A 122,963-nucleotide genomic window follows, 5' to 3' on the forward strand; every position below is an offset into this window, starting at 1 on the left:
AGTTGTATTATTTGCTTATGGCATTAGTTTGGAGCTTTAGGCAAATTGGGACAGTAACCTACCACATGAACACTTACTTATGAAGTACTTTGCTATTATTGCTTGAAAAAGACTTGTGATGAGCGGTTCTAACCTTGAACATAGTCTATTTCATTCGGTAATATAATTTTTAAAGATGGATTGCCAAACGTGGAGGAAATCATATGTACACTTTTTGTTTGTAGCCTTTAGGCTACACTGCAAAACAAATTATTGACTGTCAGTGTTTACATTGTTTATATATAGGCTATAAGAAAAACATTTGTTTTCACCTAATTTCCTTTTTGTTGTCAGGTGGCCGGAAGACGCTGAGGTAGGAGAATTGTGTTCATTGCAGATTCTTCTCTGCATTTCAATTGGCTTCTCAGAAAGGCAGGGTAGCCTCAGCAACGTGCACAGTCAGGGTCTCCGGCGCTCTACGAATCATTATATACGCCCAGCACTGCGATGATGTTACCTGGTAAAGGGCGGAAAAAATCTACAAGCTCCACATGACAGTATTTCGGCAGAATGGTCAAGAAATCCGGCAACGGCGGTGTTTACCCGGGTCCAGCTGCGGAGAAAAAACTCAAAGTAGGCTTTGTCGGGATAGAACCTGGGGCTACGGACTCAAACAAAGATGCGGCGCTGCTCATAGCAGGTGCGGACGCCAAGGCAACAACACGGGGCAGCATCCTTAGCAAACCGAGATCCAGCCTCTCCGGCAAACCCAAGCCTCCAAAGAGAACTGTATTCTACAGAAGACTGCAGAATTTTCTTTACAATGTTTTGGAGAGACCAAGAGGATGGGCATTCATTTACCACGCATACGTGTAAGTATTTGTTTAAATGGGTTAAAAGCAAGACCAGGGTGATTTTAAAAAAAATGCCTCCAGCCACCAACACGGTCTCGGGAGGCGTCTGAAACATTGTTCATTATTCTCTTCTTTATATAGGCGGTGAAGACATTCAAACGACGGACTCACCGGGAAGTGTAGCGTGAGGGTTGTTGGGCGTGCAGTCATTCATGTATAGTTTCCCAACTGGGCATACCACGGTCATTTCAACGTGTATATTGGGTAATATCTGGTTAAGACATTGAGCAATGAGATTACAATTTACAGGTAACTGCCAAAATAAAGGAAACATTCCAGTTAATGAGGGATACAAAGTATTTTGAAAGCAGGTGCTTCCTGAGTTAATTAAGCGAGATTACCTTCATGAATAGGGTCGTGTATAAAAATGTCCAGTTGCCCATTAATTTTGTTACCATGGCTAGAAGAAGAGATCTCAGTGACATTGAAAGGGGGGTCTCAAGGAAATTTAGGGGGTTTTAAAGTGTGTGTGTGTGTGCCACCAGATCTCAACCCAACTGAACACTTATGGGAGATTTCTGGAGTAGCAACTGAGATGGTGTTTTCCACCACCATAAACAAAACACCAAATGATATAATTTATTACGGAAGAATGGTGTCGCATCCCCCCAGTAGAGTTCCAGACACTTGTAGAATCTATGCCAAGGAGCATTGAAGCTGTTCTGGTAGCTCGTAGTGGCCAAATGTCCTATTAAGACACTTTGTTTGTGTTTCCTTTATTTTAGCAGTTATCTGTATATTCACCCAATCAAAAAGACAGCTAAAAGTTAGTTGAATTGCCAATGAGTTATCACTATGCTTTCAGCCATCTAAAAGCTCAACCAAATTCCAATGGAAAAACAATGTCTGATTTTAGGTTTAGTCTCACTGCACTTTCAACCATTTAAAAGCACAGCAAAGTTTAAATGGGAATACAAAGTGAGATATTTTGTTTATTTATACAACAGATGTTATAGCAGTGCTGCATCTAATAGCAGAACCAATTACCTGGATTGTAGTTGAGGTTCCCTGGGTGCAAGGGATCAATGCCGTTTAAGATTCTGCACATTATTATTGCAGCAATTTTGAAGGTCCCCACAGACCTGCGATGACCTATGCATGCGATCTTGAACTTATCTTGAATATGATTACAGAAGAAATGTGTAGTTACAGTAACCTAAATGTGGCCATGAATGTGTTACTCATTTTAAGGTTGAATGTTACATTAGTTTGTAAGACTAATACACAGTATTACAAAAGTAATATTGAAATTGTGTTTGGTTGACAAGGCAACCAAATATCAACATTTTAAAGGAGAAGCAGTAGATTCAGTGCATTCGGAAAGTATTCAGACCCCTTGACTTTTTCCACATTTTTTTATGTTACAGCCTTATTCTAAAATTGATTCAATAATCACACCACCTCCACCATGCTTCACGGTGGGAACCACATATGCAGAGACAGATTTCCACCGGTCTAATGTCCATTACTCGTGTTTCTTGGCCCAAGCAAGTCTCTTCTTATTATTGGTGTACTTCAGTCATGTGTTTTTTTTTTGCAGCAATTCGACCATGGAGGCCTGATTCACGCAGTCTCCTCTGAACAGTTGATGTTGAGACGTGTCTGTTACTTGAACTCTTTGAAGCATTTCTTTTGGTTCCAATTTCTGGGGCTGGTAACTCTAATGAACTTATCCTCTGCAATCCTCTGTGGCGTTCCTCATGAGAGCCAGTTTCATCATAGCGTTTGATGGTTTTTGCGACTGCACTTGAAGAAATATTCAAAGTTCTAGAAATTTACTTGATTGACTGACCTTCGTGTCTTCAAGTAATGATGAACTGTATCTCTTTGCTTATTTGAGCTGTTCTTGCCATAATATGTACTTAGCCCTATTTGGTAAAATACCATCTTCTTCTGTATAACACCCCTACATTGTCATAACACAATTGATTGGCTCAAGGAAAGAAAGAAATTCCACAAATTAACTTTTAACAAAGCACACCTGTTGATTGAAATCATGAAGCTGATTGAAAGAATGCCAAGAGTGTGCAAAACTGTCATCAAGGCAAAGGGTGGCTACTTTGAAGAATCTTAAATAGAAAATATAGGTTGATTTGTTTAACACTTTCTTGGATACTACATGATTCCAAATGTGTTATTTCACAGTTTTAATGTCTTCAATATTATTCTACAGTCTAGATAATATTTTTTTACATAAAAAACAACCTTGAATGAGTAGGTGTGTCCAAACTTTTGACTGGTACTGTGCATTACATACATACATACATACATACATACATACATACATACATACATACATACATACATACATACATACATACATACATACATACATACATACATACATACATACATACATACATACATACATACATACATACATACATACACTGTATGCTACAGTTGAAACGAAAACACGATATACAGAAAATAAGGCACTTAATTTGATAGCAACGCACAGATGTCCAAAGTTATTATTTGTAAGGAAAACTTCAATGGAACAATGTGAGCGCCAGCCAGAAAATGTGCCAGTTCATGAAAGACTGTGCAAATGTCTGCATACTTGATGTGCGGAAGAAATGGGGAAGAGCCCTCCTCAAAAAGGGAAGTTTGTCCGGCTCAGTAAAGCCTCAAACATAAATTGTCCGTGAACACTGAAATTGGCTACTTCTATGTGAATTAATGAGGAGGCGGAACACACCTCAATTAAAACTGTTGTTAGAAAATACAACTTGTATAGAAAATAATTAGAAATGAACAAGTTGAAACATAGCCTATAGATAATGAGCATGCAGCGCTTGTTTACTAACATGTTGCGTAACAATCACGTTTTGGAATAGTGAGTGCGTTCTCACATCACGTGCTTAAAACAACTCATGCTGGGGAAACCGTTAGAAATATTTGGAACTCACCTATGAAAAGGTTAAATGAAAGACGTTTGGAACCACCAAGACTCTTCCTAGAGCTGGCTGCCGATTGGAACTGAGCAATCAGGGGAGAAGGGCCTTGGTCAGGGTCGGGACCAAGAACCCGATGGTCACTCTGACAGAGCTCCAGAGTTCCTCTGTGGAGATGGGAGAACCTTCCAGAAGGACAACTATCTCTGTAGCACTCCGCCAATCAGGCCTTTATGGTAGTGGCCAGACGGAAGCCACTCCTCAGTAAAAGGCACATGAAATCCTGCTTGGAGGCACCTAAAGGACTCTCAGACCATGAGAAACAAGATTCTCTGGTCTGATGAAACCAAAAACTCTTTGGCCTGGCATCATCCCTACGATGAAGCATGGTGGTGGCAGCATCATGCGGTGGAGATGTTTTTCAGCGGCAGGGACTGTGAGACTAGTCAGGATCCAGGGAAATATGAACGGAGAAAAGTACAGAGAGATCCTTGATGAAAATCTGCTGCAGAGCACTCAGGACCTCAGGTCTGGGTGAAAAAGTTCACCTTCCAACAGGACAACGACCCTAAGCACACAGCCAATACAATGCACGAGTGGCTTTAGGACAAGTCTCTTAATGTCCTTGAGTGACCCAGCCAGAGTCCGGACTTGAGCCTGATCGAACATCTTTGGAGAGACCTAAAACTAGCTTTGCAGCACCGCTCCCCATCAAACCTGACAGAGCTTGAGAAGAGTTGCAGAGAAGAATGGGAGAAACTCCCCAAATACAGGTGTGCCAAGCATGTAGAGTCATATCCAAGAAGACTGCCAAAGGTGCTTCAACAAAGTACTGAGTAAAGGGTCTGAATACTTATGTAAATGTCTTCGTTCATTTTTTTAAATATTTTTTTTATACATTTGCAAACATTTCTAAAATACATTTTATACATTTTTTTTATATACATTTGCAAACATTTCTAAAATGCTTTGTCATTATGAGGTATTGTGTGTAGATTGAGGGAGGAAAAAACTATTTCATCCATTTTAAAATAAAGCTGTAAAGTAACAAAATGTGGAAAAAGTCAAGGGGTCTGAATACTTTCCCGAATGCACTGAATCTACTGCTTGGATAGTTCCATCTGAGCCACCGGCTTAATATTAATTGTATTTTTGGTTGAGTTGGAGACGTGAATCCAACATATAATTTGCTAACTTGTCAACAAGTTAATAGGCTACTCATTTTATTTGAAATGTGACATTAAATTCTGTTTGGTTGTCAATGCAACCAAATATCAACATTTTAAAGGCGATTCATTTCCTGCTTGGATATTTCCATCTGTGGAACTTGGTCTGGCTTTATTTCCACTTTATCTACAAATTAATCATTGATATGTTGGATTCACGCCTTCATCTCAACCAAAAATCTAAGCTGAAGAGTAGGACCAAATCAAACATTTACAATTTAAATAAAGTTAGATTTGATTTCGTCCTGTTCTTTATGACTTCGATTTTTGGTTGAGATGGAAACGTGAATTCAACATGTCAAGTATTAATGTGTAACCCATCCCCCCAAAAAATCTAGATTTAGCTCAGCCTAACACTAGTTCCTTATTCTGAAAATCACTCCGCTCTCTATAGTTATGCCACACTGGCTAATGGCTACATTGGCAAATCATGCTCGATCACCTGAGCAAACTTTCACCATCAAGCAGCCTAGTTTGAGCTTGTTTTAATATCCTTTACGGTAGTTAATTTGTCTGCTTGCTGATGAAGTTTGTATGGTACCCAAGTTATGGGAATGTTCTCAAAAATCAGCATGTATCTGACTCTGACAGCTGGCACTGTGCCTCACTTCTTTATAACATTTGGCCAACGCGATAACGTCACAGCCAGTGCGCGTACAGTCAGTGCAGATGGCCATGAGACAATGACCCTGGATGGGAGACCAAAGGGTAGCTTTAGATCCAGTAGGAGGTACTGCCCAAGTTATAGTTTAAAAATATATATATACTGGATATAACGTTGAAGATCTTACGTTGCTTCAAAGGTACAAATTCAGCTTATTTTATACAAGGATTGTCTCTGTTGAAATTTTGTTACAATAATGACATAATCCTGTGGTTAAAATGTCACACTCAAAACAACGGTTTTGATTTTAGATTACTTTTTTTCAAATCAAATGTATTTTCCACTTAGATTCCACGTCACAATACATTGACAAATGACATTGAAACAACATTGATCCAACCAGTTTGTGCCCAGTGGGTTGGCACGAGCAGAAATAATTTCAATATCATCATACTTTAATTAGACATGTATGTAGCCTATTCCATACATATCCTTTATACGGGTGTGAATGGTGGTATGGGCTACATTGTTATTAGTTTGTGATAACAATCTAATCTGGGCTACTTGGCATCACTTTGAAATCTGTCATTCCTTTACATTTTTGTTAATGTTGTTGACATAACCTTTTGATAATACTTTATCCATTTAAATGGCAACCTAGGCGATCCATGCGATTATGCTTTTAGGAACGTGGATTATGCATTTTTACATCAGATCATAGGCTACTGCTGTGTCAGTGTGAATTCCTTAAATTACACAGATGTTGAATTGTTGAATTGAATGTTGAATGTTGAATTGTCAACGCTTTACCAGTGGCAGTCACACCAGAATTTCCCCTCTAACTATAGTTAATAGTCTGTTGATTTAATGTGATTCTAACTGAGCTTAATTTAGTGTACTGCTGTAACCCTTCCTGGGCTTTTCCTAATTCAGCACCAAAAGCAACTGGACAGCTCCACTAGCTCCTACTTTGTGTTCCTGTAAAGCAAAGCACATGGCCCGAACACTATTGCATTTGCGCCTAGAGGCAAATGTTTCCTATGTTAGGAACCAAATTATTGAATCATGATATGAGGCTTTTTTGTGAAAGACTAAAGTTACATACATGAGATGCTTTAGTGAATTTCAGAATGTCTGGAATAGAAAAGGCAGAAATAAAACAATTCAATAAACATTCGCAGCCAGTCATCCAAAACATAGCCCTATGCAGTCGTTAAATTCCTATGCAGTATGGATATTTTTTTGTAACAGAGTAGAGCTTCTGATCAATGAGCATTTATACACTTTGTCTCTCTGTCTTGCCATTGCTCACATCCTATTTCCTCTTTAAATACTGTTGTCAGAAACATGAGATTCACATCCTTAGGCAGTTTTTCTCTTTCTCTTTACCAATGAATAACAGTAGGCTTTTGTCCCTCCTTCCTATAGATTGAACATAGTATACTTTTATCAAGTCATATGCAGTTAGTCTCTCTCTTCCTCCTTCCCATAGACAATCACAGTAATAGGCTTTTATCAACATTATTTCCTGCAAAAGCACTACGTCTACTCATTTGGAATCTTGGTCCTAGCAAATGGAGTGTACAGCCAATGCATTAGAGTCAGTCTTGGGATGGATAAAACATTGATTAGAGACTAATTAAAAGTCTTGCAAATGATATGGGCGTTTTCACACTGGCACAGAGTTCACCCTGTGGTGAACAGGCTAGTAGGTTCAGACCAATGATTTATATATACACTAGATCTGTGGTTCTAGTGTAGCCCTGAACTAGCACACCTGATTCACTAATCAAGGGCTTATAATGATTTGTAGACACGTTGAATCAGGTGTGCTACCTCTGGAATAGTTCAAAGACATGGAATGGCTGGGGGTCCCCGAGGAGAGGTTTGAGAACCACTGCACTAGACTGACGCTGTGTTAAAGCCACCGTGCCTCCATCTTGGCACTCGCCCACCATTGTAAAAAAATATTTTGGAAGCTCTAGAAATGCATTTATTAATGTCTACATTTGTTTTTGCCACATGTATTATATTGCAGACAGCATAATTCATACTTTTAAATTATATTATGTCGGCTAAACATAGATAAAAAATATATACATAACATTTTCCTTAAAGTATACTTTTCAGAGATTGCTAATGTTATCGTCCCCACTACAACAGGAAAATGCTTAAAAACATGTAATATTGTCATTGAAGAATTTAATTGAAATACTATAAAATTCACTGGAGGTTGGTGGCACCTTAATTGGGGAAGACAGGCATGTGGTAATGGCTAGAGTGGAATAAGTGGAAAGGTATCAACAACCTCACACACATGGATTTCATGTGTTTTGATGCCATTCCATTCGCTCCTTTCCAGCCATTATTAAGAGCTGTCCTCCCCTTTAGCAGCCTCAACTGGTAGAATTCCATTCAATCCTATGCAGGACTGCTTCTACTTGGGAGTGCCAATGTGGCCTCTCAATGTCCAATACATGGCATCAGCAATCCATGGTTTATATATGTCATTGGTTCAGACTCCTTGGCATTTTCGCTTTGAACCCAGGTTAACCTGCCCAGGGGTGAAATGGTCCATGCGGAAATGCTTATCAAACAGAAAATCTAATGACAAGAATACAGGCTGTATCACAACCGCCCGCGTTTGGGAGTCCCATAGGGCGGTACTCAATTGGCCTAGCGCCGTCTGGGTTTGGTCGGTGTAGGCCGTCATTGTAAATAAGAATTTGTTCTTAACTGACTTGTCTAGTTAAATAAATAAAAAACATACAACATGCCTTTATCTAGCATAAAATTGCTATCGATTCCAAGCTGACAATAACATAACTGTGAATGTTGTTTTGCGGCAACATGGACCCTTTGCATTGACCAAACAAACACCTATGTATAGCTAGGCGTGTGCGCATACTGTACATGCATGAATTTGTATTGGGTGCTTGCTGTGACCAACCCAATGTCGCGGCATGGTTTATTTTACAGTGCTGGCGCAGTTATGGTCCCAGGGGGCCTTGAGGTCTATCCTGGGCTGTGCTGGGTCTGAGCTAGTGGCGCCTCAGCACTCTACTGATTAATGAGTCATTCGGGAGATAGATAGTGAGCTCACCTGAGTAGAACTGATAAGACCAAGGCACTGCCTGCCAGCCTGACTATTACATCTGGCTGCCTAGAACACTAACACACCGCCTCGGAGATAACGACGGGACACATTGATTCCCCCTTCAACATGAGAACCGTGCCTGAAAGCCTGATTGGCGTTTGCAGTGATAAAGCAAGAGGAGAAAGAGAGAGATAAGGAATTGTCTGACAAGATTGTTGAGGTTTGAGAGGAGAGTTTCACAGCAGTCTCGATACAGGAGACTATTGCCAGCATGCGACCGATTGTATCTAGAGGGGGACTGCATCCACAATTAAAGCTTTGAGTGATATAAATCTCTGTGTCCAGGTACTCCTGTCAAATTAGTCCAGGCACTTGATCAGATTAGATGTATTTCTGTTTTTGTTTCCTAATCACCCAATACTGATAAGTATTTTAAAACTTTTTAATGCACACTCACTCATCCCCAAATAAAAATTTTGCCCCATTCTGCCTTAAGCTAAAACAAAAAAAAAGGAGCTCAAAAGAACATTCAATGAACCCGACTTAGGTTTCATGTCCTTTTTCCACCTTTGGGATTTACATCGGTGCTTGGCCTAAAGATTCAGCCTTTTGTGTTTCTATGACTGAGGCTGGGGCCAAAGAAAAGTATTGGACGGGCCCACATTGGTCCTACTTTGATTTAGTGCCATTGGGAAGTCTCATTATAATGTAGCCGAAGTGTGATTCATTTCAACTAAATTACCAAAATGTACAACAAAAATCTTCATGGGAATCAAGAGGTAGCATTGAGAAGGCGTAATAGCAGCTGTAGAGGCAACATCTGTCTGGCAAAAGGCTGTGGGCCAAGTGCCTAATGAGGCTGAAAACAGTGACTGCCATTGGGTAAGGGTGCTACCAGCTCCAGTCTCCCAGTTGGACTGGTGTGCTTGCCGAGCCCAGACTCCAGGCACTCTCACTGCTAACAAGGAAGATGTGTGCAGTATGTTGCAGGTGGTAGTGTGGCAATCCCGTTCCCAGACACTTCTGCCAAATGCTTTGCCCAATAGCCTGGGGACAAGGTTTTGTAGTGTGACAACACTTTACTTAAAGCCAACAGGTAGGTTATAATGCATTATGATGTGGTTATGTGTTGTAAGACTTGTCCTTAGCATATATGACCCTTTTATAATGACTTAGTATCTTTTCATAATGACTAAATGCCGGTCATTTTGAATAATTTAGCAGACGATTTTATCCAAAGTGATTTACAGTCATACATTTTACAAATGGGTTGTCCCGGGAATCAAATCCACTACCCTGGCGTTACAAGCACCATGCTCTACCAACTGAGCTACAAAGGTCCACTTTCATTGGTGGACTTGTTGTTAACATGCATGACCGTTTTATAATGACTTAGTGTCTTCTCATAATAACTAAATGGCGGCCATTTTGAATCAGTTGAAATGCTGATACATACAGACCAAACCACACAGTATAAGCTTTATTATAACAAGTTCTAAACTATGATAGCTGAAGGATTTAAGTAAGTGTTAGTGGTAGTTTTACTATACGTAGTTGTGTGTTTGTGCGTATGTTTGAGAGCATGTACAGTCTATGTGTGAGGCTATACCTCTGAGTGTGTAACCATACTGACATGCGTGTGTTAATGTGTGCGTTCATGTGTGTGATGGCCACAATTTGGACCGCGTGGTAAAACCCAGGCCATTTTAATTTCATGCACGTTAACACTCACTTTGCACTATACACATGGCGATACACATAACATATAAAACACATATATGAATGCATACAATTATCTGTATGGTCCCGTTTTTGTTTCTTATAACGCTTTCCCCATACATAACTTTATTGCAGAATGACAAGTCACATGACATTTGTTATCATTGTTTCTCTGTTGAGTGTACGCTTCATAGTTTCCATGGTAACAGTCACTGGTGTAATTTAACGCGTCTAACTTTATAATTGAACCATTATTATTCTCAAACAAACAGTCAGAGTTCTATGTGATGCCTTGTTTACCTCTGTGTTTCAGCAGAGTTACCGGCACCATGCCTGCAGCATGTATACCGCTGTGTTCTGTCTAGTAAAGAAGGTCAGACCGGAATCCCATTGCCTCTGTTCACCGCAGGGGAATGTGGATAATGAAGATAGAATATATATATATATAGTGAAATGGTATGAGAGGAGTATTTAATCAGAATAGGAGTAGCAACTACATTCTGCCTTAAATGTTTTGCTAAAGGCTCTAGCGACAAAATGAATAACGTTGGGAATAGGCCATCTCCTTGTCTACATCCCCGAAAAATAGGGGATGAACTTGAGTGTATGCCATTAGTAGAAACCATAGCAACAGGGTTAGCATATAGCACACGAACCATATCGCTAAAATTATTTCCCAACCCAAATTTTTCCAAAACAGCCCACAAGTACTGCCATTCAAGCCTGTCAAAAGCCTTCTCAGCATCTAGAGACAGCACAGCACACGGTGTCCAGCTGTTGTGGTTCATGTATTACATGCATTAATCGTGCATTAATTGTCAGCTGCAAGGCGACCTTTCATAAAACCTGATTGGTCCATGTGAATCGACTTTGATCCAAATACTTTTCCATCCGTAACTCCAATACTTTTAAACAACATTTCTGGTCCGAACGGACAATAATTTGCACAGTCTGTGTTATCTTTCCCTTTCTTTGGCAGTAGAGAGGTTTATTTATATATATATATATATATATATTTTATTATTTTTTTTTTTACCCTTTTCGATGGCCGAATGAATTGACTCCAAAAATACTGGTCCTAAAATGTCCCAAAAATGTTGTAACAGCTCAAGTGGAATGCCATCCGGACCAGGTGATCTACCCTTTTAGCACCTTTTCAGTGCTGACTCCAGTTCCTCTAATGTGATGGGTCGACCCCGATCCGCAGATTGCATCTCCTCCAATACGGGCAAATCAAGATTATCCAAAAACTGCTTGCATTTGTCTTGTTCAAACTGGATAGAAGGTTTATATAACTCCGGTAAAAAGACTGAAATGTTGCATTCATTTCCTGTGTATTCTGCCCTTGAGTTGCGTTCCCGTGCAAAACTAGACAGATAGCTAACAACTAAGTCTTCAATAAAACTCCCAAGGCGTGACTTTTCTTGAATGAATATATTGAAAACGTTTATGTTGTGAAACTGCAAAATACAGAAAATAATATACTTTAGTGTTCAATTCACACCGACATACTGTAGCTGTACATTAAACTTTTGAAATTGCATAAATACAAAGCACGCGCTAAGGTACCATGCATCTGGCATGATGCCAAACCATATAGCTAATTGTTAACCATATGGTAATTGGCTCCTTTCATTACTCTAATAATGTATAACCATCTATGTAGAATAACAAAGCATATTACACTAGAAACAGTAACAAAACTACAGTATTGTATATTTTACAATTCGTTTGCATGACGCATGAGCAAAGTAATACAGCTAACGACATACATTAAAGGCATTGCAATTTGTGAGTAAATGCAACCAACATTGATATTTAAGCAACTATCAATAACAAGATTATCATCATTAGCTAAATGCTTGAATCGAACTTACAAACAAATATTTTTCCAAGGCTGAAGCGTGACAAGAAATAACTACATTGAAAGACCTGCACCGTAGCGTTGTTTGTAGCTGCTTCTATGCGTGCAAAACAAATTCTGAATTTCCCGTTTGCGTTGTCTTTCTAAGTACCAGAAAGCGCCACTAGGGGGCAAATAACACCATTGAACACAATGAAAATCCAATTTAACCATTGTAATAAAATAATATGTTACCTTCTAACAGGATGGCAGCACACTGTGGATGAGAAAGTAAACCTTTAACTGGTGGTTGAATAGATTTTCTAGAAGTACAAGATTCACTTTGTTTCAATTTTAAGGCTAGAAGCCTGCTTGGTTTTCTCCCATTAAAATAATAGTTCTGCCTCACTCTATGCATGATGAACTCAGTCGTATGTTTTATTTACCTTAAAGCTCACATCCACTTGAGTAACCTTGGGATTATGTTCTGAAAGCGTCACAGGCACTATTTGTATTGGCGCAACGCACATACTTAGAGTACGTGTGAATAGAAAACAATCAATTCTAGAGTATGATTTGTGATATGCAGAAAAGAAGGTATAATCTTTGATGCCCGGATTCTGAACTCGCCACACATCAGAGATTATTGAGATGTTCCGTCATTGCATTCAACGCTAATGATGCTGATTGTTGTGAAAACGTTTGCGTGGATCAATCAAGCTTGAGATTGAAAACGGCATTCATATCTGCCCCTATGACCAATTCGTACTCTGAAAGTGATAACAATTCTCATGTAAGCCCAGGGAAAATGCTGTCCTCAAAAACAACGGGTGTATAGATAGACACAAATGCTACTTTCTTGCCATATATAGACTTGTAAATGTAAGCTAAGCGGCCTGAAGTATCTTTGCTAGTCTTTTCGATAACTATAGTTTATATTCATTTTTATCAAAATAACCACGCCTTTAGACTTAGAGGCTCCACTAGTCGAAGCAGCAACTTTATACACCTTATCCTGTAAGCAAATGAGATTCCTGGATGAATGCAATATCAATATATTTGGTCTAAACATTTGAGTTCTCTTAATTTTTGCATTCAACCCACTGACATTCAGGCATAAAAGAGACATTTTAACCATTGTCAAAAACAATCCTGGTAATTACGAGTTGAACTGAAAGTGGTTTAGATTTACCTTCGATAAGTAGTGACATGTAACCGAGATTAAGTACCCTCCCCCCACTTGCCGCCAGAACCCCTGTCCTGTTTCTGAGAAGTGTGACATCCACACAACACAGCTCTGTAGTTCTCTAGAACTGTTCTGTTCTATGGCCTATTCCTCCTAAATAAAATATATTCCAATCAGTTTATCCAAAATATCAAATAAATATTTCAGGGTGATATAACCAAGCGAAATGACACTTGTGAAGCTGTGTAGCCAAACATGAAAACAAAACCTGGCTACAATGGTTTAGGAAAATAGGGACACAATGAAGTGATAAATGTTAATCACCTCCAAAGCTATCAACCCCTACTAATTATGTTCCAACTTCAACATTCCTCTATTTAAATGTTGTTGAAACGTTAGGTAGTCTGACGATTGCTGTAAATCCAAGAGTTCAAACAGTGAAACTATAACCATATTTTCTGTAATCCGGTACTAAATAATATTAATAATGAAGAAATCATATAAAGCGTCCCAAATAAAGTCAACAGGTTGAACCAACCTCCAGCTCCACTTGCCAGCTAATGTTAATCCTCAGCTCCAACAGTGAAGGAAAGCGTCCTCCGTTTTCGGTCCCGGCACGAGGTGAAGTTCCTGTCCAAAATAAAGTTACAGCGGGGAGAACAAGTATTTGATACACTGCCGATTTTGCAGGTTTTCCTACTTACAAAGCATGTAGAGGTCTGTAATTTTTTTTATCATAGGTACACTTCAACTGTGAAAGACGGAATCTAAAAAGAAAATCCAGAAAATCACATTGTATGATTTCTAAGTAATTAATTTGCATTTTATTGCATGACTTAAGTATTTGATCACCTACCAACCTGTAAGAATTCCGGCTCTCACAGACCTGTTAGTTTTTCTTTAAGAAGTATTAACTGCACCTGTTTGAACTCGTTACCTGTATAAAAGACACCTGTCCACACACTCAAACAGACTCCAACCTCTCCACAATGGCCAAGACCAGACAGCTGTGTAAGGACATCAGGGATACAATTGTAGACCTGCACAAGGCTGGGATGTGCTACAGGACAATAGGCAAGCAGCTTGTTGAGAAGGCAACACATTTTGGCGCAATTATTAGAAAATGGAAGAGGTTCAAGATGACGGTCAATCACCCTCGGTCTGGGGCTCCATGCAAGATCTCACCTCGTGGGGCATCACTGATCATGAGGAAGGTGAGGGATCAGCCCACAACTACACGGCAGGACCTGGTCAATGACCTGAAGATGGGCTGGGACCACAGTCTCAAAGAAAACCATTAGTAAAACACTACGCCGTCATGGATTAAAAATCGTGCAGCGCACGCAAGGTTCCCCCGCTCAAGCCAGCGCATGTCCAGGCCCGTCTGAAGTTTACCAATAACCATCTGGATGATCCAGAGGAGGAATGGGAGAAGGTCATGTGGTCTGATGAGACAAAAATAGAGCTTTTTGTTCTAAACTCCACTTGCCGTGTTTGGAGGAAGAAGAAGGATGAGTACAACCTCAAGAACACCACCCCAACTGTGAAGCATGGAGGTGGAAACATCATTCTTTAGGGATGCTTTTCTGCAAAGGGGACAGGATGACTGCACCGTATTGAGGGGAGGATAGATGGGGCCATGTATCACGAGATCTCTTCCTTCAGTAAGAGCATTGAAGATGGGTCGTGAATGGGTCTTCCAGCATGACAACGACCCGAAACACACAGCCAGGGCAACTTGGAATGGCCTAGCCAGTCTCCAGACCTGAACCCAATAGAAAATCTTTGGAGGGAGCTGAAAGTCTATTATTATATTGCCCAGCGACAGCCCCGAAACCTGAAGGATCTGGAGAAGGTCTGTATGGAGGAGTGGGCCAAAATCCATGCTGCAGCGTGTGCATGTTATGCACTTGAGTGAGGACCCAAAAGCGGTTTAACAAAAACAGAGTCCTTTAATGTAAAAACACAGGGAAGACATAGATCCTCTTCAGATGTATATAATGGCAAAATAGACAACCCGCAGAGAGGGCGACAAATGAAACAAAAAGTCCTTCTGATATTTACAGAAGAGTCCCCCTTCTTAGCAGCAGAGGAGAATAGCTGGGTTAGAGTCCCCTTCTTACCAGCAGAGGAGAATAGCTGGGTTAGCGGCGACAGACTGCTGGTCTCTCTGGGTAGGCGCGGGTCGTAGAGGACAGAGGTACCTGATCACACGTAGCATCAGATGAACAGGCAGATTCCGACAGGACGGGACAAGGGTGAAGCCAATGAGACGATAGTTTGGTTCTGGCATGAGAAACTCAAACGAGAATCTGACAAAGAAAGAAGCAGGAACAGAGAGAGAAATAGAGACCTAATCAGAGGGAAAAAGGGAACAGGTGGGAAAAGGGTGAACGAGGTAGTTAGAGAAGATGAGGAACAGCTGGGGGGAGGAGAGAAAGAGAAGGTAACCTAATACGACCAGCAGAGGGAGACGGAGTGAAGAGAAAGAACAGGAACAAGACATAATATGACAATACATGACAGTGCAAACCTGGTCAAGAACTACAGGAAATGTATGATCTCTGTAATTGCAAACACAGTTTTCTGTACCAAATATTAAGTTCTGCTTTTCTGATGTATCAAATACTTATGTCATGCAATAAAATGCAAATTAATTACTTAAAAATCATACAATGTGATTTTCTGGATTTTAGATTCCGTCTCTCACAGATGAAGTGTACCTATGATAAAAATTACAGACCTCTACATGCTTTGTAAGTAGGAAAACCTGCAAAATCGGCAGTGTATCAAATACTTGTTCTCCCCGCTGTATATAAGAGTTGAGTAGTCAACTAAACGTTAGCTACCCGGTTAACTGCGTCTTTAGCGCCCAGTTGCTCCCGTTTCATTATCCGCCTCCTTATCAACCTGCTGTCCGTTGAAAGTAAGTCGCAGGGTAACGGGATAGATCAGAAAAGAGGGTATGCCCTGCATGTACAACACCCTCTGGACATCTTCAAATGCTTTCCTTCACTCATTTGTGAAGGCACTGTAGTCTGCACAAAACGTATGGTTCTCCTGGCATCTTGGATGGGCACATTCTTTCTTGCTTCCCGCACTCCTTGTAGAATAGCATTGCGGTCTTGGTATCTGAAAACCTTGAAGACGATGGTCTTGGCGTTGTCCTTCTTTGCATTTTGGTTGTAGATCCTGTGGGACCTTTCCATTTGAATCGGAGTAGTACCACGTGACGCAATCCATTTCTTGCAGGAAAGCAATTGCATCACCTCCCTTTGTAGTAAGCCCCGTGACCCTTGTGTTATTGCGTCTGTTTTGAACCTCAAGCGACGCCATTTTGAAACGCATCTTCTCAAGTTCAGAAATGCAGATGTTCACCTCCTTTTTAGGCCCTTTGGCTCAGTTTGAATGTGATCCACTTTTTCTATTAGTGCTCGAACTGATCACACGTGGGTGTCCAGTTTATCTTGCAAGGTAGCAACTTGTTCCTTCACTCCTTGAATTGCTGCACCAACAGCACGTGTAACCACCACCTCATCCTCTCTTGTTGTTCAGCTAAAGCTAATGCGATGGCATTGCTAAAGCTAGGATCATTAGTAACCTCAGTTTTCTGGCGTTTATTTGCCATTTTGGTGGGTGAACCCGTATGTTTCTTGGCCCCAGACATTTCCACCAACATTTACACTAGAAAGTATAAAACCTTGAAGTAGATAACCTCAACAAAATATAGAATGAGGAATTATCGGCAGGAGCTTCAGAGTCTTCTGACCATTGCGTTTGTAGGTCACATGACCCTCCAGACATTCTTACTAATTTGTAAATAAGTTTATTTAGAATTATTTATTTCTGTTTTTAGAGGGAGAGAAACCAAAAGCCTACGTCAGCGACCTCATAAAAGCTTTTTTTGTAAGAACATAGTATATGGGATTCATTTTAAGATATCTAGCTTTATTAGTGTGATTAATATTATGGTGTTTCTATAAAAAAAACGAAAACCCTCAGGGTTAGGAAAATATGGTGCTGTACAACATTACCTTTTATTTAACTAGGCAAATCAGTTAAGAACAAATGATTATTTACAATGACTGCCTACACTGGCCAAATCTGGATGACACTGGGCCAATTGTGTGCCGCCCTAATGGACTCCCAATCACGCCCGGTTGTGATACAGCCAACCTAACTAAGAAATACATTTGACGATACAATTCTCCCCCTATCCTCCTTCTTGGCAAGAGTCTATTGTCCTGCTAATAGCCAATAATGGCGCTGAACAACGTGTCTGGTCGGGAGTAGGCTACAGTACTATAGTAAGAGCAAAATAGTCCTAACATTTCCACACCTTAATTGTAGTCTAACCAAGATTCAGGGAAAATACAAATCTTGATTTATCAAGACCAGTCCCCATGCTTGTCTGAGAGCAGCACTGTCTTGACCTCTGAATGCTGTCTCTTTCATTAATTTAGATCGAGTATTTTCCAGTAAGCAACTATTTGTTTACCTTCATTAGCCTACTTTGTTCAAATAGTTCTGTCATTCAGTGATATTTATTCCCATAGGAATTCGTTATGGATCCATAACGATATAAACATCTGCATTTTGAAAGAGTATTTTTATAATTATTATAGAATACAGATGCTGATGAAGAGATACAGTACTGTACAGTATATGCTTTATCCAACATTTTGCGGTTGCATGAGGTCACACACACACTTTAAACATTTGGATAATAAAACATTTAAGGCATATTGAAGATAGTTTTTGCATTTGTTTATTAGGCTACTGTGCAGTCTGACAAGTAAACAGCCTACAGTACATACTGTAGTAAACATGGTAAAGTGCCTAATTTCTTACATAAGGGAGAGCAGGCCATGTCCAGACTTTCTCGGTGACCTCAAGTCCTCATTAACTCACATTTAACTCATCTTTAAAGCATCTTTAATGCTTTTCCGGGTAGCACAAGTCTTGGGCAGAAACTTCTGAGACACAGTATTAATGATGAACACCTGGAAATTCACTGGTAAGCCACATTTGCCTCGGGATCCATCCCAGTTGGTATTCTGTGTCCACTCGTGGTATCTCGCTTCGGTTACACATCCTTGGAATAGCAGAACAGCATAACGGTACAGACAGACCTTGCTGTGCCTGGTGAGCAGTTTGTCAAGTTATTTTGTCAGAAGAGGAATGGAAATGTCAGTGTGAACCGACGACCTGACGAACCCGCCAGGTATGTTGACTCTGCCTGTTGGAGGTGGAGTTCCAGAGCTCACAGGTGTGCCCGGCATGGATTGTGACTCCATCTCGTTTCTCGCCCTCTTCAAAACATTATTCTCCGCCTGACTCTCCGCCAATGCCGCCTGATTCTCTGCCAATGACGAGTGACTCTCTGCCAATACCGCCTGGCTCTGGACCAATGCGTCAGCTGCCGCCCGTATCTCTACCCTCAGATAATGTTTCTCTTTCTGCTGGTCTGCCTTCAATGACTCGATTCAGTCTCGACTCAGTCTTCAAAGTTTGAATCTGATCCATGTGCACCTTCATCAGATGAGCAGAATGTTACAGCCCTGAGCCCCCATCGATTACAGTGGCCTATGATAGAAACGGTAGATCAATTAAGAATTAACTCTAACACACACATGCTGTGTACACATTTTAAGAATCTAGCAAAACGAACCGCTTTCTTGGCAACCATGCTTTTTTTTGTGTGGCCCGCTGTCCAGCTCTTTGTCCACTGATCTCCACGCATGGTTGTCGGCATGGTTGTACTCTCTGCAAAAACACATTCCCGTTTTTCGTACACAATTATTTCGAAATGTACATTTTTTTTAAACCTTTATTTAATTATTAATTTTATTACACAGTATGACTACACATTGATAGGGTATTTACATATTTGTTTAAGAAAATGCACTGAAACCAAAATACCTCTAGTTTTGGTGATCCTCTCAGCTCCGGCTCAAGTCCTCTGGTGGTTACTGTCCTAACCCTGGAATGGGTGGCAGCATAGAAAGAAGCTGGTTGATGAAAACAATGTCCATTTTGTCTGTTCTCTTTGGTCACAATGTCATTTTTATTTGGATAAACAGCTCTTTTTTGAATGGTAACTGTGGTAAGGGTGGAGTTAGGGGCAGGGTGAGGAGTACTGGAAAGGTGTGACTTTCAGCTAACTATAGGCCATAAGTATACAGAAGATCACCTATTGTCCTCACTTTGATTATGCTGTAACAACACCATTGCACCATGGCCAGGATCTCAATTTAAGTGAGTAGACTAGGGCTTTCAGGAGGAACGGAAAATCTAGTACAGCCAATAAAGTTTTTAAAAAATCAATTCGTATATTTGAGTTTAAGGATTAAACTGAAATTGCAACCAACTTTCTATGGCTTGTTTTAAAAATAATTATAATTTGGAGATTATTTTGTTTACCAATGACCTAAAGTGAGCGAAAGTGTCTTGGACCACTGCACCACTCAGGAGGCCCCATGCATTGTCAGTTAAATACACATTAGCGCCTTGGGACCCGAAAGTATAAGCTGTGCTCTAACTCCCCCTTGCGCTGGTCTGGAGCAATGAAGCAGTGACGCAGGGTGCCATACTAAACCACAAATGACCTCTAAATCCCCCAGCGTAATCTCAAAACTTGTAGTTGAGCAACCACTGTACAATCAACGGCCAGGTCATCCATATGTCATCTTCAACCGAGGAGTCAAGTTTGATCTTTCTCTCTCCTTCGATGCCCACATAAAACAAATATAAAAATAAAAAAATCTATCTAAAAGATATACCATCACTCTTTTCCAACAAGATGCAGAGAAACTCCTCCACGCCTTCATTGGCTCTCTGATTGACAATGTGCTGTTTTGGGGCCTCCCTGCCAAATCACCACAGAGGCTCCAAATAATCCAGAACAGTGCTGCTAGGGTCTTGACCAGGACCAAAAAGTCAGTCCACATCACACCGATCCTGGGCCAACTCCACTGGCTACCGGTCAACTACAGGATCGACTACAAAATTCTCATGCTTGTATTTAATGCCTTGAATGGATCGAGTTTCACCTACGTCAGCGACCTCAACTCAATCAGCGAGCCACAGTGCACTCTCCGCTCTAGCCACACCCTACTGATTCAAGTCCCCAAGACACATCTCTGAGCTATGGGGGACCGAGCCTTCTGCTTCCTTGCCCCTCACCCATGGAATGCTCTCCCTGACCATCCCGGAGCCTCTCCATCGATCGGAAATTTTAAAACAGGCCTTAAAATCCACCTCTACAGTCTTCTTCATAGTCCTGATCCCAATCTAAAATGTATTGTGCACCTACCTTACTATTGCTATTTTACCTGCCTTAATTCTACATGTACGACATTTTTATTGTAATTTGTATTTATTTTTCCTCTGTAATGAAAGCGCTGTACAAATGACATGTCTTGTTAAATACAGCAGCCAAAAGAACTCGCTGTTTGAAAGAAGAGAAAACGCACAATAGTGATAGGCTATAGAATAGAAGTGATTTATTTTGACCCGTCACTCTTTTTGAAGAGAAACCCGTCTGCATCTTTTTTATAGACCTATAGTATTCAAGCATGTCATTACAGTGATGATGATAAGAATAACTGTTGAGAGCGAGGAAGGAAAGAAGCAAAGACAGAGAGAAAGAGGTAATACCCACGTCGCACAACATCAGGCAAAATATTATGAAAGTTAAGATAGTGCATAAGCCTATTTTTTTTATAGACCATATTATATTTCAAAATTAAACTCTAAATTGCAAGCCTAGAATTGTAACTTTGAAGGCCTGCACCAGCATCGCGTGCATCGCGTGTTTAATTCCAGTCTATATAAAATAATACAAATAATACAATACAGTAATACTGTCCACGGGGCGGCAGGGTAGCCTAGTGGTTAGAGTGTTGGACTAGTAACCAAAAGGTTGCAAGTTTGAATCCCTGAGCTGACAAGGTCATTCTGTCATTCTGCCCCTGAACAGGCAGTTAACCCACTGTCCCTAGGCTGTCATTGAAAACAATAATTTTTTCTTAACTGACTTGCCTAGTAATATAAAATAAAAATAAATAAAACACTCCAACATATTACTTTAGCTTGTTTAATGTACTTACCAAGAGAGCATAGCCACATCTATGGGCTTTTATGTTTTCTGTTGTCTGTAATGAGCCTATAACCTATGTATTGGATACAGTATCAGTGAAATGATTTGGGCTTTGCCTCATAAAATGTCTTTAATGTAGGGCTCAGGTTGCATCAGGCTTGAATTTTCATGTTTATAAAAGCTCTAAACATATCCAGACATATGTGTATGCTTTAGAGTGACATTTCCAGGTTTGTCAGGAAATAGCGGGTTACCCGGTTTGACGACAACTCAGAGACCACTCTGATTACACAAAAATGCATTTGATGGATCCGTTTTGTCTTCTTGTAATGCCTTTTAAGAGTAATGCAAAATTAACTGAAAGTAATCAGATTACGTGATGGAGTTTGGAGATATAACATTTTTGGACAGGTAACTAGTAACATATTTACATTTAGAAAGTAACTTACCCTGCACCCATACAAACACCTCAATGTTGACCCCACAGCTGATTGTCTATTCAAACACAGAGTGCACTCCATGGCCAGCCACATCTGAGGTGTTTTGTAGATTCACGAGCCCGAAAGTACTTCAGCATGCTCGGGAATATAAAACGGTCTGCTTCCCTTTAGAAGAAGCCATATCTTTAAGCCATCCCTCAATCTCCGACCAGCTGCTTACAGATGAAGGGGGTGTGAATGCTCGAGGACTGTTGATTAATGAGTTTTGAATATGAATATGTTTATCACAGAGTAGAATTACTAAAGTAGTTGGATGGATGGTATTATTTATTTACATGGTGTTTTTCCCATTGGAATAAATGATATCACAGTTATAGATGGCTGTATGCTCAGGAAGTGAGTAGAAGGCAATATCCTCAGTAAATGAAAGAGTTCTGAAATGGAGTGTCATGACTCGGTGGGATTACACCAGTAATTTGAGATATCACTAAAAGTTAAATTTTTTATATATATATATAATTTTGATGAACAAAATTATTAATTTCTCTACAATGTTCTTGGCCATTTGGTTTTCCTAAGGCTGTTATTTGTAACAGCAGAATTCAATTTTCATGGAGGAATTTTCAGAACCTGTTTTGGTTTTAACCTCCATTGTCTTAGTCATACTTTACATCCCAAATGACACCCTATTACCTACAAAGTGCCCTTCTTTTGACCCAAGCCCCATTGGCCTTAGTCATAAGTAGTACACTATGTAGGAAATAGGGTGTGGTTTGGGACAAAGGCATACTGTTTTCCCTTAAAGGAAAACTCCAAAATCTTTTGGTATTTATTCCATTTAAGTCAATTTTTCATATCATCCCCTAAAATATGCTCAACATTTTTGGACTAGTGACTAGTGAAACAAATACCACTGGGGGTGGCAGGGTAGCCTAGTGGTTAGAGTGTTGGACTAGGAACCTGAAGGTTGCGAGTTCAAACCCCCGAGCTGACAAAGTACAAATCTGTCGTCCTGCCCCTGAACAGGCAGTTAACACACTGTTCCTAGGCTGTCATTGAAAGTAAGAATTTGTTCTTAACTGACTTGCCTGGTTAAATAAAGGTAAAATAAAAAAAAATACAAACAAATTTTCCTTTAAGTGTAGTCAGAAGCCTCAATCTATATTTATTGTTGTTGATATTAACATCATATGGTCAGAGAGGTCAAGACGAGCCTGAATATTGATGACAGCCTTGTCATGGGATGTAATAATGCCTCTCTGTCCTCAGAGGTGGCCGTGTCAAGGAGAGGGCACACACACACCTCAAATGCACATCACCTCAAGGTTTTTGCTCTTATAGCTTAGGGAATGCCAGACAACATTGATCCATGTCACAACATATATTGAAAAATATATATAAACGCAACAATTTCAACAATTTTACAGAGTTACAGTTCATAGAAGGAAATCAGTCAATTGAAATAAATGCATTAAGCCCTAATCTATGGATTTCAAATGACTGGGCAGAAGCCCACCCACTTAGGAGCCAGGTCCAACCAATCAGAATTATTTTTTCCCCACAAAAGGGCTTTATTACAGGGGAAAAAAACTCCTCAGCACCCCATCTCCTCCTTCCCAGTTGATCCCGCAGGTGAAGAAGCCAGATGTGAAGGTCCAGGGCTGGTGTGATTACACGTGGTCTGCAGTTGTGAGGCCGGTTGGATGTACTGGCAAATTCTCTAAAACGACGTTGGAGGCAGCTTATGGTAGAGAAATTAACATTCAATTCTCGGGCAACAGCTCTGGTGGATATTCCTGCAGTCAGCATGCCAATTGCACACTCCCTCAAAACTTGAGACCTCTGTGGCATTGTGTTGTGTAACAAAACGGCACATTTTATTGATAGAGAGGTTCCCTTTTATTGTCCCCATTACAAGGTGCACCTATGAAATTATCACGCTGTTTAATCAGATTCTTTATATGCCACACCTGCCAGGTGGATGGATTATCTTGGCAAAGGATAAATGCTCACTAGCAGGGATGTAAACAATTTTGTGCACATGGAGCATTTCTGGGAACTTTTATTTCAGCTCATGAAAAATGGGACCAACGCTTTACATGTTGTGTTTATATTTTTGTTCAGGATACATGAGAGATCATCAACTAGATTCAACCGCGGGACGATTTCTTTCTTGAGTGCATGGTTGGGGGGGCCGGAACATAATGACAAATAATTTGTAAACTGCAAATTGACCGCACGAAGCCCAAACAGATATAATATTTGATTAAAACGTAATAATTTCGAACCTTGCACACATTTACATATCATCATGTGTCTCTCTCTTATGGGTGGAAATACAGTTCTTGGGAACAGATTTCCCAAATCCCTTGGAGCTGATTTCCTGGTGTTTTATGTCCAACAATGAAAATTCAAGAAAAAAATCATATTTTTTGGTGCTCAGAAAACATGGGCCAAATAAAACCACCTTGGCCCGCATGGCGCCAGTTGGGGAATCCTGGTACAGTGGGGCAAAAAAGTATTTAGTCAGCGACCAATTGTGCAAGTTCTCCCACTTAAAAAGATGAGAGAGGCCTGTAATTTTCATCATAGGTACACTTCAACTATGACAGACAAAATGAGAAAAAAAAATCCAGAAAATGACATTGTAATTCATTTGCAAAATATGGTGGAAAATAAGTATTTGGTCACCTACAAACAAGCAAGATTTCTGGCAGCTTGGTTTGAAGAAATCAACTGTGGGAGCAATTATTAGGAAATGGAAGACATACAAGACCACTGATAATCTCCCTCGATCTGGGGCTCCATGCAAGATCTCACCCCGTGGGGTCAAAATGATCACAAGAACAGTGAGCAAAAATCCCAGAACCACACAGGGGGACCTAGTGAATGACCTGCAGAGAGCTGGGAACAAAGTAACAAGTCTACAAGTCTACCATCAGTAACACACTACGCCACCAGGGACTCAAATCCTGCAGTGCCAGACGTGTCCCCCTGCTTAAGCCAGTACATGTCCAGGCCCGTCTGAAGTTTGCTAGAGAGCATTTGGATGATCCAAAAGAAGATTGGGAGAATGTCATATGGTCAGATGAACCCAAAATATAACTTTTTGGTAAAAACTCAACTCGTCGTGTTTGGAGGACAAAGAATGCTGAGTTGCATCCAAAGAACACCATACCTACTGTGAAGCATGGGGGTGGAAACATCATGCTTTGGGGCTGTTTTTCTGCAAAGGGACCAGGACGACTGATCCGTGTAAAGGAAAGAATGAATGGGGCCATGTATCGTGAGATTTTGAGTGAAAACCTCCTTCCATCAGTAAGGGCATTGAAGATGAAACGTGGCTGGGTCTTTCAGCATTTTTTTCTAATTTTGTCATAGTTGAAGTGTACCTATGATGAAAATTACAGGCCTCTCTCGTCTTTTTAAGTGGGAGAACTTGCACAATTGGTGGCTGACTACATACTTTTTTGCCCCACTGTATATATATATATACACTGTACACCTAATGCATCTTGATACTACAACACTTTCCAAAACAAACCTATCGTACAACGAGCCTTTCGATTCAATGTACAGAGTGCTTTGTTTTTCATGAATCCCCCCCATGTTAGTCTTTGACCATCAGATTACACAGTTCACTACCATGTTCTCCATTTCCACCTTCCGGCTTATGCTACAACAACCTCACAGCACCAAACCTAGCCGATCGATCGCTCCAGCGAGCAACACTCCCTCGGAGTTTAAAGCGGGCCTCCATTTTAAACCGGGCTGTGCTCGACATGTACAAATATACTTCTGACAGAAACGTTGGCGGTGGCACCAATTAGCTCAGTGTCCTCAAATCCAATCCAAGACTTCGCCAGAGTCGCTGTGCTAAGATGGGAGCGCAAACCTTTAACCTGACACGACGCTCGTATTCCCTGATGGAGAGAGCTTTTCTATGAACTCATTTGCATGGCACATTGCGGCGGAGAAGTGCTCGGCTTACTGAGGGGACTCAGCCAGGAGCTTGTGGCTGTAGCTGCAGTAATTGATTGCGGCTTCACCAGTCACCTGCTTAACCACAGACAGTGTCACAGGGCGAAATTGATGTCTGGGATGACTAAAAACAAACACACCTATGCTCGATCAATTATTTGTATATTTCTTTATTCCATCATTTGACTATTAGATTTGTGTGATTTCTTAGATATTACTGCACTGTTGGAAATAGGAACACAAGCATTTCACTATACCCTTATTAACATCTGCTAAATAAGTGTATGTGACCAATCCAATTTAATTTGATACACGAACACATGCGAATACACACGTATTTGTGCTGACATATTTGTGCACAGACACACACACACATACACACACACACACACACACACACACACACACACACACACACACACACACACACACACACACACACACACACACACACACACACACACACGCACACACACACACACACACACACACACACACACACACATACACACATACACACATACACACATACACACATACGAACACACACACACACAAACCAAAGTGAGACAACACTGCAGGGCTACCTTGCTGAGGTGGTGATGGATTTTCAGCTATCTGTTATTTTTTTGGTGCGTTGAGTTGAAATATTGTTTTTGGTCCCCCGAGGTCCTAGCTGGAGGACTGGAACTGGAGCACTGTGGGGGCTTGTGTGGAGTGCACTCACTCTCTTTTTTTCTCTCTCTTTCTCCCCTTGCCCCCCTCCCCTCGGGGCTGGCAGGGATGGAGTGGAGCAGGTCTGAAACAGGCCAGGCTTTTCCTCTGGCTCCTGATCCTTGTACTCCCTGTGCTACTGCTGTTGCTGCCACGGTACTGATTCTGTTGCTGCTGCTGAGTGGGCTGTATTTCTTCCAGCCTGTCTGGCAGAATCTGTCTGAGCCCGAGGCGAGAGGGCGCGACTGCTTACTTTAGCTCACCCCACCGGCACTGTGAGAGAGAAAGAACCGCCTTCTACTACTTCAGAAACAGCCAGAGGAAGTGGTTTATCAATGACTAGAGCCTGATGAAAGATAACAGAGAGGGGAGATAGAGAGGGAGAGAAAACAAGACCGAAAGAGGGAGAGAAAAAAAAAAGACAAAATAAAAGGAGTGAGGGAGAGAGAGAGAGAAAGAGAGACCATTCTCTAGGACCCTGACTAATACGCTAAGGCAGAGATAAGCGATACAAAAGGAAAGGCCCCATCCGTTAAAACCATGTTAGTCATCCTTTACAGAGGAGCAGGCCCAGACATGAAACAGAGCATGGCCTATAGAGCTTTAGGCTATATTCCTATTATCTCCCTCCAGCTAAACCTGCAACAAGCTAAGGCTTTTAAATGCTTGAAGGGGAGTGAAGGAGTGTGCACTTCTGGAGAATGGTAAAGCCACAGTATCACTTTTTCGGGGGAGACATGAATTGGTCTGGCTGGTCATGAAAAAGATTGAAAAAGGATCTGTTTATCAATGATGGCAGTGCACCGATCCATTATCTTTAGATTTTATTTGTGTAATTGCACTTAGCATCCAGCATCTGTGCCAAGTTATTTGATGTTTCACATCCAAGCCTCTATCTTCTTGGTTGTGGTCCATACAGTAGACAGTGTTTTCAAAGACAAATGTAAGATTCTTAATAGGCACCAAACGGAAGCAAACAGACTGAAACATGGAATCAAAACTACCTGAACTTGCCCAATAAGACGCTTGTTTCCGTTTTACCGTGCAAAACAGTTTGTTACGGTGTGCCCTGATGAATACGACCAGGAGAAGGTGACCACGTTGGTGTACTCAGTGCACTCCAATCAAAACCGGGTCAAGGACATCCGATCTGCTGTTTCCTGTGTCCAGTGCCCTCAGGTCAACCAATGTCATCTGTTCAGAATCAATGGGCTAAAATTAGAGGAGATATCTCTTCTTATCTGGAGTCATTTAATACAGTGTTCACTATGTCTGTATTCAGTTGCACTTCTATCTGAATTGACCCACACCAAAAAGCTCACTGTAAACTGATCCACTGTATGGTTCAAATATGGAAATCCCAAAACAAGTGTTTCTAAAGCTCAAGTAATTACGATCTTCGGTTTTTAAATGTTTTGTAGTGTTGATGAATCGATACAGGAGACAAGTTGAAACACTGGACAAGACGTAGAATGTATGCACACATGACTGTAAGTCGCTTTGGATAAAAGCGTCTGCTAAATGGCATATATTATTATTATTATTATTATGGATCAGATATAGTAAAGACAGTTTATTTTATAGTGTAGAGATATCTGGCATAGCGTGCACGCACTCTCGTTCGTCCAGTCCTTAGGGAACCTTCAGACAAGAGCCCCGAATACATTGTGTACAGTCATTTTATTCATGGGTATGACGTAGGTAGATCCTGGTAGATCTGGCCTCTGGTAGGTTGCTGGTAGTTGATTGGCAGTTCCCTCCTGCCTGGTGTCGACGTCCCATTGGCAGTTTGGAAGAGTTCTTTGTCTTTGGAGTCCATCCCCAGGAGAGGGAATGCGTGTATGTATGTGTGTGCGTTCTTGTCTCGGCAAGTCAAGGCTGTGTGTCCTCCTCGCAATGTGTGGGTGTATGTCTTATCTGTGTGTCCTCGGCAGTTAGTGTGTGTATGTGTGTGTGCTCTGTGTGTGGGTGTGAGAGCTATCCTGTATGGGACCTAACATGTTTTACTGTGAAAATACGTTGACTCAGTTATAGCAATGTAATAGCAGTAAGCTGGTCATTTTGCATAGGAAATAGCACTTCCTTACAGTAGCAAACAGTTACATTGCACCACCCTTTGTGGGTCTTGAACCCAGGTCTCCTAGCCTGCAGGCATTTTTGATTCAGTTGAAATGTTGCTACATATAAACATAACACATAATAGTTATTACAAGCCATTGTAAATGTTCATACAGTCTTATAAAAAGTTGATTATATGTACAGGTTTTAACTAGTGTTCTAACTTTTTTTTTTCTCTAGTCGTCCTTGACATAGCACTGCTCATCCAATGATTCATCAGTTTATTTTTCAAATGGTGACACTGTAAACACACTGACGTGGGATTTTTTTAACGACATACCCGACAACTGTTTCCGAGTAGTCGAGTGACCTATCGGGAGGCCTGAGGAATCATCTTGCAGCGACAATGTGCTTGCTAGAGCACTTGCGGTACTATATGGTTACATCCCAATTTGCACGCTATTCCCTATATAGTTCACTATAAATCTGGGAATAGGATGCCTGTTGGGACTCTGCCTCTGTCATGGTGACGAGCAAGTATCCATTTACCCTGGTTTGTAATGTTTTGCGTCACACGTCGATGTGCCAAGGCAAGCATTGTCAGTCATAATAGATACTTCCTAGCAGATGTCTCGCTCAATGTCCTTGAAGGATATGACATTTTGCAATGAAGTCATTTGACATTTTACAATGAAGTCATTTGACATTTTACAATGAAGTCATTTGACATTTTACAATGAAGTCACGCACTTAGAAATTCTTCAGAGCAACTTACAATAAGTGTATTGGTACTGGCCAGAAGATTCTATCACTGCAAGGAAAACCGTCAAAGTAGCAGCTACAGTGCCTTGCCTTTGTTGCAATACAACCTGTCATTTTTATTTTAATTTCATATAATGGACATAGTCCAAATTGACGAAGTTAAATTTAAAAAATGACTTTTTTCCAAAACTATTTAAAAAATGGACAACGGAAAAATGGTGCGTGCATATGTATTCCCGCCCTTTGCTATGAAGCCCCTAAATAAGATCTGCTGCAACCAATTACCTTCAGAAGCCACATAATTAGTTAGATTGCACACAGACGGACTTTATTTAAGTGTCACATGATCTCAGTATATATGCACCTGTTCTGAAAGGCCCCAAGAGTCTGCAACACCACTAAGCAAGGGGCACCACCAAGCAAGTGGCACCATGATGACCAAGGAGCTCTCCAAACAGGTCGTGGACAAAGTTGTGGAGAAGTCAGATCAGGGTTGGGTTATAAATAAAATATCCAAATCTTTAAACATCTCACGGAGCACCATTAAATTCATTATTAAAAAATTGAAAGAATATGGCACCATTACAAACCTGCCAAGAGAGGACTTGAAGGAGCTGCAAAGCTCAACAGTGGAGATTGGAGTATCTGTTCATACGACCACTTTAAGCCGTTCACTCCACAGAGCTGGGCTTTACAGAAGTGTCCAGACAAAAATAAGCAAACATGTTTGGTGTTCGCCAAAAGGCATGTGGGAGACTCCCCAAACATATGAAAGAAGGTACTCTGGTCAGATGAGACTAAAATTGAGCTTTTTGGCCATCAAGGAAAACGCTATGTCTGGTGCAAACCCAACACCTCTCATCACCCCGACAACCCCATCCATGTGGTGGTAGCGTCATGCTGTGGGGATGTTTTTCATCTGCCTGGGACTGGGAAACTAGTCAGAATTGAAGGAATGATGGATGGCGCTAAATACAGGGACATTTTTGAGGGAAACCTGTTTCATTCTTCCAGAGATTTGAGACTGGGACAGAGGTTCACCTTCCAGCAGGACAATGACCCTAAGCATACTGCGAAGCAACACTTGAGTGGTTTAATGGGAACATTTAAATGTCTTGGAATGTCCTAGTCAAAGCCCAGACCTCAATCCAACTGAGAATCTGTGGTATGAATTAAAGATTGCTGTACATCAGCAGAACCCATCCAACTTGAAGGAGCTGGAGCAGTTTTGCCTTGAAGAATGGGCAAAATTCCCAGTGGCGGTGGTAGAAAATCGGATCAAATACAACGCATACCAGAACTTTGTGAAATCTATCAGGCTTTAATACAAAAGTATAGCAAGCCGGAGTGCCCCGCGGAACACACACCTTTTCCAGAGCCCTGGCTCCAGTATTTATCTACATATTACATATGAGCCCATCCTACATGCAAATAAAGTTACATTCCAATCCGTGCATCCTGCTTGTTCAGCTCAATAACGCCCATACCTGCTTTCCGTCAGATTATAATGATGACAAGACCCTTGCTTTGTTCCTGCACTTAGCTAAATGCATTCTTTTGTTTGTGTATTATCTAGGATCAGCAGACTGTGTCTCCTCAGTTTCTAGCATGTCCAGCTATACTTTAAATACTATACATTCCTCTATTTTACAGCCCTATGCTTTGGCTCTGCACTTAGCTCAATATGTTACTATGTATGTGTGTCTTTATCTCAGAGCAACAGACTATGTGTCTTCTCTGTCATTCATTCTGCATCTCTACGTCCTAAAAATATGCGAACTATGTCTATTGGTCATCAGTTAGTCATTTGACTGACCCCTTCCTTTGTATATCCCTCTGGCTTTGGTATGTCCAGCTATCCTAGCACCTGTGTCACCTTCCCTTCATGTAGTCTGTTTTTAGTGTTCAGCTATTCTATACATCTTATTCATTTGTCTATGTGTTATATTTGCTCCCACATGGCTAGATGTGCCAAGCTTATAGAGTCATACCACAAGAGACTTGCAGCTGTAATTGCTGCTAAAGGTGGCTGTACAAAGTATTGACTTAAGTGTTATGTTTTTTTAGTCTCCTTGTTTGTTTCACAAGAGAAAATATATTGCAACTTCAAAGTGGAAGGCATGTTGTGTAAGTCAAATGATACTAATCCCCCAAAAGTCCATTTTAATTCCAGGTTGTAAGGCAACAAATTAGGAAAAATGCCAAGAGGGGTGAATACTTTCGCAAGCCACTGTATCTGCCAAAGCAGTGTCAACGAGTAATTTATTTGACCTTTATTTAACTAGGCAAGTCAGTTAAGAACAAATTCTTATTTTCAATGACGGCCTAGGAACAGTCTGCCTGTTCAGGGGCAGAACGACAGATTTGTACCTTGTCAGCTCGGGGGTTTGAACTTGCAACCTTCCGGTTACTAGTCCAACGCTCTAACGCCGCCCCAATGGGAAAGTTAATTGCAATTGTTATGGGGTGGGGGGGGGCTTCTATTTTGGATCCATTTTGGTTTAATATGTGTTTATGTAAAGCTTAGATCTGCATAAGGTGAAAGCACCACTGGTCGCTCTAGGCACATTTATTTATTTTTGTTGTTGTTGACTAAACGGAGCTGAGGAGCGCAGCGTGGTAAAAAAAATGTGCAGTACATATTCTGCTGTACTATCGCGAGTGTAATGACAACTGGGGGGAAAGAAAACAATGTTCGGTGTTTGTCATAACTTTTTGTTGTAATATCCCAAAACAGATGTGGACGTTTCACAATTTATTTATTTTACCAGAAAGTTCTACACCTGTGGTCTAGTACTCTGGAAATACCAATACTGTCTTCAATATTTTTCTTATTTTATTTCCTTTGCCTTTTTCAGTTTAGCTTCTTCTCCTCAAATGTCCTTGTCTCCCCCTTGCCCCAACCTCAACCCCGACCTTCACATCACTGTCTACTGTAACACCCACTACTCACCATTTAAATCTATTTCACCAAAGAGTGAAAAATGACATATTGACTTTTTCCCTCCTGCCCAGCTCTGATCTATAGGACTCAAACCCTCTTGGGTTCCTAACCGTCTACTGTCATACTAATCTCTTGTATCTCCTACAATAGCTCATATGTCTCTTCATGACTTGGGAGAGGGATACAGTGAAGCTCAGCAATTCCATATTAATCAATTGAATTTGTTAAGCCTCTGAAACCCCATCAGACCTCTCAGTGTGTGAAATTGGTATTACTTGCAGGTTTATTGACTTGCCTGTGGTATATAGGGGTACTTATAGTTGTTATCGGTGGAGACAGAAGACTATTTGTAATTGAAGTGTATTTTGATTGGATTGGACATGGTACAGATTGACCTTAATATGTTTTCTCTTATCTTGTTATCCACAGTTTTCTGCTGGTCTTCTCCTGTCTGGTCCTATCTGTGTTTTCCACCATTAAGGAGTATGAGAAGAGCTCTGAAGATGCCTTGTACATACTGGTAGGCACTTTGTCTCCCACTTACTGTATAGTTCATGAAATGTATAAGTAGCACTGATGTATAGGGTGCATACAACCATCTCAGCTCTGCAGATTTTGCTGTAAAGAGACGGAATCATTAGATCACTGATTCTGGTATTGCCAGTACGTGGCTCGTTTCTGGTCACAGGTTCTTGAATGGCTGAAAAATCACATTTACCTAAAATGAACCCTACAAATAGCACCGTTGGGAGATTTGGAAAGACATAGTCAAATCAATCAACAATGTAAAAATAGGAATCTTTAACTTTAAAAGCTGTGGATACTATGTGATTAGAAAGGTTGAGAATTTATGTCAAACAGCAAAGTTGAAAAATATATGACACATGGAAATCAAAAGAAGGCGGTTTATGGAGATGGGTGGGATGGACTGAGAGTAGCTGAGGGGTGGGGTTTAAAAGCTCATATTGTATAATAGTAATGAAAAAAAAAAACATGATAGATCATTTATACTGTACAGCCCTCAAACTCAACTCTGGACCTTGATGCCAGTTCCACTGCATTTTTTTCATTGTTACCATGTAATCAGGGACTGATTTAGACCTGGGACACCAGGTGGGTGCAATTAATTATCATCTAGAACAGAAAACTGCCAGGCTCCGGCCCTCATAGGGTAAGAGTTGAGTACCCCTGCTATACCAGTATGTGTTTGGGTACTGTCTATCCAAATGTGATGCATGTCAAGTAACTATATTCTTGCCAGGTAACTACTGCGAAGAAAAGAAAGAAGTGATATGTAAACTGTAGAATGCACACGTAACAACAACAAAAAACACACCAGCAACACAGACACATGGGGCGAATGGCATGTATTCCCTGTCCATTAGATCACCTATTCATACCGTGTTGCTTATTGTTTACCTCAGTTGGCTAGATACGCACATGTAATATACAGTATCATATGAATCCACTTACAAAATAACGTTGACAACCTTCAAAATGAAAGCATATATCAAAGCACTATCAAAATATGTCATATGCATGGGCACCTCTGTGATAACAGGAAGCCTTTGTCTTTAGGAAATAGTCACCATCGTAGTGTTTGGCGTGGAGTACATCGTGAGGATATGGGCCGCCGGATGCTGCTGCAGATACAGAGGATGGAGTGGCCGCCTGAAATTTTCCCGCAAGCCCTTCTGTGTGATCGGTGAGTTTGAATGCAACCACCTCTGTGGTCTTCTGTGTCACCCCTGTGGTCTTCTGTGTCACCCCTGTGGTCTTCTGTGTCACCCCCTTGCCTGTTCTGAGTCGTCAGTGAGATAAAACTGTCTACTAGTGGTCACCTAACCCGTCACACTCGTGGGAATTGATCTATATGGTTAGGGCTAAATGTAAAATGTTTCTTACAGAGAAATGCATATGCATTAGCATGGTAGCAATTAAAAAGGGAACAGTTTGGAGAATATGGGGAAATGATTAGATCAATGTTGAGGAGACAGCAGTACACCTGACACAAGACTGAATCCAAACATTACACTGTTGACTTTGATATGCATCTTACGTTTACTGTACTTTTAGCTGCATTTGTTGATAAAGAAATCTGAAAATACTCTAGATGCATTCAGTAACATAAGAATATTCCTGGAAAATGTGGGGTAGGTGCAAAACAAGACAACAAAAATGACAAGAGTTTGAGTGAGAGGACTAAAGAGTGTCTACAAGTGTGCACAGTTCCTAAGTCATTTCAAATCACTTTTATGGCCATCACCTCATGATAATGAGGTCACAAGGATCTGTACACAATTCCAGGAAGTTAAAATTGTCCCAGTTTTTCCATGACACTGCATACTCACCGGACATGTCACCAATTGAGCATGTTTGGAATGCTCTGGATCGACCTGTACGACAGCCTGTTCCAGTTCCCGGCAATATCCAGCAACTTCGCACAGCCATTGAAGAGGAGTGGGACAAAATTCCACAGGCCACAATCAACAGCCTGATCAACTCTATGCGAAGGAGATGTATCTCGCTGCATGAGGCAAATGGTGGTAACACCAGATACTGACTGGTTTTCTGATCCACGGCCCTACCTTTTTAGTTACATTGAAGTCGGAAGTTTACATACATTTAGATTGGAGTCATTAAAACTTGTTTTTCAACCACTCCACAAATGTTTTGTTAACAAACGATAGTTTTGCTAAGCCGGTTAGGACATCTACTTTGTGCATGACACAAGTAATTTTTCCAACAATTGTTTACAGACAGATTATTTTACTTATAATTCACTGTATCACAATTCCAGTGGGTCAGAAGTTTACATACACCTGACTCTTCCTTTAAACAGCTTGGAAAATTCCAGAAGATGATGTCATGGCATTCGAAGCTTCTGATAGGCTAATTGACATCATTTGAGTCAATTGACATAATTTGAGTCAATTGGAGGTGTGTCTGTGGATGTATTTCAAGTCCTACCTTCAAACTCAGTGCCTCTTTGCTTGACATCATGGGAAAATCAAAAGAAATCAGCCAAGACCTCAGGAAAAAGTTGAACACCTCCACAAGTCTGGTTCATCCTTGGGAGCAATTTCCAAACGCCCGGGGGGTGTGTTTGGGATCATTGTCATGCTGAAAGACCCAGCCACGTTTCATCTTCAATGCCCTTGCTGATGGAAGAAGGTTTTCACTCAAAACCTCACGATACATGGCCCCATTCATGTATTTGTCCTCTTGCTCAGTTGTGCACCGGGGCCTCCCACTCATCCCACTCCAGTTTGTGCTGTTCTGTGAAGGGAGTAGTACACAGTGTTGTACGAGATCTTCAGTTTCTTGGCAATTTCTCACATGGAATAGCCATCATTTCTCAGAACAAGAATATACTGATGAGTTTCAGAAGAAATGGCTTTGTTTCTGGCCATTATGAGCCTGTAATCGAACCCATAAATGCTGATACTCAACTAGTCTAAAGAAGGCCAGTTGTATTGCTTCTTTAATCAGAACAACAGTTTTCAGCTGTGCTAACATAATTGCAAAAAGGTTTTCTAATGATCAATTAGCCTTTTAAAAATGATGGACTTGGATTAGCTAACACAAAGTGCCATTGGAACACAGGAGTGAACGTTGCTGAAAATGTAGATATTCCATAAATAATCTGCCGTTTCCAGCTACAATAGTCATTTATAACATGAACAACGTCTACATTGTATTTCTAATCAATTTGATGTTATTTTAATGGACTAAAAATTTGCTTTTCTTTAGAAAACAAGGACATTTCTAAGTGACCCCAAATTTTTTGAAGGGGGGTGTGTCTGTATATGTGTGTGTGTGTGTGTGTGTGTGTGTGTGTGTGTGTGTGTGTGTGTGTGTGTGTGTGTGTGTGTGTGTGTGTGTGTGTGTGTGTGTGTGTGTGTGTGTGTGTGTGTGTGTGTGTGTGTGTGTGTATATATATATATGTATGTATGCACACAAATAAAAGTAAAACATTTCTTTCCCAGACGTCATGGTTCTGATTGCGTCCATCTCTGTGCTGGCGGCTGGAACCCAGGGGAATGTCTTTGCTACTTCTGCTATCAGGAGTTTGAGGTTCCTGCAGATCTTGCGCATGATCCGGATGGACCGCCGTGGAGGCACCTGGAAACTCCTGGGATCTGTTGTTTACGCTCATAGCAAGGTAATAAATGACTGGGTGGGTGCTCGCGTGTGTGCGTACACGTGTATCTATGTGGGCACGTGTGTGAGATTTGATTCATTGAACTGATGCGTGTACCTCGCCACTCCAATCTTGCTCTTTGCCCACATTGCAGCATGTGTCTATAAATCCAGTATCTGGACTTGTGCTTCCACAGACAAGTCAAGTCAACTGATACCACATGTCAAGTGTATTTATCCAAGTTCATTGATCAAACTGCCATATGACTGTCCCCTCCCCCTAACCAGATTGATTGACAGGCTGCTCAAACAAATAATAACTTCTAGAAACATTACGGCCCTCAGATTGTTCTACTACATCCGTAGCACAGAAAACAACACACTCATCATCGCGCTCTCCACAAGACATGCTGTGACCAATCCCATACCCACTATGACTAAATGTACCCTCCAATTTGTCAAAAGCTCATGAAGTTTAGGTTTGTATTCCAAATTTCATCTTATTCCATATGTAGTGCACTATTTTTGACCAGGACCTATATGGCTTTGGTAAAAAGTAGTACCCCATATAGAGAATAGGGTGCCATTCAGGACACACACTTGGTCTGATAAATGGAGCACTCTCAATTGGGAATTAAGAGTGTCTCCCTCTCCCAGTCCCAGAGATGCATAGCAGCAGAATCCCCATAGAGAGCCAGAGAGAAACAGCAGAGGGCGGTGATGTGCAGTGAACCTAAAGGGATCTTCTGTTAGAGGAGTGTCAGGGCTAAATGGATCAGGTCCGGAGTCTGATACAGACAGAAGCCGAAGCGGCCATGGACTTCCTCTTATTGAATTTGGCTCGTCACACCGTGTCTTTCTTCTGTCTGTCTGTGAGATCGAACAGCTAGATTGCTGTGCAGCCTTGTCGTGATCTAATATATTAACAATGATGAAGGCAGTGTGTTTTTACTGTAAGTTGATCTTTAACAGAGCCTTGGGAGTATGAGCAGAATGCACCAAGGCAGGTGGTTGGGAGTGTTCTTACTGGTGTTCTGTCTAAGCTTAATGCATATTGTTGCTAATTGATTACCTCATAATATGCAGTGCATTTGGAAAGTATTCAGACCCCTTTTTCCATATTTTGTTACAATACTTCCTTATTCTAAAATGAATGAATTAAATAAAGTTGTCAATCTACTCACAATACCCTATAATGACAAAGCAAAAACATTTTTTTTAGACATTTTTGCAAATGTATTAAAAATAAAAAACAGAAATACCTTTGCTATGAGACTCGAAATTGAGCTCAGCTGCATCCTGTTTCTATTGATCATCCTTCAGATGTTTCTACAACTTGATTGGAGTCCACCTGTGGTAAATTCAATTGATTGGACATGTTTTGGAAAGGCACACACCTGTCTATATAAGGTCCCACAGTTGACAGTGCATGTCAGAGCAAAAACCAAGCCATGAGGTCAAAGACATTGACCATATAACCTTGAGACAGGATTGTGTAGAGGCACAGATCTGGGGAAGGGTGCCAAAACATTTCTACAGCATTGAAGGTCCCCAAGAACACAGTGGTCTCCATCATTCTTAAATGGAAGAAGTTTGTAACCACCAAGACCTTTCCTAGAGCTGGCCGCCCCCGGCCAAACTGAACAATCGGGGGAGAAGGACCTTGGTCAGGGAGGTGGCCAAGAACCCGATGGTCACTCTGACAGAGCTCCAGAGTTCCTCTGTGGAGACGGGAGAACCTTCCATGTTGCTGTGTGCATAATAGCAAAGTTCACCAGCATATTGGTGTTGAGAATAATGATGTGGTGGCAGCAGCGGAGTTAGGAGACGAGAAAACATCCCTTGCCTTAATCGTCTAAGAAAAGTGAGAAGAGAAGAAACCCAAACTGAATTAAGTCTATAATCAATAGCCTAACTGTTAAATGAGCCTGGCTTTATAAATCATCCATATATATCTATATAGTGACAGATCCTGCTCATGTTGCCTGTTTGAGTGTTTGTTTAATAGCCTACTGATATCTTTAGTATTATTTATCATTTATTTAGTGTTTAAAAAAATATTAATAATAAATCCTATTTTTTTATTGATCTACTTATTGCTATTATTGTTATGATGATTATAATAATAATAAGTAATGTCATTGTCATTAGTAGGCTTAAAATAGCAGCCTTGTATAACCACCATCGAGCTGTAGGCCTAAGAGCGCATTCTGTTTAGTCTTAAAACAAAGTGCATTCGGAAAGTATTCAGCCCCCTTGACTTTTTCCACATTTTGTTATGTTGCAGCCTTATCCTAAAATGGATTAACTTGTTTTTTTTCCCTCATCAATATACACACAATACCCCATAACAGTATTCATTCATCTGTTTAGCAAATGTATAAAATATTAAAAACTTAAATAATATTTACATAAGTATTCAGACCCTTTACTCAGTACTTTGTTGAAGCACCTTTGGCAGCAATTACAGCCTTGAGTATTCCCGGGTATGATGCTACAAGCTTGGCGAACCTGTATTTGTGCAGTTTCTCCCATTCTTCTCTGCAGATCCTCTCAAGCTCTGTCAGGTTGGATGGGGAGCGTTGCTGCACAGATATTCTCTGGTCTCTCCAGAGATGTTCGATCGGGTTCAAGTCCAGGCTCAAGCTGGGCCACTCAAGGACATTCAGAGACTTGTCCCGAAGCCACTCCTGCGTTGTCTTGGCTGTGTGCTTAGGGTCGTTGTCCTGTTGGACGGGGAACCTTCTCCCCAGTCTGAGGTCCTGAGCGCTCTAGAGCAGGTTTTCATTAAGGAACTCTCTCTACTTTGCTCCGTTCATCTTTGCCTCGATCCTGACAATTCTCCCAGTGCCTGCCACTGAAACACATCCCCACAGCATGATGCTGCCACCACCATGCTTCACCGTAAGGATGGTGCCAGATTTTCTCCAGGCGTGATAATTGGCATAAAGGCCAAAGAGTTCAATCTTGGTTTCATCAGACCCGAGAATCTTGTCAGACACTGTCCTGTCTCGGGGCTCTGCAGACAATTCCTTCGACCTCATGGCTTGGGTTTTGCTCTGACATCCACTGTCAACTGTGGGACCTTATATAGACAGGTGTATGCCTTTCCAAAACATGTCCAGTCAATTACATTTACCACAGGTGGACTCAATCAAGTTGTAAAAACATCTCAAGTACAATCAATGGAAACAGGATGCACCTGAGTTCAATTTCGAGTCTCATTGCAAAGGACTTGAAATGCTTATGTAAATAAGGTATTTCTGTTTTATATTCTTTATAAATTTTCAAGCAATTAAAAAAACTGTTTTCACTTTGTCATTATGGGGTATTGTATGTAGATTGATGAGGATTTATTTTATTTAATCAATTTTAGAATAAGGCTGTAGCTTAACGAAATGTGGAAAAAGTCATGGGGTTTGAATACTTTCCGAATGCACTGTATTTTTCAATACTTATTATATAGGCTACAGTACTGTATCAATCAATCATTCATTCGTTCATGTCATCATACAGGATATGAGTCATTCATGATTTGAAATACAATCAAGGGACCCTTGAATAATTTGTGTAAACAATAAATAAACAGATCTATTTCGGAAATTACATTCACGAATGAATGCAACTACTTTTAGTCTGCTTACAACAGACTCACTGGTACACTTATGATTTATTTAGTGTTGTTTACATTGTTCCAAACGGTCCGAAAAATTATATTGTAATCTAACAGCACCTGTTTGACACACAACGTTTGCTCCTTACCTTCTTTTTCTTGATCTCCAGTATCTTTCCGCAACTATTCAAATGTATTACACACATCTGACTTCCCCCTTGCCTCCTGAGCAACCAGTAAACATTCCCCTGTTTCGAGTTTATTTGTCACATCTGTATCCATTTTGCTGTCACGTGTGTTCGGAGTTTGTTATAACCAATTTATTGATGTGATTATGATCTGCTATAACGGTCAGGTTCTATTTCTCACGTGCATGTGATTGATGCATGTTTCACGTAAATAGAGCAAGGGTTGAGGGATTAGGGAATGTTAAAGAAATGAGGGATTTCGGTATCAGAACTTTTCATTCAGAATTGGCTGTCATTTTGTTGCGTCTTAAGCAACAGACAATAAACACTGTTGATGTTGAATTTGTCTCCCAGTGTCTGTTGAAAAGCAGACTGAACCAGGTTTTCCTCTCGTATTTCGCCTGTGCTTAGCTTTATTCCGTTTAGTTTTATCCTAAAAAGTGCCTTGTTGCAGACAGAATTCCTGTTTTGGAATATAATTATTCTATACAGACTTCCTTTTTATCATTCTGTCATTTAGATTAATATTGTGGATTAACTACAATGTTGTTGATCCATCCTCAGTTTTCTCATATCACAACCATTAAACTCTGTAACTGTTTTAAAATCACCATTGACCTCATGGTGAAATCCCTAAGTCGTTTCTTTCCTACACAGCAACTGAGTTAGGAAGGACACCAGTATCTTTATAATGATTTGGTATATTGATTGAAAGGGAAAGGGATGTTCATTGTCTGCTTTTTTTGTTTGTTTTACCCATTTACCAATCGGTGCCTTTCTTTGTGAGGTATTGAACAACTTCACTGGTTGAATCTGTGCTTAAAATTCTCTACTCAATTGAGGGACCTTACAATAATATGTATGTGTGGGGTACAGAGAGAGGGTAGTGATTCAAAAATAATGTTAACCACTATTATTGAACATGGACTGAGTCCATGCAACTTATTATGTGATTTGTTAAGCACATTTTTTTTGTTCCTGAACTTATTCAGGCTTGCCATGACAAAGCGGTTGAATACTTATTGACTCAATCATTTCACCGTTACATTTGTTATTAATTCCTAACATTTTCTACAAACAAAATTCCACTGACATTAATTATAGGGTATCGTGTGTAGATCAGTGACACATTCAATCTCAATTGAATCCTTTTAAAATTCAGGTTGTAACGTAACAAAATGTGGAAAAACAAAAGAGGTTTCAATACTTTCTGAACGCACTGTAGACTATGATCTATCAATGACTGATGCAGGCCCTCTTACACGTTGTGTCCTCACAAACCTGGTACAGAAATCCACGTGAACCAGCCCAGAAAGTGGAGGCTATTTTTAGACCAACTAATTCTGTTTGCTAGTTCGTTTTTGTCGTCTCAGCAGTTTCCCGTCTTTTCTAAACCAGTGCTTGCCACATGGGGAATAGGGAAGCTGTTGTGTCAGTGAGAAAAACCCAGTACATTTCTACGTGTCCTTTTTAGGTGTAAAAAAAATCCCAACACTGAAGGGATAAGCCAGGGAATCAGGGATAATTAACCACCATGTCTGTCTCTGTGATATTGAGCTGTGCCTATTTCCACACAGCCATCTGTCAGGGTCATGACTATTTTGACACATTGATGTTTCACATCCAGGATGCCCCCTCAATCACTCGTTCTTTCCTCTCTCTCTCACTCTCACTCTCACTCTCTCTCTCTCTGTTTCTCTCTCTCTTTCTCCATCTCACTTATTCTGCCTCTGTCTCTCTCCCTTTCGCTTACCTCCTCCCTCTCTCTCATCTCATCCCCAATTCTGTCTCTCTCTCCATCTCATCCCCAATTCTGTCTCTCTCTCCATCTCATCCCCAATTCTGTCTCTCTCTCTATCTCCTCCCCATGGTTGAATATGGTTAAATATGGATAACAGTGGGAGCTGCCTCAGCAGCCGGAATGATAGGTAATGCCAGGGAATGCCATTCTCTTTAAAGAGGGGCAAAGTGCCCATTTCTCAGAGTAGCCAACCACAGTATTTCCTTGTGTTGAATTCAGCACCAGTCAGTCCTTCAAACAAAGTGGACCTGATACTCTATCCAGCACTGGATCTTTTATTACCAAATTATAACCTGACATATTTCTAGGTTACAACATTTGCTGGATTGAAAAACACATTTGGTTTCAGAGAATTTCCTGTGGTACAAAATCGGACTTTTAGTTTATGCATTTTGGGTTTACGGACAGGTTTTTATCATGTTAGTCGCTGCTCAGTGATGCCCAATAAAAGGGTTGTTTCTCATCAATAGTAAAGCGTTGAGTTTTACAGCACTTTGACAATTGATATTGACCTTTGTTTACCTCATGTAGGGACTTCACTAACGGAGGTATTTACTCCTAAACCTCATTCTTTGGGTTGACCGTTTTATTGAAGGACGTGGTCCCTCTGTGTATGTGAGTTGTAGATCAAACCTATTACATCAGGTTCTTCTTATATTGATTAATCAATGGACTAATAGTGTTTACTATACCGTGTACACTGAGTGCACAAAACATTAGGAACACCTTCCTAATATTGAGTTGCATCCCCTTTTGACCTCAGAAAAGACTCAATTTGTCGGGGCATGGACTACGAGGTGTAGAAAGCATTCCACATGGATGCTGGCCCATGTTGACTCCAATGCTTCCCATACATGTGTCTAGTTGGCTGGATGTCCTTTGGGTGGTTGACCATTCTTGACACACACGGGAAACTGTTGAGTGTGGAAAAACCCAGCAGTGTTGCAGTTCTTGAGACTCAAACCGGTGTTCCTGGCACCTACTACCATACCCACGTTCAAAGGCACTTCAAAATGTTGTCCTCTGAATGGCACACATACACAATCCATGTCTCAATTGTCTTGAGGATTAAAAATCCTTATTTTAACCTGTCTCCTGCCCTTCACCTACACTGATTGTAGTGGATTTAACAGGTGACACCAAAAAAGGGACCATAGCTTTCACCTGGTCAGTCTATGTCATGGAAAGAGCAGGTGTTCCTAATGTTTTGTGCACTCAGTGTATAACCTCATGTAGCTGTGGCATTCTGTTCTCTCAATATTTGATCACGTAGGTGAATATAACAGTGATAACATGTCTTAGTTACATTAATTGTAACTAATTGTAACTAATTGTTTTGGGACATGATACGGTGTGCTATAAATACTTTCATACACATTTGGGACTGGTGTTGGGAACACTTGGAGATGTTGAACTGTCCATTTAGACTATAGGAACTCAATTCTTAGTGTATGACTCCTCTGGCAATTTCATTCAATTATAAATCCAATGTAACCACACTCCCATCCTCTTGTCCCATACAACCATTTTTTAAATGTATTTTTACTTTGTATCCCTTTCCACTCACAGCCAGTGTCATCCCATAAAGGTTTGAAAATGTCAGATTTTGTCACTGATAAGTGCCTAAATTGCAATGCAGTGGCTGTACAGTGCCTCCATTCCTGCCACTGATTAGGCAACTTCGACACATTTTTGCAGTTGTGAGGGAAATGCTGTAAATCAATGTGTTCTGAAAGATGACACGTTGAGGATTATAATAAATACCATACAAACAAACCACACGCCCCCGTTAGTCCAAATGTGCACTTCACTTTTCCTTATTTAAAAGCTCATGTGATGTACAGTATCAACATTTATGATCGCTATGTTTGATCCGCAGTTACAAGGGTGACATGCAGAATGCTTGTGCTTTTAATAGTCCTTCTTTTAGAAACGTTTAAATTCGTCCCTCTCCATATAGGCCGATTTCCACGAGTGTAAAAGGTTAAGTTAATATTGCTTTGGTACTCTGGTCATAACGTAAATACGCGATACCTGGCATATATTGATTTGATAAAGCAAGGTTTTCCTTGCTCATAAGTATTATTGCTTCGATACTCTGTCCCTGAACTAAATGAAGGAACTACAGTATATTGTTTAGTCCTTCCTGACACCTTGACTTCTTGCAGGAGCTGATCACAGCGTGGTACATTGGCTTCCTCTGCCTCATCCTGGCGTCCTTCCTGGTTTATCTGGCCGAGAAAGAGGACAACGACCAGTTTGAGACCTACGCAGACGCGTTGTGGTGGGGCCTGGTAAGTCATCACTCTAAGCCTTGTTTCACCGGTCCTCACAAACCACGCTCAGCAGTTGTTAATAGGACAATGTTAGCATGTCCCCCAAAAAAACACTCAGTGGCTGGACAGGAGATTGTCAGCAGGTCCCACAAAACACTCAGCGCTCATTTTTATAAGATCATTTCTGCGGGTCTCCACAAAACATTCAACACTTGTTTAAAGCCAAATATTTGCATGTCCCCATAAAAATACCCAGTGCTTGACAGAAGAATTTCATCATGTCCCCACAACCCAGCATTTCTTAATAGGAACACTTCTATAGGTCCTCATAAAACACCCAGTATTTGTGTGAAATCTAAAGGATACTAGTGTGATTCAACTTTGGGACTTAACATGCCGGTGGTATTTAACCCACTTGTGTCACACTTCCACAATTACCATGAAAGTGAATTACATTTAATAGCTATTTTTTATTCAACTAGGCAAGTCAGTTTAGAACAAATTCTTATTTACAATGACGGCCAAACCCGGACAATGCTGGGCCAATTGTGTGCCGCCCTATGGGACTCCCAATCACAGCCTGGATTCAAACCAGGGACTGTAGTGATGCCTCTTGCACTGAGATGCAGTGTCTTAGACCGCTGTGCCACTCGGGAGCCCAGATGAAGAAACACTTTGAATATTGATAAAAGATGTCATTCAAGATGTCTGCCGATTTGCCTTCTCAGATCACCCTGACTACCATTGGGTATGGAGACAAGTTTCCCATAACGTGGAACGGGCGTCTTCTGGCCGCAACCTTCACCTTGATTGGAGTGTCTTTCTTTGCACTTCCAGCAGTAAGTTAAAGACTATTGATTTGTGAAGAAATGGCTGAGCTAACTTATTAATGTGCACTGAATGCAAGGAAATGGAGTTTATAGGAAACTCAGAATGAGAGCCTGAAGCATCTGCAATTTGATAGTTCAAGTGTTACTCTGAAGTAACTCGCTGGACTTGGCAATTTTAATTGTGAATCGATAATGTTCTCCAAAGGCTTGTTGTTGTGACTAATGGTTTCTCTGTATCTTTAAGGGGATCTTGGGCTCCGGCTTTGCCTTGAAGGTCCAGGAGCAACATCGACAAAAACACTTTGAGAAGCGTCGGAATCCTGCGGCAGGGCTTATTCAGGTGAACAAAGCAGGGCGCTTACCCACTCTAAAAAACAACAACATTTAGAGTGTTGGTATCCTGGTGGAGTACCTTAGACCATTACTGGGGATTTCACAATATACTCTTTTGATCTACAAGAGCTGAAAATAACGGTTTCAGGGTCCACTTTTCAAGACGCATTGTACATGATGTTACCATGCTCACTTGTTTATATGTCGCAACAAGTCCCATGTGGCACACACCTTGTCACGATGCCTGGTACTCTAGTCCTTGGATCATGGACCCACCTCTGAGGCGACTTCTATAATTCATTTTTGGGCAGTATTCTTTTTTCTATTTATTTTTTACAAAAACCTAACACCCTTGCCTTTCTTGCACTTACACTCATGCCTTGTCTTTTCTAGCACTGACTTTGCTGATAGCTGCTTTATGTGGTTGTCACACCTCGCTACCTTAAAGTAACTGTCCAGCATTTCCAGATTTCTATGAAATACGACCTGTAATTAATTGCAATACTAGTGAAATAGTTTTCCTTCCAAAAAAAGGTAATACTGTACACGTAAAGATTTGTATGATCTCGTTCATTTCAAAGCACTCTCAGAGCACTGAGGGAATGGGAGTAATGGGAGTAAAACCATGACCTACCCACTCTCTCGCTCGCGTTCTATTTTTCTTACTCCCATTCCCTCACTCTCGATTTGTCTCTATCTCTTCCATGTATTATTCATCCATCTCTCTATCCTCTATTTAATCTCTCTCTCTCTCTGTCTCTTTCTCTCTCCACCCTCAGGCAGCGTGGCGCTTCTACGCCACCAATCTCACCCGGCCAGACCTGGAGTCAACGTGGGATTATTACGAGCGCACTGTGTCCGTGCCGATGTACAGGTATTGATCGTATAGCAAATCAGCGGCAAGATTTACATTAGGCCTCTCTGCACCTCTCTAGTGTCCAGGATCGATCCCAGCTTTAACCTTTGCCCACTGCTTTTCCCCCCTCAAACTGAAGGTTAATGAAGCCGTCCAATCAGGATCTGCGTAGGGGCTAAGGGGCTGATGGATTCCTAGTCCAAGCCAAAAGACTTTTACCTCATTTATAATAATAAATTCCATTTAGCAGCTTTTATCCGAGGTAACTCACAACAACCATGTGCTATCAGCTCAACCACAAAGGACCATGTGAATTAATTTCTAAATCATGACATTATTATTATTATTATTATCATTATTATAGAAATACAGTGCCTTCAGAAAGTATTTAACCCCTTGACTTTTTCCATATTTTGTTGTTACAACCTGAATTTATGTGATAGAAGATAACTGAGAATATATAAACAACATTGTAGTTACTCCACAATACTAACATGTATGACAGAGTGAAAAGAAGGAAGCCTGTACAGAATAACAAATATTACAAAACATGCGTCCTGTTTGCAGTAAGGCACTAGAGTAATACTGCAAAGAATTAGGCAAAGAAATTACATTTTGTCCTGAATACTATGTTTGTGGCAAATCCATAGAACACTTTATTTGTCACATTTTATTTGTCACATGCTTCAGGTGTAGACTATCAGTGAAATGCTTACTTGAGGGCCCTTCACAACAATTCAGATAAATAAATAAGAGAAATAATAACAAAGAATAAATACACAATGATAGCTTGGCTATATGCACAGGGTACCAGTACCGAGTCAATGTGCAGAGGCATGAGGTAATTGAGGTAGATACAGTTGAAGTGGGAAGTTTTCACCTTAGCCAAATAAATTTAAACTCAGTTTTTCACAATTCCTGACATTTAATCCGATTAAACATTCCCTGTCTTAGGTCAGTTAGGATCACCACTTTATTTTAAGAATATAAAATGTCAGAATAACAGTAGAGAATCATTTATTTCAGCTTTTATTTATTTTATCACATTCCCACTGGGTCAGTGGCTTACATACACTCAATTAGTATTTGGTAGCATTGCCATTAAATTGTTTAACTTGTGTCAAACGTTTCGGGTAGCATCCCACAAGCTTCCCACAATAAATTGGGTACATTTTGGCCCATTCCTCCTTCCTTCCCCCACACATTCTCTATAGGAATGAGGTCAGGGCTTTGTGATGGCCACTCCAATACCTTGACTTTGTTGACCTTAAGCCATTTTGTCACAACTTTGGAAGTATGCTTGTGGTCACTGTCCATTTGGAAGACCCATTTGTGACCAAGTTTTAACTTCATCATGATGCCATCTATTTTGTGAAGTGCACCAGTCCCTCCTGCATCAAATCACCCCCACAACTGCTTCATGGTTGGGATGGTGTTCTTCGGCCTCCCCCTTTTTCCTCCAGACATAACGATGGTCATTATGGCCAAACAGTTGTATTCTTGTTTCATCAGATCAGAGGATATTTCTCCAAAAAGTACAAACTTTGTCCCCATGTGCAGTTGCAAACCGTAGTCTGGCTTTTTTATGGCGGTTTTGGAGCAGTGGCTTCTTCCTTGCTGAGCTGCCTTTCAGGTTATGTCGATATAGGACTTGTTTTACTGTGGATATACATACTTTTGTACCTGTTTCCTTCAGCATCTTCACAAGGTCCTTTGCTATTGTTCTGGGATTGATTTGCACTTTTCGCACCAAGTAAGTTCATCTCTAGGAGACAGAACGCGTCTCCTCCCTGAGCAGTATGACGGCTGTGTAGTCCCATGGTGTTTATACTTGCACACTATTGTTTGTATAGATGAACATGGTACCTTCAGGCATTTGGAAATTGCTCCCAAGGATGAACCAGACTTGTGGAGGTCTACAATTATTTTTCTGAGGTCTTGGCTGATTTCTTTTGATTTTCCCATGATGTCAAGGCACTGCGTTTGAAGGTAGGCCTTGAAATACATCCACAGATACACCTCCAATTGACTCAAATGATGTCAATTAGCCTATCAGAAGCTTCTAATGCCATGACATCATTTTCTGGAATTTTCCAAGCTATTTAAAAGTCATAGTCAACTTAGTGTATGTAAACTTCTGACCCACTGGAATTGTGATACAGGGAATTATAAGTGAAATAATCTGTCTGTAAACAATTGTTTGAAAAATGACTTGTGTCATGCACAAAGTAGATTTCCTAACCGACTTGCCAAAACTATAGTTTGTTCACAAATTTCTTGTTGAGTGGTTGAAAAACGAGTTTTAATGACTCCAACCTAAGTGTATGTAAACTTCCGACTTCAACTGTATGTAGATATAAAGTGCCTTCTGGAAAGTATTCAGACCCCTTGACTTCTGCCACTCTTTATGTTACAGCCGTATTCTAAAATTGATTAAATAAAACATTTTCCTCAGCAATGTACACACAATACCTCAAAAGGACAAAGCGAAAACAGGTTTTTTTTTTTTTGTTTTTGTTTTAAATAACGGATACCTTATTTACATGAGTATTCAGACCATTTGCTATGAGACTCGAAATTGAGCTCAGGTGCATCCTGTTTCCATTGATCATCCTTCAGATGTTTCTACAACGTGACTGGAGTCCACCTGTGGTAAATTCAATTGATTGGACATGATTTGGAAAGGTACACACCTATCTAAATAAGGTCCCACAGATGTCAGGTCATGTCAGAGCAAAAACCAAGCCATGAAGTCGAAGGAATTATCCATAGAGCTTCTACAGCATTGAAGGTCCCCAAGAACAAAGTGGCCTCAATCATTCTTAATTGGAAGAAGCTTTGAACCACCAAGACTCTTCCTAGAGCTGGCCGCATGGCCAAACTGAGCAATCGGGGGAGAGGGGCCTTTGTGAGGGAGGTGACCAAAACTCGATGGTCACTGACAGAGCTCTATAGTTCCTCTGTGGATATGAGAGAAGCGTCTAGAAGGACAAACATCTCTGCAGCACTCCACCAATTGGGCCATTATAGTAGAGTGGCCAGACAGAAGCCACTCCTCAGTAAAAGGCACATGACAGCCCACTTGGATTTTGCCATAAGGCACCTAAAGACTCTCAGATCATGAGAAACAAGGTTATCTGGTCTGATGAAACCAAGATTGAACTCTTTAGCCTGAATGCCAAGCATCACTTTTGGAGGAAACCTGGCACCATCCCTACTATGAAGCATTGTGGTGGCAGTATCATGCTGTGGGGATGTTTTTCAGCGGCAGGGACTGGGAAAATAGTCAGAATCGAGGCAAAGTTGAATGTAGGAAAGTACAGTGATCCTTGATGAAATCCTGCTCCAGAGCGCTCAGGACCTCAGACTGTGGGGGAAGGTTCACCTTCCAACAGGACAACGACCCTAAGCACACAGCCAAGACAACGCAGGAGTGGCTTCAGGACAAGTTTCTGATTGTCCTTGAGTGGCCCAGGCTGAGCCTGGACTTGAACCTAATCCAACATCTCTGGAGAGACCTGAAAATAGCTGTACAGCAACGCTCCCCATCCAACCTGACAGAGCTTGAGAGGATCTGCAGTGAAGAATGGAAGGAAACTCCCCAAATACAGGTGGGCCAAGCTTGTAGCGTCATAGCCACGAAGACTCGATTCTGGAATCGCTGCCAAAGGTGCTTCAACAAAGTAAAGGGTCTGAATACTTATGTAAATGTGATATTTCAGTTTTTTATTTTAAATAAATGAGCAAAAATGTCTAAAAGCCTGTTTTTGCTTTGTCGTTATGGGGTATTGTTTGTAGATTGATAAGAAAATAATGATGTACTGGACCATACGCACTAGCATCTAGGACCTGTTTCAAATGGTCACTTTTATGCTCAACATAAACACTTCATATGCGCACATGCTCCAGAATGGGAATAATATCCTTTCTATTTGATTCAGCTAAGTTCAGTTATATTGTTTTTAATATAAATCAATCAAATCAATCAAATGTATTTATAAAGCCCTTTTTACATCAGCCAATTTCACAAAGTGCTCTACAAAAACCCAGCTTAAAACCCCAAACAACAAGCAATTCAGATGTAGAAGCACGGTGGCTAAGAAAAACTCCCTAGAAAGGCAGGAACCTAGGAAGAAACCTAGAGAGGAACAAGAGTCTGAGTAGTGTCCAGTCCTTTTCTGGCTGTGCCGGGTTGAGATTATAACAGTGCATGGCCAAGATGTTCAATCGTTCATAGATGACCAGCAGGGTCAAATAATAATAGGTGCCGTAGAGCGAGAGAGTCGATAACAGCAGGTTCGGGACAAGGTAGCATGTCCGGTGAACAGGTCAGGGTTCCATAGCCGCAGGCAGAACAGTTGAAACTGGATCAACAATACGACCAGGTGGACTAGGGGCAGCAAGGAGTCATCAGGCCAGGTAGTCCTGGGGCATGGTCCCAGAGCTCAGGTCCTCCGGGAGGGAGAGATAATTAGAGGGAGCATACTTCAATTCACACAGGATACCGGATAAGACAGGAGAAATACTCCAGATATAAGACCGACCCTAGCACCCCGACACAAACTATTGCATACTGGAGGCTGAGACAGGAGGGGTCAGGGGACACTGTGGCCCTGTCCGAGAAAACCCCTGGACAGGGCCAACCAGGCAGTATATAACCACACCCACTTTGCTTAATCACACGCCCCCACACCACCAGAGGGATATCTTCAAGGGATATCTTCAACCACCAACTTAGCAGCAAAACTTTGAAATCAGCCTTTGCCTTAACAGGAAGGCAGTGTAGAGGCTAGCACTGGAGCAATATGATCTCATTTTTTGTCCAGATTCTAGCAGCCGTGTTTAGAGCTAACTGAAGTTGATTTACTGCTTTATCCGGGTAGCCAGAAAGTAGAGAATTCCAGTAGTCTAGTCTAGAAGTGACAAAAGCTGATTTATTTGCAATGTTAAGAAGATGGGAATAAAGCTGTTCTTGAAATAGTCTTGATATGTTCGTCAAAAGAGAGATCAGGAACTCCGAGGTCCTTCACAGGTTTATTTGAGACGACTGTACAACCATCGAGATTAATTGTCAGATCCAACAGAAGTTCTCTTTTTTCTTGGGACGTAGAACTAACATCTCTGTTTTGTCCGAGTTTAAAACTAAAACAATTGCCGCCATTCACTTCCTTATGTCAGAAACACAGGCTTCCAGGAAGGGCAATTTTGGGGCTTCACCATGTTTCGTTGAAATGTACAGCTGTGTATCATTCGCATAGGAATGAAAGTTAACATTATGTTTCTGAATGACATCAACAAGAGGTCAAATATATGGTGAAAACAATAGTGGTCCGAAAACGGAGCCTTGAGGAACACTGAAACATACAGTTGATTTGTCAGAGGACAAACCATCTACAGAGACAAACTGATATCTTTCCGACAGATAAGATCTAAACCAGGCCAGAACTTGTCCTTGTAGACCAATTTGGGTTTCCAATCTCTCCAAAAGAATGTGGTGTCAAAAGCAGCATTAAGGTCTAGGAGCGTGAGGACAGATGCAGAGCCTTGTTCTGACGCTATTAAAAGGTAATTTACCACTTTCACGAGTGCAGTCTCAGTGCTATGATGTGGTCTAAAACCAGACTGAAGCGTTTCGTATAAATTGTTTGTCTTCAGATAGGCAGTGAGTTGCTGTGCAACAGCTTTTCAAAGGTTTTTGAGAGGAAAGGGAGATTCGATAATTTTTCATTTTCTGGGTGAAGTTTTGGCTTTTTCAAGAGAGGCTTTATTACTGCCACTTTTAGCGAGTTTGGTACACATCCGGTGGATAGGGAACCATTTATTATGTTCAACATAGGAGGGCCAAGCACAGGAAGCCGCTCTTTCAGTAGTTTTGTTGGAATAGGGTCCAGTATGCAGCTTGAAGGTTTTGAGGCCATTACTATTTTCATGAATGTGTCAAGCGATATAGGATTAAAAAAACGTGAGTGTCTCCCTTGATTCTAGGTCCTGGCAGTGTTGTGCAGACTCAGGACAACTGAGCATTGGAGAAATACGCAGATTTTAAAAAAGAGTCTGGTAAAATAATGGCACAGGACTTATAAGCATATCTTTTCAGCTAAATGAACAAGCCTATGGCATTGAGCATTGCCAGATAACATACAGTAGACCAACTCATATTCTGTTCTTATAAGATAAATTGTTATTCATATCATAATGTTTCTTTAGACCTGAATAAATAAATAATGGATGTATTGTGATGGTGTATATTAAATAGGTTTATTCAACTTTTTAAATGTAGATGTTCTAAAGGTGCACATCGGCGGCTTGAATGCAGCTTGTATGGGTGGAGGCCTGTAGATACTTAACTTGTTTATGTTAATTAACAGGCTTCTGTAGCTCAGTTGGTAGAGCATGGCGCTTGTAACGCCAGGGTAGTGGGTTCGATCCCCGGGACCACCCATACGTAGAATGTATGCACACATGACTGTAAGTCGCTTTGGATAAAAGCTTCTGCTAAATGGCATATATTATTATTACCGTGAGACTGCCACAGCCCTAGATGGAGCTAGTCAAGATGCTCTCAATGGTGCAGCTGTAGAACTTTTTGAGGATCTGAGGGCCCATGACAAGTCTTTTCGGCCTCCTGGGGGGGAAGAGGCGTTGTAGTACTTTCTTCACAACTGTGTTGGTGTTTGTGGACCATGATAAGTCCTTAGTGATGTCGACACCGAGGAACTTGAAGCTCGCGACCTGCTCCACTACAGCCTTCAATGTAGATGGGGGCGTGCTCGGCCCCCCGTTTCCTGTAGTCCACTATCAGCGCCTTTTGTCTTGCTGACGTTGAGGGAGAGATTGTTGTCCTGGCACTACACTGCCAGCTCACTGACCTCATCCCTATAGGCTGTCTCATTGTCAGTGATCAGGCCAACCGTCATCAGCAAACTTAATGATGGTGTTGGAGTCTTGCGTGACCATGCAGTCGTGGGTGAACAGGGAGTACAGGAGTAGATTAAGCACGCAATCCAAGGGGCCCCTGTGTTGAGAGTCAGTGTGGCGGATGTGTTGTTGCCTACCCTCACCACCTGGGGGCCCTGTCAGGAAGTCCAGGATCCAGTTGCAGAGGGAAGGTGTTCAGTCCCAGGGTCCTGAGCTGCTTGGAGGGCAGTATGGTGTTGAATGCTGATATTACAGAATGGGAGAGGTTTAAAATGTCAGTGAAGACACTTGCCAGCTGGTCAACGCATGCTCTGAGTACGCATTCTGGTAATCCGTCTGGCCTTGCTGCCTTGTGAATATTAACCTGTTTAAAGGTCTTTCTCACATCGGCTACTGAGAGCGAGATCACACAGTCGTCCGGAACAGCTGGTGTTCTCATGCATGGTTGCTTACCTCAAAGCGAGCATAGAAGAAATTGAGCTTTTCTGGTAGGCTCGCATCACTGGGCAGCTCACAGCTGGGTTTTCTTTTGTAATCTGTGATAGTTTGCAAATCCTGCCATATCCGACGAGCATCAGAGCCGACGTATTAGGATTAGATCTAAGTCATGTATTGATTTGTATGTACATACGGTCACTGTGGGGATGACGCTGTCAATGTTAATGAAGTCGGTGACTGATTTGGTAATGTTATCAGATGAATCCGGAACATGTTCCAGTCTGTGCTATCGAAATAGTTCTGTAGCCTAACATTCGCTTCATCGGACCACTTCCATATTGAGCGTGTCACTGGTACTTTCTGTTTTGAGTTTTTGGTAGACCTTACTGCGAAATGCTTACTTACAAGCCCTTAACCACTAATGCAGTTTTAAGAAAATATAGTTAAGAACTGTGGTTAATGATCACTGTTCTGATGTCCTGGAGATGTTTTTGGTCATAGGAAATTATGGTAGAAATATAATGTGCAAAAAAAGTTAAGATCAGCATAAAGAAAGCACACAAAACAGCAGAATTGGTCAGCTATCCACTGCAGCACCATCTTATCATATTTGATATCCAGTAGCGCACGCACACAATCACACTCACTGTCGCTCTCTCTCTCTATCTTGCTCTCGCTTTCTTGGCATAGCACACATACACACAGCACGGCATAACATTACACACAGACAGGCAGACAGGCAGGCAGGCAGGCAGGCAGGCAGGCAGGCAGGCAGGCAGGCAGGCAGGCAGGCAGGCAGGCAGGCAGGCAGGCAGACAGACAGACAGACAGACAGACAGACAGACAGACAGACAGACAGACAGACAGACAGACAGACAGACAGACAGACAGACAGACAGACAAATGAAAAAGACTGATGTTTTCCAATTTAATGAATTCTGGTTCATAACTTTAGTTAGTTTGTGACTATTTGGTCCCCTGTGTGATGTCACAGGCTTGTCTAATTGTATTGGTAGTGATTAGTCTTTGTTAATGTGAATGTTCTATGCCAGGTGTATAGATGGCTAACTTGAGCTTGAGTATTGATTGATTGCTGAAGGGGAAAAGGCAAACGGGCCTGCAACTGGGCCAAATCTGATTGTCGCATAGTGGGCCCAAAGCCGAAGGACTGGGTACTTTTTACCTCATCTGCAGAGAAAGGTTTCCATTGGATAGGTACTGCAAGTCTTAGATAAAATAATGTGCCTGTCTCATAAAGAACAACAGGCTACTTTGAAAGTTGGGGTGTCAAATTGAATTCAAAGGCTGTATGACTACAGTGAAGTTTAATGAAACATTATATTACGTAAGACAAGTATCGTTTCCAAAACTTTGGACGATTAATGAATGGGATAGTAATTGCAGTTGTTTGTTACTGTGTCACATTCTCTTATCTGCATTCCCAAAAAATTATGAAAATGCCATCTTAGTTCTGGTTACAGGGCAATTGAAAACATCCTCACAGAATTCAAGCTCTTGGTAAGGAGGCATTTGAAATCAAGTAAAATTGAAATCTACTACCTACTACCCATAAATGGCCTACTACCCATAAATGGCCTACTACCCATAAATGGCAGTGATTGCTTCGGGAATAATATACATTCATATAGAACATTTGAAAGAAAACCAAGCCATTCTATATGCAGTAAAGCTGTGCTGGGGTATGTTTTTCTCTTCTTCCTTGTAACACCAACACATCTTTTGTCTTTTATTTATAAGTAGACTGATCCCGCCACTAAATCAACTGGATCTACTAAGAAATCTGAAGAGCAAGTCGGGACTGTCATTCAGGTCAGAAACAAAATCTGAATTCATCATTCATGGAAAATATAGTGTGCTACTATATCTATAAAAAATATATAATCAATACTACTATATCAGATTTGACATATTATTGACAATATTGTGTGTGTGTGTGTGTGTGTGTGTGTGTGTGTGTGTGTGTGTGTGTGTGTGTGTGTGTGTGTGTGTGTGTGTGTGTGTGTGTGTGTGTGTGTGTGTGTGTGTGTGTGTGTGTGTGTGTCTTTTGTGTTTCCTGACCAAACAGGAAGGAACCCCAACCGGAGTCCTCCCCAAGGTCAGTATCAAAACATAATTTTCACTCATCTCCAACCCAAATTTCTGGTCAGTTCCAAAGTCTACACTGAACCTGAAGACTGTTCAAAACAGTCACCAACGTTGAGAGTACCAGCCATGTCACTGAGGTGACCAACACTCGACCAAACAAGTCCTACTGTTTCTAGTTTATCACATCTTGACTATTTCACGGTTATATGGTCAGGTGCAGCAAAGAATAACTTAAGAAAGCGTCAGCTGGCCCAGAATAGAGCAGCACACCTTGCCCTTCACTGTACTTAGTGGGTTCATATCAACACTATACAAATTTAACGCAACGCACAATGTTACAGTGCGTTCACACCTCTTGACGTTTTCCACATTTTGTTGTGTTACAACTTGAATTGAAAATGGATTAAAATTCGTTTTTTTTTGTCACACATATTACCCCATAATGTCAAAGTGGAATTATGTTTTTCAAAACAAAACATTAACAAATGAATAAAAATGTAAAGCTGAAATGTCTTGAGTCAATAAGTATTCAACACCCTTGTTGTGGCAAGCCTAAATAAGTTCAGGGTAAAAATGTGCTTAACAAGTCACATAATAAGTTGCACTGACTCACGCTGTGTGCGATAATAGTGATTAACATGATTTTTGAATGACTATCGCATCTCTGTACCCCACACAAACAATTATTGGTGAGGTCCCTCAGTCGAGCAGTGAATTTCAAACACAGATTCAACCCCAAAGACCAGGGAGGTTTTCCAATGCCTCGCAAAGAAGGGCACTTATTGGTAGTAAAAAATTAAAAAGCGGACATTTGAATATCCCTTTGAGCATGGTGAAGTTATTAATTACAGTCGTGGCCAAATGTTTTGAGAATGACACAAATATTAATTCCCACAAAGTTTTCTGCTTCAGTGTCTTTAGATATTTTTGTCAGATGTTACTATGGAATACTGAAGTATAATTACAAGCATTTCATAAGTGTCAAAGGCTTTTATTGATAATTTCATGAGGTTGATGTAAAGAGTCAATATTTGCAGTGTTGACCCTTCTTTTTCAAGACCTCAGCAATCCGTCCTGACTGATTGCAGCCCATTCTTGCATAATCAATGTTTGGAGTTTGTCTTCATTTGTGGGTTTTTGTTTGTCCACCCGCCTCTTGTGGATTGACCACAAGTTCTCAATGGGATTAAGGTCTGGGCCACTTAGTTATCACTTTTAGTTTCACTTTTGCCTTATGGCAAGGTGTTCCATTATGCTGGAAAAGGCATTGTTCGTCACCAAACTGTTCCTGGAAGGTTGGGAGAAGTTGCTCTCAGAGGATGTGTTGGTACCAATCTTTATTCATGGCTGTGTTGTTAGGCAAAATTGTGAGTGAGCCCACTCCCTTGACTGAGAAGCAATCCCACACATGAATGGTCTCAGGATGTTTTACTGTTGGCATGACACAGGACTGACAGGACTTCTCAGGACTGACAGGTCTTCTCCGGACAAGCTTTTTTCCGGATGCCCCAAACAATCGGAAAGGGGATTCATCAGAGAAAATTACTTTACCCCAGTCCTCAGAAGTCCAATCCCAGTACCTTTAGCAGAATATCAGTCTCTCCCTGATGTTTTTCCTGGAGAGAAGTGGCTTCTTTGCTGCCCTTCTTGACACCAGGCCATCCTCCAAAAGTCTTTGCCTCACTGTGCGTGCAGATGCACTCACACCTGCCTGCTGCCATTCTTGAGCAAGCTCTGTACTGGTGGTGCCCCGATCCCACAGCGTAATCAACTTTAGGAGACAGTCCTGGCGCTTGCTGGACTTTCTTGGGCGACCTGAAGCCTTCTTCACAACAGTTGAACCGCTCTCCTTGAAGTTCTTGATGATCCGATAAATGGTTGATTTAGGTGCAATCTTATTGGCAGCAATATCCTTGTCTGTGAAGCCCCCTTTTTGTGCAAAGCAATGATGACGACACGTTTCCTTGCTTGACAGAGGAAGAACAATGATTCCAAGCACCACCCTCCTTTTGAAGCTTCCAGTCTGTTATTCGAACTCAATCAGCATGACAGAGTGATCTCCAGCCTTGTCATCGTCAACACTCACACCTGTGTTAACAAGATAATCACTGACATGATCAGCTGGTCCTTTTGTGACGGGGCTGAAATGCAGTGGAAATGTTTTTGGGGGATTCAGTTCGCTTGCATGGCAAAGAGGGACTTTGCAATTCATCTGATCACTCTTTATAACATTCTGGAGTATATGCAAATGTCCATCATACAAACTGAGGCAGCAGACTTTGTGAAAATTAATATTTGTGTCATTCTCAACTTTTGGCCACGACTGTACACTTGGGATGGCGTATCAATACACAGAGTCACTACAAAGATACAGGAGTCCTTAACTCAGTTGCCAGAGAGGATGGAAACTTTTTGTCATGAATACAAAGTGTTATGTTTGCGGCAAATCCAATACAACACATTACTGAGTACCATTCATATTTCCAAGCATAGTGGTTGCTTTATCATGTTAGCAGTATGCTTGTAATCGTTAAGGACAGGCACATTTTTCAGGATGAATAGAAACGTAATAGAGCCAAGCACAGGCAAATTCCTAAAGGAAAACCTGGTAAAGCCTGCTTTCCACGAGACAATGGGAGATATATTCACCTTTCAGCAGGACAATGACCTAAAACACGAGGCCAAATCTACACTGGAGTTACTGAAGAAGAATGTTGGCCGTGTAACAGTTTTGACTTAAATCTACTTTAAAATCTATTGCAAAACCTGAAAATGATTGTCTAGCAATGATCAACAACCATTTTGACAGAGCTTGAAGAATGTTGCACAATCCAGGTGTGGAAAACTCTTAGAAATGTACCCAGAAAGATTCACAGCTGTAATCACTTCTAAAAGTGCTTCTACAAAGTATTGACTCAGGGGTGTGAATACTTATGTAAATGAGATATTTCTGTATTTAATTTTCAATATATGTGCAAAAATGTTTTTTTGTAGATGGGAGAATGTTTTTTTATCAATTTAATCCATTTGGAATTCAGGCTGTAACACAACACAATGTGGAATAAGTCAAGGGGTATGAACATTTTCTGAATGATTTTTATATAGAGACATGGTCACATGGAACTCCCATCTCATTTTACAATCTGCAAAATGAGCTTTTAAAAAACAAATAAAACAGTACCACATGACCCACGCCTCTCCCCGCTCTGACCTAAATAACTTGTTTGTATATACAGTGTACCCCTTAACTTTTAACCACATTTTCTTACATTACATCCTATTCTAAAATTGATTTTATATTTTTTTGCCCTTCTCAATCTGCACACAATACCCCATAATGACAAAGCGAAAACAGGTTTAGACATTTTTGCAAATGTATTGCAAAGAAAAAACAGAAATAGCTTATTTGCATATGTTTTCAGACCCTTTGCTATGAGACTTGAAATTGGGCTCAGGTGCATCCTGTTTCCATTGAACATGGTTGATGTTTCTACAACTTACACACACCTGTCTATATAATGTCCCACAGTTGACTGTGCATGTCAGAGCAAAACCCAAGCCATGAGGTCGAAGGAAGAGCTCCGAGATGGGATTGTGTCAAGGCACAGATTTGGGGAAGGGGTACCAAAATAATTCTGCAGCATTGGAGATCCCCAAAAACACAGTGGCCTCCATCATTCATAAATAGAATAAGTTTGGAACCACCAAGACCCTTCCTAGAGCTGGCTGCCTGGCCAAACTGAGCAATCGGGGGAGAAGGGCCTTGGTCAGGGAGGTGATCAAGAACCCGATGGTCACTGACAGAGCTCCAGAGGTCCTCTGAGGAGATGGGAGAACCTTCCAGAAGGACAACCATCTTTGCAGCACTTCACCAATCAGGCCTTTATGGTATAGTGGCCAGACGGAAGTCACTCCTCAGTAGAAGGCACATGAAAGCCTGCTTGTAGTTTGCCATAAGGCACCTAAAGGACTCTCAGACCATGAGAAACAAGGTTCTCTGGTCAGCTGAAACCAAGATTGAACTCTTTGGCCTGAATACCAAGCGTCACATCTGGAGGAAATCTGGCACCATCCCTATGGTGAAGCATGGTGGTTGGTGGCAGCATCATGCTGTGGGGATGTTTTTCAGCGACAGGGACGGAGAGAATAGTCAGGTTTGAGGAAATGATGAACAGGGTCAAAGTACAGAGAGATCATTGACGAAAACCTGCTTCAGAGTGCTCAGGACCTCCAGATTGTGGCAAAGGTTCACCTTCCAACAGGAAAACAACCCTAAGAACACAGCCAAGTCGATGCAGGAGTGGTTTCGGGACAAGTCTCTGAATGTTCTTGAGTTGCCCAGCCAGAGCCTGGACTTGAACCTGATCTAACATCTCTAAAGAGAGAACTGAAAATAGCTGTGCAGCGACACTCCCCATCCAACCTGACAGAGTTTGAGAGGATCTGCAGAGAAGAATGGGAGAAACTCCCATACTCAAGAAGACTTGAGGCTGTAATCGCTGCCACAGGTGCTTCAACAAAGCATCCCGGAGTCGCCTCTTCACTGTTGATGTTGAGACTGGTGTTTTGGGGGCACTATTTAATGAAGCTGCCAGTTGAGGACTTGTGATGAGTCTGTTTCTCACTCAATATTATTATTTTTCACGACTCATTCAGGACAATCCGTTACCATGGTAGCATCCACATTAACGTAGAGGTGTAATCTGAAACACAGCCAAAACAAACAGCAAATGCATCCAACATGTTTGTAGAGTCACAAGCTTGATGTCATCATTGGATGCAAGTAATGTGGGACCAAATGCTAAACTTTTGACTACTTTTAATACACATACAGTGCATTCGGAAAGTATTCAGACCCCTTGACTATTTCCACATTTTGTTACGTTACAGCCTTATTCTAAAATGAATTAAATTGTTTGTTTTTTCCTCATTCATCTCCACACAAGACGTATTAGTCTTATTTGTATGTAGCTCTGTCCTTGAGCTGTTTTTATCTATCAATGATTTGTATTATGTTATGTTTTGTATGTTGTGTGGACCCTAGGAAGACTAGCTGCTGCATAAGCAACAGCTAATGGGGATCCTAATAAATAAACAAACAAACTTCTTTGCATTCAAGGATTGTGTCCCAAATGGCACCCAAAATGCACTTCTTAGAAATTCGCAGCCTAGGGAATAGGGTGCTATTTGGGACACAAACAAGGACACAACAACACAGAGAGCCTGTGGGCTACCTACTGACACTAGTCCCTTTTTTTTACCCATCAAATTTCTGACTAATGCTGCATGACGGCGTGGCGTCAATGACAACGTTATTTATGAGCGTGGCACAATGTTGTGCTCTGACCTTGTCCTCTCATGAACTCGTGGCCATGCTCATAAGTAGTGCACATACTTACTCAGGAGATTTAGTCATACGGTCACCAATATGTTAAGCTTGTGAGTGTGAAAAGGCCTGGGTAAGGTGTTTGTGTTTTAGACAAGTCCTATAAAATGAGATTTATTGAAAAGCATATTTTAACTGATTACTTACTGCCAAGTCATTAGAGTAACTTGTGAGGCGTCTGTTGTAATACTCCGACAATATTCAGTTGGGGCTGAATGAATGCAATACCAAAACATTGTACAGCTAGTAAACCACTAAATTTTCCAACATCAATAGCATCTGATTACCATAACTGCAAGTTGGTAAATAAAGATCTGCATGAATACACAGAACAACACTGACTTGTATTGATTGAGTGGCGATCACATGACATCTCCTCTCAATGTCTCTTGATCCCCTGACCCCTCCAGTCAGAAGGTCAGCCTGAAGGAGCGTGTTTTCTCCAGTCCCCGGAGCTCAGGGACCAAAGGGAAAGGTTCACCCCAGGGCCCCAGTGGACAAGGCAGCCAGGGTCAAGGCCAAGGCCAACCCATTCACAGGTCCCCCAGCGCCGACAACAGCAATGAAGACAGCCCCAACAAAGTGCCCAAGAGCTGGAGTTTCGGAGAACGCAGCCGGGCACGTCAAGCCTTCCGCATGAAGGGCGCCGCCTCGCGCCAAAACTCGGAAGGTAGGAGCATCTTTACACAGTGTGTTTCTGTGGTACTTGATATGTTGAGTTTCCGTCTAGCTTTTGAATGATGTGTTGTTCTGTGTGGCTTTAGTGTTGCAATGTCATCCAAGCGGCCGTCTTGGAAATGAGTTTGTTGTGTGGTGTGATGTGCTGTGCTGTGCTGTGAGAGTTCAAATTGCATGTTGTGCTATGTGCTGTATCTATTGTGGCCCCGTTCTTTCCCAGGTGTCACACTTTTTTTGTTTATTATCTGTGGTATCTTTGTTACCTTTCTGTTTGGTTCCTTTGAAACAGACTTGGAACAGTACAATTAGAGAAAGACATACAGTGTGGTGATTGTGTTCTGCTGATGTCGTTGCCGTTTTTAAAGTTAGGTGACAGAGACAAGTTATAACAATGGTTATAATGCCACTTAATGCTATCATACGGATTTGGTTGGCTACATTACTCTGACTATAGCAGGTTATAACAAACCTTTGAACTGATGATGACAGTGTAATAACGGCTGTCCTCTATATAGCTCGATAAAAGAGTTTCATGGCGAACTCATGAGTTCCCATTACATGTCTTATAACAATCCTAGTGGTAGTATATTATGAGCATTGTCACCACCCCTTAAAGTATTTAGATGTTCAAGTCTTAAAGTGGTTAAGTGTTACTGTTAATTAAGCATCGATATGAATCATGAATTAAACAGCATGGCAGCATATGTTTGCCCTACACGAGGCAGGTCTGTTAAACATGTCCGGTCTGTTTTATGTGTCTGTGTTCATCCAATTGTTGCTCTTGATGGCGTTTTTCTCTGTACGTTGACAGAAAACAATCTTTTGATGCACGCTAGGCAAAACGCAATCCTCATCGATTCCTTTTCGTTTCTCTATTTGACGGTGTGCTAAAGTGCTGATTGAGATGCAGGATGAAGAATTCAGACAGAAGAGCTCACCAGGTCAGGCAAACCGAGATGCTTGTTTCAACATCCACGATCAACACACCGTTAAGCAATATATAAAGGGATTTATTACCTCATGTACAGATATGCTATCGTGTTTTGTTTTTGGTTTGGTGTGCATTTTGGGCTGATTTCCCAGACACAGAAGCCCAGTCTCTGACTAAAAAGCATGCTCAATGAAGAATCTCCATTTTTAAAGTGTCTTCCAGTCCAGGATTAGGCTTGATCTGTGTCTGAGAACCCAGCCCATGTTTGGAATTCGTTTTTTTTATTTGTTCCATTTGGCAAACAGCTGTAAAGACGTTAGAATATAGTACAGGATAACGTCTATTTTTATTTGCTGGCAATGGCATCACCTTCCTGTTGTCTGTTTGATTTACTTTGTTTTTGAATATGATAACATCATCATAAACCATGTACTGTCAATACTAATCACCAGAACTCATGTGAGTAATCAGATTTAGACATATTTTTCTCATTTCTGTCCAAATTCTCCCAAAGTGTCTAAAATGTATTGTGTAGCTCAGTGGTTCCCAAACTTTTTTATTGTCCCGTACCCCTTCAAACATTCAACCTCCAGCTGCGTACCTCCTCTAGCACCAGGGTCAGCGCACATTTTGTCCCGCACATTGAATATAGTTGAGGAGAGTCCCTGTAATCCTAGATTCAGATCATTCAGGCAAGAAGAAATATCACCCAGATAGGCCAGTCGTGTGAGAAACTCATCATCATGCAAGCGGTCAGACAAGTGAAAGTTATGGTCAGTAAAGAAAACGTGTCAGTACTTTGCCCCTTGATAACCAGCACACCTCTGTATGTTGTAAAAGCATTACATGGCCGCTGCCCATATCATTGCAGAAAGTGCAGAAAATACACAAGAGTTTAAGCCTTGCTTTAACAAAGTTAACCATTTCACTGTAGTGTCAAACTTATTTCAAGCTGTCAGGCATTCCCTTGGCAGCAAGAGCCTCTCGGCGGATGCTGCAGTGTACCCAAGTGCCATCGGGAGCAACTGCTTGCATGCACGTTACCAATCCACTATGTCTCCTTGTCATATATTTTGCGCCATCAGTACAGATGCCAACACATCTTGACCACCAAAGTCCATTTGATGTCACAAAGCTGTCCAATATCCTCTCCTGTTGTCCTGGTTTCCAGTGGTTTGCAGAAGAGTGATGTCTTCCTTAATTAACCCCCCATAAACATAAAGGACATATACCAGGAGCTGTGCCAGGCCCGCCAGGTCTGTTGACTCATCCAGCTATAACGCATATAATTCACTGGCTTCTATGCAAAGCAGTAATTGTTTCAAAACATCTCCTGCCATGTCACTGATGCGTCGTGAAACAGTGTTGTTTGATGAAGATATTGTCTGTATAGTTTTTTTGGGCCTTTCCCCCCAGCAGTTTCCCAGCCATATCCACAGCAGCAGGAATAATTAAGTCCTCCACAATAGCATGGGGCTTGCCTGTCTGTAATGGGTGCGTACTGGCGGCAGAGAAGTCAGACGCAGGAGAGCAAAAACTGTGTTTCCAACGGCGCAGTTTAATAATAAAAACCCAACGGAAACCAGAAAAATCAATAAATGGGTACAAAACCCGACGCACACCAGACATAACGTGCACAAGCACTACAATAAACAATACTGGACAAGGACATGGGGGGGGAACAGAGGTTTAAATGCACAACCTGTAATTGATGGAATTGAAACCAGGTGTGTGGGATGATAAGACAAGACAAAACAAATGGAAAATGAAAGGTGGTTCGGCGATGGCTAGAAGACCGGTGACATTGGCCGCCGAACGTCGCCCAAACAAGGACAGGGACCGACTTCGGAGGAAGTCGTGACAGTGTCCTAGCAGTGTCCTCCACTCAGTGTCCTCCACTCGGTAGCTCACCATATAAGACGCTTCTAGTACCTTCTTATTAGTGGTATCTGTTGGATTTATACATGTCTTACTACTCGAAATTTGTCTTAATTCTCGCTCAAAAAAATCCTGTGGCTTCGTTTTTCAAATTGGCATGTTTTGTTTTTAAATATCTGCGCAAGAGTGAAGGTTTCATCGAGTTGTGAGATAGTACTTTTACACATATAACACACTGTGCCTGAGGAAAGGCTCTACTTCCAATATAAGTGAACCCCAGAACAATGGAGTTGTTCGGTGCTTTCCCGGGAAAGGGGGCAGTAGCTCTTCGGTGGCACCAGATTCACAACTTTCAGTGTCCATGCTAGCTGGGCTAACAACATATAGTGGGGCAAAAAAGTATTTAGTCAGCCACCAATTGTGCAAGTTCTCCCACTTAAAAAGATGAGAGGCCTGTAATTTTCATCATAGGTACACTTCAACTATGACAGACAAAATGAGAAAAAAAATCCAGAAATCACATTGTAGGATTTTTAATGAATTTATTTGCAAATTATGGTGGCAAATATCCAGCATTGGATGTGCTCATGGAAGCAGAACAACTTCGACAGGCGCAGGTGTAGTACTGCTGGTAGTAGCAGTACTACCAGTAGAGCTGGTATTTCTCTATGGACTCGGGCCTTACTTTTTTTTTTACCCATCTATCAATTTCCGAGCAAAAGGAATGAGCAGCAACTATGTTTGGCTACATACGGACCGTTAGTGGATTTCCCGCGAGACAGTAACGGTTAATTTGATTGGATGTTAATTATTTGACTAGGCTACCTGTATTTGACATTGTTGTTATTTCGGCTGAAAACTAGATGGTTTAATTTTATTTTTGGCAGTGAAACAAGGCTACTCAGGCGAGAGAAAAAAACTCACCCAAGTGTATTGGAAAATATAAATGGACATTTTGAAAATGTGAATTATTTTTTTAATAAAAAAAAAATGTTTTAAAAATGAAAATAATTGTGAATCACATTTTTACTTGGTGTACCCCTGATGTACCCCTGGGGGGGTTAGGCAATACCTGGCGTAGCTCAATAAAGTTACTTTATTTGTGCCCTGGTCCTATAAGAGCTCTTTGTCACTTCTCACGAACCGGGTTGTGATAAAAACTCACACTCATTCTTATGTTTAATAAAGGTATCGTATAGTGTGTGTGTGGCAGGCTTACAATGATGGCAAAAAACAACATTTAAGAGTGCGCTGACCTTGGTGCTAGAGGTTGTACGCAACTGGAGGTTGAATGTTTGAAGGGTTATGGGACTATAAAAGTTTGGGAACCATTGAGCTACACAATACATTTTAGACACTGGGAGGATTTGGACATGAAATGAGAGAAATCTGCCTAAAGCCGATTTCTCACATATGTTCTGGTGATCAACCAGATCAAAATAATGCTAAATGATGCTTAAAACAATTTTCTAAAGTTATTATATGGAGTTAAATTAGTGCCAAAAACCGAGTGTGCATGTAATCAGTGTTGTGCACATATCAGTCTCTCATTGATTTCAGTCTCATGCCATTATCTGATAACTGTTGCAAAACGATTTGGCTAAATTACAGCAATCATTTAGTAGCATGGTTAAGGTAACATCTCAACCTCAGTAACAAGCCATAACAATCTGTCAGTTTATAGTAATGACTGTTACTGACCTCTGTTGATATGTCTGTTACGTCATGATAATTATTAGCTTGGTAAAACAGCAATTCATTTTGGATTCCCAGACTAGTAATAAAAATAAAATAAAAAATTGATAGGACTCAAGTTAACTGTTACATTTCAGTTAGCCTGACATGCTGCCTCTATAACACGATCATGACAAATTATAGTGTCAAAATGATGACATAAAGCCTGTCACGATATGTCATTACCATTTTGCAAAGTGACGTAACACTTACAAAGCGAGAACTGTGAGACATTTGAATCTGATTGTATGTTTCGACACTTCATAATGCCATCTGGGCTTACATGTAATGGGATACTGTAGCGGGCCTTATGCCACTTCTATGGCAGCCTTATGAAGGCGTTATGATGCTGCATTTACCGATTTCCACTGCCTGTAACTCTAATGCAGCAACCAGTTGTGACTTGGGAGGAATCCTCAACTGCACACCTTTGGAAAACAAAAGATCCGACATGCTTACATGTTACAAAGTGCAGTTGTGAGAGACCTACTGATCATTTATCACAAAACCTACAAATATGTTTCATAGTTGTAACACTATGCACATAATATGTTCAAGTATGTGACGTTAGATTGATCCATCCTTTGGGGAAATGCTTTTGAATATTACTGATTTGGCACTATTTGACTATTGTACAATATATCACATCTTGTCACATCTGAGCATTGGAATGAATTCAAATCTGACAAATATACCAATGTGTATACTTCTAAATGAGTTGGCTGCTTCACAGAGTTGCTGCTTTAGCCTCATTACGATACTGTATCAGTTGGGTCATGTTCATATGAAGCCTTAGCTTAAACGGCTTTGGAACCTTGTTTTCAGAGTGACATTTTAATTGAGTTTGCTTGGTAACTTATTTTAACACCCCGATGCAAATTTCCACAGCTTTGTCACTGGTTGCTGCGTGACAGTGTAGGGTTTTCACTGTCAAATGACCATTGTGACAACATTCCTTTTCACAATTTTGCTTTAGAAACAGTGACTGCAACTAGTATGAAAATCTTGGTAACACTTTCTGTGAATGCCCTAATCATGAGGAAATGTAAGCGCCTATGTTTAGCATTATAATGGATTTTGCGTATTTCTTAAGGGGTTATTAAATCCTGTTGCAGCAGTCCTTTCTTCTTCAGTCCATTCCACTAATTACTGTCCCAAACTACATTTGATGCCCATAAGTTTTACTCATCACCCCACGATGCAGAACTGGCCAATACCCCTGCTGTCCATATTGCATTGTACCTTCAGAGAGATTCTGTAATACATGACAAGATACCCACTGAGACAACTGAATATCACCACTGCCCTCGGGTTCTTTACATCATGATATTGTATATCATTTCCTAATAAGCCTGGTTTTTGGAGATTGTATTATGATTTCATCCCACAATTTAACCAGGTTTATTTTATTGTCTTTTCCTTCTCCTCTCCACCTCCTTTGCAGCAATTGAGGGGTTAATCAGTAAGAAACAAAATCCCATGTCTGCTTGGGGGATGGCCACCAGATCAAAATGAATCAAAACAAGTGTTTATATGATTGAAGCAATATAATGCATGCCCAACTGTAGACCCATTCCATGAGCACAGTAATGGGTGGGCCCCATCATTTTCATAATAGCCCACTCCAACTAGATGCAAGCAGCCCGAAAGCCATGCACTCAACTCAAAATGGCTGCCGCTGTTGCATTCTAACCTGCATGAAGGAAGCTGTCTGATCTGTCAGTTGGCCTTCGGCGCCCACTAAGGGTCTTTTAAGCACAGCACTATAGAACCGTGACACTAGATCCCCTCCCCTAAAAATGGAAGCCATGTTGGGGAAGACGTGATGCAGTTTCACGGCTCTGTATTTTGGCATTAGGCGCACAATGTTTTTGTCTGTTGGAGTGAAACTGGGATAGGTCAATGCTGTGGCCCAAAATTATTGACACCTTCAGGCAAGTTCAAGCTCTTTATATGTCAATACAGATATCTACCTCAAATGTCTTGAGCTCAGAGTTCACATACTTGAGCTCATAGACATACTTGATTATGCTGGATACACATACGACATACACTAGATACACAGAACTAAAGATGAACAAAGCCTCTTGCACACCATAAACCATTATGGTCTTGAAAAGGGAGAAATCCTTACCATCTCGAATACAACACCAACATTGAAATATATAGGGAAAGATTTACTCAGCCTTGTCACCAGTCTGAACCTCTTATTTCTCTGATGCAAATTGCTGCCAACTTGAGTCTGGCCTTTAGATCCCAAAAATAGAAAAGCAACTATTACAATAATTGAAAGTTAAATGTGTGACTGCACAAGCCAATATCCAAACTCCTTCTCTGCTCCCCCCTGCCAGTCAAATTTACAATAAATCCAGTGACTCAGCCACACATAAAAAAAGTTTGATATTGAAAGGAGTATATTTTATGCCAAATATAATGAATTATATAGAGTAGGACCGGTGTACAGTGTTACACTGTTTCCATTATTAAGTTTACTTTCAAGATATAGCTCTGGATAAGAGCGTCTGCTAAATGACTTAAATGTTAAATGTTATAGCTAGATATATTGATTGCGGAGTTAGCTGTCCTGCTATGGCTTGTATATAGATTCTTATTGAACATCCATGTTTTGTACTGTTACGTCTCTGCATTGAACCTCATATAGGCACATAGTCCCCCTTCTGCCATAATAGGCATTCAGCAGTTTGAAATACTGGAACAACTTTCTCTGTATCCCACTCTGAATAGGCCTACACCTTGAACTCAAGTGTCTCAAACTGCAGATTGACTAGGCTGTGGTCCACTGCAGTGGCCTGTCTGCTGACTGTCTCAGTGTCATGCACAACGATGCTAGCTGCTAGCGTAGCTTAAGATAAGAGCACACTGGCTTCGGCACGCCACGTCACGCCTCCGTATTTAATATTTTTGGGCCACAGTAGTCAGGTGAAGCCATTAACCTCAGAAACTGGTACCACTATGCCCCCCCCCCCACACCTCTTTCCTTTTCCTTATCCTGCATCAGCCAATGAGATGAACCGACACTGCCATTAACCTGCCCTCGATTCGACGCCCAATCCCACACTGTAACCCTGGGCTGTGCAAGTTAATAGCCGTGCCTTCGCTTGGTTCCATGCAGACTGGCATCCTTATAGACTGAATGAGTCGAGGTTAGGGGAGAGTGCAGGTGACAGTTCAGTGTTTCCATCCGCCCCATGCCACAGGAACACGCTAACACCGGAGCTCTCGTGTGCTTTTTGTGTTTCGTAGAAGCCAGCCTCCCTGGAGAGGACATAGCAGACGACAATAAGAGCTGCCACTGTGAGTTTGTCCCTCAGGACCTAACTCCCGGACTCAAGGTCACTATCAGGTCCATTTGGTAAGCCAAGACAAGTTTTGTCTTTCAGAGTGTGTCTGGGTCAGGTCAATCTCTATCTCTCATTATCTGTATGATTTATTTTACCCAGCGCTGGTATATTCAAGTTTGGGATATTCTTATCAACCTCCTGCTCTTCAATCTCAATCTGGGAAAATCGGTTTACACTGTTATACAGACATGTAAAAAGTTGAATTGAGATATCTCATGGCCCACATAGTTGTCCCCAACCCAATATAATGATCGATGAAATGTCCCATTAAAATATCCTATTGAGGTTGTGTTCATATCGCAAACGTCTCTCTCCTCAGCATTATGAGGTTCATGGTCTCCAAGAGGAAGTTCAAAGAGAGCCTGCGGCCGTACGACGTGATGGATGTCATAGAGCAGTATTCAGCCGGCCACTTGGACATGCTGGCCCGCATCAAAAATCTCCAGTCCAGGCAAGATACCCTCCCTTCTATTCTCTCTCTCTTATTCTCTATCTCACTCTGAGACATGTATTGATTGCGTATGTCTTCACATCGCAGGGGTAATACTTGTTGGAAGCACCTTTTGAAACCATTGCAACTGTGAATCATTTTGAAAAGATTCTACCAACCTTCAAAGTACATCAAAATTGCTCAAGCTCAGTACATTTAGTTTGGGAATCATTGATGGACAGCAATATTCAAACCATGTCTCCGATTTTCAAGCAGATTTAAGTCAGAACTCAGACTGAACCACTCAGGAACAATCAACACCTCATGGAAAGCCATTCAAAGGTGTGGCATTAAAATATGTGTAATTGTCCTGCTATTTTAACTCTATCCCAGGGTTAGGTTTTCAGAAGACTACGGTGGGTTTTCTTCTAACTTTTTACCTGTGTTTTGCTACTTTCAAATTTCTTCTGATCCTGACAAACTTCCCAGTCAATTGGACTGAAATAGGTGCCGGTACTATTTTGACTGCTATTATGATTGTCTGTGTATTTCATATCCTCAAATTGTTAAAACACTGTCACTTCCACAAGCATGTGGCTACACCTGCAATAACATCGCTAAAACACGTGAAGGGGACCAATAACATTTTATTTGATTTGAATGCCAAAGACACACCAGAATGGCTTTGCCAGAGGTTTTGAGTGTTCCTGAGTGTTCCACGTGGGCGTGGGTGGGCAAAGGCCCAACCAATCAGATTAAGCAAAAAATATATATAAAAAATATACATTATTTTGCTCTACTGTATTTTTTTACCTAAGAACAGTACTTGACCTGGGCAGGAGCTCACCGGAACTGGGTACCTTTTTCTTCTGCTTGACTTCTTGCACCTCCTATAGAATATTAGCTCAAAAGTATTGAGGAGTTTCTGCACCTAAATATAAATGGTACCAACACCTATTTCAGTCCAAGTCAACCACTGGCCTAAACATGCAGAGCAGTGGGATAGGGGTGGGAAAACAAAAAGGGATATGTAATTGACAATAATAATACTAAATTGTATTTGGCAGATGCCTTTCAGGACACGCAAGGACTTCTTACATAAAATCTAGTACTGTACTTAAAACATTTTTTTTTAGGGCTATGTATTGAATTGTCTTGATTATTTACCTGGAAAAGAACAGTAAAAGGAAGTTGTTAAAAAATATATATAATCTTATCAATTTCAAAATAATGAGTGGGTTCACTTCGCACTGATACAATATGCAGTAAACAGTAGCTATCGCTGTGTAGGCTAGGCTACACTGTGTAGGCTATTCACCGTTAGCTTGTTAGCTAAATGTCCAAACAAAGCTCACTGTTAAAAATGTTAAAAGGATGTTGAAGAATTTGCGAAGTTATGTGATATCAGTGATTTTACCATGAAGGCCCTCCAGTCCCCTTCTATATCGATCACTGATTGCATTGATCTAATCGAGGGCCTTAAAGACAGTGTCAGAATAATCAGAGTCCATGATCAGCATCCCAAAGGCCAGCATCCCGTCACCTCTTCACTGTTGGCGTTGAGACTGGTTAGCCTTTTAAAATGATAAACTTGGATTAGCTAACACAGCATGCCATTGGAACACAGGAGTGATGGTTGCTGAAAATGGGCCTCTGTACGCCTATGTAGATATTCCATAAAGAATCTGCCATTTCCAGCTGCAATAGTCATTTAGGACATTAACAATGTCTACACTGTATTTCTGATCAAGTTGATGTAATTTGAATGGACTTTTTTTTGTTGCTTTTCATTCAAAAATAAGGACATTTCTAAGTGACCCCAACTTTTTTCAACAGTAGTGTAATTACAAAAGATGTGTAGACTTGTTAATTGTTTACTCCATGTGTAACTCTGTGTTGTCTGTTCACACTGCTATGCTTTATCTTGGCCAGGTCGCAGTTGCAAATGAGAACTTGTTCTCAACTAGCCTACCTGGTTAAATAAAGGTGAAATACATTTTTTTTTTTAAATCACATGTACTGTATGATGCGTGGGAATACTTTGAAACAGATTTCCAAAATGAAATCACTTTTCTGGTGTTTTTACAGTCTTATGTCCAACAATAAAAAAAGATTTAGGGGCCCAATAAAATACTGTTACTTTTACTTAACCAGGTAAGTTACTGAGAACACGTTCTCTTTTTATAATAACAACCTAAAATAATTATACTTGAGTCAGTGCCATGCTTTGCTGTCACACAATTCATAGCTAAATTCAATTCCTTTAAACCTATTGTTGACTATGTTATGATAGTCTGTCAATCAAATATTCCTAAACCAAATGTCATGTTGTTAATGGCGTGAGCAAACAACAGCCCCTGTTGGCTGGAATCATTGGATGATTGATAATTCATGATATTCCTGAGTCCCACCCACATCACTGGATAGGCTACGGATGACGATACGGATGACGATTCAGTGACGATAAGTGGTTATTTCAATGAAAAGTTGATGTAGTCTGTTTCTTTCTAACTGTCCCGTATGCATGTTAATACAACTCTTATCAAGCCAATTAGCATTTGGGGCTGACCTGCTTCATGCATATTTTATGATGTTAAAGAGACTTACCATAAAGGGTCCAATATCCAGAGACACAACCCTGATAACCATGACCAAGCTCATTTTCCATGAGGTTGTTCTTACCAAGTGAACCCAGCCATTTTTTTGTTGTTGCAATTATAGAGTTGTGAGTTTTGTTCCCCCAAAGGTCAGAACGCATTGAATCTGAATTCAACGTCTATACGCTTTACACAACAATAGTAAGTGTCTGTCCACCATGGATAACACTCGGCGAGATCTTGAGCATTCAGTCTCATCTCAGGGCCATCGTTGTCAAATAAGTACAATATATGTTGTGAGTTTACAAATGGTACCACATATATGTAAATATATTCCTACTTAGAAATCTCCTCACTTTCTTAAAAAGATGGCTGCACTGTCATATCATACAGCTACAGTATAGTGGCCAATTGAATTTACCAAATGAAAACAGCAATTTGCTGTTTTACTATTGGCAAATATGTCTGGAATATATTTTCACTTATTTGTCCTTGTCTTTTGTCTCCTGGTTCTGTTGTTTGGGTTTCGTTCATTTGATGTGTGCCTGTCGGACTGGTCCTTGTTGCGCCGTCATCCTGCATTGTGCTGGTGTCTTCTCTATTCACTTTGCCAGGATAGATATGATTGTTGGTCCCCCTGGACCCTCAACTCCCCGCCATAAGAAGTATGCAACTGATGGACCCAAAGAGTCACCAAAAAACTCTCCTAGGTTAGGCCTCACCAGACTACATCTCTCTCATCAAGAGCTTATCCCTTAGTTCATAATCTATTCTCTTGACAAGCAGCGAGAAACCTTTTTTTGTCTCGGCCTACTGTGACAGCGTGTGACTAGTTGTGTCTATATCGCAATGTGATGCAGTTTAACTTGATCAAAGTAAGCAAGCATCTTGCAGCAATTATTCAGTTATTCTCAGGATAAAATCACTCAAACTCAGTGATTCATAGTCTCTTTGACGCCATTTGAGTGCTGATCAGCTTTATATACGGGAGTATACACATATACTGAATGTACAAAACATTAGGAACACTTTCCTAAAATTGAGTTGCACCTGCTTTTACCTTCAGAACAGCCCAATTCGTTAGGGCATGAACTATACAAGGTGTAGAAAGCTGATGTTGACTCCAATGTTTCCCACAGTTGTGTTAAGTTGGCTGGATGTCCTTTGGGTAGTGGACCATTCTTGATACACACAGGAAACTGTTGAGTTTGAAAAACCCAGCAGCATTGCAGTTCTTCACACACTCAAACCGGTGCGCCTGGCACCTACTAGCATACAATGTTCAAAGGCATTTAAATCATTAGTCTTGCCCATTTACCCTCTGAATGGCACACATACACAATCCATGTGTCAATTGTCTCAAGACTTAACAATATTTTTTTAACCCTTCATCTACACTGATTTGAAGTGGATTTAACAAGTGACATCAATAAGGGGACATAGTTTCCACCTGGATTCACCTGGTCAGTCTGTCATGGAAAGAGCAGATGTTCCTAATGTTTTGTGCACTCGGTGTATCGAACACGTAAAATTCCTATTTTTCTTGCACTATACTGTGACAATCGTACTAGAGAATTAATGGAAAGTACAATTAAAGTAAAAGAAGACTAGCATGGTTTATCCGATAGTTAAGAATATGGTAAATTCTCCTGTAGGACATAGGAGAAGTGAAGCTCATAGGTAAGTAGTCAAGTCATGTAGCCAAGCAAAAAAGGGTTGCGCTGCAGATGTAAAAATGTCTTTATAAATACATTCGATTAATTGATATTGCCTGCAACACATTGACAATGTGAAGGGCTTATATGTAAAGATAGCAAAATTCATTTACAGCCTATGACCTGTGAGGCACCTATGAACAATACAGTAAATTCTTTGGTTTTGGATGCATGTTGGCATGAAGTGTATTGAAGCATGCCACATGATGCACAATCTACATTTTAGAAGTTGGATAGTTTTCTATTCTTGGCCGCTTCGGATGTTTGCAAAATTGGTAAGCATGTTTTGCCTGACCATGGAGCCGTTCTGTGAATATTTCTTTTTCTAGGATTTTGCTCTCTTATTCAGATGTTTAAAATGTCTAGTTCAGTGCCAACTCTCTTATAAATAGGCCTCAGTCAGTTTTCAATCTTGCATAGATGTTATGGATGGTTTTTATAAGGTTCATGGTGCTTTACAACCTGGTCTCAGAGCATTTAGTATTATTCTGTATGTAAATCCGGAACACTCCGTTTAGTATAATATGTTACGTTTGTATGGTATGTATTAATCTGTGGATGTGCATCATCCATTTCGTATGATATGTTGCGAATTACAATTTGTTTTATGTGTTACAATTTGCTAAATGTACAATAAGCTTAGTAGTTAGGAGTTAGGTTCAAGGGTTAAAATTAGGGTTAGCTAAAAGGGTCAAGATTAGGCTTAACTAAAATGTAAATAGTTGCAAAGTATCTAAAAAGTATTAAGTAGGGCCTCCTGAGTGGCGCAGTGGTCCAGCGTCGTTTTGATTAGGGGAGGGTTTGGCCGGCATGGATGTCCTTGTCGCACTAGCGACTCCTGTGGCGGGCCGAGCGCAGTGCTCACTGACATGATCGCCAGTTGTGCAGTGTTTCCTCCGACACATTGGTGCGGCCGGCTTAAGTGGGCATTGTGTCAAAAAGCAGTGCGGCTTGGTTGTGTTTCAGAGGACGCACGGCTCTCGACCTTCGCCTCTCCCGAGTCTGTACGGAAGTTGCAGCGATGAGACAAGACTGTACCTTCCAATTAGATACCATGAAATTGGGGATAAAAAGGGGTATAAGAAACTATAAAAATTTATTAAGTAGTTGAAAAGTTGCTAAAATGGTAAAGTTATCTGTGGTGAGATTCAAACACGCAACCTTCGGGTTGCTAGGCGATTGCGATATTCGCCCACCTATCCAACCTGACCAACCGTTTTGCCTTAAGTAACTTTCTGTCTTCTGCCATACCAAATGTAGCATATCATACTAATTTGTGACTCACAACCTGGATTCAGTCTTATATAGCAAAATTAGATTTTTTTTTAAACGTCTTATAAAAGTAGAGACTCAGAGCTACAAAATGGTAAATCAAACACTGCATTTGAGGAACAACAGGAAAGTAATTCTGCTTTGAAACTTGTAAACTCACTTTTGAGAAAATCACCGGTTTTGCTATCTTGTGAAGAACTCTTCTTTGTCTACACCCATTCAGCATTGTTCTCACCCTAAGCTTTAGCCCCATCCATCTCGTTTCGATCTCAAAGCGCACACTTGACGCTCTGGCCGATGATTCGTTTACCTCTGGATAACATGAAAACAGCCTAACCAGCCCTGCTGGCAACAATTTAATTACGCTTTTTTTGCAGATGTTTACTGACACCGGCCACATTCAGCGGGTGTTGTACACACTTCACGTAACGTCAACTAACGAGCCAGCCAGCCAACGTTAGCTAGTTTAACAATAAACAGTGCCAACAATGCCACCGTGCTGGGAGCTAACCAACCATGTTCAATGTTAGCTAGCTAACATTAGGCTCTAACTAGAACAGGACACATATCTGGGAAAAGAATGGCAGCTCGGGAGCCAGCCAGCTAATGTTAGCTAGCTAGCTAACAGTACACTTTAGCTTAAGACATATAGCTTGCTAGCTAGGTAAACAATGTACCTAGTTAGGTAAACAAAGTGTAAGTTCACACACGTCACAAAACGTTAACTAACGAGCCAGCCAGCTAACGTTAGTTAGTCAAACAACAATGAACAGTGCCAACAATGCCACAGTGCTGGAAGATAACCAACCATATTCAATTTTAGCTAGCGAACATTAGGCTCAAACTAGAACAGCAAGTGTCTCTGGGAAAAAAACAATAACATCAGCTAGTGAGCCAGCCAGCTAATGTTAGCTCTAAATTAAACCCCTTTCTGTCAAAATTAGAAAACGTGTAATATCTGAAAATGTCATGTTAGCTAGCTATCCCTAGACTATCTTACCTGTATACATCATTGTGCATGGATGCGTCTCCCTGTCAGGAATGCCATGCCACGGTTGCCCTTAGTTTGAAGATGAAATCTGGAGACAGGTGTTTCCTCCATCTCTTTCGCTATCATACTCGAATTCCACCGATTTAAAAATGTGAAGTGGAGAGCCACACTTATGCAGCTGCACACAATACATTTTTTAAAAAGTTGCGTTTGAGAGAATTACCAACCCAGACTGACGAGCTTCTATGGCAGACCAATCCGAACTCCTCTCTCGACATGTCCAGCCCACGCATTATCTCAGCCAATCATGGCTAGTGGGAAGGTTGCTAACTTTTTCTGTGGCTTAACCAACTGTAATTTAACAATTTTATTCGTATTTACAGATGATATACAAGTTTGTTATTAAGGCACATGAATGTTCGCATTTCTGTCAAGAAAAACATTTTGATTAAAAAAAAATTATAATTATGCTCAAACGACTCTCGTGTTTAAGTCATGACTTGCGACATACGCCTAGTTTCCTGAATCTATTCATATTTGAGTATCCCGGATTTACAGTTACTATGTTACTTCTAGTCTGAGACCAGGCTGTGCTTTAGGGCAATAAGTATAGCTGATCCAATATGTCCAAGCAATTTTTCAGTGACACTTTACTTGAAACAACCTTCCCTTGAAGTGTAAACATTCAATTCACACTTTACTTTCAGAACGCGTTCAGAACCTTTGTCATAGCAGTCATAGATCCCTTGTCATGACTGATTGTGACAACTTGCTTTACACTTCTGACAACTGGCATAACAATGTTATAAAGCAGACCGTCTGTGGCAACTATATTACCATCCCTGGCAACTTCATAGGGTGTTACGTCCTTTGTTAGATAGAACCTGTAATACCCACTTAAGACAGGTATTATGTCATTCATTTAACAGCTTTAAGTAGGCATACAAACGTAAAGTAATGTATTGCTGTATTGTCTTGCTGGGTTCAAGAGCCAATGAATGGCAATGATGAGTAGTTGAAAGAAAAGATTACCCTAACCCTGCACCCTGTAAGGCCCTGGGTCCTCCTCCTCCATCTCTCCGTATGCCATCCCATGCATGTGCCCATCCCACTCCCACTCCCACTGTGCTCAGCGCTAGGCAGGTGAGAGATATATACCTGAGTGTGTGGTGCTCTCCTCTCTAAACCTGCACTCATCTACCTATTGCAATAGGGTCAGAGAATGTCTGGGGTTATATACATCCTTTTTCTTTACAATTTTGGACATAACTTTTGAAGGTTGATTAAAAAATGTTGCCGGCTGTGTCAATTTCAAACAGGTTGGCTCTATTGGCTTTATTCTAGACATTTCCCGTTTTGTGTTTTGAACCGGTAGAGTTGACCAGATTGTTGGTCGAGGTACTCCGATCACAGATAAAGACCGTCCCAAAGGAACCACAGACGGGGGGGTTGAGGAGGACCCAAGCATGATGGGGCGTTTGGGGAAAGTGGAGAAAAAGGTAAGGTATTCTATTTAGCAATTAATGGCATTATTGACTGTGTTAATGTCTGTCCCTTGGGCTTTCCAATTCTCCATCATGTCATGGTGTCTTTCCTTCTGGGAAGGTCATGTCAATGGAAAGAAAGCTGGACTTCTTGGTGAACATCTACATCCAGCGCATGGGCATCCCCCAGTCGGAGACTGACGCCTACTTTGGGTCCAAAGAGCCCGACCCGGCACCGCCCTACCACAGCCCTGTGGACCACATGGCGAAGAGTGGCTCCATCACCAAAATCATCTGCTCCAACAGCTCGGCCGGACAGAAGAACTTCGACCCCCCACCAGCCTGTTCCGGCCTAGGGGGACACTGCCCCCCCTCCACCTCCTGGCAGCAGCACCCCGTCAGTGAGGTACACCAGCGCAGCCAGGACAACTCCCCCTCCCCCGTAGGGGATCCCTCCCTGGTCCGCATCCCTCCTCCACCGGCCCATGAGCGCTCATCTGGAGGCCACAGTGGGAGCAATCGGGGGTCCCACCGCAACAGCGGTGGCGGCAGTGGTGAGGGGGATAGAGAGGGCAAGGCAGACAGCGACACGTCCATCTCTATCCCCTCGGTGGACCACGAGGAACTGGAGCGCTCGTTCAGCGGCTTCAGCATCTCCCAGTCCAAGGAAAATCTGGACTTCCTGAACAACAGCTACTTCAGTGTTGTAGCCCGCTGCGCCAAAGTAAGGCCCTACATCGCAGAAGGTGAATCCGACACTGACTCGGACCTCTGTGCCCCCTCGCCCCACTCTGCCACCGGGGAAGGCGCTTACGGGGGCAGAGGGTGGTCAGGATCCAAGTAGGCCAAAACTGGAACTGCTCATATAAATGGTTCACTCTGCCTTGGAGTTCAGAGTTGACTGCCCAATATGCTAGGTGTTACCACCAATGGTACTTGTGAGAACCGAATAACCTGGCTCCTCTTGAATGAGTGAGAAAAAAGGTTATCAGACCACGCTCCAACGGTTTTTGCTGAGAAAGCGCCTGTAGTTTTTCATGCTGGGAATGTTTGCGGCAACTTGACTTAAAGCACACACATTTGTTCTCAAGTATTCGCACACTCATTAACTCAAGGTTAAGTTTGTCAGTGATTGTTTTGATCTTTTACTCGGGAACGGAATGCATATTAATTGCCAACCTTATATTATCATTGAGATGGTTACAGATTTAAAGAATTCACTTGAATTTGTTCAAAACTATGACATCCATATTCTTTTGTTGCATTTGATTGTTTTTGTGGCATAAGAGATTCCCAATTTCAATTTCATCATCAATTTGTAATTGTATTTACATCCCAAATTACTTAGTTATTTACAGTGGATAACAGATGACATGTTTTGCTTTATGGTTGATCAGCTAAATATATTTATTTCAAAGGAATGTAATATTATAGTCAACATTATGGCTCGTGTCCATAAACCCTATTGGATATTAAGGACATGTGATAACCAGTTCTATGTGCACTATTTTAACAGTAATTGTGGTACACAACCCTTTAAGGCTTCTTTGCATGAATGTGCACAAGGCACAAACGCACTGACGATGTTCACATTACACTACTCACTATAGAGATTGTACATATTCGATACCCACAATATTATATTTGTGATATCCACAAAGATGCTTTCTTTGGCAAGTGGTGGAGTACAACCAATATTGGAACATTTTGTTTGGTCTTTATGATCTGTAAAGATGTATTTTATTGATTTTTTTTTATATCACATAATTGTAATTATATTTATTTGTTTATTAATTTGCTGTAAGACAAATATGAGACGTTTTTGGAAAACAAGCTGCATGTGCAAGCACAAACACCTTGCAGCTGTTTGCCAAATAGTATACAAATGCACTATTTGCCAACTACATCGATAATATGACACAACTGGAAACATTAACAGAATTCACGAACATAAAATTACAACAGCTATAGTTAGATGAACGCCTAATATTTTGTTGATTGCATCACATTTTAATGAAAGTATAAAATATCATTTCATGATGATAGAAATGTTAACAAAATATTCAGGCATGTTATTTAATTAACATTTTATATTTTTTGCAAAAGCCTTACTCACAAGCTTGACATGATATTTGATTTAAGCCAAATGGGGGCATTTAACAAACTGTTTTATCCTTTGAAAAGCCCCTTTATCCGTTGATATTTCAACATATATATTTTTTTTATTAATTGTGTCCTTTCCAAGGCAAAAACATTTAAGAATGTATGTGTAATGTTTTACTTTTACTTTATGATTATTCTAGTCAAACTTCGCTCTGCCAATATTTTTGCTGCTGTTTTCCCTCCATTTTCTCCAGTTCCGATCAGAATATCTAGACAAATATTGATGGCAAAGGAACACACATATGAATTACTAACAGCAGACATTTTTTTATTCACACTCTGTATTGTGGATACACAATGATTGAACAGATACATTCTGCAACTGGATCTAAATAGGTTCATCCAGAGATTTACTCCATAAATTATGAAATTAATCATCAAATAGAGAGCTACCTTCAAACCCTTTTAAAATGCAGACTTGCATGACATAAAATGATCTTTTCAGCAACTGCCTTGTAAATGTCCTGGTGACATATCTTCACTCCTGTCATTCTAAATGAAAAGACCCAGAAGACGCAAAGCAATTATATTTCCTAGGTTCAACTGGCAACACAATTTACTGCAGGGAAGAATACACATTTTCAACAATTATCATCTCCGCAAAGATATCAAGAAATATCCTGTTTGTTTTGTTTGTTACATATTTTCACATCTACGCTGCCTTGCTTGCTTGTTTACATTCAATTATTTTCCAAAGAGTGTACTTCTCAAATGCCTTGGATGTCTTTTATGTTTGTTTTTTTCCAACCTTTGTTACAGGCCATGTTTGAAAGAGCTATTCTGAACACAAAATATGCTTGTGAATGTATTTTTGAATGTTGTCTCACTCAAGGTATTACCATCACTGTTAGCACACAGCATGCTTAAACATACTTATTTGTTTCTGTTAGGCTCCAAATAACTACTAGAAAGACAAAGTTCTGAAAAGGACTACAGACAGAGCGATACTTCATGTCACTTGTATTTTTCAACCCCTGCAAGCTTACATTTTTTTGAGGGGGGGTGGGGGACTTATTGTACTTATGTGTTTACAGGATATATTCATTTTATTTTACTGAAAGTATCAATTTCACAATCACATGGATTTTGTGACATGCTGTAAGCAATCAAGCAGCCCCTAAATGTTTTTATGTTTTTTTGGCACACCAAAGTTTTTAGAAAAAAAAGACGAAGAATTCAGCAAAAAAATATATATATAATCTGTATTTCTACAAATAAAAAAAGAGGCATGTGATTGTGTCTCAATGTAATCAAGCTATGAAATTATTGTTATTTTGAAATGCAATGTCTTTTTGGGCTTTGTAGTGGTCAATTTGCAGTGTACAAATTATTATTATTTTCCTTCCCCCCGACCATTCACTCTGACAAAAATCGGGCCACAGCTGAATCTAGTTGCCTAACACTGCTGTAAGCATTTCAAAGCTGTTATGAAAATGTTGACTCTATGATTTCAGTCATTATTGTTTTAGTTTTTTAACTGAACTACTCCATCTTTTGGAATCAATGCTTGCCGGCATGTTTTGAACCTTATTATAAACTGGGTGGTTCGAGCCCGGAATGCAGTTTGGCTGACAGCCGTGGTATATCAGGTATGACAAAACATAGATTGTACTGCTCTAATTACGTTGATAACCAGTTTATAATAGCAATAAGGCCCCTCGGGGGTTTGCGGTATATGGCCAATATACCACGGCTAAGGGCTATATCCAGGCACTCCGCATTGCGTCTTGCTTAATAACAGCCCTTAGCCGTGGTATATTGGCCATATACCACACCCCCTCGTGCCTTATTGCTTAAGTATACCTTGAATATATATTTTACTTATTATGTAGTAACACTCTAATCCATGAACCTAATGAAAACTGTATAATAAACGTTGTTTATCATAAGATTGTTTTCATTGATTCGATCAATATGGTGCGAGTACAGTGAATGCTTCAGTCTCTAACTAAAACCAGACTTAATTTATAAATCAAATCAAATGTTATTGGTCACATACAGATGGTTAGCAGGTGTTAATGCGAGCGTAGCGAAATGCTTGTGCTTCTAGTTCCGACCATGCATTAATATCTAACAAGTAATCTAACAATTTCACAACAACTACCTTATACACACAAGTGTAAAGGAATGAATAAGAATATGTACATATAAATATATGGATGAACGATGGCCGAACGGCATAGGCAAGACGCAGTAGATGGTATAGAGTACAGTATATACATATGAGATGAGTAATTTAGGGTATGTAAACATTATTTAAAGTGGCATTGACTTGTGATACATTTATTACATCCAATTTTTCATTTTTAAAGTGGCTAGAGATTTGAGTCAGTATGTTGGCAACAGCCACTCAATGTTAGTGATGGCTGTTTTAACAGTCTGATGGCCTTGAGATAGAAGCTGTTATTCAGTTTCTCGGTCCCAGCTTTGATGCACCTGCACTGACCTCTCCTTCTGGATGATAGCGGGGTGAACAGGCAGTGGCTCGGGTGGTTGTTGTCCTGGATGATCTTTTTTGCCTTCCTGTGACATCGGGTGGTGTCTTGGAGGGCAGGTAGTTTGTCCCCAGTGATGCGTTGTGCAGACCTCACTACCCTCCTGGAGAGCCTTGCGGTTGTGGGCGGGGCAGTTGCCGTACCAGGCGGTGATACAGCCCGACAGGATGCTCTCGATTGTGCATCTGTAAAGGTTTGTGAGTGTTTTTGGTGACAAGCCAAATTTCTTCAGCCTCCTGTGATTGAAGAGGCGCTGTTGCGCCTTCTTCACCATGCTGTCTGTGTGGGTGGACCATTTCAGTTTGTCCGTGATGTGTACGCCGAGGAACTTAAAACTTTCCACCTCCACTACTGTCCCTTCGATGTGGATAGGGGGGTGCTCCCTCTGCTGTTTCCTGAAGTCCATGATCATCTCCTTTGTTTTGGTTGACGTTGAATGTGAGGTTGTTTTCCTGACACCACACTCCGAGGGCCCTCACCTCCTCCCTGTAGGCCGTCTCGTCGTTGTTGGTAATCAAGCCTACCACTGTAGTGTCATCTGCAAACTTGATGATTCAGTTGGAGGTGTGCATCACCACACAGTCAAGGGTGAACAGGAAGTACAGGAGAGAGCTGAGAACACACCCTTGTGGGGCCCCAGTGTTGAGGATCAGCGGGGTGGAGATGTTGTTTCCTACCCTCACCACCTGGGGGCGGCCCGTCAGAAAGGCAGGACCCAGTTGCATAGGGCGGGGGCGAGACCCAGAGTTTGGAGGGTACTATGGTGTTAAATGCTGAGCTGTATTCGATGAACAGCATTCTTACATAGGTATTCCTCTTGTCCAGATGGGTTAGGGCAGTGTGATTGAGATTGCAGAGTCTGTGGACCTATTGGGGCAGTAAGCAAATTAGAGTGGGTCTAGGTTGTCAGGTAGGGTGGAGGTGATATGATCCTGAACTTGTCTCTCAAAGCACTTCATGATTACGGTGAGTGCTACAGGGTGATAGTCGTTTAGCTCAGTTACCTTAGCTTTCTTGTGTACAGGAACAATGGTGCCCCTTTTGAAGCATATGGGAACAGCAGACTGGGATAGGGATTGATTGAATATGTCCGTAAACACACCAGCCAGCTGGTCTGCGCATGCTCTGAGGACACGGCTAGGGATGCTGTCTGGGCCTGCAGCCTTGCAAGGGTTAACACGTTTAAATGTTTTACTCATGTTGGCTGCGGTGAAGGAGAGTCCGCAGGTTTTGGTAGCGGGCCGTGTCGGTGGCACTTTATTGTCCTCAAAGCGAGCAAAGAAGTTGTTTAGTTTGTCTGGGAGCAAGACATCTGGGTCCGCGACGGAACTGGTTTTCTTTTTGTAGTCTGTGATTGACTGTAGACCCTGCCACATTCCTCTCATGTCTGAGCTGTTGAATTGCGACTCTACTTTGTCTCTATACTGACGCTTAGCTTGTTTGATTGTCTTGCGAAGGGAATAGCTACACTGTTTGTATTCGGTCATGTTTCCGGTCGCCTTGCCCTGATTAAAAGCAGTGGTTCGCGCTTTCAGTTTTGTGCGAATGCTGCCATAAATCCACGGTTTCTGGTTGGGGAAGGTTTTAATAGTTGCTATCGGTACAACATCACCGATGCACTTGCTAATAAACTCACTCACTGAATCAGCGTATACATCAATGTTGTTGTTCGATGCTATCCGGAACATATCCCAGTCCACATGATCGAAGCAATCTTGAAGCGTGGAATCAGATTGGTTGGACCAGCGTTGAACAGACCTGAGCATGGGTGTTTCCTGTTTTAGTTTCTGTCTATAGGCTGTATATGTTACAGAGAAACAAGACTCGACATGTGAAAACAAACAAAATCACAGAGTGCAAGTTATTCCAAATTCATCTCATGAAGGTGAGTTTCACCACATCCCAGAATTATATTCGACACATGATTAAAACCTGAAGATATGCTTCTGACCAATGGCACAGGAGCTGGAGCTCCACCAATTGTTAGTGAGGGAGAGATTATATACATGATTTAATTATATACATGATTTGATAACAAAAGAGAGAAAGGTACACTTATGGGTTCATTCCTGTTCTGGTAAAAATGCATTTTCTATTGTATAGGGCAGGAAGAAGTTAAAGGTCATAGGGGACACTAAAAATGCAGACACATAGACGCTTAAGACCAGCTGGGCATACAAGGAACAAAGGAATAGAAAAAGGAGGGGGTCAGCTAAATGACCAACTGATGGATTACAGACATCAATCACAGGGCAGCTAGGCACCCTAAAGCTAAGAGAGATAAAAGACACACATGCAGAGGGACACATACAGTTAATTACAGAGCCAAAGCATAGGGTTGTAAAATAAGAGGAATGTATAGTATTTTTAGTATAGCTGGACACGCTAGAAACTGAGGAGACACAGTCTACTGATCCTAGATATTACACAAGCAAAATAATGTATTTAGCTAAGTGCAGGAACAGGAAGGGTCTTGTAATCTGGCCAAAGCAGATGTGGGCCTTACTGGGCTGAACAAGCAGGACGTAAAGATTGGAATGTAAGGGTATTTGCATTGGGGGATGAACTGATAATGTATGCAAGGAGATAAAAAGGAGAGCGAGAGCTCTGGAGGTTGTGAGTCCTGCGGGGCCCTCCGGCTTCTGATACGGGGGTGTATTAAAAGTCTATCATTGAATTCAAAAAGTTATTGGTCGTGTCATGTTTGAATCTATTGGCCACTACATTAGAAGCAGGTTAAATGGTCCTCCCCAATAAATAAATTAATAATTTTGAAAAACGAGTCGCTGTATTCCTCGAGGGACATTTATTTTCAAAAGGCATCTGCTGCTAGAAAGTGAGTAACTTCTCCCGCTTCCACTGACTGCTTCATTCTCACTCTCGGTTGGTTGTTACCAGCAGTGAGGCAGTGTGTGAGTGAGAGAAAAAGCACTGTGCTGGATAAAATAAAAGTATATTTGTAACATGCTTTGTAAACAACAGGTGCAGAGAGGAAAAAGAATGTAACAATTACTGTATAACACGAGGAGTAAATACACAATGAGTAACGATAACTTGGGTATATACATGGGGTACCAGTACCGAGTCGAGGTAGATATGTAGGGATAATGTGACTAGTCAACAGGATAGAGAAAATATTCACTCCCCTTAGTATTTTTACTATTTTGTTGCCTTACAACCTGGAATTAAAATATATTTTGGGGGGGGAGTTGCATCATTTGATTTACACATGCCTACCACTTTGAAGATGCAAAGTATTTTTTATTGTGAATCAAACAAGAAATAAGACAAAAAATACAGAAAGCTTGAGTGTGCATAACTATTCACCAAAGTCAATACTTTGTAGAGCCACTTTTTTTGCAGCAATTACAACTGCAAGAATCTTGGGGTATGTCTCTATAAGCTAGGCACATCTAGCCACTGGGATTTTTGCCCATTCTTCAAGGCAAAACTGCTCCAGCTCCTTCAAGTTGGATGGGTTCCACTGGTGTACAGCAATCTTTAAGTCATACCACAGATTCTAAATTGGGTTGGGGTCTGACCTTTACTAGGCCATTCCAAGACATTTCAATGTTTCCCCTTCAACCACTCGAGTGTTGCTTTAGCAGTATACTTAGGGTCATTGTCCTGCTGGAAGGTGAACCTCCGTCCCAGTCTCAAATCTCTGGAAGACTGAAACAGGTTTCCCTCAAGAATGTCCCTGTATTTAGTGCCATCCATCATTCCTTCAACTCTGACCAGTTTCCCAGTCCCTGCCGATGAACAACACAGCATGATGATGCCACCACCATGCTTCACTGTGGGGATGTTGTTCTCGGGGTGATGAGAGGTGTTGGGTTTGCGCCAGACATAGCGTTTTCCTTGATAGCCAAAAAGCTCTATTTTAGTCTCATCTGACCAGAGTACCTTCTTCCATATGTTTGGGGAGTCTCCCACATCCATTTTGGCGAACACCAAACGTGCTTGCTTATTTTTTTCCTTTAAGCAATGGCTTTTTTTCTGGCCACTCTTCCTTAAACTCTTTGGTCGACCCGACACGCAGGCGTCCCATCTAGACATCTGGAAATGCAAATGCGATACGCTAAATGCTAATAGCACTCGTTAAAACTCAAACGTTCATTAATTAAAGCTACACTCGTTGTGAATCCAGCCAACAAGTCAGATTTTTAAAATGCTTTTCGGCGAAAGCATGAGAAGCTATTACCTGATAGCATGCAACACCCCTAAAGACACGCAGGGGACGCAAACAAAATAATTAGCATAGTCGGCGCTACACAAAATGCAGAAATAAAATATAAAACATTCATTACCTTTGACGATCTTCTTAGTTGGCACTCCTAGATGTCCCATAAACATCACTATTGGGTCTTTTTTCGATTAAATCGGTCCATATATAGCCTAGATATCGATCTATGAAGACTGTGTGATCAAGGAAAAAAACAGCGTTTTATAACGCAACGTCATTTTTTTTAATAAAAAAAGTTGACGATAAACTTTCACAAAACACTTCGAAATACTTTTGTAATGCAACTTTAGGTATTAGTAAACGTTAATAATCGATCAAATTGATCACGGGGCGATGTATATTCTATAGCTCTACGTCTTGAAATAATGTCTCAACCAAAATATCCGGTCGTAGACCGGAAGAAATGGGCTGTCTCTTCTTCGTTTGACCAAGAAACAAAGCCTAGGCAATTGACAAGACTGGTGACATCGTGTGGAAGCTGTAGGAATTGCAATCTCGGCTCCAGGTAATGTGGTTTCCATTCAACAATATATTCAAGTGGCGCATTGATATATTTTCCAATTTTCAGTGATCAGATTTTCCTGCGCTTTTCAATGAAACGCACGTTCTGTTATCGTCACAGCCGTGATTTAACCAGTTTTAGAAACGTCTGAGTGTTTTCTATCCACACATACTAATCATATGCATATACTATATTCCTGGCATGAGTAGCAGGGCGCTGAAATGTTACGCGATTTTTAACAGAATGTTCGAAAAAGTAGGGGGTAGGATCAACAGGTTAGCCCAGCTCTGTGGAGTGTACACCTTTGCAGCTCCTTCAGGGTTATCTTTGGTCTCTTTTGTTGCCTCTCTGATTAACCCTTTCACATGTACCATCACCCATGTGATTAGAACGATTATTTAGAACTGCCAGTTTCGACATAACATAACAAAATGTGGAAAAGGGGAAGGGGTTTGGATACTTTCTGAATTCACTGTACCTACATATGGTATGCTACAGTAAGATAGGAATGCAAAGTTATTATTTATAAGGAAAACAACAATGAAGGCAATGTGGGCTCCAGCCAGAAAATGTGCCAGGGGGAAAAGGTTTTTGCAAGGCCTGTTCTGACTAGAGATGCGCAAATGTCTGCATACTTGATCTGGGGAAACGCTGGGGAAGCTCTTGGGCTTTCGTCAAAGAGAGAAGTTTGTGCAATCTCTAGCGTAGCGCTCTGGAGGGGGTTCTCGGGAAGCCGGGGTTGGGGAGACTCTCTGCTGACAGCGGGGTTGCTGCGAGAGTACTGTTGTGTCTGGCTGCGTAATAGATAATCCACAGAAATGCTCCAGCAATGTATTGAAAGCGCAGTCATGGCGTTCTGCGTAGGTCTGGAATCCTTCCATAAGATTTTGAAGTAACTCCTTGTATTTTCCAATGGTGGCTCCTTGGGAGGAGACGGTGTTGCGGAGCTGGTCCGAGTCTGCTGGATCAGTCATGGCCAGTTCGTACTAACATGACTCAGGATCCAGATGCAGACACAGGAGGCAGACAGTTCGAATCTCAGATGTTTATTACAAAACGGGGCAGGCAACCGGCAGGTCAAGGGCAGGCAGAGGTCAGTAATCTAAGGCAGCATCAATCAACGACAGAACGGCAGGCAGGCTCGAGGTCAGGTTAGGCAGAATGGTCAGGACTGGGAAGACGACAACTATGTGTTGTGTTACATGAACAATAATTCTTAGAATGACTATACTTTATGCAGAAATAAATCAATGCCGGTGATGTTTGGTGAGGACCTGCCTTACAACAGGCCTACAAGCACTCAGTCCAGCCTCTCCCAGCCTATTGCGGACAGTCTGAGCACTGATGGAGGGATTGTGCGTTCCTGGTGTAACTCGAGCAGTTGTTGTTGCCATCCTGTACCTGTGCCGCAGGTGTGATGTTCGGATGTACCAATCCTGTGCAGGTGTTGTTACACGTGGTCTGCCACTGCGAGGACGATCAGCTGTCCGTCCTGTCTCCCTGTAGCGCTGTCTTAGGCGTCTCACAGTACGGACATTGCAATTTATTTCCCTGGCCACATCTGCAGTCCTCATGCCTCCTTGCAGCATGCCTAAGGCATGTTCACGCAGATTAGCAAGGACCCTGGGCATCTTTCTTTTGGTGTTTTTCAGAGGTAATAAAAAGGCCTCTTTAGTGTCCTACGTTTTCATAACTGTGACCATAGTTGCCTACCGTCTGTAAGCTGTTAGTGTCTTAACGACCGTTCCACAGGTGCATGTTCAATAATTGTTTATGGATCATTGAACAAGCATGGGAAACAGTGTTTAAACCCTTTACGATGAAGATCTGTGAAGTTATTTGGATTTCTACTAATTACCTTTGAAAGACAGTGTCCTGAAAAAGGGACGTTACTTTTTTGCTGAGTTTACATGTCGACTATTACTCAATTGTTCACAATATTGTTTTCTGAACTAAATGCTCAAGCTTTCAGAGCAGGTGAGTATATTACATGTTGTTTTCTAGTCCAAACCCAAACTGTGTCATCAAGGTGGAGAATCCCGATGGCAACGGGAGGACATTTTCACACTCTTGAGCTGGTCATTTATGAACATTTGAACATCTTGGCCATGTTCTGTTATAATCTCCACCCGGCACAGCCAGAAGAGGACTGGCCACCCCACATAGCCTGGTTCCTCTCTAGGTTTCTTCCTAGGTTTTGGCCTTTCTAGGGAGTTTTTCCTAGCCACTGTGCTTCTACACCTGCATTGCTTGCTGTTTGGGGTTTTAGGCTGGGTTTCTGTACAGCACTTTGAGATATCAGCTGATTTGATTTGATTTGATTTGATTTGGAGGGTTAGTCAGTCTTCCTCTTCTCCGAGAAAAACAAAAACTGGTTTTCCTTATTCTCAAGCGCACTCTGTGATGTTTTCACCTATAGCTGTGAACAAAACTGTAGTATGCCACTGTTTTTGCTGATGGAAAGACTTGGTATACTATAATACTGCAAATGCATGACTCCTACCAGGACAATACAGAACATGCCTTAACAGTGACATAATTTATTGTTGATGTACAGTGAAGATGGACTGAACACTTAAATTTGTGCAATATACATTCAAATGAAGAGTTTTGACCAGGGAAATACATTTGTTGAACACATGATCAAATTCTATAAATTGTATATAAAATGTTCCATCTAATTAAAAAAAGTATTATATTGTATGAAAAAATTGAAAAAAATATTAAAAGGGATGCATTTTCAATAGATAATGGCAAGCATACAATACAGTACAATGTATCAACCCATTTGAAGTGATCGTGTAAGTGCCTTAGGGTTGAGTGTCCTGGGTTGAATGAGGACAGGGACTGGCAGCATTTGTCTTGTGTTTTAGTGAAAGGCAGTCCCCTCTGTAGTGTACAGAGAGAGAGAGAAAGAGAGAGTGAGATGATCTGACAGCGTGGTGACACAAAGTGACAATGGATGGCAGTCAGTTTTTTGTGCCACCTGCATTTTGTGCTAAAGAGGAGTTTGAATTCCAAAGGAATGTAGTCAAAATAAAATCAACATACAAAGGGAGATGACACTCATGAAGAGTGAAAAGAGAAAATATATCACTAATAATAATATGAATGTATCATGAAAAGAAATGGCACAGAAGGTGAACATGTAAATATTTGAAGATGAGTGGATGGAAGCAAATCTGGGTAAAAAGAGAAGTTCACATAGTCGAGAAAATGTCTTCGGTAGTGTTATCATCATGTAGGAATTTTAATGGTCTCTGGTTGCTCTTCAAGGTAAGTCATTTTTAAACAAATATGTTATTGATATCTTTATGATAGAAAAATACTACAAAAAGTACTACATTTGAATAAATGTGGATTCCACTTTGTCTTGTGTTTAGTATACTGGTGATTTACTGTATAACAATTTCAGAAATTATACTACTGCTTATAGTTACTAGTGAGACAGACTCAGAAGTTTCAGTGGCTCTCATGACCTTTCCCCAGTTTCTCCCCTTCTTCTCTACAAATCCTCTTAACCTCTGTCAGGTTGGATGGGGAGCGTCGCTGCACAGCTATTTGCAGGTCTCTCCAGAGATGTTAGATTGGGTTCAAGTCAAGGCTCTGACTGGGCCACTCAAGGACATTCAATGACTTGTCCCGAAGCCACTCCTGGGTTTTCTTGGCTATGTGCTTAGGGTTGTTGTCCTGTTGAAAGATAAACCTTCACCCCAGTCTGAGGTCCTGAGCGCTCAGGAGCTGTACTTTGCTCCATTCATCTTTCCCTCGATCCTGACTTGTCTCCCAGTCCCTGCTGCTGAAAAACAACACCACAGCATTTATTTTTTACCTTTATTTAAATATGCAAGGCAGTTAAGAACAAATTCTTATTTACAATGACTGCCTAGGAACAGTGGGTTAACTGCCTTGTTCAGGGGCAGAACAACAGATTTTTACCTTGTCAGCTTGGGATTTGATCTTGCAACCTTTTGGTTACTGGCCCAACGCCCCAAATGAATGAAAACAAATGATACTGACAGGATGTGACAAAACACTCATATCTGGTGAGAAAGGGAAAAAAACATGTGTTCAGCGTGTCTCCTATCTGGAGGCGGTGATAAAATTTGAAGTAACGAGGGGCTGGGAAGAAGCAAAGGTAGTAGAGCCACCACGACAACAAGGTTTCTCATCAACCGAGGGATAGTGAAATGCTGCATGTTAAAAAAAGGGGACTTTGTATTATTAATTTGAATGGTCATAAACTGTACAACACAAGCGGAAAAGAATGCCGCTGAACGTTTTTGGGGCTGTGCAATAAATTCTGTCAGTGAATGTAGCCCCATCACAGGCCCCCGAGCCTGTGTAGGGGTGTGTTTTGGAGTGGACAGTGATTGAAGTATGATGTTTTATTTTATTTATTTATTTAAACCATTTTTAGTTAACGTGTTTTATTTTGTTTGAAGTCGTTTTACCCCTTTCCCAGAATGTTTGTTTTTTTGTTTCTTGTTCAATGCCTCGTCCAGCTGCCCGCGGTAATGGATCATTAACATTGGATGCCAACCGCCGTTAAACCCCATCGAAGAAGAAGTACCACAGTGCATTGCTTTACCAGCTACTTCCTAAATACTGATGGCCACCGTGTTTACATCCAAATTAGTTGAGATAAAATAATATCCATCTGTCAAGGTAGCTAGATAACATTTTATCGACATAGCTCATCCTTTTAGCTTGATTTCCTTATGCAATTTGTAAGTTGCTGAAGGTTGTCCGCTCGCAAATCTCGTTTTACACGCAGCAGCATTAACTTGAGCTCGACAGTTAACTCACGTTGGCTAACATTAGCAGGCTACTGCACTGTAGCTAGCCAGGTATTTGTGCTTTGATTGGCGCATTATATTTCACTTTAGTATTTGGCAAATCAGCTAGCTAGTATCGATTACGGACAGGTAATGTTAGCTTGCTTGCCTCAAACAACAGGCAAATAGCTAGTCATAACAACAGCTAGCTAACTTGACTTGCTAACGTGGCTAGCCACACAGCTGAATATTTCCACAATGTGAGTTGTCTAATTGCCTTGCGCATCATCAGCAAGTGTTTATTTTTTGTATATATATATTTTTTTTACAATTCGAAGATGTACACCTTATTATCTGGGCTGTACAAATACGCGTTCCAGAAGGACGAATACTGCATCTTGATCCTAGGACTTGACAATGCAGGAAAAACCGTAAGTCTGTCTCATAGCAGTTTTCTCTCGTTGGAAGAGCACACCGAGCACCGCGCATTGCCCTTGTTTGTCTCTGTTGGATGAACAACTGCTGCTTGTTTGATTTAGTCATGTATGTTCTACACACAGACCTTTTTGGAACAGACCAAGACCAAGTTCAGTAAGAACTACAAGGGAATGAATTTGTCCAAGATCACCACTACGGTTGGACTTAACAGTAAGTATAGCCAACCAGTAAGACTGAGCTTGTTGTGTTGCATTCAATTGTAGCACATTGGTTTTCAGGAGTCCATGCCATTCTAATATGTTCTTCTGACTGCTTCCTTCACGCAGTCGGCACAATCGATGTGGGCAAAGCTCGTCTAATGTTCTGGGACCTTGGTGGTCAAGAGGAGCTTCAGTCGCTATGGGACAAAGTGAGCAGCACCGACAAGTTACACACACACACACACACACACACACACACACACACACACACACACACACACACCATATGTAGCTAGATGTCATGTCTGTTTTTGTCATTCAAGTACAATGATTTGAGGTTGACTACTGAAACATGGCTTTGTGAATCCACAGTACTACGCCGAGTCCCACGGTGTGATCTATGTTATAGACTCCACCGATGAGGAGCGACTAGCAGAATCAAAAGAGGCATTTGGTGAGTTCCTCACTAGCTTGCCTGAAGCATTTAGAGAAGAATGCCAAATGTTAACAGGGCACACAGAGTGGTATTTGTCATGGGCTACAGTCTGATTGACTAACTGAATGTACATTCCACATTATGGATGTAAAAGGAATATACTGGTGTGAGAAATATGGTGGAAACTCCCGAGCCCCTGCTTGCACCAATATAACGACTTTAAAGGGATAGTTCATTCAATCGTTTAGTATTTTATTCACTGTTAATACAATGAGAGAGTGTGAGTTTCACAATTGGATAATCACAAAAAACACATCACCATAGCTAGTGGTTGTGAACTTCGAGGGAAGCGGGAATGGGGTGGGGGCGGCTATGAGCTGGTGGCTGGGGCGCCGTCGGCTGTGTAGTAGCCGATGAGGGATGCCTGACGGGCAGCCAATTACCAAAGTGCCGCTATAACCGGCTGCCAAATCTTGCCTAATCCTACGCAATGCAATTGTGCATGTCAGCAGTCAAGTTTTAAAGATCGAGCAGTACAAAGCAAAAACGGGGATGTTGTGTTTTAGCATCTCATGAGAGGGAGTCAGCAAATCCAGTCAATCGAGTATTGAACCATAGCTTGGACTGATGGTTCCATTTTTCTTTTTTCCAGAGAAAATGATCAGCAGTGAGGTGTTGGAAGGTGTGCCTCTCCTGGTGCTCGCCAACAAGCAGGATGTGGAGGTAGGCCTATATAATCCAGTCTGGGGTTGTTTTGAAAAGAACTCTAAACTAACCATGCCTTGTATAAACTAAAATATGACACGGCCTGTTGCCAGCAGAAGTTGTTTGGCCTATAATATGATATATATAATACAACAAAGTAGTCCTCCATCCCTCATGCATACTTTTGTAGATGACTCTGTGTTATAATATGTTACACCATACCCGTACTATACACTGAGTGTACAAAACATGAAGAACACCTGCTCTTTCCATGACAGACCAGGTGAAAGCTGTGATCCCTTGTTGATTTCACTTCAATCCACTTCAATCAGTATAGATGAAATGGGAGGAAACGGATTAAAGAAGGATTTTTAAGCCTTGAGACGTGAATTGTGTATGTGTGAATGGGCAATACAAAACATGTAGGTGTCTTTGAACGGGGGATGGTATTAGGTGCCAGGCGCAGCGGTTTGTGTCAAGGACTGCATCGCTGCTGGGTTTTTCACGCTCTACAGTTTCCCGTGAGTATCAAGAATGGTCCGCCACCCAAAGGACATTCAGCCAACTTGACACAACTTTGGGAAACATTGGAGTTAACATGGGCCAGCATCCCAACTTGTGGATAACCCGACAAATTGAGTCTGTTCTGAGGGCAAAAGGTGGGGAGGGGGGTGCAACTCAATATTAGGAAGATGTACCTAATGTTTGGTATACTCAGTGTTCAAGCTCACCTTAATGCGGTGTTATTTTACTCTTGAAATAAATGTGATTGACAATTTCCACCACATACAGCTATCCCTTTGCTAGGTCAATTCTGTCTCTTTGAAAATCTCTAAGATCCGATCCATTTAGGCATATTTCTTTGTGTTTTTTCGGTAGAACTGTATGTCTGTGCCGGATATCAAAACCGCTTTCAGCGACTGCTCTCCAAAGATCGGTAAACGAGATTGCCTGGTGCAGCCTTGCACAGCCCTAACAGGGTAAGAACAGTTTTCTATTCCACTTTACTCTCTGTTGTGCATCTGGTCTGAGAGAACTCCTTTGTGTGTGTGTGTGTGTGTGTGTGTGTGTGTGTGTGTGTGTGTGAGAGAGAGAAAAATGTGAAATTTACTATTTGTCATCTTTGCTTTAAGAAAAGCAGTACTCTTTGCTCATAATGAGTTCTCTCTCAGGCAGGGGGTTAACGAAGGCATCGAGTGGATGGTGAAGTGCGTCATCAGAAACATTCACCGGCCACCGAGACTGAAGGACATCACATAGAGCAAGCCATGGCTTCCCCACTAGGGCTCCTGAAACCGAGTCCTATTCATTAGGCACCAAATGGTAGAAAACGTACTGAAACAAGAAGGGACTACTTAGACTGCCAGTCCAATAAAAATAATTTTCAGTTGAAATATGCTTTAAAAGATTTTTCTACGTTCTGCCCTGTTGAATACGACCCAGGCGCCCGTTTTGCTACAGTGTGACTTTCAGAAACCGAGATGGATTCTATCCATGCCCTGGCAATGAACTTCTCTCTCTCTCATCCTATTTGAGTGGGTGCTGTGAACTATTTATAGTCTATTTTTCAGATACAGCTTAGCATCAGGGGTAAACAATTGGGAAACTATTGATTATTGTATGTTATTTGGATATGTACTCTGATTTGGGTGAAATGCTTTTTGAGGCATTCTGATCTAATCATAACAGTGTCAAGTCGATAAAGTTTTTATCTGGCTCAAGTACCTCCGTTTCCCTTCGGTAGTATAATCCATCTTCATAAAGCGTCCCAGAGTAGGGTGCTGATCTAGTATCAACTTTTCCTTTTAGATCATATGAATCAAATTGATATGGATTATTTTACTTTTTTTGTTATTTATATTATGCAAAGATGCTACATGTAATGGAATTGTACAGAAGGTCAACAATATAAATGACTTCCCTTTCATTGACAGGACCTGTTTAAATACTAGTTTTATAGTTTGAAATTGCGTGTGTGTGTGTGTGGTGTGTGTATAGTCGAGTCCCAAATGGAACACTATTCCCTATTTAGGGAATAGTTGTGGCCCCAGCGGCATCCTCCCTCTTTTTACTCTGTCTAACCTGGTGACGTATGCAAAGTATCTCCAATGATCAGGCTGAAAGCCTATTTGAATGACATTATGAAGATAAACTGTAATAAACAGTTGACACTTTTGTTTGACTTGTTGTTTCGCTTTTAGAAGTTAGTGTGGTGAAGAAATGTAAAGAAAGTCAGCTGCTTTCTATTAATCACATCAAAATTCCGTTTCCTTTATTCATATTTTAGTTTTTTACAAAACTGTAGGAAAGTAGAGTGGGTTACACATGAAGAGAGGAAAACAGACATGAAAGGAGCATATTCAAACCCTTGTCACCAGGGTGGAGTATGGTATTACGTTATCTGTGGTTTGTTTATTCACAAAAAAATGGACTCACCTGAATGTAATACCTACCGGAAAAGTTATTACATTATGTGTTCACGTTTACTACTTTATCCATCAATGTTTTACATTAACCAGTTTGATTATATTACAAAAGTTATTACATTATGCCAAGTTGTTATGGTATGCGGTGTTATTACATTATCTGTTCCAGGGTGTAAATCTGATTTGGCCACCAATCTCTTATTAGAGACCTTACACAAATGCATGCGTTTCTAAATATTGGACTGGGCAAAAGGGTGGTGGTCTACTGTCGTCTCCTAACATAGTGGCAAGAAAAAGTATGCGAATCCTTTGGAATTACCTGGATTTCTGCATATATTTGTCATACAATTTGATATGATCTTCATCTAAGTCACAATAATAGACAAACACAGTGTGCTTAAACTAAAAACAAATTATTGTAGTTTTCTTGTCTTATTGAATACATAATTTAGACATTCACAGTGTAGGTTGGGGAAAGTATGTGAACCCATAGGTTAATGACTTCTCCAAAAGCTAATTGGAGTCAGGAGTCAGCTAACCTGGAGTCCAATCAATGAGATGAGATTGGAGGTGTTGGGTAGAGCTGCCTAGCTCTATAAAAAAACACTCTGGAAAAAAAGGCACAGCACACCAACTGTAAAGTATGGTGGAGGGAGCATTATCGTTTGGGGCTGCCTCAGGACCTGGACAGATTGCTATCATCAACGGGAAAAACGAATTCCCACATTTATCAAGACATTTTTCAGGAGAATGTAAGGCTATCTGTCTGCCAATTGAAGCTGAACAGAAGTTGGGTGATGCAACAGTATAACGACCCAAAACACTGAAGTAAATCAACAACAGAATGGCTTCCACAGAAGAAAATACGCCTTCTGGAGTGGCCCAGTCAGAGTCCTGACCTCAACCCGATTGAGATGCTGTGGCATGACCTCAAGAGAGCGGTTCACACCAGACATCCCAAGGATATTGCTGAATCCAAACCGTTTTGTAAAGAGGTGGTCCAAAATTCTTCCTGACTTTTGTGCAAGTCTTATCCACAACTACAGAAAACATTTGGTTGAGGTTATTGCTCCCAAAGGAGGGTCAACCAGTTATTAAATCCAAGGGTTCACATACTTTTCCCACCCTGCACTGTGAATGTTTACACAGTGTGTTCAAAAAAGACATGAAAGTGTATAATTGTGTGTGTGTGTTATTAGTTTAAACATTACCGTGTTCTTCTATTGTTGTGACTTAGATGAAGATCAGATCAAATGTTATGACCAATTTATGCAGAAATTCAGGTAATTTCAAAGGGTTCTCATACTTTTTCTTGCCACTGTGGATTCCATTTCACTTCACTTGCTTGATTACGTCACCTGAGTGGGTTGATTCACTGATGTGGTCATCCTGTCTGGGTTGGCGCCTCCCCCTTGGGTTGTGCCATGGCGGAGATCTTTGTGGGCTATACTCTTGTCTCAGGATGGTAAGTTGGTGGTTGAAGATATCCCTCTAGTGGTGTGGGGGCTGTGCTTTGGCAAAGTGGGTGGGGTTATATCCTTCCTGTTTGGCCCTGTCTGGGGGTGTCCTCGATGGGGCCACAGTGTCTCCTGACCCCTCCTGTCTCAGCCTCCAGTATTTATGCTGCAGTAGTTTATGTGTTGGGGGGCTAGGGTCAGTTTGTTATATCTGGAGTACTTCTCCTGTCCTATTCGGTGTCCTGTGTGCGTTCTCTAATTCTCTCCTCTCTTTCTTTCTCTCTCTCGGAGGACCTGAGCCCTAGGACCATGCCCCAGGACTACCTGACATGATGACTCCTTGCTGTCCCCATTCCACCTGGCCTTGCTGCTGCTCCAGTTTCAACTGTTCTGTCTTATTATTATTTGACCATGCTGGTCATTTATGAACATTTGAACATCTTGGCCATGTTCTGTTATAATCTCCACCCGGCACAGCCAGAAGAGGACTGGCCACCCCACATAGCCTGGTTCCTCTCTAGGTTTCTTCCTAGGTTTTGGCCTTTATAGGGAGTTTTTCCTCGCCACCGTGCTTCTACACCTGCATTGCTTGCTGTTTGTGGTTTTAGGCTGGGTTTCTGTACAGCACTTTGAGATATCAGCTGATGTACGAAGGGCTATATAAATACATTTGATTTGATTTTGATTTGATTACCACAAAGTCCCTGAATCCCTTCTGTTTGACTTTGCAAATCAATATTTCACACTTACCCACCCATGCAACGATGACACCAACACATGTATTGCATGTTATGGAACCCACCGTATAAAATGACCAAACCATTGTGGTGTGTCTCACATCTAGTGTGCTACACGTCAGTCACATTGTTGTGTGGGAATTACAGGAAGTGCTGCTGCAGTATTTATGCTGTGGATCAACAACCACTAGATCGTTACCTAGCAACAATGACACTACACTTCCTTTGTCAGTTTTTTCAGAAATTAAACCTAGAACATAGGTTTCACAAAATGTGAAAATAGAGCATAGATTTCTTAGAACATGAACTATTGAGATACTGTCCACCACACCTGGGGGTTGGCTTTGCAGATAAATCTTGTTTCCTTTACCAGGAAGGAATGTAATCAATGTGAGGTCATTCTTTGCTCACATGCAAAACTGGCACAGTTATATAATCATAAAGTCAGCAAAACATTGCATAATAAAAAATCCAGCAAATTAAAAAAATATATATATATTTTGTATTTAAAGCACCCGTGGGAAAATCTAATGTATTTCAACAGAATTCTCACTATTCTATAGTTACTGCTTTAAGGTCTTTACTATACTAGGGTTGGACAGTACCAGATTTTCATACCGTCATACCATTTCTTTTCCATACGGGGGTTTACAGTATTACCGGAAGTGCACACAAGGGGCACTACTTCAACAGCAAAAACATTGATGCACAAAACAATTTCGGCAACAGGGATCTTGATCCAGGAGGGATTTGAATGTCTCTGCTGTAACCAAGAAGCTTGATCTTGACATCAGCCACTTAGCTCGCAAGTTAACAAACCAAATGCATAGCTGGAGTCCTGAGTTGGATGTCATTTATTTGACACATCTTAGATTTCTTATAGTTATACGCAACTTATAGTTAGTTACAAGCAGTGGCGTAGCACTGATCCCTGTGAGGTGGATTGACCAATTTAAAAAAAAAAGTATTTCAAATGTATTTGTATCCCTTAATTTATGACCAAAAGGCTAAAATAGTCATATTTACTTAATAGTTACTTGGAAATAACTTTGAATGACAAGTAAGGGCATGTCACTAAGGGATGACGCAATACAGATAAGCCACAGGTGTGTCAGAAGGGTTAAAACATGCTTTGACAGGAAATGCCACGTCAGTTGTGTAACCAACAAATCTGATGATTTGATCAAACGACTTCTATAGATATAAAACTTTAGGGCAGGAAAGGGTTGAAAATATATATAATTTTAAAGCCATCTCTTTCACAATCAGCTAATTATTACAGTATATTGTTCCTCGAAATAAATTCAGACAGCTTAAGGAATTTGAGTTGTATGAGTAGGTTTGAGTTGTGTGTAGACTTATTCATGCTATGTATGTATGCTTACCCACTGGGCACAGATGTCAATTCAATGTTTATTCCACATTGGTTCAACTTCATTTTATTAAAATGACGTGGAAACAACGCTGATTCAACCAGTGTGTAGCCATGCGGGTAATGCTCTTACTGGGATTGATAGTTGTATTGAATTGAAGGGCACAACCGGTTTCAACTCATCAGAACCAGGGGTGTAATGCATGCATTGTTTTAGAGGGGGCACAACGTATATGAGGTTGAAGAATTTGACATTTTCTTAAACACCTGAAACAGTTTTTTCCTGCAATCTAGAGCCATAATCATTTAGCCTATTTCTATGTATAAATACATAAATATAATTCTGCATAGGTCATTTTAATGACAGTGTCATTCTGACTGTTGTAAATCACACATCTCAATATAATGCACTAACATGCTTAGAATATTACATCCTAATTACAACACAGTACATGGGATAATAACACGCATCATCAATACAGGCACATATCATGGCATCATAATTGATACACAAATATCATGATATTATAAGGTGCCAGATAACATTTAAACCAATTATTTTTCTGCATATCTAAGCATACCTCTTGAGCTGTCTGTATCCTCCTGACTGGTGGTTCTTTTTTTTAAAGAAACAAAATAGGCTTCTCTGCAACGTTGCTAAAATCGGGGTAATAGATTGAAAGGAATATGAGCCTTATTCTGTGCATTTAGTAATTGCTTGCTTTTCTAAAGTCTAGCAACCTTGCCAACAGGCATGCCGGCTAAGATAGTTAGACAAGCTACTACTTGATTGATAGCCTGAAATGGCTTGGATGCTTAGTTATGAGGTTGGGAACCTATCTAGCTGGCTGGCTTAAACCAACTTTATAAAATTGCTAGGTGGCTAGTATTACAAGGAAACAAAATATTTTCATTTGATTTGTTCATCAAGAAGGAATCAATAGGCTTCATAGCTTCATCAAAACTAAATGTACAAACATACCTCCTGCAAGACCTGCCCATCACCGGATCTCCTACTCCCCCGGCGATACTGTCTGCATGCACTGGAGTATCTAGCATCCTGCCTAGCATATCTTTGCCCCATTGTGCACCTTGGAAGAAACCACTTACTAGGGAGGGGGTGGGGGGGGGGGGGGCTTTGCCTGGTCCAGTCAGTGTGACCCCTCCGCAAAATACTGTTATAAATAATTGTGATAACTTAAGTTTAGTCATTAAGGCACGTGCCCTTGTGCCTCCTATGGATAATGACGTCTTTGATCAGAACCCCACGTTAATGTATGTCAAATAAACATCTTTGTCAAATGGATATTAAGAACCATGTTAATGTCATGCTCCGTTTTCTCTCGTGGATTCTGTCTGTGGTCGACTTACACGGACTGGCATTAATAAAGTACACGTAATGCAGGAAGTGGTGTTGAGAAGCCAGTAGAGGGCATCCTCCCTCTAGTCCAAGTACTATAGATCCCAATTCACCCATCTCGGGATGACGAGTGCTGACATGTGGCCTCAGCCAGGCCTTGACTCACGGAAGTCATAAATCAAACTGTAGCAGGACTAACCCTCAGTGCACTGGCCAAGGTCTAATAATCACACTAATAATAGCGTGGCTCCTACTCTACAATACATACAATCATAATCATTCCCCTAGCATATTATGTGTATTTATCAACTTCATTGGTACACTCCTTGGTGATCCGTCCAGACATTGCCGAGAACGTCATAGCAGATTTTTTAACAGGGTTGTTACCAATTTAGTTTTCCGAGTATTTTCACCGCCTACCTCGCTCAAATTCTAGACGTTGGATTAAAACAAGACTATAGCGTCCATAAAGTGACCATTGGACTTTAAACATTTAGGATGACTAAGTTTGTAGGTGCAACAGTTTTTATTAAATGTATAATTTATTACTCCCACATGCACGTTTCCGTCCAATAAGAACCAGTTCTATCTAACTGGTTTGATGCTGCTTTTTGGTTAGCTTTTCAACAGTATCAAAAAGAAATTAGATTGGAAGAATAGGCTGATTGAGCAGCAGTAAGGGCTCTTCGATATTGCACGGTACTGTCTTTCCAAGCTAAATCAAATCAAATCCAATTTTATTGGTCACATACACATGGCTAGCAGACGCTAATGTGAGAATAGTGAAAAACTTATTCTTCTAGTTCCGGCAGTGCAGTAATATGTAACAAGTAACCTAACAATTCCCCAACAACCACCTAAAACACACAAATCTAAAGGGGTGAATGAGAATGCGTACATATATGGATAGTATATGGATGAGCGATGGCCGAGCGGCATAGGCATGGTGCAATAGATGGAATAAAATACAGTATGTACAGTGGGGCAAAAAAAGTATTTAGTCAGCCACCAATTGTGCAAGTTCTCCCACTTAAAAAGATGAGAGAGGCCTGTAATTTTCATCATAGGTACACTTCAACTATGACAGACAAAATGAGAAAAGACTATCCAGAAAATCACATTGTAGGATTTTTAATGAATTTCTTTGCAAATGATGGTGTTAGTATTGTGTGATATGAGTAATGTAAGATATGTAAACAATATTAAAGTGGCATTATTTAAATTGCCATTGTTTAAAGTGACTAGTGATCCATTTATTGAAGTGTCCAATGATTGGGTCTCATTGTAGGCAGCAGCCTCTCTGAGTTAGTGATTGCTGTTTAGCAGTCTGATGGCCTTGAGATAGAAGCTGTTTTTCAATCTCTCGGTCCCAGCTTTGATGGACCTGCACTGACCTCGCCTTCTGGATGATAGCGGTGTGAACAGACAGTGGCTCAGGTGGTTGTTGTTCTTGATGATCTTTTTGGCCTTCCTATGAGATCAGGTGCTGTAGGTGTCACGGAGGGCAGGTAGTTTGCCCGCAGTGATGAGTTTTGCAGACCGCACCGCCCCCTGGAGAGCCTTGCGGTTGAGGGAGGTGCAGTTACCAAACCAGGCTGTGATACAGCCCGACAGGATGCTCTCGATTGTGCATCTATAAATGTTTGTCAGGGTTTTGGGTGACAAGCCACATTTATTCAACCTCCTGAGGTCGCAAGATAGAAACAAACTTAGCCATTATGGGTCATATCTTTTGAACAGTAAGGGTTAGAATCAAGCCGCATTCTCTGAGCAAAAGAGGGAGACTGGGTAACATTGTCTACAGAACCTGTCTATGAAATGCAGTGAGGAAATTGGGAGGGTTGACTGAGTCTACAAATTCGAAAAGGCTGAGGGTGACTGGTTAGCTACAGGGAAGCAAGAGTCGCCTGCGTGATGCGGAGCCAGTGTGGCTGTCTGCCCACACTCATCGCTTGCTCCCCCGCAGCTCACCAGCTGATGTAGGCTGTGTGTGCCGGGTGTGGCACGTCCTTCCCACTGCTTAACAGAGCTGTCCTGCACATCTGTGCTGCTAATATTAATTGTGCGTATCACCAAAAAAACTGTCCATGGAATTTCATTAGTGAAAACTAATGTATTTAAAAGTAGAGCATGATATGAAGATGCTCATCCTTCATGTTGAGTTGGCTATGAAGGAGGAGAGAAACACTACCTCTGGTAGTGAGCTTGGTTGTATCGTTGTTGCTCAGGTCCTATTGCATGAAAACAGGGGGTGAACAAGAAGTTGGTCTGTGCATACCCACTGTCACCAAGTATGATTCCACTATGTTGTCCTCCTCCAACCTGAGCATACAAAGCAGATTTTTGGAAAATCCTTGAGGCATGAGTTCCACCTTTACAATGCGCAACAATGTTGGAGAACTGCAAATTGGGAGTGCACACACTTTGTACATTTATTGAGAACCAGTTTTTAAGTTTTTAAGATTCCTGTGCTCCTCAGCATTTGCTGTAGAGGGACACTTGATGAGAATATGACATCCATCTATGCAATCAATGACTCTCGAGAAGTTCCCATATTCATATAACTCTACCTTGTAGTTGGTTTGGGCAGCAGCATCAGGGAACTTGATGTAAATGTCCTTCAGTTCACATATAGCATTGCAAACATAGTTACTATTTATTCTGCATACAGTCCATTCACTTACACCACACAAATCTCCTTTTTTACGAAGGAATGTTCCAGATTCCAAAAATCTCAAGGTGACCAGTACGGTCACCTTCCCCAAAGAGAGTCAGATGAAAGCCTTGGCTCAAACAAACACATGTCAGCTGTGTTTTCTTTGTACGTACAGAAACGGTCATGTAAATTGATTTAATCAAAATCATTCAATGGGTTGCTCCTTAATCATTCAATGGGTTGCTCCTTAATCATTCAATGGGTTGCTTCTTAATCATTCAATGGGTTGCTCCTTAATCATTCAATGGGTTGCTCCTTAATCATTCAATGGGTTGCTCCTTAATCATTCAATGGGTTGCTCCTTAATCATTCAATGGGTTGCTCCTTAATCATTCAATGGGTTGCTCCTTAATCATTCAATGGGTTGCTCCTTAATCATTCAATGGGTTGCTCCTTAATCATTCAATGGGTTGCTTCTTAATCATTCAATGGGTTGCTCCTTAATCATTCAATGGGTTGCTCCTTAATCATTCAATGGGTTGCTCCTTAATCATTCAATGGGTTGCTCCTTAATCATTCAATGGGTTGCTTCTTAATCATTCAATGGGTTGCTCCTTAATCATTCAATGGGTTGCTTCTTAATCATTCAATGGGTTGCTCCTTCATCATTCAATGGGTTGCTGCTTAATCTGAAGCTAAACCTGCCTCTGGCCAGGTTTAATTTAAGTCTTCAGTTAGATCTAGGTTAACTCTAATCGTCCTTCTGGAAATCAGACTTTTAAAATCAGACTTTTAAAATCTAGACTACGGCAAGTCTGAGACTATTTTAAACCAGAAGGAGGCTAGTATCAGCTACATTTATGCCTTTACTTGATTATGGGGATATTTTATATATGAATGCTTCCGCTCAGTGTTTGAAATCAATTGACGCCCTTCACCATGGCACTTTGAGATTTATTTTAAACTGCAAAACGCTTACGTACCACTGCACTTTGTATACCAGGGTTGGCTAGCCTTCTCTAGTCACTCGTAGGCTCAGGCACTGGTATACTTTAATTTACAAAGCCATTTTGGGTTTACTAACTTTTTAATTTGACATTTCTATTGTTCAGAAATGTGGTGGGTACTCTCTTCGTTCACTGGACTTTATCCTGCTAACTGTTCCAAATGTCCGAACTTAATTTGGTAAAAGGGCTTTTATGTACTCTGCGCCATCGTCTTGGAACGTCTTACAAAATACTTTTAAACTGGAAGAACTTGTCCCGATTGGTATTTTTAAATCACTGATGAATGACCTTGAGACTGATTCCCTGACCTGTCAATGTTTTTAATTAGCTGTTTTTGATTTTGTCATACTCTTGTGAATTTTACAGTTTTTACTAGCATACTTTTAGTTTTTCATGTTGTTTGTCTTTAATTTTTGTAATGACTTGGTGCTGCCTATCTTGGCCAGGACACTCTTGAAAAGGAGATTTTAAATCTCAATGAGCCCTTCCTGGTTAAATAAAGGTTCAATTAAAAATGAATAACATGTCTAAGAAATGCAATTTCAGGCAGTCCGGTTTAAAAGTGAAATTGAGTCTAGGATTAGGCTTAATATGTGTCCAAGAAACTGCCCCTATACAGAAAATAGGAGTGGATGAATTGATGATGACAGTATGTTTGAGGCGGCAGAGCCCACAGTGGATTAGCACTTCCATTTTTATTTTGCTTAATCCAGGCAAAAATGACATTGTCTGACAGTTATAGATGGTTTACAGTTTTGGTTCCAATACAATCCAATTTTAAAGACATGTAAAAAGTGTAGTTCCACTTCTATTTTAAATGGATTGAATGTGGAATGTTCAGTGCAAGAAAAGTTAACATTAAGCTCTGTGGTTGCAGACATTCAATGAAAGTTTACCAAAGTTTACCAGAATACCAATAACAGTTTATTTTAATCTCTTTAATAGGCTTGTCAATAGCAGCAGAAAGACAGTCACAAACAACAATTAATAAGTAGTACAGAATTTTATTTGGAAAAACAGGTGAAGTGAATCACATTATGATTTCTAAATACTCCAACATTTCATGTAGACTACAGTCTTTGTCATTTCATCCACAAATGGTGGGCAAAAATGGTGGTGCTGAGGCACAGCTCCGCAATTCATCCAGTTATAAAAATTATCTCACTGACAAGACACATTATTTATCTAAATGTCCAGCGCTTATATTTAGCCTCACAATGAAGTGTTTTATCAGTTTATTGTCAGGACAACCATAAACAGTTGCATTTAAGAGTGTTATTGACAAATGTCAACAGCACAAAAATAAGGTCTACCAAAGCGAAAACGTAATAAAATAAAACATGTATTTGACTGCTGTAAGTACATAAATTGTTTGCTCAATGGGAAATTAATATAAAACTTAACAACTGTTTGGAATTTGTGACAGCAACTGTGAGCTCATTATAGTATTATAGACACTATGTCCTTGGATTTCCTTTGTAGAAGAACCCTTAACCTTCTATTTCCAAATGTTATTTTTACCTCCTTTTGCTCCCCAATTTCGTGATTTCCAATTGCGATCCAATTACAATATTTTCTCATTGCTGCAACTCCTCAACGGGCTTGGGTGAGGTGAAGGTCGAGTCATCCGTCCTCCGAAACATGACCCGCCAAAACGCGCTTCTTAAAACCCGCCTGCTTAACCCGGAAGCCAGACGCTCCAATGTGTCAGAGGAAACACTGTTCAACTGACGACCGGTAGTCAGCCTGCAGTTGTCCGGCCCACCACAAGGAGTCACTGGAGTGCGGTGAGCCACCGGACAATGCTGGGCCAATTATGTGCCACCCTATGCAACTCCCGGTCACCTTCTTTTGACTCTTGTGTAGCTTGTGAGCGTCATAGAGAAAAACATGTTTGTGTTTGTGAGTCTCTTCTTTTCATAGATAGTTTGAGCTGCAAACTATTAAAAACTCAGTAAAAAAAGACCCGGCCCCGGGCATGTCATGCCAAATAATGTCCACTTGAGAAAACGTCCCCCTCCCACCTGCATCACAATGAGATTTGATAAGCTATTAGCGTCTGTTGCCATATCAACGGTGTGATGAGATAATGCCTCAAATTTCAGAGATCATTACAGCCAAACTGACGTTCTTTTCATCCTGGGTATGTAAACGAAGCTGATTTCTGCGACAATTTTACTGCTTAAATGAGTTTTGCTTAGTTAAAAGGTGAAAACATTACTTTGAACTACCTTTGGGTACATTGTTAACATTTCAACAATATAAAATCAAGGTCTTAAACATTGCTACCTTTAGGAAATAGCAAAGAAAATGTCTAATCTGCTTGACAAATTAAAGATACTTACCTTACAAATCACAAAGTCAGCTAATTTCCTCTCCTCCGTTTTATTCACACACAGGCTGGTGTTGCTGGCATGTTTTTATTTTGAGGTTCCCTCACCTGGTCTTGTCTACATTGAAATAATATGTTTTCAGTAGTTATGTTATGATTTTCTTTTGCATATCTTATTAGTACAACCTTGTGGTTGAATATATTACTGAGTTTATAAGGTACACCGATCTAGAAGTGGGTTGGACTCCCCTTTTCCTCCAGAACAGCCTGAACTGGTATCAAGGGACCTAACGTATGCCAGGAAAACATTCCCACACCATTACACCACCTCCACCAGCCTGTACTGTTGACACCACGCAGGATGGGACCATGGACTCCTGCTGCTTATTCCAAATTCTGACACTGCCATCAGCATGACTAGACAGGAACTGGGATTTGTTGGACCAGGCAATGTTTTTCCACTCCTCAATTGTCCAGTGTTGATGACCGCGTGCCCACTGGAGCCGCTTCTTCTTGTTTGTAGCTGACAGGAGTTGAACTCGGTGTGGTCGTTTGCTGCAATAGCCCATTCATGACAAGGACCAATGAGTTGTGCATTCCCGAGATGCCGTTTTGCGCCGCCATTTGCCTGTTTGTGGGCCACCTGTTACAGTAGCTTGCACGTTTTCCTCCCATCCTCCTTTGATCTCTCATCAATGAGCTGTTTTTGCCCATGAGGCCTGCACACTGACTAAATGTTTTTTGTTTGTCGCACCACTCTCTGTAAACCCTTGACACTGTTGTGCATGAAAAGCCCAGGAGGCCGTCCGTTTCGGAGATACTGGAACCGGCGCACCTGGCTGCCGCTTAGGTCACTCGTTTTGCCCGTTCTAACGTTCAATAGAACAAACAGTAACTGGATTCCCGTCTGTCTGCTTTATATAGCAAGCCACGTGACTCACTGTCTGTAGTAGCATTTTCGTGAACGGATGGTGTAACTAATAAACTGGCCACGGAGTGTATATGTGCCTATTTCAGGTCCTAGGATACAACAATAGCAATAGACACCTTGTGAAACAGCTGGCAATATTTAAGATTTAAATACTGAATATAAACTTTGATCTTTTTGTGCAGATTTTTTATTACACTCACATGGCAATCATAGACTCAAACACTCAATTATGGTGTGTGGAATAGAGAGGAGTAGGGTGCTGTGTGGGTGGGTGGGTGGGTGGGTGGGTGGTGCTGTGTGGGTGGTTTTGCCTGTCACTTGTTCTCAACAGGCAGCCAGTCTTGGTAGGAGGACTTGAAGAAGGAGACTTTGAAGTCCAGGCACTGCTGCTCTCTTCGTTCTGAGTGTTTGCAGTGCTAGTGTTTTTAGTGCATCTGTGTATCTCACATACTGTATTATGTGCCCAGTATGATAAAGCAAGCCAGCTTTCTTAGCAGATAATGCCAATAAGAGTAGCTGTAGATTATATAATGAAAAGTTGGAGGGTGGTTGGTAATGGGGGACATCAGGTGGATCTGCATCTGGGTGTTAGGCTGAACCCCTAGCTCCTGGAGAATAGGAGCAGAGTTAAAGGGGAAGAGAAAGAGATGCAAACACACAGGTTACAGGTAGATCAAGTATGTAAAAATACAGTTATTGATTGATTTAATTTAAACAAAGTCTTTAATTAGCCATGCAATCATTTTAATGGCATAGAAAAAAAAAGAAAGGATACCACATAAAGAGTTAGGAAAACTAAAAGTAGCTTCAGGTCATTTTGTGTGCAAATAGTTATTATCTGAGATTTTAAAATTTACCTTCATTTAATAGATGGTGACCCCAGCTAGGAGATAAAGAGCAGCAAGGTTTCCCAGGTCTCGCCATTCTTTGGTCCTTCTTCCAAACCAAGTCATTCACCCGGATGTCATAGCACTTGGTCTTGATTCTCCTCCGGTAGCTCTCCTGTTTCTCCTGGACCGTGTCGACATTCAGTCTCACCTTGATTGATAGAAATAAATGCAATACATTTCATATGATTAAAAAGACATCTTACATTTCTCTTGCAGGGCCAGAAAATACATTAACAGCAGACAATCAATTTTACATAGTCAAAAACCTCTGAATTATTTACAAGTTAATGGCAAGCTAATTACAGAAAATTGCGACGAAATAAAAGCAGGCCTTTCTTGCAGAGAATTTTAGAACTTGGACTCTGTCTCGTTGGCCTAACGTTATATCCTAATTTGTCTTTGGTGCAGGTCATGTTGTTCTTCACATTACCATCTCTGGTAAACACACACTATATCAAATCAAATCTATGTTTATTTGTCACATGCACAGGATACAGACAGTGTAAACAGTACAGTGAAATGGCTACTTGCATCGTGCAGGGATGCAAACTAACGAAATTTGACGAAATTTGACTAAATTTGCCATTTTGAATCCAAAATAGGTGACCTACGTGATTCATGTTGATCCGATAATACAAGACTGAAGAAAGAAGAGAATCAACTTACTAGTTACAGCATCAGCAAGCGTTCTGGAAAGGTAGCTTGCCAGTTACAGCAGCGCGTCCCCTGAACGATAACGAAGAGGTAACATTAGGTGAGAAGCCTGACCGCAGAGGCGTACTGAGCTGTAACCGAAAAACTACTGCCATTTTGAAAGTTTGAGGTGAGGGAGAAAGTGTAGTGGAACAAGTATTAGCATTGTTAAGTATCTTGTTAGTTGGATCGAATTCTTCGTTAGCTAGCCAGAGAAATGCTGAGCAACATTAGCCAACTTATCTGATCAAATAATTGAGTTTATGGTGTGATGATTTGCTTGCTAATAAAGTCAGACAGCTAGCTAACGTTACAACATCAGATGAGCTAACATTAGTAACTTAACCAATTCGCTATAGTATTAACTGGTATACGACTCCTTGCCGTTCAAGTTATAACACATTAGTTGCTTACTGGACCATGGCAATCTGTGTGAAATTAACTAGCTAACGAACTAACCACTATCTGTTAACTAATGTTTTCCCTCTGCAGTATGTGATTAATTTTCAGAATGAGAGAATTAGGTGTAAATGAGGCATTGCTTGTTCAACAAGTGGATTCAGGGATCAAGTGTAGCTGGAGCTGGGCCTGGCTAAAGCTGGATGCCACTATAGAAGTGAAAGGAACATCACACACTTTCCCTCTTTCTCACTTTTGCTGGCACATTGTAGAACAGATGTCCACAGGCAGAAAGTGTACAATGTAATAATGTGCAGTGTAGCCCAAAACTATTGCTTTTTTTTGTGTTGAACTTGACAGTAACACTGTGTGTGTGTGTGTGTGTGTGTGTGTGTGTGTGTGTGTGTGTGTGTGTGTGTGTGTGTGTGTGTGTGTGTGTGTGTGTGTGTGTGTGTGTGTGTGTGTGTGTGTGTGTGTGTGTGTGTGTGTGTGTGTGTGTGTGTTTGAGAGAGGGATTATACTTTTTTTACTCAGTAAAATGTTATTTTTGCATATGTAGCCTTGTGCGCTTGATTGTTGTCTATAGTGGCCTCTATAATAGAGCAAAAATACAATTCCTGTATGTTTCTACTTTAAGATGTTTTTTTCCAAAGTGCAATATTTGTGTGTGGTCACAAGCGTTCTATTATAAAGGCTGTCATGGCTAACTTTAATATTAGTGTACTGTTTTTTTTCTCAAGACTTGAGTGTCATTTGCAGTCTAGTCTAGCAAGTCTAGGTAACAAATAACATTGGATTGCTTTCTTTCATTATTTTGCTGTGAGTTAGGTTCACATTAACCACTTTTTAATTTATTTTACACACAGACTGATCATGTGAATCATATTCTTTGTTGTTTAATTAGTTAAAACCTGCATTTCCCCCTTGCAGGGATTTTTTGCATGTTTCAGTGCAAAAAAAAGAAAGTGTCACGTTTTTGGGCCCTCACCGGTTTGCTGATAGTGAAGTCTTGTTTAGACATGTACCTAGCTAGCTAAACAATGAACCATAATCTCAACTCATAGCGTTACTACCCTGCATGAATCTACAGGTAGCTAAAGCTAACCAACTAGGTTCAATGTTTACTAGCTAGCTAACATTAGGCTACAAATAGCAATGCAAATGGCTCTGAGATACAAATAATATTACTATACAGATCATACACATAACGTTAGCTAGAGAGCCAGCTGGCCAGCTAACGTTAGCTAGCTAACAATACTCTTCAACTTGCAATGAAAATGCCTGACAAAAATTCAAATGTATAATATCTGAAAATATAGCTAGCTAGACTCTCTTAACTGTATACATTTATGAACGCTTCTCCCTCTCTGTCACGGATGCCATGGTTGCCCTTAGTTTGAAGATGTAATCCTGGGAGACGTGTTTTATACAACAGCCTTCAGTGTGTTCTCTTCGACTCCCTCCTCATATTTACAATCAAACCCCTATATTTTCTCCATCTCATTAACTATTATACTCTGCTTCCACCGGGCATTCCACTGATTTCAAAACTCAGTCCTCCAGAAAGTGAAGAGCATTAGCAACACTTTTGCAGTTCTTTGTGATATCTTTCAAACAAGCTGTGTTAGAAAGGATTACCTACACATACTGAGCAGCTCATGTTGTTATAGACAGACATGTGCTACATGGCATACCAATCCAAACTCATCCCTCGGCATGTCAGTGGGTAGGTTCCTGTCTGTTTCTGTGGCTAAACCAACTATACTCGTAATTTAACCATTTTATTCATATTTACAGATGGCATACAAATTTGTTAGTAAGGCACGTGGCAGTTCACATGTTCCAGAAGGCATTTCTGCCCAAAAATAAATGTTTATTTAAAAAAATGTTTAAGTTCAAATTCTACTCCTGTGAAGTAGTGATGCGTGCAGTGGCAATTTTAGCATGTACATCTTGGTGGTGCAAAAAAATAACAAATGCATGCCAGAAAAGCCAGTACACAACACAACACTAAACAATAGGGCCTACATAAAGCTGTCCCAATAGCAGTCCCAACATCTTACCACTGCTACACCTGGCTATCAGCGGAGCCTTGTCTGGCAGCGAAACAGTTAATTCAGCCTCATTTACTGCCTTTAAAAAAACCATAGCTGATATGGCTGATTTACTTAAACAAATGTGGTTTCTAATGACAATTGAGATGTACAAACTATGGCACACGAGGACAAGTGCATAAGAGGCAATCCATAATTTCGATTAAGACATTAACAAGCGAGCTAGGATGGGCACTTTTTAAATGTACAGCGACAGAATTCAGAATATGGGCCGTTCTTACAGTGTTTGACCTGTACACCAAGTCAGAACAGTAAGATAAATAAAGGGGGAATATAAACAGACAATGACAGCTCTTATATTAGTCAATGACTACATTTCTCTAAAACAGGTTATAGGCTACAGTAAATGTAGACCACCAAGTTAGAACAGAAGGCGAAATTAAGAGGGGTAAATATACCAAATTGTTAGGGTGAGCCACATGGGCTACTAACATCTTACTACACGATATACACTTAGTATTACTTTCTTAGCTACAGTACAAATACAGTTGAAGTCAGAAGTGTACATACACCTTAGCCAAAAACATTTAAACTCAGTTTTTCACAATTCCTGACATTGAATCAGAGTAAAAATTTCCTGTCTTAGGTCAGTTAGGAACCCCACTTTATTTTAAGAATGTGAAATGTCAGAATAATAGTAGAGATTATGATTTATTTCAGCTTTTATTTCAGAAGTTTACATACACTCAATTAGTATTTGGTAGCATTGCCATTAAATTGTTTAACTTGGGTAAAATGTTGCAGGTAGCCTTCCACAAGCTCCCCACAATAAGTTGGGTGAATTTTGGCCCATTCCTTGCTTTGTATTGTAGGCCTTCTTGCTCGCAGATGCTTTTTCAGTTCTGCCCACAAATGTTATATAGGATTGAAGTCAGGGCCTGATTATGGCCACTCCAATACCTTGACTTTGTTGTCCTTAAGCCATTTTGTCACAACTTTGGAAGTATGCATAGGGTCATTGTCCATTTGGAAGACCCATTGGTGACCAAGCTTTAACTTCCTGACTGATGTCTTGAGATGTTGCTTCAATATATCCACATTATTTTCCCACCTCATGATGCCATCTATTTTTGAAGTGCACCAGTCCCTCCTGCAGCAAAGCACCCCCACAACATGAGGCTGCCACCCCCGTGCTTCACGGTTGGGGTGGTGCTTTTTGGCTTGCAAGCCTCCCTTTTTACTACAAACATAACAATGGTCATTATGGCCAAACAGTTTTATTTTTGTTTCATCAGACCTGAGCGGCCTTTCAGGTTATGTCGATATAGGACTCGTTTTACTGTGGATATAGATACTTTTGTACCTGTTTTCTCCACCATCTTCACAAGGTCCTTTGCTGTTGTTCTGGGATTGATTTGCACTTTTCACACAAAAGTACGTTCATCTCTAGGATACAGACCGCGTCTCCTGCCTGAATGGTATGATGGCTGTGTGGTCCCATTGTGTTTATACTTGTGTACTATTGTTTGTACAGATGAACGTGGTACATACAGGCATTTGGAAATTGCTCCCAATGATGAACCAGACTTGTGGAGGTCTGCAATTTTTTTCCTGAGGTCTTGGCTGATTTCTTTTGATTTTCCCATGATGTCAAGCAAAGAGGCACAGAGTTTGAAGGTAGGCCTTGAAATACATCCACAGGTACACCTCCAAATGACTCAAATGATGTCAATTAGCCTATCGGAAGCTTCTAAAGCCATGCCAACATTTTCTGGAACTTTCCAAGCTGTTTAAAGGCACAGTCAACTTAGCGTATGTAAACTTCTGACCAACTGGAATTGTGATACAGGGAATTATAAGTTAAATAATCTGTCTGTAAACAATTGTTTGAAAAATGACTTGTGTCATGCACAAAGTAGATGTCCGAACCGACTTGCCAAAACTATAGTTTGTTAACAAGTAATTGGTGGACTGGTTGAAAAACGAGTTTTAATGACTCCAACCTAAATGTATGTAAACTTCCGACTTCAACTGCAGCTTCGTGGCATATTACATAATTTATGCAGTATGTGGTAGCAGAATCATAATTAGTTAGTTAACATTGATAAATAAGATGTTTTATTTACATAATAATGCTTATGTGGGAAAAGTTACTTGCGCCCCAGAGAGGGGAGAGGTCAGGCTTGTCTTCTTATGGGAATGTGTCTGTAACTATTACATGTCCCCTCTGAGGTTGCCCTTATCTTGATTTAGTATATGGCCTAGGAGGCTCACTGTCTTTTCTTATCTTGTCCAGTGGCGGGTATATTTAAGATATGAGTATCTAGAATTGACTATTGATATATGCCATTGGATGAGGTAATGTTTTGGTCCTAAGTGGTACCAAGAACGAGATAAGAACTTTGTTTAGGAGACCAAACTGAACAATACTTTACAGCTAATGCTATCTAGCTATGGGATACTCCTCCTCAAGTAAATATTCCTTTGTGTAATGTTCCTAAGATCTGTTATTCGTCATGTGAGTTGAGATGGGTGTGTCTCGGCTATAAATTATACTAAGAACTGTTTTGTGAGCACTCTTAGTGAATTCATTTATAGACACTGAATTGATCTGAGAGTCACAGGGCTATGGTGAAGCTCATATAATTAAAGATGGACTTTATGATAACTCTGACTTGTGTGTGGTTTGCTCTCTCATGATTTGGTAATACATGAAATTTCCACGACAAGTAGCATACAATACATTTTTGGATTCACCTTTTTGTGCTGTGCTCACTTGAACAGGAAGGTGATGCGGTGGTTCTTAGTGGGCAAATTGTGTCAATGTCTGGCATTGTCTGGATTTATGGTGCTTTCAAAACAACTGGGAACTAAAAACAAGGTCCAATCACAATGACGTCATTGATATTCAGGTCAAAGCTCTAGAAAGAGGCCGGATTTACAATTCCAATTTGTATGACCATTCAAAACTTATTTTCCCAGTCTGAGCTTGTTTATTCCCAACTTCCCAGTTGTCTTGAACTCACTGAAGTCAGGTTTTTGCAGTGCCGAGTTAACATTGTTTTGAGAGTGGCACAAATCATGCTTCATTGACAGCATGGCCAACGTTGGAAAAGAGCCCCTTATTCCCAGATTTGGAACCACACAGGCCACATTTGCAATTTCCAACTTGTTGTGTAATGTCCAATGGTCGGTGAGCACCGATACGTTTTCTCTATAATTTCTCTTCATATGACAATGATTAAAAAGGATTTGCCAGTAGATTGTCGACTTGATTCATAATGATGACTGCTAGCTACGATTTTGGAAGTATGACGTTGACATGATCAGCCCAATCTAAACTACTGTACATATAACGTGATTTGGCGTCATTTTATCTATGGCCAATGACCTTGAGCCTTCTTGGATCGGCATTTCTAATGTAACTCTATGGCAGCACCCAAGGGGCTAGAATTTTCAAGGTCTAACCTTAGACTTGGCTGTGAGGTAGTGTCCCCGTGACTGACAGAACACTGAGTCAATCACGACGCAACGCTCCGTATTTTCTGCTGGTTTGCCCCACCACCACAGAAAGCACTGAGCTAGGCCGATACACCTGTATTTTGGATCTGCCTTACTCAAGAAAACGAGAAGAGAGACCATGTCCATATGAGGCTTTATTAACTCAATGATATATATTTTTTCTTTGTACATTGTTTGCAAACTGATATGTGTTAATGCCAAAATATCATTGCGTTGGGGCTCAAAAAGGGTGGGGCTCACCTACCCTGAATGACAGGTCACCACTGGACGTGCGACATATATACGTAGTTCCCTGAGTCGATTTGGAGCTGCTGACAGATGCAGGCTTGTATCAGGTGGAATGGGGCACTTATAACTCAAAACACGTGCCGATCAACAGTGGGCTTTTCCACAGTATGAATGTCTTTAAATCTTCAAGGTCCTTGATCTCTTGAGAACCACACCACCGATCAAATAGACATGCTTTTCCCTGTCGTGGAAATGTCCTTAATTACCAAATGATGAGAGAGCAAATCACACGAGTCAGAGTTATGCTTAATCTCTTCACCTTTAATAATAATTAAGCATTTGCAATAGCATTTTGACTTTCAACAGTTCAGTATCTCTAACTGAAAAGTTGAGAGTCCCTTACACAATGGCAAATGGGATCCTTTATAGCAAAGATCCACCCCCTCCTAGACGACATGACAAAACACAGATCTTAGGAACTTACACAGAGAAAAAACCTTACTTCAGAGAGAATATCCCCTAGTCAGACAGAGTGGGCTATAAATTATCGTTCAGTTTGGTCTCCTAAACAAAGCTCTTATCTCGTCCTTGGTACAAAATGGTACCAAGACATTACCCCCACCCTATGATATATATCAAATTGTCATTTATTTAGAACCAATTCTAAATACAACCAATCAGAGGACAAACTCACAGAGAGGAGAGTGACCCTATAGGTCAACAAAGAGGGAGCATAGAATGATTCCAGACACTGTCACCCTTCTTTCCCCGATGAGAAAAGTAGGGAGTCACTGCCACACCAAAAAGATATGTTTACACATGATGACCCCTTGACCTCTCCCCTCTCCTGCGGCCCATGCAACTTAGTCCTGACATAGAACAGATAACTGCCAATGGCCACCACTATAGTACAACAAAATACATTCTTATGAGAAATAACTCATAAGCATATCATGAAAATAACACATTTTATCTATGTTACTCAACTAATTCTGATAATTCCACAACATCCCCTTGTGAATTCAACATTACTTTGTAATCTTTTTTTTCTCGTAATTTAGGGAATTGTTGTCTGTATGCCTCGGGGACACACTCGTAATTCCGAAGGATAGCAGCGTACACTTTCTGAACTTTTCCCTTAAGAACACTTTGGAGGAACAGTGACCAGGTATCGCACAGCCATTTTAGGAATGTTGCAATCCGCTCCAACAGATTAAAATCTATGTGCGCCTCCTTTTCGTAGAAAGGCTGTACAAGCTGGCTGCTCTAACCAATATTGAATTCTGTCGAGGTTGCATGATGGTTTTGGAGTGCTTCCAAATCTCTTAATCAAAAGGCATGCTCACGCTTTTGTTCTTGTTTGGCTGGTCGCTCTTTTTGTCTTTCCCTGTGCTCCAACTCTACTTTCTGGTTCTCCAACTTTGCCTTTAGTTCTAACTCCCTCAGTTGCACATCTAAGGGAGCAACCTTTTCACCCGTCTCTCTCATTGGGAGGATTTCCACCTCCACCAATGCAGCAGCGAGCAACTCTTTGACCACTGCTTTTGACTGGGCAGTGGTTACATTGATGTCAGAATGCATGGTAATGACGATCGGGTTTGCCGTAAGACATTCACATTGTTTTGTGTTTTTGCAACTGAAAATTATAACATCTGAGTGGTTGTCAGTGAGGTAAACTGTACCACAAAAGTGTATTTTGAACACTAAAATACAGTATCAGGGCACAGTAGCGCTTCAGAGTAGGTGATTTATTTATGTACAATTTGGGGGGTGTAGATCAGCTTTAATACTGCAGATAGATTGAGGCTTCCATCAATGTGATTGTCTGCATAATTCCCAATCCCCACATATTATTATTTCACCCTAACCTTACGCTCCACTCAACCCCTCCAATCGATCTCTGAACACCATACAGTGCTGTGATGTCTCACAAAAGTTCTGAACATTTCTATTTTAATAGATTCTACATCTTGTAAACGAAAAATAATTATTTTTGCTGAGAATGTTATTACTTTTTTTTAAATCACCCAGCAGTGCTATTTGCAGAGGGGGACATAACTTGGCAGGGGGTCTAGGGTAAGAGTTTAAATGATTTATAACCTGAACTAGATCCATGATAATTCAATATTGTGTTGCACATTTAACCAATACCCTAACAAATGAACAACTCTTACAAATGAAGTACAAAGACAACTTTTGATTGTCTTTTTAGACATCCTCTATATCAATTTTCAGCCAGACTGCCCAGCCAACCTGAGCCGCCTACACACCCGACCCCCAACAGTCTACTCAATAACTCAACTCTCTCCCCAACACAACTTCCTTTTTTTTAATGTCTCAAGGGAAAGGTTTGGAAATCTAAAGTTGAATGAAAAATCATGCACATACACATTAACACACAGAAACATTACACCCTCCATATAATTCATATCATAGGCCTAATAGACCTGCAGAGCTCTTTTTACGTGGGATTGCCTAAATCTCTCCTGATGTTTTCAATAACAGACTCCTTTTGTCACACAGTATTCCATATAAGGCATCCAGACAACAATGCATCATGCAAAGCAGACACAACTGTCAGTGAGAGGGTCCATGATTGAGTCTTTGAATGAAGAGACTGAGATAAAACTGTCCAGTTTGAGTGATTGTTGTAGCTCGTTCCAGTAACTAGCTGCAGCGAACTGAAAAGACAAGCAACCCAGGGATGTGTTTGCTTTGTGGCCCTTTAACAGAATGTGACTGGCAGAACGGGTGTTGTATGTGGAGGATGAGGGCTGCAGTAGATACAGTGCCTTGCGAAAGTATTCGCCCCCCTTGAACTTTGCGACCTTTTGCCACATTTCAGGCTTCAAACATAAAGATATAAAACTGTATTTTTTTGTGAAGAATCAACAACAAGTGGGACACAATCATGAAGTGGAACGACATTTATTGGATATTTCAAACTTTTTTAACAAATCAAAAACTGAAAAATTGGGAGTGCAAAATTATTCAGCCCCTTTACTTTCAGTGCAGCAAACTCTCTCCAGAAGTTCAGTGAGGATCTCTGAATGATCCAATGTTGACCTAAATTACTAATGATGATAAATACAATCCACCTGTGTGTAATCAAGTCTCCGTATAAATGCACCTGCACTGTGATAGTCTCAGAGGTCCGTTAAATGTGCAGAGAGCATAATGAAGAACAAGGAACACACCAGGCAGGTCCGAGATACTGTTGTGAAGAAGTTTAAAGCCGGATTTGGATACAAAAAGTTTTCCCAAGCTTTAAACATCCCAAGGAGCACTGTGCAAGCGATAATATTGAAATGGAAGGAGTATCAGACCACTGCAAATCTACCAAGAACTGGCCGTCCCTCTAAACTTTCAGCTCATACAAGGAGAAGACTGATCAGAGATGCGGCCAAGAGGCCCATGATCACTCTGGATGAACTGCAGAGATCTACAGCTGAGGTGGGACACTCTGTCCATAGGACAACAATCAGTCGTATATTGCACAAATATGGCCTTTATGGAAGAGTGGCAAGAAGAAAGCCATTTCTTAAAGATATCCATAAAAAGTGTCGTTTAAAGTTTGCCACAAGCCACCTGGGAGACACACCAAACATGTGGAAGAAGGTGCTCTGGTCAGATGAAACCAAAATTGAACTTTTTGGCAACAATGCAAAACGTTATGTTTGGCGTAAAAGCAACACAGCTCATCACCCTGAACACACCATCCCCACTGTCAAACATGGTGGTGGCAGCATCATGGTTTGGGATTCAGCTCATGCAACTATTCAAAACCGGGTTTGACTTTGGATAGCCCATCTCCCTTAGTTAGGGACCGTCAATAAATTGTACATTTTCCCACCAGATATGTGTTTGACTTGTTGCGGATAAAAGGCTGTGCATGATTAGATTAGATTAGATTCAACTTTATTGTCATTGAACAGTACAACGAAACACAGTTAGCATCTGACCAGAAGTGCAAATAAAAGAGTGCAAAAAATGTACAAGTGAAACAGTTAAGTACAGTGTAAGTTATTAAGTGGGATGTATAAGTGTGCAATGACGTCAAATGGCAAGTCTAAATGTGCAATGAAGGCAAATTTAAAGTGCAAGGAGGTATGCACCTGAAATGCAGGGATAGCAGTAATGAGGTTACCGAGGTAGACATGTACATTTACAACTGAATTATGTCCTTAATCAGATTGCAAAGCAATGTCAAAGTCCAGTAGTACCGTGAAGATGGCAAAGAGAGTAGTGCAACAAGGTAGGTAGTACTAAAAGGTGGGCGGGTGGATATGGCAAGTGCCGTGTCACAGAGTTCAGCAGGGTTACAGTAGCTGGAAATAAACTGTTTTTGAGCCTGCTAGTGTGGGAATGTATAGACCTGTATCGCCTGCCTGATGGTAGGAGGGCAAACAGTTTGTGTCAGACCAACAGTCTGTTGGTTAGGAAGTCCAAAGTCCAGTTACAGAGAGAGGCTGATCCCTAGGTCACCTCGGCCAGCTGCCCAGTACATGCTCTGAACACACGACCGGGGACGCCATCAGGACCAGCAGCCTTGCGTGCATTCACTCTGCTCAGTGCAGACAACACATCTGCGATGGATAGTCTGAGGGGGAGGTCGTCTGGGGGGAGCTCAGCTTTGATGGCTGGATCTTTGTTGTCCCTGTCAAAGCGAGCATAGAACCTGTTTAACTCGTCGGTGATGGAGACGTCGCTGGCTGTGGGGGTAGGTTTTTTAGGCCTGTAGTCTGTGATGGCTTGGATGCCCTGCCACATGCATTGAGGGTCGGAGTTGTTTTTGAAGTGCTCCTCAATCCGCAGTTTGTGGTCATGTTCAGCTATCTTGATTCCCTTTTTAGGTTGGCCATGGATGATCTGTAGGCTTCTGCATCGCCGGATCTGAAAGCAGCATCGCGTGCCTTTAGCAGTAGTCGGACCTCTCTGTTCATCCAAGGCTTCTGGCTGGGGTAGGTCTTTATTAGTTTATGGCTGGTGACATTTTTGATGCAGATGTAGTCCAGAATGGAAGAAGCATCTGTTTCAATGTCCGTATGGGAGTCAAAGGGTGGCCTGAGTGGCAAACAATCTCCAGTATGTGTGTTGAAACTGGTGCTGTAGTAATGAGTCTGACCCCTCTGACCACACTTTGACTGTCCTCACTGATGGTTTCATGCGTTTAATGAGGGGTAAATACTTGGGGAGTAGGAGCAGTGAAAGGTGATCAGACTGTCCCATGTGGGGGAGGGGCATGGCTTTGTAAGTCTCAGGAATGTTTGTATACGTGTGGTCTAGTGTATTGTCTCCTCTAGTGGGACAGGAGACATTTTGGTGGAATTTGGGAAAAACAGTTTTCAGATTTGAGTGGTTAAAATCCCCTAATACAATTAAAGCACTATCAGGATGTGCAGTTTGCTGTTTGCTAATAGCGACCTGCAGTTCTTTCATTGCTAGTTTAGCATTAACATCCGGAGGTACATAGGCTGCAGTAACAACAATGGATGTAAGCTCCCAAGGCAAGTAGAAAGGCCTGCACCTAATCATCAGGTTCTCCAGATTGGTTGAGCAGTGACTCCCGATTATGTTACTGTCTGTACACCATGCTTTGTTTACATAAATGCACAGACTACCTCCTCTGGTCTTACCAGAGTCTTCTGCAGTACGATCAGCCCTGAAGACATTGCGCCCCTCTAGCACAATAGTTTTGTCGGGTGTGCCGTTGTTTAGCCACGTTTCCGTGAAAATCATGACGCCGCAATCCATAATCCTTTTTCGTGAGATGATTCTTAGTCGCATTTCGTCCATTTTGTTCCCCAATGACCGGACGTTAGTGATGAAAAGGCTATGTAGTGAAACCAAATGTGGGGTTAGCTTTTGCCTTGCCCGGAGGCCACACCGCTTCCCTCGCCTTTGTTTACAATCTCGACGCCGCCTCTGGGCACTTCCTCTCAGCGATGTTTCAGTCTCCTGGGGCATCTTCCCGATCTCCAGTGGAAGTTGTAAGTTGTCAAGATCTCTCTTTGTGCATTGTGTTCCAATATCCAGGAGTTCTTGTCAGCTATATAGAGTGTGCGTCAGGCTGAGTAAACTAAGAACTAAGTAAATTACTGCTAATTCGCTAAATTTGGGTAGACGCCAAGTCTTGCGTTGTACACGCTTGTACACGCGTTGTACACGCGTCGCCATTTGAGTACGTAGTGCACATAAAAATAACTTTTGTCATAAAATTCCCATGGGTTTCCATTGCATTTTCAACTCTACTGATGGATTTGTCAAACAAAAATTTGTTTTTTGTTTAATATGTTGCGTCATATATAGAATGTGCACACTCTGGTCTTGGCATGTACGCTCATAGAGTACATGATTAAATATGATGGACAAAAGAGCAAGATGATTTTTATCTGTTAAATGGCAGCCATGCATCGATCATCATGTCACCAGAGTAAGACCCTCTGTACTTATTGGAAAGGAGCTCATCACCATGCAATTTCACCACCCTGTGAAATTCATCATAATTTAT

The 122,963-nt window shown here is 41.1% G+C and overlaps 2 protein-coding genes across 6 annotated transcripts; both read left to right on the forward strand.

Annotated features, from left to right (window-relative positions):
• Positions 1-348: 348 nt before the first annotated feature.
• Positions 349-82,466, forward strand: LOC118388951 (potassium voltage-gated channel subfamily KQT member 2-like). Of its 4 annotated transcripts, none has more exons than XM_035778587.2 (16): positions 349-851; positions 32,895-32,985; positions 34,044-34,170; positions 36,455-36,630; positions 44,379-44,504; positions 45,215-45,325; positions 45,561-45,656; positions 46,429-46,523; positions 55,620-55,691; positions 55,948-55,977; positions 61,764-62,023; positions 62,925-62,972; positions 69,839-69,947; positions 70,256-70,387; positions 78,317-78,440; positions 78,547-82,466. In XM_035778587.2, exons 1-16 carry the CDS (start codon positions 550-552, stop codon positions 79,267-79,269), a joined length of 2,622 nt encoding a protein of 873 aa, XP_035634480.1. In that variant the 5' UTR covers positions 349-549; the 3' UTR covers positions 79,270-82,466. The 4 variants fall into 4 exon arrangements, with proteins under 4 accessions (XP_035634480.1, XP_035634482.1, XP_035634483.1 ...); XM_035778589.2 differs by having other exon boundaries at positions 55,623-55,691; XM_035778590.2 differs by lacking the exon at positions 62,925-62,972.
• Positions 82,467-92,338: 9,872 nt separating this feature from the next.
• Positions 92,339-96,563, forward strand: LOC118388952 (ADP-ribosylation factor-related protein 1-like). 2 transcript variants are annotated; one of them, XM_035778594.2, is made up of 8 exons: positions 92,339-92,499; positions 92,948-93,040; positions 93,170-93,257; positions 93,374-93,456; positions 93,620-93,701; positions 94,336-94,406; positions 95,268-95,368; positions 95,561-96,563. In XM_035778594.2, the coding sequence occupies exons 2-8, from the start codon at positions 92,948-92,950 to the stop codon at positions 95,646-95,648; spliced, it is 606 nt and encodes a 201-aa protein (XP_035634487.1). In that variant the 5' UTR covers positions 92,339-92,499; the 3' UTR covers positions 95,649-96,563. The 2 variants fall into 2 exon arrangements, with proteins under 2 accessions (XP_035634487.1, XP_035634485.1); XM_035778592.2 differs by having other exon boundaries at positions 92,370-93,040.
• The last annotated feature ends 26,400 nt before the right edge of the window (positions 96,564-122,963 follow it).

Source organism: Oncorhynchus keta, chromosome 10 (genome assembly GCF_023373465.1).
Source record: "Oncorhynchus keta strain PuntledgeMale-10-30-2019 chromosome 10, Oket_V2, whole genome shotgun sequence".
Taxonomy (NCBI): Eukaryota; Metazoa; Chordata; class Actinopteri; order Salmoniformes; family Salmonidae; genus Oncorhynchus; species Oncorhynchus keta.

What these genes read in the sequence shown, in the direction of transcription:
- LOC118388951 (XM_035778587.2), top strand. Translation starts at nt 550, where the DNA reads ATGGTCAAGAAATCCGGCAACGGCGGTGTTTACCCGGGTCCAGCTGCG. An exon ending in TTGTTTACGCTCATAGCAAG is followed by an intron (nt 36,631 to 44,378) that starts GTAATAAATGAC and finishes GACTTCTTGCAG; the next exon opens with GAGCTGATCACAGCGTGGTA. An exon ending in GTCACTATCAGGTCCATTTG is followed by an intron (nt 69,948 to 70,255) that starts GTAAGCCAAGAC and finishes CTCTCTCCTCAG; the next exon opens with CATTATGAGGTTCATGGTCT.
- LOC118388952 (XM_035778594.2), top strand. Translation starts at nt 92,948, where the DNA reads ATGTACACCTTATTATCTGGGCTGTACAAATACGCGTTCCAGAAGGAC. An exon ending in TTGACAATGCAGGAAAAACC is followed by an intron (nt 93,041 to 93,169) that starts GTAAGTCTGTCT and finishes TTCTACACACAG; the next exon opens with ACCTTTTTGGAACAGACCAA. An exon ending in CCTTGCACAGCCCTAACAGG is followed by an intron (nt 95,369 to 95,560) that starts GTAAGAACAGTT and finishes GTTCTCTCTCAG; the next exon opens with GCAGGGGGTTAACGAAGGCA.